General features: G+C 42.6%; 10 protein-coding genes across 31 annotated transcripts; 6 read left to right on the top strand and 4 right to left on the bottom strand.

The window, feature by feature from the left end:
* Nucleotides 1-2,796: 2,796 nt before the first annotated feature.
* rrbp1a (ribosome binding protein 1a) lies at nt 2,797-13,886 on the top strand. 4 transcript variants are annotated; one of them, XM_028423798.1, is made up of 27 exons: nt 2,797-2,987; nt 4,810-5,821; nt 6,616-6,770; nt 6,880-7,002; nt 7,549-7,701; nt 7,828-7,946; nt 8,085-8,238; nt 9,170-9,308; nt 9,428-9,609; nt 9,695-9,729; nt 9,819-9,894; nt 9,984-10,021; nt 10,108-10,189; nt 10,288-10,328; nt 10,446-10,524; nt 10,611-10,700; nt 10,785-10,871; nt 10,952-11,041; nt 11,122-11,214; nt 11,301-11,351; nt 11,429-11,509; nt 11,837-11,920; nt 12,170-12,247; nt 12,843-12,926; nt 13,007-13,087; nt 13,537-13,680; nt 13,777-13,886. In XM_028423798.1, the coding sequence occupies exons 2-27, from the start codon at nt 4,828-4,830 to the stop codon at nt 13,813-13,815; spliced, it is 3,372 nt and encodes a 1,123-aa protein (XP_028279599.1). In that variant the 5' UTR covers nt 2,797-2,987; nt 4,810-4,827; the 3' UTR covers nt 13,816-13,886. The 4 variants fall into 4 exon arrangements, with proteins under 4 accessions (XP_028279599.1, XP_028279598.1, XP_028279597.1 ...); XM_028423797.1 differs by having other exon boundaries at nt 9,692-9,729; nt 10,291-10,328; XM_028423796.1 differs by having other exon boundaries at nt 9,692-9,729.
* A 2,162-nt stretch (nt 13,887-16,048) lies between these two features.
* cfl1l (cofilin 1 (non-muscle), like) lies at nt 16,049-18,212 on the bottom strand. Its single transcript, XM_028423273.1, has 4 exons — nt 18,112-18,212; nt 17,083-17,372; nt 16,908-16,984; nt 16,049-16,734 (listed from the first exon to the last, which is right to left on the bottom strand). Exons 1-4 carry the CDS (start codon nt 18,112-18,114, stop codon nt 16,619-16,621), a joined length of 486 nt encoding a protein of 161 aa, XP_028279074.1. The 5' UTR covers nt 18,115-18,212; the 3' UTR covers nt 16,049-16,618.
* A 4,003-nt stretch (nt 18,213-22,215) lies between these two features.
* Nucleotides 22,216-26,599, bottom strand: LOC114446882 (calpain-2 catalytic subunit-like). The gene is made up of 21 exons (XM_028422756.1): nt 26,248-26,599; nt 26,107-26,176; nt 25,831-25,949; nt 25,501-25,634; nt 25,246-25,414; nt 25,082-25,165; nt 24,902-24,987; nt 24,745-24,819; nt 24,495-24,655; nt 24,247-24,416; nt 24,149-24,160; nt 23,856-24,067; nt 23,731-23,767; nt 23,533-23,598; nt 23,399-23,456; nt 23,252-23,316; nt 23,069-23,137; nt 22,922-23,000; nt 22,630-22,746; nt 22,497-22,555; nt 22,216-22,407 (listed from the first exon to the last, which is right to left on the bottom strand). The coding sequence occupies exons 1-21, from the start codon at nt 26,482-26,484 to the stop codon at nt 22,384-22,386; spliced, it is 2,103 nt and encodes a 700-aa protein (XP_028278557.1). The 5' UTR covers nt 26,485-26,599; the 3' UTR covers nt 22,216-22,383.
* Nucleotides 26,600-29,411: 2,812 nt separating this feature from the next.
* Nucleotides 29,412-36,990, top strand: capn1a (calpain 1, (mu/I) large subunit a). 2 transcript variants are annotated; one of them, XM_028423175.1, is made up of 23 exons: nt 29,412-29,545; nt 30,527-30,544; nt 31,499-31,745; nt 32,068-32,137; nt 32,231-32,349; nt 32,435-32,568; nt 32,643-32,811; nt 32,912-32,995; nt 33,077-33,162; nt 33,241-33,315; nt 33,822-33,982; nt 34,066-34,235; nt 34,330-34,341; nt 34,424-34,635; nt 34,715-34,754; nt 34,850-34,915; nt 35,112-35,169; nt 35,310-35,374; nt 35,465-35,533; nt 35,618-35,696; nt 35,795-35,908; nt 35,986-36,044; nt 36,127-36,990. In XM_028423175.1, the coding sequence occupies exons 3-23, from the start codon at nt 31,500-31,502 to the stop codon at nt 36,151-36,153; spliced, it is 2,115 nt and encodes a 704-aa protein (XP_028278976.1). In that variant the 5' UTR covers nt 29,412-29,545; nt 30,527-30,544; nt 31,499; the 3' UTR covers nt 36,154-36,990. The 2 variants fall into 2 exon arrangements, with proteins under 2 accessions (XP_028278976.1, XP_028278977.1); XM_028423176.1 differs by lacking the exon at nt 30,527-30,544.
* A 163-nt stretch (nt 36,991-37,153) lies between these two features.
* mrpl14 (mitochondrial ribosomal protein L14) lies at nt 37,154-38,439 on the bottom strand. The gene is made up of 3 exons (XM_028423093.1): nt 38,197-38,439; nt 37,883-37,985; nt 37,154-37,600 (listed from the first exon to the last, which is right to left on the bottom strand). The coding sequence occupies exons 2-3, from the start codon at nt 37,960-37,962 to the stop codon at nt 37,234-37,236; spliced, it is 447 nt and encodes a 148-aa protein (XP_028278894.1). The 5' UTR covers nt 37,963-37,985; nt 38,197-38,439; the 3' UTR covers nt 37,154-37,233.
* A 98-nt stretch (nt 38,440-38,537) lies between these two features.
* Nucleotides 38,538-54,920, top strand: tmem63ba (transmembrane protein 63Ba). Of its 4 annotated transcripts, none has more exons than XM_028423090.1 (24): nt 38,538-38,915; nt 43,457-43,675; nt 43,835-43,914; nt 45,671-45,709; nt 47,316-47,406; nt 47,488-47,525; nt 47,611-47,753; nt 47,918-47,969; nt 48,110-48,218; nt 48,308-48,378; nt 48,867-48,947; nt 49,041-49,164; nt 49,749-49,882; nt 49,974-50,111; nt 50,311-50,464; nt 50,608-50,714; nt 50,811-50,897; nt 50,999-51,064; nt 51,228-51,390; nt 51,672-51,777; nt 51,971-52,138; nt 52,266-52,381; nt 52,497-52,568; nt 52,769-54,920. In XM_028423090.1, the coding sequence occupies exons 2-24, from the start codon at nt 43,481-43,483 to the stop codon at nt 52,946-52,948; spliced, it is 2,514 nt and encodes an 837-aa protein (XP_028278891.1). In that variant the 5' UTR covers nt 38,538-38,915; nt 43,457-43,480; the 3' UTR covers nt 52,949-54,920. The 4 variants fall into 4 exon arrangements, with proteins under 4 accessions (XP_028278891.1, XP_028278890.1, XP_028278892.1 ...); XM_028423089.1 differs by having other exon boundaries at nt 45,668-45,709; XM_028423091.1 differs by lacking the exon at nt 45,671-45,709.
* Nucleotides 54,921-56,350: 1,430 nt separating this feature from the next.
* On the top strand, nt 56,351-58,720 carry LOC114447355 (zinc transporter ZIP9). Its single transcript, XM_028423576.1, has 7 exons — nt 56,351-56,554; nt 56,666-56,771; nt 56,974-57,132; nt 57,223-57,291; nt 57,573-57,658; nt 57,744-57,878; nt 57,961-58,720. The coding sequence occupies exons 1-7, from the start codon at nt 56,459-56,461 to the stop codon at nt 58,222-58,224; spliced, it is 915 nt and encodes a 304-aa protein (XP_028279377.1). The 5' UTR covers nt 56,351-56,458; the 3' UTR covers nt 58,225-58,720.
* Nucleotides 58,721-59,450: 730 nt separating this feature from the next.
* LOC114447582 (coiled-coil domain-containing protein 177) lies at nt 59,451-61,160 on the bottom strand. Its single transcript, XM_028423951.1, has one exon. The coding sequence runs from the start codon at nt 61,158-61,160 to the stop codon at nt 59,451-59,453; it is 1,710 nt and encodes a 569-aa protein (XP_028279752.1).
* Nucleotides 61,161-61,669: 509 nt separating this feature from the next.
* nsmce4a (NSE4A component of SMC5/6 complex) lies at nt 61,670-67,841 on the top strand. 4 transcript variants are annotated; one of them, XM_028423426.1, is made up of 12 exons: nt 61,688-61,766; nt 62,301-62,401; nt 62,913-63,143; nt 63,237-63,317; nt 63,451-63,581; nt 64,777-64,928; nt 65,078-65,177; nt 66,945-67,035; nt 67,122-67,216; nt 67,297-67,345; nt 67,447-67,532; nt 67,615-67,841. In XM_028423426.1, the coding sequence occupies exons 3-12, from the start codon at nt 62,939-62,941 to the stop codon at nt 67,678-67,680; spliced, it is 1,056 nt and encodes a 351-aa protein (XP_028279227.1). In that variant the 5' UTR covers nt 61,688-61,766; nt 62,301-62,401; nt 62,913-62,938; the 3' UTR covers nt 67,681-67,841. The 4 variants fall into 4 exon arrangements, with proteins under 4 accessions (XP_028279230.1, XP_028279227.1, XP_028279228.1 ...); XM_028423429.1 differs by lacking the exon at nt 62,301-62,401 and having other exon boundaries at nt 61,670-61,766; XM_028423427.1 differs by lacking the exons at nt 61,688-61,766; nt 62,301-62,401 and adding an exon at nt 62,417-62,626.
* Nucleotides 67,842-70,387: 2,546 nt separating this feature from the next.
* tacc2 (transforming, acidic coiled-coil containing protein 2) lies at nt 70,388-110,190 on the top strand. Of its 12 annotated transcripts, XR_003671852.1 has the most exons (25): nt 70,388-70,541; nt 71,936-72,036; nt 72,613-72,681; nt 75,939-76,177; nt 77,197-77,301; nt 78,514-84,369; nt 85,020-85,655; nt 89,269-89,502; nt 98,321-98,427; nt 98,747-100,172; nt 101,403-101,460; nt 101,551-101,743; nt 102,137-102,186; nt 102,262-102,365; nt 102,605-102,758; nt 103,149-103,295; nt 103,592-103,684; nt 105,944-106,096; nt 106,171-106,247; nt 106,941-106,984; nt 108,423-108,583; nt 108,697-108,803; nt 109,062-109,182; nt 109,261-109,419; nt 109,492-110,190. XR_003671852.1 is itself a non-coding variant. In XM_028423975.1 (24 exons), exons 2-24 carry the CDS (start codon nt 72,004-72,006, stop codon nt 109,324-109,326), a joined length of 10,230 nt encoding a protein of 3,409 aa, XP_028279776.1. In that variant the 5' UTR covers nt 70,388-70,541; nt 71,936-72,003; the 3' UTR covers nt 109,327-110,190. The 12 variants fall into 12 exon arrangements, 11 of the variants coding, with proteins under 11 accessions (XP_028279776.1, XP_028279777.1, XP_028279774.1 ...); XM_028423975.1 differs by having other exon boundaries at nt 77,200-77,301; nt 109,261-110,190; XM_028423976.1 differs by having other exon boundaries at nt 103,595-103,684; nt 109,261-110,190.
* The last annotated feature ends 16,330 nt before the right edge of the window (nt 110,191-126,520 follow it).

The following is a 126,520-nucleotide window of genomic DNA, read 5'->3' as shown; positions in this document are numbered from 1 at the left end:
TTCAGTCAATCTATACAAATAGATACTGTGCCTGTCCATGGTGAATTTCTCAATATTGACAACAGCTGTCATTCAGTCAGAGAGTGAACTGTGTAGTTTGAGCTACTCTGTGATTGGATGATCCTGCAGACCGTGGCCAATGAGATTACAACAAATCATCCAAACAAATAAAGTCACTTGCCAGCTGTGGCCAGAGAGCAAACAGTATTTAGAGGCCCACGTAGAAAGGCTGCTATGGAAGATCCAAAGAGCAAGGCCTCTCTCTGGAACATGATGAATGGAATAAGGCTCAGGCTTTATCTGAGATACTTATAGATGGGTTCTTCCACTTAAATGCAGTTGCTTATAGAATAATTATAATAGTTATTCATTAAATCATATGATGATAACTGGTGTTCCCCTAGTTCTTGCTATGCTCAGAGGACAAACATGAGAAATTTGCTGTGTAAGCTGCAGATTTATTTTTGCAGATTTTATGGATTTCCTTATTTCCCTATTGGCACTCTTAGATTATTCACAGCTTTAATGTGTGATAAGCTTTATGATTTTATACATTTTTAGATGATTTAGAAATTATCAGTGATTTAATATCTCTGTTTCGTTACTATTATTATTGTTGTTACTATTACTGACATAATTGAGATTAAGATTAAGTTAATCTTAATCTTAATTGTGTCAGTTGCTGAGAAAACAGCAGATCTAAAGAAGTCCTATACATTTTTCTGCTGTGTCATGTCATTAAATCGAGGTGTTCCTTTTCACAGTTAGGTGAGCTGCAACATCAGGGTACGCTGACTGAACCTGTGAAAGCACCTGCCTCATACTGTACAGCTCTGCAACTGAAAGCTCCCCATGAATGTAGACAGAAGCCTTGGAGCAGGACTTGGAGGCATGACGCATAAAAGCCTCTTCAAATAGAAACCGTGTCCTCTGGAGGGACTCAATATAAAAAAAAAAAAAGTGCACCTGCAGGGCTTGCTGACGTACTGTAACTGAATCGTCTGGGCTTGTTTAATGAAACGGAACAGGATGCTCTATCCTGGTGTTCATCAAGTAACATTTGTATATAGAGACTATTTAAAGAGATTATTTAAAAGTCCACAATTTGAGCTGCATGTAAATGTAAAGGTAGCACTGAGTCCTGTGTTCCTCCTGCTCCTCTCCTTCCAATGAAAGTTTGTTATATTCTTCCTTCAATATTGCAACAACACAACACTAAAACAACCAAAGGGACCGTGCAGGCTGCAGGATTTTCTAGGTTAGTGCACCCTGCCCTTCTCAGGCAGTCTTTTATGTGCATGATATTAACACAATGTCATCTCAAATTCTATTTGCTTGGCGGAGACTACAGAGTATTTTATCTCACCACACACCAGTTGCCCTGTTTATGCTGTTTAAGTAAAAGACTTATCATGTTGCTGATCACATTATACAAACACTGAGGGGAGCTTAGAGAGCACGTTTGACCATAGCCAATGCAGAGTCAGTGTGAGAAACAGGAGTGAAAATGCCACCAACCAGTTAAATGCAAAGCAAAGGCAAAACCGTTCGCTCTCTTTCTGTTTCATGTAGCATTGTACGTCAACAGCATCTGAGAAAATGTTTTTAATTCTTCACTTAGCAGGAAGAGGCAATGTCTTCTAGTGTTGCCACCATACTGTCTTAGACCTATGGGTGAATCATTCTATGAAGGTTTCATTAACCTGAACAGAAATGCCACAACTATTCTCTCTGAATATTCACTCAAAGTGTTGAAATGCACTTGACTTGTAGGCATTTGCTTTCATTGGATAGAACATGATTAAAAATAATGATCAGAAATACTAGAAATAAGTGGGTTTTGCACAGAATTGGTGTATTGTTCGTATGTCTTGGATCTTCATTAAGTGTTCTGATGTGGAACTCTTCACAGTGCACTTTGTTGAGTGCTCACGAGGACAGTCCCTGAGTTGACAAGTGTCTCCGCTCACTGTTTGAAGAGCGGTTTAGGCAAGGCTGTCTATCAAAACAGTTTTCATCAAATGTGTAACCTGGGGGTGTGGACCGACAAATGTCCCATTGTTGGTTCATTGGAGCTAACAAAGTACTTAATTAACAACTTACACGGACATTCTTGACATTGCGTTGACGCATCAGATCATCATTTGCGTGCTAAATATAATACCCCTGCCTAAGAGGGACTGTCCAAGCCTGAATGTCGTTAATGCTGTAGCACTGTAGGTGACCTGTCTGCACTTTTAACAGGTGTGAGCCACTGATGGTAACTTCAGGGACACTTTAGGCCTTCCCTGAAAGGCTCTTCTGGGGATGTAAAACGACCCCTGATACTCCGATCTGTCCAGCAGCCTATAGAGGAAAACGAATAATACACTTCTAACAGGACCGCATTTTAATTTCAACATAGCAAGAGAGCAACACTTTTACACCATACAGCTTCAAAAGAGGGCCAAATAACATGGTCAATAACATATTTAGAAATAAAGATAAGCTGCTGAGTGAATAGTTATGTTGACTGAAGCGTTAAAAATCATCTGTTTAGAATATACAAAGTATCACAGAATTAGCCCACTTGTAAATCAGGACATTACTTTAGTAAATGTACTTTCCGTTTGACACAAGCCGCTTTTGTTTGACTGAAAAGAACGGTCTAACTGTGTGAAACCTTTTCCTGCCCGTATAAAACTACAACTTCCAGGAACCCCACTTCCGGTTTTAGCGTATTCCAGCCAATCAGAACGCTCCTGGATTTTATGGCAGCTATCTGGGGCACGGGGCCAGCACGTCTAGCCAGCTCGAAGTGCCACGACTTCACAGCAGTCCACGGATTCTCCAGCGGAGTGAGGGGGAGAGCACAGGGAAAAAAGCAAGTTAGCTAGATAGCTGGATATTAAGATAGTTTTACACACACTTCGTCTACAACTCAAGGCTTTTTTTGCCCTCAATCCACCCCCTTCAAAGGAAACAGACGTAGCTTTATCAGCAGCGGGGTAAGTGTAGGATTGTTGGAATTTTTTTTATTCATTGAGCCACCGTTAGCTAGCTTGGAGAGCTATCTACCGCTAACTCCTGAGTAGTTCAGAAAGACACCAGATTAAAGTTATCTCAAAATATGTTAGACCATTCTCTCGTTAGCTGATTAGTTTGCAGCTTTATGATTGGTTTTGTAGCGAATACCGATAATTTAGTGTGCAGAATAAAGCCAAGTTCATTGATTCATAGTTAGCTGCAATGCTAGCTGGCAAATATTAATTTTAAACGCATCATATCTAATAATTCTGAGGTTGCACATGATTTCATTGCGTTTGTTTGGATAACCAGCCTGCATGAAATCGTTAATGTCTCACAAACCTTGAAGCTTTTTTCTTCACCCGTGCGCTCGGTGGAGTTTTTCGAATACTTTGGTATTATATAATTTCTCACTAAAGTTCTTAACAAGTTTATATCAAAGTATGGAGTCAAAGGGGGCATATCTTTGTGCAAATAGTACTAATACTTATGCTTAAAAACCAAACTAAAAAGAGTACAACTATTTTGTTGCAACCACACGAAACAAGTCTTAAATAACGTTTTTAGTATTAATCGTTTAATTAGCTGAATGTTTCTTAAATGATCGAATGAGCGCACTCACTGCAGGAATTTCAATATATATATATATGAAAAAAGCCAAATATTTTAGACTTGAAGGGAATAAAGATTATAACGATGACGTCCTACTAAGTTGTGCATTATAGTCCTGTTGATTATTTGTACCTGGGAGGCTCTTTAATCCTCAGAAAATCACCCTCGGATAGTTTTCTTTCTTCAGTCTGAGTGGAGATGCGCTGACGTGTGACATCACAGATTAGGAGGCAGTAGTCTCTCTCCCTGTGCCTGCTGCAGCCTTCAGGCCTGCAGTGAACAGGGACTCTGGACTCATATAAAGCTCCTATAAAGTCAACTCTGCTTCCTTCCTTCCACCATCTCACTGTGTTTGTTTTGTTATAAAACAGTTAATCCGTTTTCATGTGTATATTTTCTGACTGGATAGCATACCTGTCTATAATATATACAAGAATAAAACTGATAATTCTGCAGGAATCATTCAGAACCTGTTGTTTAGAGTCCTTAGACTGCTATCTGCCCTCCTCAGCCAACTTTCCTTCCCTGCAGGCTAAATATTCTGGTTTCTGACAGACGGAGCCTTAAAGAGATAGTTGAAAAAGCCTTGAAGGGACTTTTTTTCAGGACAGGAAATTAACACTAACCACCAGCCAACTTCTGGAAATATTGGCAGATGCCTTGTGTGCTTTCTTTTTTGGCTATAACCATATTTTATCTGGATGGTTTTATTTTTTTATCCCACTCCCTAAAAGTGTGAAATGCTTTTTTTATTGCTTGAGTACACTAAGTACAGGACCATTGCATTGTACTGTTTAACATCACAGCAGCAGTGGTAAGAGATGTAGCTTTTTTGAGCTATTAACCAATGGAAACACAGATATGTTTCAACTGTATGGCAAGTGGGTCTCAAATATTTGATGTTAAGATTTGCTGGTATGCATTATGTAGCGAGCCTCAAGAGAGTTGAGTTGAGGGGCATAACAGTGACACCGTGAGGCCGTTGAAGGTAAAGCTGTGGGCTGTCCTCCTGTTAAATCAACATTCTGCTGTGGGTTTCTGTTGAGGTTTTTATGGCCTTGAAAAGTATTGTAGTTTTGACAGAAATTGAGTTATTTCAGTACATTTTTAAAATCCCCAGGGAAGTTCCTGTTCCAGTTAGAAAATACCTTACCTGTGTTAACACATTTATCCTTTTTTTTTTTTTTTTAGGTTTACTGAAATTGAACAATGGATATCTATGACCCCCAGACCCTTGGGATCATGGTATTTGGTGGATTCATGGTAATCTCTGCTGTGGGGATTGTTCTTGTCTCCACCTTCTCCATGAAGGAGACGTCTTATGAGGAGGCCCTGGCTAAACAACGTAGGGAGCTGGGTAAGATACAGTCTGTTCGCACTGACAAAAAGAAGAAGGAAAAAGTAGCTGAGAAGAAGACGCGTGGAAAGAAGAAAGACGAAAAGCCCAATGGAAAAATCCCAGACCAAGAGAAAACTGAAGAGCCTGTTGAAGCTGAAGCTGATGCTGACATAGTCATTGAGCCTGTCGCTGCCCCAGCTGTAGCTGCTGCTCCCGTTCCCGCCCCTGTCCCCGAGCCTGTCCCTGTCCCTGTAGTCCCGGTGGTTGCAGAGACGCAGGCCAAAGCTTCCGCTGAACCGAGCCCTGCTGCAGAACCCTCACCTGCTTCCTCACCTAAAGAGAAGAAGAAGAAGAAGGTGGCAAAGGTCGAGCCGGCCTCCTCCCGACCAGCTCCACTTGTGTCTGCTCCAGCACCAATAAAGTCTTCCACAGCCCCTGCAGTAACCCAGGCTCCTGTGTCTGCCCCAGTCAAAGCAGCAGCCCCATCTCCTGCACCAGCACCAGCCCCAGCCAAGGCTGTACCAGCAGCAACCAAGTCTGCCCCTGCATCAGCCAAGTCCGCTCCTGCACCTGTGTCAGCTAAGTCTGCCCCTCCTGCAGCCAAACCTGCACCTTCCACTGCTCCTGTATCATCGAAGTCCGCCCCGGCCGCATCCAAATCTGCACCTGCACCTGCACCAGCAAAGTCTGCTGCAGCCCCAGCCAAGTCTGCACCGCCTCCAACTAAATCTGCCCCAGTGCTAGAAGCTGTCACTAAAGATGTCCCAGTGATGGCAGTGCCTCCAGTGGGATCTCAGCAAACTCCTGCTGTTACAAAAGCACAGGAGCCCAAAAAGAAGGCTTCCAAGAAGAAGACTGAGCCTGGTAAGCAGATGTGTGAGGTGTTTTTATTTATTTTGTACTTATTTACACATTTTTTTTAATAAGTGTGATGTCTGTGCTAAAAGTACACCACAGACTCACATTCTATTGTCACATTTTTAAACAAAAAAACTATTTGGAGGACTTGGGGTGTTTACATTACTACCTCCACAAACTCTCCTTATCAAGATACCATGCACCCCTATCAAAAATATCAGAGCAACTGCTGTCTATCACTTGGAGCCGCCATTGTTAATTTTAGCGTCCTTTGAACTGATGGAAATGGTTGTCTAAGCAGGAACTATACTAGCCATAACATTGGTGACTGTAGTTGGACTTTAATGTGTTGAGGTGGGAATAGAGACATGTCTGCACAGTTGAGGCAGGAATAACCTGTCAGTACTGATGAACTTCTGGCTGTGTACCCATGGAAAGTAGTGCCAGTGGCAGTGGTGGGTAATGTCTGGCACTCCGCTCTGGAGGGCATAGAGCACGCCAGCTTGTCCAAACATCGTTGCCCTGTTTTGTTATCTGACAAAGCCTCTCAGTGCAACTGACAATGAGTGGAGAGGGAGGAGTTGGCGGTCTCCCTGGCCTGAGGCTTGTCTCCGCCTGGTGCCACAATGCCCCATCATTTTGCCATCTGAACCTCCCCATGGCCCTAGACCCAAAGGACAAGTCACAACCTTGTCTTTTTCCTGAGGCAGTATGAGAATAAACTCATCTGTGTGACAGCTTAAACTAGAAATAAACTGCTTATCTCATTTTGCTGTGTTATTTTGTGTTTACCTCTCTAGCAGCCGCAGTGGATTCTGCTGATGCCCCACTGTACTTGCCCTATAAGGCTCTTGTGTCCACCATCAGCAGCATGGTGTTCAGTGAGGTTGAGGCTCATAGACTCATCGAGATTCTGTCTGAGAAAGTCGGCATCATTCAGGACACCTGGCACACGGTATGGGACAAGTGGTCAATGAAAAGAAGAAAATGACACATGAGAAGCTAAAGGTTACTTAGTATGTTTAAAGTGATTAATCCTTTATTTTTGCTTTTGTTTTTTTTAGGCCACTCAGAAAGGTGACCCAGTTGCCATGCTGAAGAAACAGCTGGAGGAAAGAGAGAAACAGCTGGCTGCAGAACAAGAGGATGCTTCTATTGTCAAGAATCGTCTGAGAGAACTCACCAAGGTTAGTCAAACAAGTCTCTCAAAAATGTTCTGAGACACATTCATCACATGGATGTGAATCTTGGATATTTACTGTAAGTGAGGCAGGTGCTGAGGAAAAAAAGGTACCTTGTCATGTTAATGATTAATTCTTTTGCCCTGAAGGTGGCAGTAGATGAAAGCAAACTAGGTGAGAAGATTATCTAGACCACATTCTCAAGCATTGAATGCTCATTCAGTGCCGTGCTTTGCCACTTAGAATGTCAGTCATAGCCCATCGATGGCTGTACATGCTAGTCAGACTCCATCTTTAGTGTAGCTGGGTGTTAGTGTGAAAGTTTAGTGGTGTTTAAAAAACATACAAGAATTCCCATAGAACCTCTAAAAATGACTATTATATGTGACACTAGAAATGAAGCCTCAATATCCAAAATCCTCCCTTCCTCTGGGGGATTATGGATGTCTTTACTTGATTTCATGACAGTTGTTATGGAGATAATTCACTCACAAGTGGCTCTTTGACCGCAGGCGCATTACAGCCACTGAATTTGAAATTTCTGTTTATCAGGAGCTGTCTGCAGAGAAGTCCAAGGTGGCCAGCGTGGAGACAAAACTGAGCTCTCAGCTGAGTAAGAGGGAACAAGAAATGATCGCTCTGCAGGCTCGCATGCAGGCCAGTTACCAGGACCATGTGGCCCAAACGCAGAGGCTCAATGCAAAGGTCAGCTCCATAAATATCAGTCAATTTAAAATACGGATTCAGAAATAAAGAGTATGTTTTTTTAAACTCATGAAATTTAATGATCATGAAAGATTTATGACTGAGCAGCCTATGTAATTCCTCCAGATCCTGAGCCTGCAGGACCAGCTGGAAAAAGGCCCCAGTGCCCAGCTTGCTCGTCTTCAACAGGAGAACTCCATTCTCCGTGATGCTCTCAACCAAGCTACCAGTCAAGCTGAGAGCAAGTGAGTCCCAATCAGCGACACAATAACACTACTAATAATGACAGACATTTGACCTTATTTTCATTTTAATTGTCACAAATTCAGAGGTACATTGGAGTACGTTTGTCTTACTCTCTCTCTCTTGCTTTTTGCTCCCAGACAAAATGCAGAGCTGGCCAAGCTGCGCCAGGAATGCACCAAGTTAACCAAGGAACTTGGAGAGAAGACAGAAAGTCTGCTTGCTGATGAGCACATCAGGAAAGGTCTGGAGGCCAAAGTCTCCGCTACTGAGAAGCAGCTCTCACTGCAGCAGGTTGGCCCTTCCTCTGAGAACATAATCTTTATGATGAATTACTTCAGACATGATCAACTTTCCACACAAGACCACATGTTCTAGATAATTTTAAAAAATCTTTTTTTTTTTTTCTGATCCAGCAGCCAGTAGATCTTTCCCCATCTATCACCCAGACTCTTTAATGTTATGGCACGTTTAATTGTAATGTAATGATAGAGCCCAGGGCTAGACTGGAATGCAGCCATAAAGTAATGGTGCTGCAGGGTAAACGCTTCTCGGCATCAGCTGGAATGTGTGCAGGTCCAGGCATCTATCCTCTCAATCCTTCTGTAAGTGGCTGTAAATAAACCAAAAGAGTCTGATGCCGTTTACAACATGTGATAGGAAGTACAACTCTCAGTCTTGCTTTTTGAATTAGTTGTTCTCACGTCCCATCAGCCCACACAGTCTCTCACTAATGGAATGCTGTTGGTCTGGACTATTATAGGTAATGTGGAGCAAGTGAGTCAGCACTTCTGACAGTCAAGCATGTGTATAGTTTAATCATTTACTCACATGCCTCCCAGAAGTTTAAGGTCTTTGAACATGTTATGCAATGGCTAAGGCCACAAGTCAATAAGCATGTTCTGATCATTTTTGAAAGATGTTTTTGTGGCTGGATTGCAACAATTATCAGCGTGTGCCAGGTGCCCCTGAACTTCAAAGCAATTGCTAATAGACATTTCTCTAAAAAGAAATGTTTGCCATTGTGACAAAAGGTGTTTACTGTGTTTGCAGTAATTAGTGAATTATCTGTGAAAATTCCACTTTTTTTCTTTTGTAAGAGTAATGGCACGTTTCCTACATGCACTTCTTTTACCAAATGAGATAAGGCTTTTTAAGTACTAAACTTGAGTGGATCTTTGCTGCCCTCTGCTGTTTTCATGTATTCGATCAATTTCTTTCTCAGGCCGGCCATTCAGAAGCTGAACAGAAATTGCAGAGGAGATTGGAGGAGGTGTGTGAGGAGCTCAGAACAGCACAGAGCCGGAACAGCAGCCTGCAGGCCACTCTGGACAAGGCCCAACAGGACAGCGGCACGCTTTCAGGTCAGGAACAAAGTCTTAATATCAGATGTTAAAGTCAGAGGGTTTTTATTTAAAATGTGTATACTAAAACATGCTAATAATTTATGCCAAGTTGTAAATGTTGTGGTTTGTTCCTGCAGAGTTTCAGGTGCGTATTGGCAGTTTGGAGGCTGAAATCAGGGAGCGCTCCACTCAGGTGGAAACTCTCACTGCCCAGCTGGGAGAGACACAGGCAGAGAAGACCCAGCTTGAACAGCAGGTCGCCTCCATTAACTCACTGCTGGAGGCCAGTCAGAACAAAAAGGATGACGAGGACAAACAGGTAAAACATTTTCAGAGCTGAAACTGAAAACTGAATGATGCATAGCTGCATTTCAAACATTGTGTATCATCTTCCAATTCAGCAGGCAAATGCTGCAGAACTGGAACAACTAAAGCTAAGGTACATTTTATGATCTTCCTCATTCCAGATTTAAGACCGGATACTGAGCTGTTTGATTTATTGATTAACATACTTTTCCTTCTTTATAGCCTTCAGGAAAAAGACAGCCAGTTGAACACACTTCAGGAGGAACTAAAGCAACTGCAAACAAAGCAGGATGCTGCTGTGAGTGTAGCAAGCATCTGCTACTTCTTCATAGTTGAGTGTACATCATTACATCAATATTAATCATATATATTCTGCTGTTCCAACAGGAAAACACTATTGCTGAGCTTGAGCAAAGAAACAAGAGGTATGCTACTTTTTACTAACAATCTGCAGTACAGAGTCTTTGTTGGTTTTCCGACCATTCACGACAAATTGTGTTTTTCTTTAAAGTGAGGATGCCAGCATGATCTCATCACTACAGGATGAACTCACAAACCTCAAGGGGGAGATGGTGCAGCTCAAGAGCACACCAGTAAGCATTGCTCCTAATGATTCTACTCTCTGAGCTGCCCTGCAGAACAAATATAAATAAAATAGCTGTGACTTATTTGCATCTCCTTTTTGTTTCAGCAGCCCGACAGCTCCACAGAGCTCACACTACTACAGACCAGGTAATAAGCTCCGCCCACGCACTAATGGAGGCACTGGCTGTTTGAGCGGCATGCACAGTAAATGAGTTTGACATTTGTCATTAAGATCTCTCTCTTGTCTATTTGGGGTGTTTGTAGTCTGACTGAAAAGGACGCCCTTGTCACATCACTACAAGAGGAGCTTAGAGCAGCAAAAGAGAAGACGGCTGCTGATGCAGTAAGAGCTTATTTACACACTAGTGCTTTATCAATTGAGAGCAATCTGCTGTTAGTCACTGCATTGATTTATGTCATCCATTTCAGAACACCATGACACAGCTGGCAGCTTTTCAGGCTGAAACCAAAGAAACTCTTCAGACACTCTTCCCACAGATACCAGTTGAGACAGAGCAAGTGAGAAAAGGTTTTTTTTTTTAACCTGGTTCTAAAAATTAATGTGTACAAGATTTATATTTGGTTTCTTTTATCCCAATTTAGCCCAGCTGGTTACAAGTATTTACCCAGAAAGCTCAGGAGGCTCTCAGCCAGCAGAGCCAGGAGTCTCAGTCAAGCACAGCATTGCCAGTAAGCCACAGTTTTATTTGTTACCACATACTGTTTTGAATTAGTCTGGCGGAAAAAGTTCTGAATGTGTTCTGTTTCAGGAGTTGCTCGAGAAACTAAAGGAGGCAGAGGAGAGTCATGCAACCCTGCAGACTGAGTGTGAACAGTACAGGACCGTCCTGGCTGAAACAGTAAGCGACTCAAAATCATACGAGTGTGGAATATTGTAGGTTCACAGGGTTTAATTATACACATGCCTGTTCCCTTCCAGGAAGGAATGCTGAAACATCTGCAGAAGAGTGTAGAGGAGGAAGAGCAGGTGTGGAAGTCCAAGATGGCTAACTCAGAGGAACAAGTGAAGGAGGTGACCTATATTATCATCACTGCAGCTTTTTCTCCACCACTTTTAAGTTTGCTAATTTCAACTATCCTCTGCTGCCACTCTACCAGGCTTTGCAGAAAGTCAGCAAGCTGGAAGCAGAAACCCAAAGTGTAGACCAGGTGGGGATGTCTGCTCTCAGTTTATGACTTCCTGGGGTCAGCTGTTATGTTGAAATATTTCCTTTTTTTCTGCGCAGATGAAGGAGCAGATTATGCTTCTCGAAGCTCAGCTGGAGAAGCAGGCAGACAACCAGGGGACCTCAGAGGAGACTGAGCAGGTAAACAAGCAGCTTATGTCTGCGGCAGCCTCACTGCAAATGTATTTTTATGTGCAAATATAATGCAGTAAATCATGTTGATTTTTTTAATCCATAATAGAAATAATTCATGTTTAAATTCATAATTATTGATTCATGTATTAATGTATTTCCTCTTAGATTTTATTTTTATTAAAGTTTAATATTTAGGATTGGCGGAGAATATACAGAACGACCATATGCAATATAATACAAAGTATTCACCTATCGTCATTCCACTTCTCGTGTTGTGTTTAAAACAATACTTATTTAACATCTGTTCTTTTTTATGCTGTACTTTGTATTCAGCTGAAGCAGCAGCTGTCAGCGAGTCAGAGCCAGCTGGATGCGGTCCAGAAGGAGGCCCAGGCACACAAGGAGGAGCTTGAACAGGTAACATAACCTGCTTTTCAATCTTCCCGTCAATGATATGCTCACATTCATGTGACAAGGCAACAGGGAGGGAAGTGTGTGTGTGTTTTTTTTGTGTTTTTTATGAGGTGTCGTATATTAAGGAATTTGTTGGAAATCCTTCCCTTGCCCACACAACCAGATAGACAAGGTGTCAATGACATGCACACACAAAGGGATTCACAGCTGGCACTTGCATAACCAGTGACTAGCGACGGCTTCCTGTTTCAGGTCAGAGAGCAGCTGGGCGAGATCACGATGCGGGCCCAGCGTGAGCAGAATGGCCCAGCTGAGGCTCAACCCAGTCAGGTCAGGGTGCAAAGGTCACAAGGCACCCTTCACTTCCTGTCAGAGAATACTGGACAGTGCTTATTTGTTATAATTTGTTTGATTTTATTTACCTCACAAGTTCAATTTATTAGAAAAAACATATAAATAGTAAGGTGATTTGGTGTAACAGCAGCAGATCTGGTCTATCTATACCCTGTGTTCTGAATGAAGGATGTGCCCACAGAACACGGATACTGAGAGTCCGATGACTTAAGTGCAGAATTTCCAGTCTGTCCAGTATTCCTCTGACAGAGCATCCGTTTATGCTAACCAGTGTTTGCATTGACTGAGTGGATCTAACTCTGCTGTTTCTCTCCGCTTCGTCAGCATGCTCACCTCTGCTCTGTTTTCAGATGTTTGTTTGTACAGTTCTTAACCTAGAAACTTTTTGTTTTTCACCTGAAATTGTGTGAGAGGAAACTAACTCACTGTGCACAGGTCAAACAGCTTCTGTGCATGTGTGTGCCCAGTGCTGCTGCTTGGACACAAGAATGTTTGCATACACACCTGCTATGCGCTTCTGTTTTATCCGTGTGTATTTATAGTGGATACGTTTGTATTTGTCTGCCATCAGGTCCGGAACGAGTTGAGTCAGGCGACGGAGAAGCTGCACGGGGAGGCCGATCAGAGGCAGCAGCTCTCAGAAGAGTTTGAGCAGGTAGCGGACGTTCTTCTTGCTTTCTTTGTGCTTGTGTCACACCATGGTGGATAACATCAGTGTTTGTTGTCGACCTCCAGGCACAGAAAACTATAGCAGAACTTCAGGCCCAGTTGGACCTTTCTCCCCAGTCTGAAACTGAAGATGTAGCTCAGCTTAAGGTTTGTGAAGGTTACATCATCTAATGTCCACCAGACATAAATATTGTACAATGTGAGCCTTACATAGACCTTTTAACACATAGTTAATTTAAGGTTGATTATGTGTAAAGCCGGATATACACTGGCTGCGTAACAGAAGTGTATTGTAAGCTGCTGTAAAATGATTCCATTTTAGTCAACGAGAGTATTTACACCAGGCAGGTAGCAGCGCGTTTCAGAAGCGTTTCAGAAGCGTTTCAGAAGCGTCCCAGAAGCGTAGCTATGTGCTGGTTTTATTTTGGAGCTGGTTATTTGCACTAACAACAACCAGAATCTGGTAGATTTTCAAAATAATACACCATGAGCAAACTCATTTAACTCATTTCATGCAATTATTCCACAACTTGCAAGATGGTATATTCAATTCGCCACTTTCTGAAGTTGGAAGTTTGCTCCTGCTGTTGTGACAGGAGCGCCTGGAAAAGGAGAAGAAACTGTCCAAAGATCTGGGCCAGGCAGCCACCAAGCTCCAGCAGCTTCTTAAAGCCAGTCAGGAGCAGCTGACCAAAGAGAGAGATACGGTGAGAACACTACAGGAGCACCTGGACGGCAAGGTGAGACAGTTCTGCCAACACACACCTCAGCTCTGATTGTTTTTGGTGTGCTTGTCTGTTTTGACTCGTAATTGTTTTTTTTTTTCCTGTTTCAAGGGAGAGTATGTGGAACTGAAGGAAGGGACATCCGTCTGAGAGGAAGTCCACTGTGGACACTACAAAAAAAACTGCCAAATATGCCTTATGATTACCATAGTTATGCATTCCAAAATAATTTCTTTCTTGTACTGTAGTTGATTGCATTTGTTGCAACTGTAGGAATCAAATATTTGATATGCCGAACATTTCAAAGATTAGAGGAGAGTATCCTGTTGCAATCTTTACTGAAGCCCACATTCCATCAACGATTCTGGCTGTGTCAGAAGTTATTTATCCCCTTGCCTTATATTCCAAACATTTCCTCATAGTTCAGTGTTAAAAGGGAAACCGAATGTACGTCAGACGTACTTCAACCTGTGCAATTATTACTTTGTATGTCTTTTCTATGTGGTTGAATGAGGGAACATTTTATGGTTCATGGATGCAATACCTTTTAGGGCCTGCCTTCCTCTGTAGCTGGCTGCCAGTAACATACACACACACATGTCGAAATGAATTTGTATGAATGAATAAACTACAGTGTGTAGCACTATGCAGTTGTGTTGAGTGTTTGTGATTGCAGCCTAAGTAAAACCTGTACAGTTGTTTCAGGACTACTACATCCTGCCAGCATGAAAAGCTGTTTGGAAAACATGTCACAACTCGGCAAAGAGCAGTCTTGCTTTCAGGCAGGATGCGTTGCCACATATCCTCATTGCAGAGTTACACATTTTACTGAGAAGCTCTGGTATGGTTTTAATTTAAGTTGCAGATGGACACCAGGGAATTGTGTTTTTAAGGAAAGGCATCTAAATCTGTCCTACAGAGGGAAGTTTCTTTTTTCTTTTTTTACTTTGAACTGTATGAAAAGATTGTAGGCATCGCTTTTGTGAAGGGTGGGGTGAGAGCAAGCTTCCTTAAATCTGGATGGCAAAGAGACGGAATGAGATGTAGAAGGAGGAGGCCCTGCCTTTAGGTTGGTGTTGTGCCTTATTAGGCTTGAATCAGAAGAACAGCCCTCAGGTGTGTCAGTCGGAATGTTTCTATGTGCTTCGGCACAAATATCCTAATGGCTTCCTGGTTTGAACAAGTCTGTGATTTTTGATACAGCAGAAACAAGGAAGCGTAGACAAACTGTAAACCGGGTCAAAATGACCAAATATAACTGCAGAGGTCACTATGACAGCAACCTCGCAGTGAAGTTTGCAGACGATACAACAGTGGATGCATCAACAGTTGTGATTAGTCAGTGTACAGACAGAAGGTAGATGGACTGGGACTCTGGTGCAAGAAGAACAGCCAACAACGGCACAGCTGCGGAGACGGTGAACAGCCTGAAATATCTCAGGGTGCATCTGTCCAATAAACTGACCTGGCTGGACACCAGGAGCATCACCAGTAAGGCTCTCCAACAGCTGTCCTCCCTGAGAAACTAAAGAGAGCGGGATTAGGCACTAAGACACTTAGCTCCTTTAACAGGTGGGGTGGAGAGTGCACCGACTTCATCCATTACTGCAGCTATTCAGTGGCAGAGAAGCAGGCACTTGAGCGGTGGGTAAGATCTGCACAGAGGACCACTGGATGCAGCATGTCCATGTCCACCCTCCCCTCAGGAAGGAGGCTGTGTACTCTGGGCGAGTACCACCAGACTGAAAAATAGCTTCTTCCCAGATGCTGTGAGACTCATGAGCGGCTCACCCCTCATCACTGTAGGATTCAGGTTTCTAGGACTTTAGTAGTTGCCCTGCGATGGGCTGGTGACTTGTCCAGGGTGTACCCCACCTCTCACCCGTGGATAGGGTAGTAGTTTTATTTCTTTTATTTTTAAATGATTGTAAATGTGACTTATGCTGCAGTACTGTGACCAGACTGCTTTGTCTCTTTCCTCATGTTTACATGATGTGACAAATAAGTCTGTTGAATCTTGATTAACCACAGTGTGAATGGAACAGAATATGTGTCCACTCTTGTGAGCACCATAGAAGAAAACAGAGCTGATGCTGCAGCTTGCAGCTAATTTGTTAAGTTAACATTAACCAGTGGCATGCCTAGTTTTGTTTCCAGCACACAGACAAGAAAACAGTATCCAGTATTAAAGTGAATTATTACTGGTTATTAGCTGCAGGTTAGGAATAATTGCCTTGTCCCCAGTCCACATTTTGTTCCCCTGGTTACTCTGTGATTCTTGATGACTTAGAAATAGCAAATAACGACAATGTTGATGATTTAAAAAAAAAAAAAAAAGCCTTTGTAATCAAATAGCTTTTTACAGACAGAAAACACACATACACACATTTGCACTGAATTTATTTCTGACAATGCTCAACCGTGCAATAACTGCTGCAATTTTTGTTGAAATTTGTCCTTTTTTGTATTGCATCTATTAGGGTTTCCATCAAAGTGTAACAGTCAAGGAAAAACAACTATGTTGACCTACAGTAAACTCAGGTTTTATACAGTGAACGAGGCACTAGTAGCTGATAACCAAAGGAAGACAAATGGTGGATACGGGATACATGTTTTCAGTGTGTGTATATACATAAAAAAAAATCTGATGTTACAGACAGGTGGCACTTATAAATGTATTTCCAAAAAAAAAAAAAGTAAAATTACATTTGAATAGATTTACAGCCAAACTGGTATGACTGGACCGTGTAGAAGGGCTAAGACGCTGGAAGCTGGTGCAACAGGAATCTAATCCTATTCAGAGCCCAGCCCTTCTGTTAAAGCTTTGTTGACCCAATTGGAAAGAAAAAACAAAGTCAATTTGGAAACTTCGCCACCATCCTCTCAAGTCCCTTTCAGTGTACCTTGTTATGAAACAGTGGAAAGGTGCTGCGTTTGCGGCCTCTGTTCAATTTTAAGAATTGCAGCTGTGGCCCTCGACCTTGATCACACCTTTTCCCACTCTCTCTGCAAAATTCTCCCTGGTTCCATAATCAGACAGGTCATTCATCTGCAGCTCATGTTTGATACCTGTAGAAGAGAAACAAAACTTAGCATGAAATAAATATTGTTAATATTACGTAATTCAATCCCATCTAAAATAAGTGCACAGAGGCACAGATGTAATAGCAAGCAGCATATACATTTGAATCATTGTACAGAAAACGCATTCGTGGAAGGATAAAAAGTAAACAAGTACATACCTGACAGAACCTTCTTAAGAGCATCTTTTGAGCTGGCGTACACCATTTTTTGTTTAATGGGTGCATTTTCAGGACCCCTGGCATGAAGAGAAACACATACGTAAGGGTCTCACTTTGCACGTTCTCCACTAAATAATAAGTAATAATAGTAGTGACCGAAATACAAAGGACCTACCACAGGACAAAGACCAGTTCTTCTTTCCTGCCTGATTCCTTGGTTTCAAAGTGGCAATCATACAGCAAGTAGCAGCACTGCTCAGCCTTTAGCTTGCTCAGGAAGAACTTGAAAACATCATCCACACCGCTCAGATCTTTTTCCCGAAAAATCTCCTTGACTTGAATGAAGCCATCTGCGATTTGAAATGCAACCAACCGTATGCGTTCCTTCTGATCCGAATCAGCTTTCACTACTCTCATTTCATTGATGATGTCCTTCACCTCATCACTGACTTGTACTCCAGATGCCTAGTGAGGAAAGATCATACCATAGGTTTAATACATACACAGATAAAAAGGTCCGACTGCTCTCATCTGTGACATGTTGTCTAACATTTCAGTATTCTGCAAATAATACATGCCTCCCCCAGTATGTGCACTTTAATAAGAGCCTTTTCTCATATAATCTCAGATGTTCTTCACTTGTACTTGATTTTCGGGGGAAAAAGCAGAACTGAATTATGTAGAAACAGGAAGCTCTTCAAAACTAAAAGTTTGGAGAGAAGGTCTAACGTCGTTTTAAATGTGCAAATGTTCAAGCAGCCTTCCAGCAGTAACATGTTATGAGTGTTGCCATTCCATGAACTGCCTAGGCCTTGGTTCTGTCACATTCCAGTCATTGTGGAACAAGTTAGCACAAGAAAGACCGCCCCAAGGGAAACTCTCAACAAGTTTGAAGCTCGAACAAAGCTCCCTCCATTTTGGAGGCAAAACCACACCTTGAACAAACCCTTTCCTCAACATCAATTTATCTTTACCCTCAGGAAGCCTTCCTTTCAAAGAAACACATGAAAATATTATGCTTCTAACATTTTACACAAACAGGATTAATGTCACACATGTTCTTTAAGATTTGTTGTAGAAATGAGGAAATTGCACTTGAATCCTTCAGCATTTTTAAGCCTGCGTGGCACACAGATCACATAGAAGGCGTTATCTGACACAGGAAACATGAACCCTGCTGAGTTCTTTTGTGAAAACTACTCACCATTTTGCTTCTGATGTGTGCAGGAAACAGGCAGCAGAGAAAAAATGGCAGCAGCAGTCAAAGTGCTGAGGGGTCATAAGGAAGGAGAGCAGGTTGACTCATGGGAGGAGGAGCTGTGGTAAATAAGCACACCTCCAAAAGTAGACCCACCTACTCTGCTCCTCTTCCCAGGTGTGACACACAGCTTTAGCTGCAACCTCAGCATTTGCATTGAATCCCATTTGAGGAAAATCACAATAGATACTTTATTGTTTGACACAGCACAAAGGTTCCTGTTGCTCCTTTTATCTCCATTTCAGTTAGTTTGCTAGAGTAGGTAAAGGAGTGAGTCCTTTTTTAGCGAAACCATGAAACTCCAGGTGTCACAGGTAGCAGCAGCATACAATATCCATATATGGAGAACAAACCTGTCTGCATTTTTAACTCGTCTGCTGCTGAGATGCAGCTCAGTGGCCTTATAAGGTAAAGTGTGCAGACACCGCATGACAATGGGGTTCATCTAGATACTCATAATATGAGACGATTGAAGCAAGGTGTCTGGACTTGTAGAGTTTTCTTGCTTTAATCGTCTCAACTAGTATGAGCTGGATGACTGAGAATCGTCATCAGCATGTTGTTGAAAAGATGTTACAGATCTTACCAAGTGACTAACTTCGAGTTTTAGACACAACACAGTCACATGACAAAGGAGTGTGATTAATGTAGGTATATAAACATATTGGAAAACAATACTTCTCCAGAGGCGTAGCTAGAAGAATTGGGGGCCTGGTTGGCAGGGGATCCTGTGCTGTCAGTCTGTCCTCACCAGGAAAATAGCATTGAAACTGTAGAATAAAATGTTGGAAATAAGCAGGGTGGTATCCTAAATAGTGACACCTAACAGGACAGGACACTAGAGTCTACAGGGTGGTGGTGGAGCAGAGTTCAGCTGATGTAGAGGAGGGTGGTAACAAATGGTCTGAAAGACTAAATGACAGGGAGGATGGGCTTTAATGAAAGGACTAAAGAGACTGCTTGACTCAGAGTAGACCAGCTTTAAAGACGATCTTTATTATACTACTCAAGCTAAATTTGTCATTTTTTTAAGATGACCTCTGGCTGGGTTATCTGGCTCTTGTTGTCATGGAGAAGCTTGTTGCAGATGGGAGAAGGCTGAAGGGAGCATAAACCTCAGCCTCCAGCCACTTCATAGTCAGGATCAAAGTTTTTCTAACGCCTAGATGTGCTGTTCTGGCCCCTTTGTAAATATAATCATGCACCATTTCTGGATCAGGTGTTTATTGAATGAATAGGCCATGCCAATAGAAATACACAAACAAGCACAGCCTACAGCAGGCAGCCATATATCCCTGATGTTTTTATGTTAACATTAACCAGTGTTTCTAGCTTTCTGGGTCCTGCTCCTTTAAAATGACATAAAGGTTTAGTAGGTACCTTGAGGCATAAGTAGATACTTGTGTCAGATTTTCCTTTTTAAGGAGAATCTAAACTCACACTCACGGTGGCTTTGCTTTGACTGTGTGGATCTGTGGTTCACTGAGAATCACGCCCCATTGGCTCCTGTTCCAAAAAAGCAGAATAACTGTTAAAGCACACGTCACAGCTTACCTGCTAGCACTTGCACTACAGCCAGTTGTCTGGTTAAAGACACCCCAAAATATCATTTACATACGTCACACAATCGACAGTCTGTTAAATAAAAGTATAAAAGACACTTAAATGTGCTACAGGGTTTGTTTCTTAGCTTTTATCATCATGGCTGTGGTAACCCCTGCCTACCAGAGCTAATGGTAGCCAGCAGCCACTTTTACAGCTGTATAAGGGGAAGTACAACTGAACCACACAGGGCAGGAAATGGCTGCTGCATAGCTCTCTGTGGGCTGAGAACTTCATGCTGCTGCAAGCACACAGGCAGTCTTGGAGTTTGGCCACAACCCAGCCGGTGATGTAAGAAGAGCCAAACACCATATCTACGAGAACTGTGACATCTGCTGGCAAATTATGAGTACTGAACTGCTCATCTCTGTACTGGTGGAGGAAGTATTCAGCAGTAAATGTGCTGATGGTAAAATCCTCTGGGTAATATATTTATGACATCATTGGTTAAAGATCAGTATTAGAGCAGGTTCTTGTTTTTAGCTGATAGGCAGGCATCTCTTTTACTTTTCTGTTTGCTTTATTATATGTTGAATTATTTTATTGAAATGAAACCATGCAGACATTTTGGTAGTTGCATTCATTTCTTCAATTTTTCCATTTCGAACCCGCCAGCAGAGCTGTGAGCCAGTATTGCTTCTAATGCTGAGCTTGTAACCAGTAATGTTACACTTGTATGGACAAAAACCATTGTTGCTCTGACCTCGGTTCAAGTTTCCAGTGTGTTCAAATTGTGCTTATAGGTGTGGTCAGAGATGTCTTTTCACTTTAGTTCACAGATGTTCATATTTTTATGATTTTATGTAGCCCACCATTTGCTTCATTCTTATTTTTTCTACAAGATTGCCAGAATCAACCACTGTAGATGAAAACACAGTCACAGGTTACTCACTAAATTGTGTCTTAAAGTGACTCAAGCAGCCCACAAAGCTGTCAAAGTCAATGGTGAAATTCTGCTCGCTGTAGTGGGCCACAGTGATCTGATGCAGAGGGTTGTTGAGCAAGAAACCTAATGACAAATTGCAGCAGGGTGAAAGGTACACATTGAGCTGAGACTACTGTGTTCATGTGGGGACACACGCATACCAGGGTTTGTATGTGCTGTCCATAGCCTGCCTCATTTGTAAAATAAAGTTGGGTAAAGACAAGGTTCCCTTAACAGAACTCGCTATCCTCAGAACGGTTAGTCAGCCACTCACGGTCAGCATTACTTAAATATCTCCATTCAGAAGAGCTAGAAAAAGAGGACAGATAATGAAAGACATGCTGCAACCACACAAATAAAGCTAGAGTCTGTGTAACAGGATTTACCAGCCGGTCCACCAGGCGGTGTGTTTGTCTGTCTGGGTGTATGTGTATTTGTATAAATACAAAATCGATGACCATGTCCAACTCACGGTGTTTAGGATCACCTGCCTGACTCTTTCTCTTTCTGAGTCTGCAGCTAAATGCTAATGTTGGCCTCTAAAAACCCGTCAATCCAGGCTCCATTCAACTCCACCTCACCCCAGGGGGGGGGGGGGGGTTCTGATACTGATCAGTTGTTCCATGTCTCCTCTGTACTACACCTCGCACACAGAAAACATCAGTAACCACTGCAGCTTGACTTGGACAACAAAACAAAGGATCAGGCACTGAGTCACTGTGTCAGGTGGAAAATGTCTGTGTAGTCCTCCTCCAAGCCTAAAAACGAGACAACACCTGTCTGCGGAAAGTCAGGGAGGCGATGGCTGCCAGGAGCCAACAGTCAAAAATCAGTTTGTCATGAGTTGGTTTTGTTTTGGCAATAAGGCAAACTTGCACAATAGCCATGCAGCGTGTTTGTACAAAAACCTGTGTTGTGCAAAGTGATGGTTCTGTGGTCTCATCTCTCACAGCATAGTCTGAAGGAGTTCTTATAGGATGTTCTGTGCACAGTGGTGTCAGCCCACAGACATTTGTTAGGTGTTATGAAACGAGCCAGTGTGTTATCACGGCTTTGACCGTCTGCTGCATGCAAAATGATTCAAATTACAGATGGAAAGAGCAGTTTACTGACTTGCACAAGAAAATAGCAATCAACAAAACATCCTGAGCACCTATATGAAGTCCAAATTGACAAAATGCACCTAAAACTTTAAAATGTTTGTTTTACAAATGCATGTTCCCTCAGCTGCTTGTTTAGCTTCAACCAGTGCACCCCACTGTGGGTCTCTTTCAAGTGATTCCCCTAACTTTGTGGTAATTTGGTCCAAGATCCTTGAAGCCCAGGGATGAGACCAGAGGCTCGAAGCATTCATCCTTAAACTGCTGTCCTCTCTCCATGCAGCAGCTCCTGCACCTGAACAACTGCAGACATATCAGACTATCTCACTGATCTATTGTAACAGTTTCATGAGATAAAACAAGAGCCCAGACACATTGTTTTGTTTTTAACCCTTTATTTATATATTTATTTTCTGTCATTTGACAGATGCTGCATTAGCAATTTAGCGGAAAGACACATGAAATTAAAAAAAAATAGATGTGTGCAAGAAATTTAGGCTTTTTTTAAAAAGGATGAATGAAAGCAGTGATTGATTTGTTTTGTTGAGATCTTCAATTTTTCTGCTGCTTTTTGCTGTGTTGTCTCCAGAGCTAGTAGATCGCCAGGCACATCCACTGCAAGAGGAGACAAAACAAAACAAAAACTTACACAACCAGTTTAGGAATACTGACAAATCAGCAGCTTTTGTTTTTTTCTTACACACCTGCTGCATATCCAGCTCAATCTTCCCTGAGTTGTCTCTTTCCAGAGCTTTAAACATTTCTAGAGGGCAGAGAGAAAAACAGGTCATGTTGCAGGTCTGCAGTCTTATGTGTTGAAGTTGTGTTGACACTTACTGTAGAGCATTTCCATTTTGACAAGGCAGCCAACGAAACTGTCGAAGTCTATGGCATACTGGGCATCAGCGTAACGACTGACGATGGCCTGCAGCACTGAACTGTTCAGTTGGAAACCTGTGGGAGGAAAACAGCAGGCTCTGATCTCATCCCAGGAAAGTGTAATGCTATATTATGCTATATAGAAGGTAATGGCTTGTTGAGTCTGTCAGACCATACATGCTCCTTATAACCCAGAAAATGGCACAAATATTAAAATATTGTTTCAATGTTGAAATTATTGTTTTTGTACCTGCTTTAGAGGCAGCAAGCCTCATCTCATGGGAGCTCATGGTGCCGGAGTTGTCTGTGTCGTGAGTCTTGAAGATCTCCTGCATGACCCGAGCAGCCACGTGTTAGCCAAACAATCCATCTTAAAAGCACAAAAATCACTTCTTACCAGGTATTTCTGGATTTTGTTCCAAAGCACATGGAATTCCGTCAGCCCCAACATACCACTTTCATCTTTCTGGAGAACAATTAAGGATTAAGCTCACCATGTAAAACCTTTGACCTGAGCATCAACTGTCTTACGGAGTTTCATGAGACTTTAACAAAATATGTCACATATTTAAGAGGATACATCCAGCAGACTGACTATGAGGCGCCCTGTCTCAAGGCTGAATCCATCTGTCTTTATGTCAGAGCCTGCAAGAAAATGGAAACACAGAATTGAAACTGAAAATAAAGAGACTAAACGTGCGTCAGTAAAACTTTCTGATGTACTCACGCTGAGAGACGACCTTGTTCAGAATATCCACCAGTTCAAAGACAGATACCTCCATGTCCTGTTTGAAAAGTGGAAATTATTACCTCTCGATACAGCTCAGAGCTGGTTGAATGTTTCACGTTTTGTCAACCTACACTTCCAGCGATCTGCTTGAAGATGTGCTTGAAATTAGGATCCACATCTTTTTCAGATATCACCTCCTGAAAGATGAATCAAATAAATTCATAGGCTGTTTAAAAACGGAAACAATGATGAATGTAGCATGTTATTGTGACACATTTGGTTCAGATGTGTTAAAAAGCGACGCCTTATTAGACTGTGCAGTGTCTTACCTCTTTTATTTTAGCCTTAATGTTCTGTTCCATTGGGCTAGAAAATAGAAATTCACTCTTTTTAGTGCTGGATTTTAAACTTTGTCCACTTCATAGTTGTATAAACAAAAAGCTCTGAGCTCTACCTGGTTGCAGCGTGTTTCTCTGAGAACACCCTGAGAATGAAGCTGCCATTCTTGTGAGGTTGGAAGGTTGAAGGAATTATAGCGTATTCTCCCGGAGGAAGCTTGAAGCGGTCGCACACTTCACGTGTGTTAATGAAGCTGCTGCTCATGGCCACCGCCCTCTGACGCAGCAGGATGTCAGGACCTAGGCGGACATTGCTGCGGCCTTTGTACTGAAGGTTTATAGGGACAAAGAAGCCTTATGCGGAAATTCAAAATTTTAAAATTAAGCAATGATTAAAATGTATACAAACCTCATCTGGGACCTGCAAAAGAACATACATTTGTCTTTAGAAAATCTGTGAATTATTTAAAAAATGTAAGAAAGTCATAAAAGAGTAGTGTGAAATACCTTATAGATAGCATAGCCAATGGTCTCAAGACTGCAGTTCAGACTCTTTTGCTTCCGTCCGTCCTTCTGCATCAGCCCTACCAGGAAGGTGCATCCATCCTTTCCATCTATAGGATCATCATCCACATCCTCCAGACTTATCATAAACTGAGGGTTGGATGCAAATGTTGCTGGAACACACACAAAAAAAATGTTATCTTTGAGTGAAGTCTGCCTCAGATAAGCAGGACATGTGCTTTCACTCTTACCTGGGTTATTACGGCAGCCGCCAGCAGTGGAGCCGACCCGCCACATCCCCTCAAACTGGTAGTGGTTCCAGCGTCCGACATCGTCGCTCATGAGCGTGTCTGGGGTCAAGTTACAGATCTCCAGCCTGGAGAACTGCTTGATGAAGTCTGAATAGGACATCCTGAAGGGCAAGAAGGAAGTTCTCATCACTATTATGTGTTGATGTCAAAACAGTTTCCATGGCAACGTACAGAATATAACAATACGTACCAGAACTCTCCATCTTCAGCCACACTGTTCAGCTTTGCCTTCACATCTTTGCTGACATGTCTCCATTCGCTAGATCTGTTTTGTAAAAACACTTTTTTTTTAAACAAAATCCTGACATCACCCAGTCAGAGTTTAAGAAAATAGATAAAATATTTACCCATCACTCCAAGGCCCTGTCCACTCCACCTGACCCCATGGGTTTCTGATGCGGACCAGCTGAATGGATTTGCCTTGATAGTTAACCTGGAAGAGCCGGCAAGAGATTACGATTTGATGTAATTTACATGCAGCAGCAGAAGAAGAAACAGATAACTGAACTACTGTGTTGGTAGTTTACCTCTTCTGCACCGGTGAGAGAGTATGCGTGTCCTTTCACAAGCTTCAGAGCTGTAACCGCTTCGGTCTCATGGGCACTGGTGATCTAAATATTTTCATCAGATGACTTATTGTTGGTTGTTTGCTTGCAAATTTTATGCAAATATGTATGAAAATAAGACTTACATCAATGGAGCAGCCCAGCAGTGAGCCCAACCCCAGGGCCCTCTGAATGATGTGAAAGAGGTTAGGCGGGGCGGTATTCAAGGTGTATGTTTCTGCAATTCCTCCAGTGAAATCCTCAAAGCCCTCAATGGTGTTTCCTCCTGACAGGTCCTCGTAGCAGCCGATCACCCTGTCAGACACAAAGGGACGGATTTTCATTCCCCACCCACACAATAAAGCAGAATATCAAGGTTTTATAGGAAGAAGGATTCATACTTAGCATAAGCCTTCTCCAGCAGGGCGCTCCAAAACTCTGAGCACTCTGCTGAGTGGACAAACAGCAGCTTTCCATCCTTTGTGGGCAGACGGTCATCAACTACCACATCCACCCACTGACCAAACTGCCAGAACTGAAAGGAAGAGGGAAAAATCCAATCAATCAGTATCCTGATTTGTCTTTATATGCTTTTATAGGATTAATCATACAGATATTAACTGCTTGTGGGTCACTTGTGGACCCAAAACGTCGAGTAGAGCTGTGTATGTCTTCCATATTAATAATGTCCTGAGAGAAAAGAAGACTATAAATGAAATATTTTGACAGACCTGAAAGTGAAATATTCCAGCATAATCCTTGGTGAAACTCTGTCCATCAGGCACCACACGAGCCAGGATATTCTGGTCGAGAGTCAGAGAGGCTATGGCAGCCAGGAGCCAGCAGTCACCTGCACATTAAGGGAGGGATACATGAAGTCACGCTCTGAGATGTGACTGCTGACCACAGTGGAGCAACAGTATGGACCGCATGTGCCAACAAACTTGTCTTATACAAATCTTAATGTGGGATGTCCCTCATGAAGTGACACCATCCGTCTCACTTACCCAGTTCTCCCTGACAAATGTCTGTTCTTGTGGCTCCATTGTCAATGAACTGAGGGTTTGAACTCAGCTCCTATAAGAAAAACAAAAGTGTAATGGGGTGTGTTATCGATGAGCTGCTGCATCTTTTCAGCAGCTTCTTACCTTTGGCCTTTTCCAAACAAGACCCCTGGTCTTTGATGAGTATTGTCCTAGTTCTCTGTAGCCCAGAGACTTGTGCACAGCTGGGAAGCAGTCATCCTCAAACAGGCGCCCAGTCTTCAAACACTGCTGCCTCAGGACCTCATAGTCCTGGTTGCAGAACTTTACTGCCTGCTCGTTGGTTCCAATGCCTTTCTCCTGCTCTTGCTGACGGGCCAGACGATCAGCTGTGGATGTCATCTTCACCTCTCAGTTTTACAGCTAGCCGATGTTACGGTCCTGGATGATGGAGAAGGGTTTTCCTCTTTATGAGCTGATGCTCTACCTAAAAAAGAACCAGGTGCTCCTTTGTCTCAGTCCCTTTTAACTGCCACCGATGATAAGATAAAGGGGTTGGATCACAGACAGGGAGGGGCCTCTAAGTGTGCAGGTGAGGCAAACAGAGCAGACAGCAGCAACCCTAAGCAAATCCAAATGAAGATGTGCTGTGACCACAAATGAAATACAAACAGGCACACACCCATCACCAACTTAAAGCACTTCTCTTATTAGCCTCATTCCCATGTGTATATAGAGAATGTTTCCCCAGTGTTTTACATTTAAACACTGAAATAACCACTGAAATAAAAACATACTGATGTTTTTACACGGTTCAGCTGAGAGTTGTCAAAGCCATGCTTGAAAAAAAAATACGTTGGCCGGTGGAGCAACAGTTAAGTTGAGCATAAACAAAACCAGGATACAGATGACATTGCAACACTTTGTCTGAGAGATGCACGCAGTCAGTGTGTGTGATCCAATATCCTGATTCTGTGTTTACATCCTCAAAGCTACAACAAAGCTGAGCCTTAATCAAACAAGTCTTTGAAGTGGTTTGTTCAGGCATTATACAGCCGTACAACAATATGTATATAAATTATGTGTCAGAAGCACATCCTTTGTAATAAAAGGGTTTCCTTAATTTTACCTCCAAAACAATCAAAACTGCTGCTTGAACATTAAAGAGGATTAGTGCACAGTGTCTGTTTTGTTGTTGACAGGCATACATCCATATTTCCACACCCAGCAGATGTACAGTATGGTGTCATCTTATTGCAGGAAGCTGTGAGACGGGTGGATCACAAAGCACTTAAGATGTCTGCACACAGTCTTAATGATGACAAATGAGCACTTATTTCCAGCCCTCGGCTTCAGACCTTGCAGTTAATTATACAGAGAGAATCAGTATACAAAGTTTAATGTTAATAAGTAGACACAAACACACAAAATCCTTCTTTAGCTTGTATTCATTATTAATCATTAGCATTAGCCTTTAAGAGCTCTGTTATATTATAGAAGTGGCTTCTTTATTAATTACTCAATATCTTTAATACTGTTCCATTTACTCTTCATTAATGATTCATTGTTAGTGGCTGGAATAAAATAACTCTTTATCAGATACATCAGCTGCTATTCATATAACTAAAGAAGCCAGAAGTAAATTATTGAGATTTGTGGCCACTTGGGGGCAGTGCAGCAACAAAATCACAGCTCACGTTCACATTATGAAATTGTACATTTGTTTCATTTTTCTCTATGCAGACCCTTTTGCCTTTTAACACCTATGATTGACAGCAGCCTAACAAACTTCAAAGTGAAGCTAAATCCAGATTCACATGCTGTATGCATAAGAAGAGAAGGTGGTCTGAAAATAGTGTGTTTATGTGGAATTCCTTTCATGAAACAGCAGCATCTATAAGTACACTTTCACTTTATTGATATTTCATTTCAAATATTTGAGACCTAAACCTCAGACCTGGACCCTGTGTGTGTCAATGTTCAACAAAGAAATGCTCCAGCACTATAGCATTAAACTGGAAGGAGTGTAAGTGAAGCACCACCTGGGCCGCTGCAGATCCTGTTTGTTTCCTGGTTATTTTGGTGTTTTGTGTATTTTCTTGGTCTGTTTTGGTTTTGTTTTATTTTGAAAGACGGAGTTCCCTTGTGTACTCCTGTGAGTGTTGCTTCCTCTTGTTGCCCTCCTTGGTGATTAGGTGCCCCGCCCCGATTGTGTGCACCTGTGTCTTGTTAGCCCTGGGGTATTTGAGTCCTGTGATTCCCTGTGTCTTTGTCAGGTGGTCTGTGGTCCTACCATTGGTTTACGCCTCTCTGGGCCCTGCGTGCATGCTGTGTTACCATGGGTTCCTGTGGCTCTTGTGGTTCTTGTGTTTCTTGTGTATTGCTCTACCTTTGTTTGGTTTGTTTTCTTTGTTTTTGGACTCTGGTCACTCTTATGTATTTTGTCACCAGACCTTTTGATGGCTTATTAAAGCTCATCTTCTGTTGAACTTTAGTCTTCTTGAGTTTGTCTGTGTTTGGATCCACCTTAAACTATATCAGATTTCAGCTGGATAAATGGTGATTGGTGATCTTTAACCTTTGCAGTCATTTACTGCACGTTATCTCTCAAGTGATAAACGACTGCTTCAGTTTGCAGGAGTCATACTGAGGACTGAGCACTGAGAGCTTCTGTCAGTGATGTAAACACAAGAACTGAAGACAAAATGGTTTGAGAGGCGAACTCTCTTACAATAGAAGGATTTTTTTAATTGAACCTGCATTCACAGGTAATCCGATTTGTTTTCTTAATAAAAGTTCAGACTTGTTAACCCTTTAGAAGGAACAATACTGTCAATTTGAATATATAAAATATATAAATATGTATATTGACGATAGCATCTCACATGTCATATATTCTAGATGTAAAAGTGTTTCATTTTTTTATTTCTGAAAACATCAAAGCAAGAAGTTATCAATAAATACTGTCGTTTTGACAGTATATATATATTACAGACAGGATTGACAGTTGATAAAGCCAAGTATTAATATTTAATACCTTAATGGGTGCACAGTGTGCTCTGTGCACAACTTACAATTACAATCAAGCAGAGCACAGTTTAGTGAGTCGGCTGTATTAAAGTATGAATATAAGATGTCATGGAGGTGACGCAGTGTAATGTTTAGTTTAATCTGAACTTTTAACTTGAAGATTGGAGTTTAGGGCTAACGTTGACTTCTACTTTTCCTTCACAGGCTGCGTTACTGCGTGTGAGCAGTGTGGCCACGCCTCCTCCTCCTCCTCCTCCTGACCGGCTGGCTGGTCGCTTTCCTGCAGTGTGCGCGCTTGTGTGTTGTGTGCGCGCCGCGGAGAGGGCTGGACCTGTGCTCCTGCCAAGCTACCACTTTTACAGACTCACAGATTTACAGAATCGTCGCTTTGCGGTTTGAAGAGAAGGAGCAGCCAGTCGCCTTCAAAGCGGTGGTGAGTGAGCGCTGTGCTGTTGTTCCCTGTGTTTTGAATGAACGCCTTCATGCTGTCAGTTTGTAGGTTAACGGGGCCAGCTGGTTTTATTCTGGGCCACCGGTGCGGTGTGATTTAATAAACTGCACACTGTAGAGGTAATAATTTCCTACTTGCATGAATACAAAGGTGGATTTCAAACAGCGTTTACATGCAGAGTGGGGAAAAGTGTGTGTGCGTGATGCCTGAAATCTGTGAAGCTGACAGCAGGCCGGTGCGCACAAAGTCAGGCCTACTGTTGAACAGGTGCTGTAAACAATCTGAGGCTATAATACATGTCTGACATACTGCGACTTTTGATAGTAACATCACCTCAAACATCATGTATAGTGCCCACAGGGGAAGCTGTGCGTTAGTTTGAGGGGCTGTCGGCTTGTTAGGCCATTGTTGAGGCCGGAGTCCTGCAGTTAACATCATCACAGTACTGCATGGATCAGCTTTTCTCTGCCCATTGGGGCAAAGTAGAGATATCTTTTTGGTCTCTATTGACAGACCAGAGGGACATTCCTGCAGACTCCACAGGCATGTGGGGCCTCAGGATGGGGGGTTCTGGCCCTATAAACAATGTCCTTGTCTGCAGAATTAAAAGCACTGTTTTGTGTGAACTGAACCATTTTGTTTTCATCTCCGGCTCCCTCACCTGACCTCCAGCCAAGCTGTTTCTTCTTAGTTTCAGTGTCTCAACTGTTTACCAAACTCAGCTCATCAGGATTCAGAGTGAGTGCAGCAGCACAGAGAGCTGTAACAAAGCTGATCCAGCAAGAGATCACAGCTTTTAATGAAAAATCCCACACATATTAGTTTCTGTTGCCTCCCGTCTTCATCACACTGTGTCCTCACTGAAGACTTTGACTTATAAAAGCAAGAGCAGGTAAAACAGGGTCAGAAACACTGTGCAGACATGAATGACCTTTTTCTCTGTTTTTTTGTCCTCCCTCTCAGCCTGCCCATACAGACAAGGTATTACATTTCTAACATCTTTGTGTAAGATGGTGGTTCTTGTTTCACATTCCCTATATGTGCTTTCCCTGCTGGGCTTTTCTTTACTTAGGTGTCCATAACAACACAGTTACTTTTGGCTTTTCTTTTTTTTTTGCCCCAACCAGGGTGAGAAACTATCACCCAGATAAATCAGTGTTCACAGTAACCAGCTACTTATCATATCATAAATTATTATTTTGTGTTCTACCAACTTCTTAATATTTTAGTAGAATTTGGTAGATTGTGGTACTATATACTCAACATGAGACTAAAATAAAACTTAGTTAAAAATACAAAAAGAAAGATCTTAGTTGGTTATCAAATGATTATTGTTAGGAAAAATTGTTCTAATCTGCAAGATTAGCTTTTACAGGGCTATGGATGAATCAGATTTATTTAACTATATTCTGTTATAAAGTTCTAAATTAAATATATGTATATATATATATTATTGGTCAAATTAAAATATGAAAGCTAAAAATGACTTAAGATTAAGATTTACTTTATTAATCCCTGTGGGGAAAATTAAGTCGTAGTAGCAGCATTTTTAAGAACAATAAATACAATAAACACAGCAAAAACTCTTATATACACATACACGCACATGGCAGCAACAAAAAAAGAATATGTACATAACTGCCTGAATTAGTGAAACACAGATTGTAAATATTTTTGCAGTTAATTTGACTTTTAGGTAACTGCCTTAGTTACTTAAAAGGCTACAGCTTTGGCTTTGTGCTAATTCATAATCCATGTCTTGTCCAACATTTAGTTATCATTTTCTTTCTACACCCGCTCCCACCCTCTGATTGTTGTGCTGTAGCTCTTTGACTTAAAGAGTGTGCCACTGATTAGCTGGCTGCTATAAATAGAAAGCACTGTGTGCATAACCACCAGCTCACCATCTCCATATTTTTGTCTCACACACACCAGCATGTATTCAGGAGGAGGGATATCCGCAAGCATTTACGCCAGCAGGCTGCGGGCAGAAGGCATGGGCTCCAACGACCAGGCAGTGCACTTTGCCAACCAGGACTACGAGGCGCTGAAGCAACAGTGTTTGGAGTCTGGTTGCCTGTTTGAAGACGCCTGTTTCCCTGCGGAGCCTCCATCCCTGGGCTTTAAGGAACTCGCCCCATATTCCTCTAAAACTAGAGATGTGCAATGGATGAGGCCCACGGTGAGAGATAGCATCTTCACAGCAGGCTCATGTTGTAGACTGGAACTTATCATGTAAACAAACATATCAATGACACTTTCTTATTTTATGTGTGCAAGCTCAGACAGAATAGGACAAGTAGCAACAGGAACCTCGTAGTCCACTGCAGCTGTTGGCATTCTCTGACCACTCCCTCCTGTGCTGTGACATTTGTTTACAGCTCCTCATTGAAACACAGAAAGTCGACACATGCATGCCAGAAGAGCAGTGCATTGACAGATGTGACGCCTAAAACCAGTCCGAGTTCTCATGCGGGGATTGATGTGATTACATTTCTCCACAGGAACTGACGGATAACCCTGAGTTCATTGTGGGCGGTGCAACCAGAACAGACATCTGTCAGGGAGCGCTGGGTGAGACCCAAGTTTCAAACCTGTTATGGAGAAACAGCAGGACAACAAAACTGGAACAATGGTGCTAAATGTTTTTTCTCTCCACCCTCGCAGGTGACTGCTGGCTCTTAGCAGCCATCGCCTCTCTCACCCTGAACGAGAGGCTTCTCCATCGGGTTGTTCCACACGGTCAGTCCTTCCAAGATGATTATGCTGGAATTTTCCACTTTCAGGTACCTAAATGTTGTCTGGTGGCTTTTTCCCTTTTCCATGCACTTGATATAGATTGGAGCAGTTGATTATTGCTCTGTGTTGCAGTTCTGGCAGTTCGGCGAATGGGTGGATGTGGTGATTGATGATAGATTGCCAGTCAAAGACGGGGAGCTCATGTTTGTCCATTCAGCGGAGGGAAATGAATTCTGGAGCGCACTCCTGGAGAAGGCATACGCTAAGTATGGGTTTGTTGCATTATTCATTATGAGCTTAGAGCAATCAGTCTGAAGTATGTTTTTAATGTGCTTATCAGGCTGAATGGCTCTTATGAGGCTCTGTCAGGAGGAAGCACCACTGAAGGGTTTGAGGACTTCACAGGTGGCGTGTCTGAGATGTATGAGCTCCGCAAGCCTCCCAGAGATCTGTACAGGATCATCGGCAAAGCTCTGGAGAGAGGCTCCCTGCTGGGCTGCTCTATTGATGTGAGTGCTTTGAGGTCTCATCACATTAAAGTACATTTATTTAATTTGTTGCCCAACTCATTACCTAATGCAGTGATTCTGGTTTTCTATAATAATACAGATCACCAGTGCCTTCGACATGGAGGCTGTTACATTCAAGAAGCTCGTGAAGGGCCACGCCTACTCGTTGACTGGACTGAAGGAGGTCTGCATGGCTCAGCTCATTATGTCGTTACTGTAAAAGCATTGGGGGTAATAAACTTCCTGTCGCTGTGGCGCTGTGTAGGTGGAGTTCCATGGCAGCATAGTACGTCTAATCCGGATACGTAACCCATGGGGCCAAGTGGAGTGGACAGGAGCCTGGAGTGACAAGTGAGTCAAGCACAATTAGACCTGTTTATCTTATACTTGATGGTAATGTCTGTCCTGTCGTCTTATTGTTATGTGCAGTTCTTCTGAATGGGATGAGATTGACCCTTCTGAGCGAGAGGACTTGCACCTTCAGATGGAAGACGGGGAGTTTTGGTACGATGTCCCACTGTGGGGATTTTATGCTTTGAAAGGATTTTAAAGCAATAATTTGATAGTTTGCATAACAAAAGCGCCAGAGGAGAAAAGCAGTGCCATGTTTGTGTCTGTTCCAGAATTCCAGAATGATAGTTTTTACTCTATAATTTGTTTTTCCACTCCATTGGATCTCTTTGAATGTGGGTCATTCCTTGAGCACCTCAGTGGGACACCTCCCCATGGAGAAATTCTTTGTTTGAACTGTTAGCAGTGTCTCCATCTTGAATACAGAGGAGTTTAAAAGTAGAACAGGTTTTACTATATTTTATTGTAATAGAGATTCATATACTAATCTTGCTTATAGTTATTTGATTCACTCTCTTACCAGACATTGTTTTCTCATAGCTTCTTGTGATAGATATAAATATAGATAGATTTGCAAGTTAACAAATGGGGACCATCTACATGTTTTTTCATCTAATCTTTAACAAGAAAGTAAAACTATTCATTTGCATGTTTTCCAGGATGTCCTTTAGCGATTTCACACGGCAGTTTTCTCGATTAGAGATCTGTAACTTGACTCCAGATGCTCTGAGTGAGGAAGGTCTCAGCCACTGGAACACCATGAAGTTCTATGGCACATGGAGGAGAGGCAGCACTGCTGGTGGCTGCAGGAACCATCCTAGTGAGTGTTTAACCACACACACAACAACAAATGTTTGCACACTATGAAAACAGGCTGACAAAAAAAATCCATGATCTATGCAGACACGTTTTGGATCAACCCTCAGTATAAGATCACACTGCTGGAGGAGGACGACGATCCAGAGGACGATGAGGTGGCCTGCAGTTTTTTAGTGGCCCTCATGCAGAAGGACCGCCGCAGATATCGGCGCCATGGTCAGGACATGCACACCATTGGCTTTGCACTCTATGAGGTCAGAACAGAGATGGAAAATCAGCACTGGTTCTGCTAATGGCATCTTCAGACGCTTATTTTTGTATAAACCTTTTTGTGCTCTTCTTTTGCAGATTCCAGAAGAGGTAAGCAGAGCGTGACTCTACCACTGTTTATTAAAACAATAACCAACAGCACCACCCCTGCTTTGTTTCTTTGTACCTGTAGTACAGAGGCTGCCAGAATGTCCATTTGAAGAAAAACTTCTTTTTGAACCACGGGTCGTGTGCTCGCTCTGAGACCTTCATTAACCTGCGGGAGGTGAGCACTCGACTGCGGCTGCCCCCCGGAGAATACCTCATCGTTCCCTCCACCTTCGAGCCTGGTAAAGAGGCCGACTTCGTCCTGAGAGTCTTCACTGAGAAGCAGTCAGAAACAGAGTATGCGTCTTCAGCATGTGTTTTTTTTAATGCTTAAAAAAGAAATCTTATTAATACTGTATGATTGTGTCTGCTGCAGAGAACTGGATGATGAAGTATCTTTTGATTTAGGAGAGGACGTACGTATTAGTGACACCTGACATTTTTATTTGCATCGTGAAGGGCAGGAAGAATGTTTCAGTTTAAATGCCTTTTTATTATTGTCTTCCTACAGGAGGAGATAACTGAAGATGACATCGATGACTCTTTTAAGTCCATGTTTGCCCAACTCGCTGGAGAGGTATGTTTGGAGAAGGCGGCCTGTTTTACACATTTGTATCTGGGTAGAAGGAGAGATGAGCCACATCTACTTGCCACAGTATCTTTGTAGATATACTACAATCCTAAAAATCTGTGGTCCATTTCTTATGATGAAAGTGATGAAGTTTTTCTTACTTGACTCGCTAAAGTCTTTGTCGCCTCCGTGCTTTTTCCAGGACATGGAGATTTCTATTCGCGAGCTCAGGACCATTCTAAACAGAGTCATCTCCAGGCGTGAGTTTTCTGTTTATTCTTAGCATCATTCAAAGCTGCTGGAAGGTTTTCATATGAGTAATAACCTCCCATTACTGTATTGGATTCCATTGTAGAGTGTTTGCTGTGCAGTCACAGTGCTTTTCCTTTTGTTATTTCAGACAAAGATTTGAAAACCGATGGCTTCAGTATGGAATCATGTAGGACCATGGTTAACCTGATGGATGTATCCTCTTGTGTTATCACTATTTAATAGAACTGAGGATTTATCAGTGAATGTGTGATATTTTATCCCCTTGACACAATGTTAAATCAGAAGGATGGCAGCGCCCGTTTAGGACTGGTGGAGTTTCAGATCCTCTGGAACAAAATCCGAAAATGGCTGGTAGGAATGAGTTTAATAACAACAAACCCAAAGGAGTGTTAAACACACCGAGACTCTCCGTTTACATTTGTCTCTGTCTCTTAGATCATTTTCAGGCAGTTTGACCTCGATAAGTCCGGAGCCATGAGCTCTTATGAGATGCGACTTGCAGTGGAGGCAGCAGGTATATTACTTGATTATTTTATTGCTTTATTTTAGTGCTCACACTCATAACTGAGAACTGCAGCCAAGTTTTCAAACATCTGTTGTGTCTCTGTGTAGGTTTTAAACTGAACAATCGACTGAACCAGATTCTTGTAGCTCGTTACGCTGAAGATGAGATGATCGACTTTGACAACTTCATCTGCTGCTTGGTCAAGCTAGAAGCCATGTTCAGTGAGTAACATTAGTATATGTTATAAAAATAAACAATATGTTTACATTCTTTTAAACTAAAACTTAAAATGCAACAGGGTCCTTCCAGCAGTTTGACAAGGAGGGAGAAGGAGTGGCTGAGATGAGCCTCACAGAGGTGAGTTCTGTTGTAAAAATAAAAGATACTGTACATTTCTGTCATTCTTATTCATCTAAACCTTATTTCTACACCTTACTAGTGGCTTTATATGACAATGTGTGGTTGAAGAGGACCATCTTTTTACTGGTTATGGAATCAAAGTACAGTGCCGGTTGACTGCCACCAACCTGGAGCTCTGAAGACCCCTCAGCCTTAGCAACCTGTTGATCCTTTTACACCTCACACCTCAGTGTTAGAAGAAAAAAGTAGCAAAAATAAAAACTGCATAACAGGAAACCAAAGTCTAACAAGACCAAGTGTGTCCTGGTTGGCCGTATTTTAGAATCTATGCAAACCCACAGTATGAAGCGGTTGCTGTGCCACATGAGAATGTGTCATCTTTGTAAAAACTGCATGAGCCTGTGCATGACATAAGCCACTAATTGCAACATGCATACAAGTTGATTTTTATTTTATCGTTTAGTTTTGCTGTCGATGTGAATGTCAACTGATTTATTCACACAAATTTAGATTGTTTGAAATCTTACCAAAAGGTGTTCGAAGTGCTAATCTGTCAGAAGTCATTTGTTTTTTTAAGTCTTATTTCGTATTCAGATTTTTGTCTGGTTTCAGGACATAACAGAACATTTACACCTTAGAGCTAGTTGCAGTCCAGTAGGTGGCAGTATAGACTCTGGTGTTAAACTACTGTTTTATACATATTTCTTTTTCTTACAGTAAAGCAGCTTAACATATTTTTTATTTTATTATATGCTGCTAGTAATGTTGCCTGACATTAACAAATTCCTTACACCATTTCACTCGTGACATTCGTAAGAATCACATGATACTGAATGCCTTATATATGACACCACAATCTTTTAAACTGATATTTCAGACGTGCCAGTCATGTGCTCTGTGTTGTGAATGTATATTGTGCCTTTAATAAAGATTCCCCCTCACAGCTGTTGCTTTCTCTTTGTGCATTGTGTTCATAGCTGTATAAGCTTGACCTTCATTTGGAAACTGGTTATATTGATTGTGAGCATAAGGAGGCCTGAAATACCAGGCATGGTGATAAATACTTGGCTCCAATAATTGCACATATATTGATAAGCAACACAATCTTGCCTGATTATGACATGTCGGGTTTATTGAAGATAACAAAGAATCAAATGCTCACAAAACTCACAACTGAATGATACATTTAGACAAATGTACTAGCGATTGCCAATACTTTGGAATAATCTCCCTCTAATTTACGCAGATGTGTAGGTATAGGGGTCTTAATCCTTGTTCCTGTAGGGTTGCCATTGTCCTCAATCAGAACAACATTGTTTGAATCAAATCGTGGAGTCATACGGTCTCCAGGCATTTTATGTCCAACGATTAGAGCTTTTTTCTTCTGCCCTTTGATGGCAAGTAAGACTTTGTCACCAACTTTTCCTATGCCAGTCTTGGTGTAGACATGGATCACTCTTGGTGGACGGTGATATGGTGTGTTTCCAAGGGAGCTGTTGTCCACAACGCGTACTCTTGTCATTTTTTGAATGGCTGCAGCAACAGAGGAGACACTGACAAGACAAATTAAATTAGTCATTTTCAAGTTCCTGCTGGGACACTACTCATCCCTAAATATCATAGATCATGACAACGAATAACAGCTGTCTAAAGGCCAACAGTCTTTAAACATAAAAGCTACTATATTGTATGTTTCATGTGACATTAGAATTTAACATTGTTAAAGAGCTCACAGATCTAACATCCATCTAGTGTAACAAAACAACTTAAATTTGTCTTAGCCTAGTAGTCAAGTCTACCTATGTTTATACAAAATCCAGCAGAAAAACTCTCACCTGAAAGTCCTCTGGTGAATCATGGACGAAGACTCAATGAGAAGCCCAGTTAGGGATCTTGAAAGCCGGGGAAGCGCCATAACTACACCAAATAATTTGTCAGCTAGAGGGAGAAATCAAACATGGTTAGCAGTGTTTGCTAATGATATCGTTAGCATTGGCTAACTATCATATGGTGGATAGAAAAAAACCAACAACGCAGCAAATATGTTTTCTGTCATAATCTTTTGCCCCGATAAAAACATTAACACAACAATGGTTATAATACTTTTAAAAATAGTTTAAATCAAAAATGTATAACATGCTAACGTTACCCTTCTGTCATGCTCCATGCCAATGTCAAAACTGTGATGTCATCAACACGCGACGAATTGCCTTTAGCGGCGCTAGCTGATAAACACAACACTTAATAACGTATAATTAACTCATATCTCCCGTTGAAAATACAAACATTCAATTTGGCAAATAATTTATTTCTGAATACCAATCGTCTTTGCATGTACAAGCTAGAATACCCTTTTTATCTACACCAAGTAATGTCGCACTCAGTTAGCTTATTTACTACTTTGTGGTACGTCATTGAGATGCGCGGAGAGCAACATAGAAATCAAAAGCATAGAAGCTACACAACCGAAAGAGCCTTCACCCGCTCTGTCCACAGCGTGTCGTCTATCTGTACGACCTGCTTCTGTATACGTCAACCTCTAAACCTCACTGGCTTCTCCTCCCGTTGGACTGGTTAGGTTAGCGATAGTTGTTCAACCGGCTGGCTGACAGACACAACAGCAGCTGGTACTCTCCTGTGAATGCTAACAACTAGCTAGACGGTTTCACTAACTAGCTCCACCGAGTAAACCTTTGGCGTAGTTAGCCGACCGTCATCGGCTGCAAATTAGCAGACAGTCGCTGGTAGACTCCACCTGTTATTTGCTACATCGAGGGGCTAAGTTAGCTAACGTCACCGTTACAGTTGACTGTTAGCTCACATTAGCAATTTGTGACAGATTCTGCTCCTGCTGCGTATCATAGCATGGTAAGTTGTATTTTTTAATCTATTAATTATGTGTTTATTTAGGATTTGGCGAACATGTTACATTTTCCTTACAGTGGCGACCGCTTACCGTTAGCTGTGTTTCTTGTAAAGTGAATGGATGCTCACAGAACAATAAACGAGTAAACATATCCCGTTACCATTAGCGTTAGGCTAAGTGATCCAACAACAGTGAGCACTTTTGTTGATGAATCAAAAGTAAGTTATTTGTGAAAACAAGTATTTGCAGTATTTATGTTGTTGTTTTGCCAGTCACGATAAACCTAATATTACTTTATTACTACCCCGGCAATTGTATGTTTGTTTGTTTTACAAACATCTTCTCCCCTTCGTGGTCAAATAGACGAATGTTGAGAACAGCTTGAACCTTCTGACTTGTGCGTGGACATAAGGATACAAGAAGGGCTTTTAGACAATGCAGCTATAGTTTAAAGTGTCCATTTAGCTGTGAGGCTGAGGGCGGTATTTTAAAAAGCCTTAAGATAACCAGCGAAAGATCAGCGATTCTCAACATTCTGCAGTTATCTAGCAAGCGATGTGTGGAGGAAAGTTCGTCACACTGAAGTTAACGTGTGCTGGTGTTACTGAGATGAGCTGCACCGTGGACCGATGACCCGTCGCAGCTTGGATGAGATAGATAATGCTCTGTCCTTCTTTGCATGGCCTGTTCAGGGATAAACATAGGATGGCTGCTAACAGTCTTAACATTATCACATTATGACACAAAGTCATTAATGATAATTGATTAACTAGTTTGACATACCTCTGCTCACAATACTGATTATAATACTGTACAAGCAGAAAAAAACTACTGGCACCACTAGCTTGTCTTTTTTTCTAGAGGCCTGATTTTACTTAGTCATTGCATCCATGAATTTGAAACACGTTTCAGGCCAAATGCGACACTGACCCCACTCAAACACTTGTAGTGTTCTTGCTTTATGGACTGGGTATTTGAATAAGAAATGTTTTATAGGAACTGTTTATAGTGCAAGGGTGAAACGGAAACCTTAGAGTTTGAAGGTAGAATTCGATAACACTAGTTGGGTTACTCCTACAATTATATTGTAATTCATTGATGCAACAGTATAGACCCTCAACATTAAACTTTCTATTAATTGCCTTTATTTTTTATGTGATTATGAAACCATACTCTGACATAATCATAATCTGTGAAAGTCAACGCTCAGGCACTGGCCACTTGTCAATGATTTACAGACCAATACCAACAAAGCTAATATGTGCAAATCTACCTTATCAACTATCAGCATTGTTAACAAATTAATGCCCCGTTTGATGTTGTTTCTCAGTGCACTGGGTTTAAAATAGCGAGCAGTTAATTTATTTCACAGGGATTTTAAAATAATAAACATAGCATCGAAATACGGTTTCAGTTTGATTACACAGAGTTATGTATTTTACATTGTCTGCATACGCCGGGCACCTTTTGCATTCCTTCCAGGGTGTGCACTTACGTTTCCTGTTTTCACATTACTGATAAGTTTATCACAAAAACTTGATCTGGGTGACACACATGCATTTTGTCTGATACAGCAGATGTGTTGAGCCAAACAAGGCCTAACGTGAACTTGTGTGTGAGTGTGTGCGTACTTCCTTTATGAATTTAGATTCCATTTATTCATTGCTTGATTGGTTCTAAACATTTTTTCAGACATTGAACAAAGCCTGTTCAAATACTTCATCTATGATCTAAGATAAGATAAGATAAGATAAGATAAAACTTTATTAATCCCGAAGGAAATTCTTGTGCCAGAGGTATCAAGTCACAATAAATGCAGTTAAGTACAGAGTATAAGTATAAGTGTCACTATAATCCAAAAAAGAGTACAGTACGCAGTATAAGCACAATATATGATACATATATTATGGTATATAATATATAATATAATACATATATAATGGTTTAATGATTTGCATAGAGACTACAAACAATGTAGATTTCACTGCACATGGGTATTTATATGTTTGTTGCTGCTAATTGTAAACAGAATAGTCTGCATGAGGGTGAATGATGTACTATTGTACAACTTTTTTTATTTTTATTTGTCATGGTAGATGTTTTTCCTAGATAATATTTGTCCAAACTAAACATATGCATTATATCAAAGACCCACATTATTCTTCCCCTTCATGTTTATTTGAATTTTAGCGTGTGTGCCAGACTCATGGTCCCTTAGCAACTAGCATCAGGTGGAAAGGTGGTACAGTGTTTATGTGCTGCTGAGTCATGGTGTAGTCACACAGGGATGATGCACTTCACTTCATGAGACATTCAACATTATTTTTGTGCAGTGTTTGTTGCTAAGAACAGTGTATTGATTGTAGCATTTGGTAGAATATAGAAGCTTTTGCGTGTTGCAATAAAAAACCTGTTATCAGTGTGTAATCATGTCACAAACAAATGCTTAACATTTAAAGAGCAGTGATTGTCTTGCACAAATTATAATTCTGTCATTCAGCATGTTGTCTAAATTATACCTAATTGATTTCTCCAGTTATGCTCCAAAATCATGCATATGAGCTTCTGTTTTTGCTGGAATCATTCATGTGTGTGAGGAAATGCTATTGATGTGTCACGTGTGAGCAACAAATCCAGAACTTGATTTTCTGACTCTTCAAACTTTGTTGTGGTGACGCTTGACACCACTGGGCTCCAATAAGCAACTAACTGAGAAACTGAGAGCAAAGCTAACTGATGCCTTCAAAGCTACAATAAAGATGTCATGTTCCCCTTTCTGTTTGAAATGTCATATTCCCAGTGATTTGAAATAGGAACTGCAGACATGCAGAGAGAGAGAGAGAGAGAGATGTTTGTCAAATTAAAGTTTTGGTGACAATAGTCACTGATATGTTTATGAGGAAAATAGAGCAGCATTTGACTAAAAGAACATTGTATGTACAGTAAAGCAGCAGGCCATGGAAATATTCTGCTTTGTTGTGATGTGACATGACAGTGCATGTGTAGAAATATCAGCAACTTTGAAAACTTGTTGTTGATGCTGCCAGTCCTCGTCATACAATTTAAAGACTGTGTGGCATCGCAGGGACCCTCAAACTGACATTGCTGCCAAAGCATGATCTTACTGGATCATAAATATCTGTTATTTGGTTTTTCAATAAGTTGTTTTTGAGGTCCTTTTTAAGGTGTTGGTGTTGAATGTTAAACAGTGGGGACTGTGGCAATGGGTCCACGATGTGCAGCAGTGTTGTTAAAGGCACAGGGGGGTATGTTGTGTCCTCCTTGGGTTGAGACCGGTCCATTTGAACCCTGTGGTCTCTATCGGCTTATTGTTCAGCCCTGGCTGCGTCTCTCTCTCCAGTGATGTCACAGCATACCAGGGAGCAGATAAATGAGTTAGTGTTAGGGCAGATGAGCAGCATTGTAGATGCTACTGATAATAGTGGGTAGAAGGGCATGAGTATGGCAGTGCAACTGTAAATACCCATTTGCCACCCACAAGTCCTATGTTCAATCTGTGTGTTTGAAATAAGCCATGTTTTAATGTTGATCAGCAGAAGAATTTTTTTATAGGATGGTGAGGATTTTTTTGTCAACCCAAGCTGTCAAAATAGTCATGTTTTACATGATTTTCATTTACAATATAGGCAGTTAAATAGTCTTTTGGTTTTGTAACCACATCCTTATTGTATAAGCTATTAAGTCTTTCGAAAGCTGGCTGTCATCAGATTGCATGTATTGATGGATTATTTGCATTTTATCTAAGCAATACATCCTCAGATTCAAATGGTAATTTCCATTTATAACCCGACTAAGAGCTTTTTTGTCTGGATCTATGCATTCTGTTTGAAAGTATACTCTTTGTGCATTAGTCTTTGTGCTAGGTGCCAAGGTAGGGGGAAGGTTGTTGCTCTGTATTATTTTGTAACTAGTTTAAATGAGAATGAGTGTTCTTACATTTCTCTTATCACTCATGCTATTCATGTTTTGTTAGTGTTCTTCATATTGAGCCTAGATAACTGTGAATCTTCATTGACACCGTGTTTTCCATAATTAAACAGCTTGTTAGGTCACCTGGTTGTTGTTTCCTGTACCTCAGCCTGCATTAAGAGTAATAAGATTTCATTTCAAGAATTTCATTACTAAGCTGGCAGGAAACATGGTTCCAAAGGGTTACCAGTCAGTTGCTGTCTGTAGTGCTGTGTCTACTGGATGAGGATATGAAATAGCCTGATGCTACGTCTGCTATACTGTATTTCAAAGTAAACATTTCTTTTCCTTACCACAGTTTTCCTTGAAATCTGTACAATGGTGACTCTGTGTCATTGACATAAATTAGTGGTCATAAACGGGGAACAGAAAGTTTAATGCGTGTTTAATAGTGTTAAACAAGCAGTTTTTAGTTGTCTGTGGTCAAATGTGACAGACAAGCATGTGACATGATGGAAACGGTGGCCAGTGGCCACTCTGTATGAGGCACTGATAACTTAAACTCTACAGACATTGTCTGCAATAGACATGAACACTTGTCTTTTCCTTCCAGGTTATCAACATGTTGCAGTGAGTGATGCACCAAGTGGTGATATTAATGATGGCATCCTGGGCGGTGCAAGGATGCCCCAGTTCAGAGAGCTGCCCGACACCGCAGACTAATATCTCCAAGGACTACTGCTACTCTGCTCGAATTCGTAGCACAGTACTCCAGGGTCTGCCTTTCGGCGGGGTGCCCACTGTCCTTGCCCTTGACTTTATGTGCTTCTTGGTGAGTAATCAAATTAAACTCCTGATTAGCAAACACACCCTTATTATTTTTTTTTGCAGTCTTGAAGCTGTAAGGTAACTTTGGTTTAGCGTGCATACTGTACTGTAAATACAGAGTGGTGGCAGGTGTTGACAGACGCTGTTTATTTTCCACTTCTAGGGGCTGCTGGTTGTGTTCTCATTCCTGAGGAAAGTAGCATGGGACTATGGACGCCTTGCCCTTGTGACAGATGCTGACAGGTAAGAACACAATCTCTTCCAGACCTGTCCACTGCCAAGGCCAAAATAATAATATGTTCAACAATTGCTTTTTTGTCACTTTGTGTTCCTCTACTTCCCCTGTTTGCAATCTGCTGTGAACAGCAAAGAGCTTCATCTTGCAAGTGAACTTTAACACACTGTTTGTCACTTAATTGATCTTCATAATATTCCTATCGTTATGAGCATGTGATGTTTGCCTTTCTACAGAGCTGGTTTAGCAGGGAGCAGATGTGTTCTATTTTTGATCAATGTCTAAAAAGACATGGTGTCTGAGGAATATGGCGCAGTGATGCACCATTATCATAATGATTTACATACATAACAACATCATTTTTTAAGAGTTATACGATATTGGCACATAACTATTGAGCTTGTTTGTTTGTGTGGCTGCTAGTACTTTGGCTGTCTGGCTTCATGGTGTTATAGTACAGCTACCTTTCAAAATAATGTAACAGGTATGCTTTTGTGTTTGTGGCCATTAGTTGCTTGGATATCTTGCAAGAGATATGACTCTGCTGTTTATTCAGCTTAGGAAATCTGACCCTCTTTCCAGCCCGCTGATGCTATTCGACCTCTCCATGCCCCAATTCCTCATCTTGTGAGGACCGAGACACTTTTCTTGATTGTTCTGTTCTACTTTTCCATCTAATGTGTCTGTGTTTAGTTTTTTTTTTTTTTTTTTTTTTTTTACATATCAGCCTTGTTTTTTTATTGGTTTGGAGAGAACTGTCATGAATGCAGCCACATTTGCAGTTCAAATTAATCATGAGTTTATTATTATTGATGTAAATGCATGACGTGTTAGTTGGTTTATTTTACAGCAGACGCAGACATCACAAGGATGGTACCCCAGACAGGAAGTTACTGTCAGCAGTTTTCTTTTTAATGAACTCGGACATTGTCATGCTTTGTCACTTGGTAGAAGTTCTTTTCCATTGACAATAGAATGGAAGTAATAAGAGTGATTAGTAATTGTTATCAATTTAAGTGCCTCCTTGGATCTGTTTCCTGCTCCACCACTGTCTGCATCTCAGCCAAGTGGACTGCAGTTCTCTACTGTTGTATAATGGTACGCTGCCAGATATGTTGGGATATTTTGAGGCCAATGTCCGCGCACTGATTGAATAATGAGAATAGTTGTGGAAGCAGTCTGTCAATGCACTGTCCGCACTGCACATTTTAACCTATTACGCTGTAAATCAGGATCACTGGCTACAGATTCCTTTAACTGTGAACCCCAGAAAGTGGATGACACAGTGCTCCATTACCTACATTCCCCTCTTGTGCTTGTGTGATGTTGCAGCTAGACTATTTTTGCAGCTGCATGTGAGCAGAGAATGGGGTTGTTGCATGGTGGGAGGATGGGAGGGGGTGGCAGCTTGGGACAGTTTTGTAACAGACAGGAAATGTAGTTTGTTGTCTCATGACTGCTGACTTGAAGTCAATGGCTTTTAAATCTTTGTGTCTTATGAAATGTCTGAAACGTGGACAATTACTAAATGAGGTATATATTTAGAGTGTGTTTGTCACAAAAGCCACGACACCCAACTAAAATAAATAAAGTTGTTCATCTACCACAGGATATAAATGCATTTATATGGCTGGACATTGTATACCAGACTGAACAGAAACCTTCATTGGTATGCGTGTGGTGTATTTTTTTCCAACAGGACCTCGTCCTTTAACTATGCTGAATGGTTTTATTTTGCTTTTGTTTTTTTTTTCTCATCAGAAGAATGGATCAGCGTTACAGTCGACTGGATGATCGGGAATAGTATGTTATCTCTCCATATCACTCATTTCTTCTCTCCTGTCCCTTTTCTGTAGTTAACCTCACTCACAACTCTTGTCCATTCTGTCCAGGCCTCAGTGGATTTCAGCCTGTTCACTCTTCATGGTTTTAGCCTTTTTCCCTCCTCCAGGCATTTCCCAGTGCCAGGATCCCAAATACTGTCCCTCTCCTTGTCGCTCTTGTACTTCTGCTGTTGGATTCCCTGTCCTCTCTCACCGTCCTAATCAGATCTGTGTGTGCTAATCTGTATATTGACCTCTTTATGAAGCCTGGACTTCTTCTGTGTGCGTGCACTGCATGAGCCACACAGACAGGAGGCTTACAGGGAGAGGTAATACTTCTCTGATCTGTGGTGGTTCATAGACAGGCCCGAACATGGTGCCTCCGCTGTAAATCCTGTGTACTAGAACTGAGATGAGCCTTTCCTACTTCACACAAGAATGTAGGAGAGGAGGACTGAAGAGTACAGCTTCAGGCTCTCTCCTCATTCCATTAGAGATCTCTTAGAGCCTCGGGTTACATCATCCTTACATGTAGTATTGAACACTGTTGGAGTTCCAGCAAAGCCTGAGTTCTCTTCATATTTTGCAGTTAGTGTAAACAGAATGGTCATGACCTCCCAGTGGAGAACAAACCAGTTTGTATATGTTATATAAGAAGGTCTCTGTTAAAGAGAACTTGTGGCTCTGCTGGACAAACTCCGTAACCCCCAGAGGCCCACTGCTGTAATATTTTGTCACATTTAACTTCACAAAAATAAAACCACACGCTTCTGCCTTAGGGAGTATCACAACTGAATGAGGCTATAGTTGACCCAGTTTTATTCAGTTGTTCAGGATTTGTAAATAATATCTGATTTTAGTGTTTGTAATTACCATTTACGTATACACAATTACTTCATAAAAAGTATGACTTATACATTTATCATTTTGGTGTGATTGTGAGTTTACAGATATATAGACTAGTAGTATGAGGCTTTATAAACAGTAATGACTGCAAATTAACTCGTTCTGGTCTTTTACATGTGATCATATCACATGTAAAAATGTGAGTGATATTACAACATTTCCCTGAAAACGTACTAAAATGTCAAAAGTGAAAGAATCACTGATTTATGCATCATAGGCATCTTGTGGAAACAGCTAATATGTCAAAAAAACTTTTTTTACACTTCTAAATTTGGGTCTCTGGGGGTTAAATCTGCCTTTAATCATCATGTGATTTCTGTTGTTTGTTCTGTGCATGTTCTTTTCTGTAGAGCTGTGACAGCTAATTTTTATAGTAACCTTTCCTCTTGACAGTGGTTCTGTTTGAACTAAGCTCTTAACCCCTGCATGAAATGTGGCTGCAGAGATTCTTCCTGTGGTTTACTGGTTTACCAACCTAAATCCTGTGTAAGCATAACCATGGGTGAATCTCTTCAGTTCATTTCATGCCATGTGGTGATGTTTTCTGTGCTGTTTCCTTTTCCATACTGAAGGTAAACCCACTGTTCTGAGACACAGAGAACTAACGTCCTCTTACGTTTGGGATGGGTTGGGATATGTAACATCATGCAAATGCTGTGTGTTTTGCTTTCTGCATGCAGTGTGGCTTCAGCTATGACATCGGAGACACCCGAACGTTATGAGCGCCTCACCTCAGTTTCCAGCTCTGTGGACATTGAGCAGAGAGACACAGTAAGTCTGCTTTTATTGTGAAAGGATCAAATGGTGATGTTCTGTTACAGCACCTTAAGTTGAATGCTCTTATTTTTTTAGGGCTTCTGCTCCTGGCTAACAGCTATCTTTCGTATAAAGTGAGTCAGCTTTTTTAATTCACAAGTATTTTTTAGATTTTTGTTCTTGAAAATTTGACATTATAATGGTGTTTTTATCTTGAAGGGATGAAGAGATAAGGGAGAAGTGTGGTGAGGATGCAGTGCATTACTTATCCTTCCAGCGCCACATTATTGGCCTGCTGGTAGTGGTGGGAGTGCTTTCTGTTGGCATCATCTTGCCTGTTAACTTCTCGGGAAACCTACTCGGTGAGCTCGATTACTTTTGACTTCCTGCGAATTGTATATAAACCTTCACAACCCACTTTAGCATGTAGACCTCTGAAGCTGCTGTTTCATAAATGATTGTGTGCAGTTCAATAAAGAGTAGACTTTCTAAGCTAGCAATTGATTTGTTTTGTTTTTTTCTGCAGAGAACAATGCCTATAGTTTTGGCAGAACCACTATAGCAAATCTGGATACAGAGTAAGTGGTTTTTTTTATGCAATTTCCCCATTGTGGGACTAATAAAGGTTTCTTAATCTTTTTTTTATAGCGTCGTATTTTTTTGAATGAACTGTAGTACTATAGTTTTACAACAACTGTTTTATGCTTTATTTCCATAGTAATACACTACTGTGGCTGCACACCACCTTTGCATTCCTCTACTTGTTACTTACGGTGTACAGCATGAGGCGCCACACATCCAAGATGCACTACAAGGAGGATGACCTGGTGGGTGGCATGGTTTTGGAAAATAGTACTGTATGTCTATAAGGGGTTTATATGTTTTTGGTAATTACTTTTTTTTCTTTTCCATGCAGGTGAAACGCACTTTATTTGTTATTGGAATCTCCAAATATGCAGAGGAGTCTGAGATAAAGCAGCACTTTGAGTAAGCTTTCACTCACTTTTTCACTGATATCCTGGTTGGACTTAATGTCTCACAATGTCCACTTATAAAAAATAATCCACTTCTCTGTCACCATGGTGGCAAACTGTGCCGTAACTGTATTAGGGTGTATGAGAGCCATGCCTCATCCTGTTAAAATATCCTGTTCCTTATGGCTGGGATCAGACAATGGCAGGCCTATATGTGTGTAATTGTCCATAATAGAAGCCAGATGAGCAGAATTAGGTAAGTCATGTGTCAAGATGGTCTAAGAATCTAAGGAGGGAGTGTTTGGCTCAGTTCCTACTTGGCCAAATAGTATTAACCAAAATCTTTGCTCCTGCACTGCAAATAGGCCTCCACACTTGTGTAGGAGAGATCTACTGTTAATTTTCTGACAATGTTCTCAGGAGTTTAAAAGTAGATTTGAATGCCTTGAACATTTTTAAAAGTTATTTAGTCTTTCCTCCTTCCCTGCCCTTCTCTCATAGGCAGGCATATGAAAACTGCAGTGTGCTGGAAGCTCGGATCTGTTACAATGTCGCCAGGCTGATGTACCTCAACTCTGAAAGGTATCCATGTTGTAGCCACAAGAGTGTGTTGGAAATTGATATGAAATGGTCGGTTTTCATTCTGATACAGCAGATTGTTTTTCTCATGTGCAGGAAGAAGGCAGAGCGCAATAAGAAATTCTTCCTCGATGTGCAGGGGAAGGAGCATGTTACCACCATGATCAACCCAAAGCCCTGTGGACACCTTTGCTGTTGTGTCATTAAAGGCTGTGAGCAGGTCAGTGTGACTGATTGTCACAGACATTTTAGAGAGGATGATAAGAAAGGCATGTATCAGTTTTTAAATGGGAAATGCAATACATGTACATAATCTTCAAAACTCTAAAACCTCATTACATCTAATATTTGCAGCCTTTGTTTAGTTTTGGTCCAAGTGGTTATCTTCCTTAGTGTAGAGTAATAATGCCAGTTTATATTTAGCAGTCACATCGTGATGTAGTTGAATTAGGAAAATAGATTAGTACAAATATGACAAATTCTGAAATGGAGTCATTTGTGATGCTTTTTTGATTAAATTCAATTTAGCCAAGTATTGTATTGTGTAAGTTTTTTTTCCCGGACAGGATTTAATGTGGTGGTTTTTAAGTATTATTTAAAGCCTGAGGGCTAAAGTTACAACTTTAATGTGAAATGAGGAATAAGTAATTGTTATAATTGTTAAGCTACGCCACAACTTTAACATTATTCAATCAAACTAATAAAGCATACTCGTAAAACAGTTTATTAAAATAAATGTCAGACAGTCACTGATGATCCAACAAAACGTACTTGCTGAATTAAATTATTGTTTCTTGCTCACAGGAAGAAGCAGTGAGCTACTACACCAAACTGGAGGCACAGTTAAAAGATGACTACAGGAAGGAAAGAGAAAAGGTCAACAGGAAACCGTTAGGAATGGCCTTTGTCACCTTCCAGAATGAGTCCATAACAGCCATGTGAGTCCATTTACACACAGTAAATTCAGACAATGAAGACTGTTACTAACTTATTGTTGTGCTCTTTATCTGTTGAAATAACTGTTCTCAGAATCTTAAAGGACTTTAATGCTTGCAAGTGTCAAGGATGTTACTGTCGCCGTGAGCCCAAAAGCTCTCAGTTTAGCAGTAAGCTGCATACGCACAACTGGACTGTCGGCTATGCACCCGATCCACAAAATGTCTACTGGTAAGAACGCTTATTGAAGTCACTGGTTGTATTTTAGCAGAATGAAATGACCACAAACATTTATTAAGCTCTTAAATTCACATTCAAATAATAAGACTTAACATGAAGCTGCAGTATTGGTTTTCCTGGCCAGCTGTGTCCATAACTGTGGGTCATCACCTTCTGTCAGTCTAACCGCATCGTAACCCCTATCCCACAGGGAGCATCTGTCAGTGGGAGGAATCTCCTGGTGGCTCCGCTGCCTTGTCATCAACTGTATCCTCTTCCTCCTCCTGTTTTTTCTCACCACCCCGGCCATCATCATCTCCACCATGGACAAGTTCAATGTTACCAAACCAGTGGAGTACCTAAATGTGAGTGTTTAAATATTCATGCTAACATTAAGTGCAGAAACGTTTTAGTTGAAGCTTTTAAGTCCATCAAAAGATTCCAAAACACAGGAAATCAGCAATGTCATTACATGGATATGACCACGTCTTTGTGATTTGCCTTCCAGAATCCAATCATCACCCAGTTCTTCCCCACTCTCCTCCTGTGGTCTTTCTCTGCCTTACTTCCTACCATTGTTTACTACTCTGCCTTCTTCGAAGCTCACTGGACCAGGTATGGTTTACATAATATGCAGTCAATATGTTGTCAACATTCCCAGTCGAGGTTTCAGTTTTTTAATATGTGTAAATAATTCATCTGCCCATGAAGGTCTGGAGAAAACAGGACCACGATGCATAAATGCTACACTTTCCTGATCTTTATGGTCCTGTTGCTGCCCTCTTTAGGACTGAGCAGGTATAGCATGTTTTTATTTCCTGCAATACAATGAAATGCAAAGAAAAACATTCATTCATTTTAAGTTTAAATATTTCAGCTGATTCTTGTTTTTCTTGCAGTTTGGATGTTTTTTTCCGGTGGCTTTTCGACAGAAGATTCTTGGCAGATGCTAAAATCAGATTCGAGTAAGTGACAAACTGTTAGACTTCACATCAACTTTGCATATATTACTTACTTATACATATATTAATTTTAAATGTTGTTTAAAATATCTTTACCTGAAACAAGGTCTCATGTCTAAATTATGTGGCGATACTGATGATATTGGCCTCATTCTTTGCTCTTCAGGTGTGTTTTCCTTCCTGACAACGGAGCCTTCTTTGTGAATTACGTCATTGCATCTGCATTCATCGGTAACGCCATGGACCTGTTGAGAATCCCTGGTTTACTCATGTACATGATCCGCCTCTGCCTGGCACGGTCTGCAGCTGAGCGGAGGAATGTCAAGAGGGTTAGCATCACTGCTGCTTATGTTCATATGTTGTAGAGTATGGTATGATTCACATCTTGTGTAAACCTCTATGTCAGAATGAGGAATGGTTTGGGCACAGGATACAGAAAAATGTGTGGATATACTTCTAGGTTTAAAATGAACAAACTACTTAACTGTAACTATGTCTGTTAAGTCTAATATTACATTAATGGTTAAAGTATCTAAGGTATGAGAATGTTATGTATTTACAGACTCCATCGATGAAATTATCAGTAATTCGTTATGTTGTGTCCTCATAGCACCAAGCCTATGAGTTCCAGTTTGGAGCGGCTTATGCCTGGATGATGTGTGTCTTCACTGTGGTCATGACCTACAGCATCACCTGCCCAATCATCGTCCCCTTTGGTGAGTTCTGCTGTTTATTAACCCTGCGGGGTTGTTGCTGTTTTAAATTAAGACAGTGTGCTGGTTAGATGGCCACAGGAGAAACAGGCAGAATGCAGGCACTTTACAGTGGTTCTGTTCTGTATACACAAGCTTATCAGCAGGCCTAATTGGATTAGTTCCACTGAGTGTCTTGTGTCACGTCCCTGTGCAGGCCTGATGTACATGCTGCTGAAGCACCTAGCGGACAGATACAACATGTACTATGCCTACCTGCCATCCAAACTGGATAAAAAGATTCATTCTGGGGCTGTTAACCAAGTGGTGGCTGCTCCTATTCTTTGCCTCTTCTGGCTACTGTTCTTCTCCACCGTTCGCTCTGGTAAGTAGAGGACTCCACCTACAGGCCATTGGTGGTCCTGCAAATGCACACATTCACTTACAGTGTATTTCCCACTTCTTCTGAAGTATGGTGACTGTTACACATCCCTGCATTGTGTTTTCTTCAGGATTTTCAGCTGCAACCTCGATGTTTACATTTGTGGTTTTGATCATCACAATCATCATTTGCCTCTCACACGTCTGCTTTGGACACTTTAAATATCTCAGTGCTCACAACTACAAGGTACACAGATTCTCAACTGTTTTTTGCATAGTAATGATTTTTATTTTCAACAACTTTTACATTATATCAGCATTGTATTCAGCAGCTTATGTTTAATGTGTGTTTCCTGTCCCAGATTGACACCCAGGAGGTGGACGGATTGGAGAATGGACGTCCTGTTTGTGCTACTGCCATCAACAAGGCAACGGTTTGTATACAGCTTTTTTTGTATTTTAATGTCATCATACACAGCCTGAAAACAAATATCAAAACTAAGGACAAGAAGAATAGATGGATAAAATAGATAAAATCGAGTCAATCAGTTTTGATAAATGTCAAACTTATTCTGAAATATATAATGGATATATGACTGTCTAACATTCTTTTCTCTCCCATTTGCCTCTACAGCAAATGTACATAGCTCAGGTACTTCAAGACCCAAGTTCGGAGGAGGCTGGTTCAGGCAGTGGTGAGGACGATGGCCAAGGGTCCTCGCAGGACGAGGACATTATCAATGTGGAAAATGGCTTGAATGAGGACTTCCAATCCGGTGAGGACAGCCTCATCGATAATGAAGTGCGCCACTGATACTGCCTGGAACAGGAAAAAAAAAAACTGCTTAACTTTAGGAGTGCACTGAATATGTGAATTACATGAGGAACTGAACCAACAGTTCTACAAAGCATCTCAACCTCCATCGAGGAAACTTACACTAACATAAGCACACTGTCTACCGAGGATTAAAAGAAATGTCGCTCAAGGACATATCCTTCATTGGGTCTCATCAACTACATCTTCTGTGTAGCTGCAGAGGGGATCTACTCTTACAAGATAAGGGTAGCAACATTCCTCTATCCTGACACCGCTGAGGCACATCCCCACATTACTGCATATGGACCCATGAAAGAAAACACTAATGCACATATTGTTGCCTTGCCTTGTGAGGGGAGTGATGTTATGTCTGTATTTCCTTAACGTTATTGCACTTGAATGAGAGAATCTGTACAGTAACCTCGAGTTTCACTAAGGTACTGCAGGATGGCATGCAGTTCAAAGGGTGGAGGGATTGTCCCATAATCCTTTGTCTTTTCTAATTGCCTGCACTAGATGCTTCCTGAATAAGCAGCTTATTAGAGAGGAGAACAAGAGAGGAGTTTTTTTTAATGTCAGCAGATTGCTTGATCTGTGCAGATTTAGTGTTCTCAAATGTTTCTTCCAATTCCATAGAAGCCTTTAAAAACATTTGCTACTAACCCTAACGGAAGCTTTGACACTGTACAGCTACAAAACCTTGGATTTGTAAAATAGCCTTTTTTTGAGATGGTATTTATTTGTAGGATGGATTTTGAAATGCTATTCAGCTTGATGCACCCCTAAACTGTGGAAGAAGAATTCATATTTTGGCACACTACACTCATAATGACCTAGTTGGCGTTCAGTCTCTGAGCCTTTGTTGGGACTGCTGTTGGACTGCTGCTACTGATGCTGCCCCCCTGAGGAGGGGCGTGCGGGGGGGGACTCTTGCACGGCTGCTGCATTGGAGGGCAAGAGTCTGTGGATCCTTTTGTGTTGCTCAGAGGAAAAAGAGAGGAAGGCCTTTTTTTCCTGGGTCCATCCCCAATGACACACATTGTGTTTTCACTGGTATAATATGTTTACCTCTTTTTATAGAGATTTGATTGTTCGGTTTAGTAGGCTACTGATAATTGTATGAATGACTCACCCCATTGCCAGGCCCTGTTTAATTTGAGACACTTCATCACGTAGGGTTCCAGTGGTCATTATTATCTTTAGTTTTCAATTTGTGCCACCTTGTAGAGGGTCTAATTCAAATTGAACATTTTTCATGACAACATATCAAATCTCATTAACACAAATATTAATGTGAAATGAAGCACCCACATAGTTATAAACTTACTCAGGATTTAATTACTTCCTCTTTCTTCAACTTTATTTCTTCTTAAAATAAGACAACACTATGAGCTGCCCTATTAAAGGACCAGTGTGTAGAATTTAGCAGCACTCTGGGCTAAACATGGTTGTTGCAACATAAGAGGCCTGGCTCCAATATGTAAATATAAAGGGCTCAAGGACTGAGGATTTGTACTTATGATACACTATATTCCATTTCTACTAACATAGCTTCTTAATCCTACACACTGGTCCCAGACTTTGTTAAAGCAAGGCAAAGTACCACTAAGTCTGTCACTGTGGACCATATCATGAAAAACTGTACTATCCATTTTCTTGCAGAGCCATTGTGGGAAATGTACACTAATCTTTCTTTCACTTACATGATTGACGGAGAAGGGCAAACCTCCCCCTCTTGGTGTGATCATGATGGGGGGTAAACTTTCCATATACTTGTCTTTTTATAGCACCAAACATGGCTATATCATGATGGTACTGACCAGAGCGTTTCACCCCATTAAGTCTGGTGCTCCTCTAGTCATGATTAGGTGATTTTTATTTTTTTAATACTTCTTCATTTTTTATACCTCTTAGATGTCTTGAAATCTCTGAATGTGTCCTGTTAAATAAACAACATGTACTGTCCAGATCCTGAGCTTGTCTAACTACTCCAGCATTTGGGCACTGAATGTAAATTCATTCATTCCTTGTAATAGTGCGATCGCTTTATTTAAACAGCATCCAATGGACGCTTCACTTGCTAACCAGAATTTAGGAGTTTTATATACTGTAACCAGAATCACTGCTGTCCAGTCCAATGTCATGTCATTTCATTTTCAGTAGAGATTTGTCAGTCTGCAATTAGTTATAGTAGTTTTTTTTTTCCTAATTCCAAGCCTCACACTAATGATGTTTAATTCTAGATTATCTGTGTAGACGAGCAGACTTACACTCTAAATGGATTGTGACCAGGCAGGCTCTAATAGAAGTTCTCAGCTTGTTTCTCCCTTGAATACAGAACAGCTATTGTCTGTGTCTTCAAACTGCACAAATAGAATGTGTTTTTGTGTGCTTTGCCTTGTTTTTGTTTTTGTTTTTTTTTGTTTAGATTGTTCTAGATAGGCAGAGTAACGATAGCCGATGTCAGCATTTGACTGTCTTATTTGATCATTCTTTCCAAAGGGCCGTATGTACAACAGGTATACTGTATATATCTGTGCTTCCCTTGAGCTCTTTCAACAATAAATCTGTATTTAATCAAGTTTGTTGCATAGTGTTAGCATAGTAAACATGGAAAGCTTGCACAAAACGATAGATTTTTTTTCCTTTTCAAATATTTCACTCATAACTCAGCTTCGTTTGGTCTTGTTTGCTAATGTTTACAATCTTCCCTACCCCTATACGTGCTTCTCTGACACAGTGCTTTAGCACTTATAATTATACTGTAATTGTGGCCCATAGTGACCACTTCTTGGCTCAGCACTTTTTGAAATAGCCACGTTCCAAATTTACACTGCATAATAATAGTTATACAGAATAACTACATGCTCTTTTTACAAAACTATGGGCTACTGTACTGAGGCCATGCGAAGCAAACAACACATTTAATCACTGTGTTAACAGGAGTTTGTACAACACGTCCTCAGTAACTCATTTAAAAAAGCATGCTGACCATATGACCTCACACAGTCTACTTTAAAAAAAAAAAAAAAATTATCTGAAGAAATCACTATTGTTGCCTGTCCCTTTTCTTATAACCTGCGACCTCATTTTGTGTCCCCGGGCCCCATTTTGGAAACGTCTTATCAGAACGCACATTCTTTAGATGGAGTTAAGCTGATGTCAGCTATGTTTTCTTAGGGAGGAGGAGGAGGAGGTGGGAGGAGGAGGTGGGAGGAGGAGGTGAGATAAGGTGACCGCGGCGGTGGGTGCAGTTCTCTGTCTCCGTCACTGGGTGCTGCTAGGGAGGGAAGTCCGGCTGCAGCGGTGCAGAAGAGGAGGGCGGCGGGAGGTGCGACGTGGAAAGGCAGAGGGCGACCCGTAGTTTTTTTTTTTTTGTATCACACAATAAAACGAAGCGACACCATGAACGCACGGTGTCAGCTCTCAGCAAGCTGTAACACTGGAATGAAGTGTATCGGTTTCTGCTTGTGTTAGGTAGAGGAAGAAGAAGAAGAAGTCTTCGTCATGGACGCGGGGCTCACTATTACTTTTATATCTGTGGCGATGTTTGTGGGTTCGTTGTTGCTCGGATTCATCCCACTGTTGTTCAGACTCTCTGAAGTGAGTCATTTTCCACCATGTTGTTTTATGAATGAACTTTTCTGCTTTGTTATTGTTTGGGAAGTTTGTCTGCAGAGTCCCTCTCTCATCACGTGTCCCTGTGACCCTTAGAAAAGCCTGCGCTTCGTCTCCATCCTGGGAGCAGGTCTGCTGTGTGGGACGGCCCTGGCCATCACTATCCCTGAAGGAGTGGGCTTACTGGAGGACTCATCCGGAGGTGAGCAGGATCCATTTTTTTTTACCCATTTTTGCTTGGTCGTCTTGACAACACATCATCTACAGGATGCTTGAATTTGCATTTTGATTGTAACCCTCTTCAGCTGATTGATGCGGCTTGAAAGCAGGCTGCTCTACCGTGTTGTCCTTTCATGTGGATGTAATCAAAAGCTTCTCCTTCTTCTCCTTCATCTTCTTTCCAGCATCATCCTCCTCCTCCTCTGCTCTGAATGCCAGTGAGAACAGTACATCCTCCGCTGAAAGAGGCCCTCCACCTCGCTTCTTCATTGGGGTGGCCCTCACATTCGGGTTCACCTTCATGTTTGTTGTGGATCAGATCGGAAGTTACCTTTCCACGCGTGGTACGTTGGCTGCACTTCTCACACCAGCTTCATTTTCACAGCGTGTCTTCTATTATTAACCCGGTCTACATGTGCATTGTGTGATTTCAGACCAAGCGGCTTGTTTGTCTAACAGCGTCCACATCACAGCCACTCTGGGGCTGGTTATTCATGCTGCAGGTATGTAATACACAGACTTTTTTATCACACATCTTGTACAGGGAATGTTTCTAAGTGATCTCCTGATACAAGTGTGGAAAATTCCCAACAAAACTCTGGAGTTGCTCAGGGCCCTCATGTGACTCAGCATGTGATTCCTTCATGTTTTCAGATGTGAGCCTGTAGCACGAGGGCTTCAACTTCACTGTTATTATCTAAACCATTATTACCACCAACTTAATTCATAGTTCTGTATATTAAAGAAGCTGTGAGCATTAATATTCTTCTTTGTCTGCATGTAGCTGATGGGTTTGCTTTAGGTGCTGCCGTGGCGACAGGTCAAGTGACAGTACAAGTGATAATATTTCTAGCTGTGATTCTACACAAGGTGAGAGAGAGAACTTTTTCGTCCAATACGGATCACAAGCAAGACACAGAAGAGCAGACACCACCTTTTCTCTCCTGTCTCCCAGGCACCTGCTGCTTTTGGTTTGGTCTCCTTTCTGATGCATGCTGGCCTTGATAGGAAGTACATCCAGGGTCATTTACTGGCCTTTTCAGCTGCAGCACCTATAGTTGCCATCCCCACTTACTTCATATTACATGCTGTAAGAAATCACACAACAGAAGACGGATATATTTCACAGTGTCCGTCTGTATTATTTTATTCGGTGTATGTTGTCTCTGCAGACGGGCCGGTCGTCTCAGAACCAGCTCAGAGCAACAGGTGTGGGGATGCTCTTTTCAGCTGGGACTTTCCTCTACGTGGCAACGGTTCACGTTCTTCCTGAGATCAGCAGCCAGAGGAGCCGACCGCTCTCTGACCTCCAGCAACAGGAGAACACAGGAGCCCACACCCACCAACAGCGACACATGGGGCTCCTGGAGAGCCTCACGCTCGTCCTCGGTGTGGGGCTTCCCATGGTGTTGGCTCTCGGGCTGCACGATGACTAAGACGTGCACATAGGGACAGAATATAGTTTAGTGAAAAGGGCACATTGTCGCCACACCTTAAAGAACAACTCTGGGCAGCTGTTTAAATGTGCACTAAACTGTGTAAACTACCTGTAGGCTTAGTTTACCTTGGTGTGTTCTGAACACAGTATGAATACCGGCTTTGAGTCTGGCTATTGTACACGTATGAACAGCTTTCCCACAGGTGTAAAAAATCTGATAACTACTATATTGTCCTCACTAGACTAGAATTCCTCCTCCAAAAAAAAAGGTGTCATTTGTCAAAGCCTTTTGAGGTGGAAGCCCAGGAATGGATATAGTTACAGGAACAGAGTCTTATCTAGGTCATACACTTGCTCAAAAACAGGTCCAGATGTTCTATTTCAGCTCCAAGACGCAGGATGTGAAAACGTGTGTGTGTTTGGAATGAGAGCGTCCCAGAGTTGTGGTGAAAAAACACCCCCATACACCTGTTAAAGGCGTCTGTGGGTCCACACCAGTGTCTTATAGCATCTGCTTTTCATCAGCTACTGTGGAGAGTCAGTGTGCAAAAGAGAAGTAAAGAATGAAAATGTCAATATGAATTCATTTTGTACTTAAAGTCTTATTTATTGATCGATGTAATGAAACAGTCCAATACTGTAGAAAGCAATAAAAGTATACTAAACATTTCATCACTGAAGTAAGTTGTACATTTGAAATGCAAAAAAAAACAAAACACTAATCACTGACATTAATCAGACTACCTGAAAAAGATCAATGTTATGATAAATATAAGCTAAATATTAACCCCTAGTCCGGCCTCACCCACTGCAGTTTGGATCATCTCTGACTTTTCCTCGTGTTTGCACTCGTCTACCTGCTGATGGCCCTGATGTGATGTGATGTGATGTGATGTCAGTCTTCACTACAGCTACAGTTCAACTCTCTGCCTGTCTTCTAAAACCTCTTAAGCCAGTAACTGTTATTATTCTACACTGAGCACAGTCCCTGAGACAGTGGGTCATTACAGCACAGCTCATGGCCTGAGCCCTTTGTGGACATGATAATGATGTATTGGCACGTTTCATCTGCAGCTCCAACATTAATTCAGTGGCACCCCAGTTATAACACTGTCAAATACTGGACTTTGATTTTAATTTGACGGGGTGATGCTTTATGTCTGGATGTCTGAATGTATTCTACCCTATGAGCAGAAATACTGATGTGAACAGTCTTTAAATCTGTCACAGCTTCATGCGGCTGATGGATGCAGTCAGCTGAGCTTCCAGGGCCATCTGATCAAAGGTTCGCGTGTGTGTCTGCTGCCTCACTCTGTCCCTCATGTGAAAGGATGCCCGGGCAAGCCTCTGTGCCTCCTCCTGTATCTGGTCTCTCTGTCTTCGCAGCCTCTCCCTCTTCCAGTCCTTCATGTAGAGGTAGCTCTCTCTGACCTTCCTCACTGCCTCCTCCTCTCTCTGAATCTGCTCTCGGAGCTTCTGGTGGCAGAGCTGCCTGTGGCTGTTGTGCTGCTGTGTCTGCTGAGCTCTGTTCCTGTGCTGCGCAGAGGCGTGCAGGGAGGCTCTTTCCATGCGGCGCTGGCTCAGTTGGACCAGGATCCGTTTGTGTGTGAGCTGCTGGATGCTTTGAAGCTTGGCCCTTAGTTGTGCTTTTTGAATCTGCTCCTCCTCCCGGGCCGCCCGCTCCTGCAGCTCCCTCAGCCTTGCTTCTATGAGCTGGGCCCGCTTCTCACAGGAGTGCTGCAACTTCTTGTCCAGGGCTGTCTTCATCTGTGCCTCCTGTTCCTCCACCTGTTGCACTATCTGCTGTTTCAGCAGGACGTGTCGAAGCTGCTCCCTTCGATTTTCCTCCTGCAGCCTCTTGCGCTCCTTCCTCTCCTGAAACACTCTCCTCCTCAAGGCCCTCTCATCTCTCTCCATTGCCACCTGTATGTCCCTTTCACACTGCCTTTTCTCCACCTCCTCTTTTTCTCTCAGCAGCTTCTCCTGGTAGCATTTGCGCTTCTCTGCCTCTTTCTGTGCACTCTCCATCTTTTCTCTGCGTTCTGCCTCCACCTCCTCCTTCAGCCTCCTCCAGCGGTCCTCTTGCATCAGCACCTCCTGCTCAAGTTGTTCTGTTTTCTCCTTCTCCTGACACTCCCTCAGCCTCCTTCGAGCCTCCAGCTCTTTGTGCCAGCGCTTTATGCTCTGCTTCAGCTGCCTCCTCCTCTGTTTTTCTGCTTCAGCCTCCTGGGCCTCCTCCTGCCTGCGAGCCTCTTGTCGCTCCAGTTCCTCCTGCTGACAGATCTTCAGACGAGCCTGCTCCTCCTGATACTTCACCAGCATGAGAGCTGCGATCTTACGGTCTCTCTCTGATATAGTGACGCACATCTCCTTATTGATGTCCTTAGCAAGTCTTTGCACTTTCTTCTCAGTCGCTGGGGAGTGCCTGAGGTCTCCCAGGTTGAAGCTGCAGACTGTGCTCCTGTCTCGGTCTCTCTTGCCAGCAGCAGAGCAGGAGGATCTGCTGGCAGATTTCCCTTTCAGGCACAGATCTGCGTAGGGGATGGGCCCTGTTGTCTGCCAGTCTGTTGAGTGATCCTTCAGTTTAGTGTCAGGCAGCAGCACTGAGGCTTTATCGCTGCCTGGCCGCTTGCTCCCTGCTACCTGGATAATCCTCTCCCGCTCCTCTCGGCACATTTGTAAAAGCCTCATTCGCTCCTTTTCATATGATTCATGCATAACTTTCATCGCCTCAAAAGGCGCAGCACGCTGTTCTGGAATCAGCTCGTTCAGCGACTTGATCAGAAGTTGCACTGGTTTTATTCCGAGTCGTGCGCAGGACTCCAGTGAGCGGGGGCTCGTCAACACATAGCGACTCCTCTCTGCTCCCGCCGACTGAAAGTTGTTCAGGTCCAAACAGGGCACGGGGGAGCTGGATCTCACCTCAGCCATCATAAAAAGCAGCTGTCAGGTTACCTCGATGTGACGGTCAGGTGTCCAGAAGTTGTCGTGCTCCGTGCGCTACTACTGCGCGTTCTTCCGGTTGTCCTGCACAGGGAGGTCAGGACGGGATTAGCTGCGTCTTTCCAGACAATCTGTCTCACCTGCAGCGAATCAAATCGAGGCTTGAAATGCGCCCTTTAAATATTTAAATCTTATCTATAAACCACACGCGTTAACTGCGAATATACAGCATGTTTAATAGATTTGCCCCTAAACTTTAGTTACACATATTACAGTGAGTCTGAACATGGAAGTTAAAAAATCCTTGACTTTTTAACAAGCGAAGAAAAACACTTAAAACTTGCAAATAAACCTTAAATAAATCAATGTACCTTAAGCCGACAGGTCGCGTCGAGCAGCTGAAAGTGATGGATGTGACGCTTTTTGTTACCATAACAACAGCAGAGGGACACGTGGTAAAAAGCGTCCCTGATAGTTTTGTTATAGCGCGCCGCCTAACGGTGGACTCCGGGGTGACCACACAGTTTACTGACCTGCTTCACACAGGAGGACTACAGAAGCTGGTTCCACACTCGTCAGACATTTTTTAAGTGAATAGTAAGTGATTTGTTACAAACTCTGATTTTATGTGATCGCCTTCAGTTATATATTGTTATAATATACATTTAACTTGTAAGTATATTATTGATAAAAATGGTGTCCTATTATTCCCTAAGTTATTGATCTGGTAGTTGTGAAATAAGTAACAGTAAAGTCTGACTAAATAAGAACTTTTAACAAAATAAAACCATAGCAAATCCATGCTAATGTTTTTATTTGATTTTATTGCTTACACAACAAGGTTCAACTAATAGACACAACTGACCTGTTTAACCAGTCATCTTAAATTATCCAGAAGCCCCAGTATTGCCATATATTTTTTTAAAAAAGAGACTCTGTATTTGTGGAGCTGCTATGTAATCTGATTACACTTGTTAGACTATAATTTGAAAACTAACCTGTGGTGAAGATGATGGTTACATAATCGCAATAATAATCCTGTATTAGCTTTTTTTTTTAAATAATTACATATAACTGACTAAAGTCATTTCAAGTTAATCTTAACGCCATCGTCACCATGTGTCCCTGAAGGTTTTGTGTGGATGAATGGGGCGCCATAATGTGAAGCTAACTTCGTTCAGCCAGCGCTCGTAACTTGATCCTGGCGCGCCTGCTGCCTTCTTGATTCACGGGTACGTTTTATTGCTGTATTCTGGATTAAACACACTAACCTAGTTTCGCGCTACGACTCAGCCCGGTGTTAGTGCAAGGGAGTCAAAATGTTTCACCCCCTAAACTAAGCTGTGGTTGCTGCTAGTGTTTTCTATTCTAACAAACGTCTGCTAGCGTTAGCACAGATCAGAGCATGCACAGGATGGTAAACAGTTCACAACTTCCGCATCTGCGTTAGCCGTCCGGTAAGACAGTCCTCAGGCTTTAATAGCAGCCGTATTGCTTCTCGTTAACTCATTTGTAATCCGAAATCATTAAATCTAACTTGTCGTATTAATTTAAATTTGTTTACTTGGGAGTATTTTGTGCTATTTGTTTAACCGTTTACAACTCCGGCTATGCTAGGTGCACACGTTGAGGGTCAGAGTCTGTACTTTTTTTCATCATGAGTTGCTGCCAGATTGTTGTTATTGAGCTACAGCGGGGACAGCGTTTGTTTACATTGACGTGTTTCTCTGTCATAACACACAGTTCATCCAAAAAAAACTCACTACAAAATGAAGAGAGCCAGAAGTGGCGGCGACGAGGACGCTCCCAGACAGAATGGTTCCGCTGGCCGGAGGACAGAGGACCAGCATCCTGGGGACGCTGAGGGAGAGGGATCAGACTTCGGCCCAGCTGATTTACAAAATAATGAGAACGATCCGAGTCTCAGGAGGGAGATACGGAGCAAATACAGAGAGCTCATCAGCTCAGTGCAGCGTGAGTAGTTACACACATGGAGCTTAAAGGTGTTGTTGTTGTTTTTGTTGACAAATCTTTGATGTGCTTCCTTTTTGTGTTGTTGTTTTCCAGAGAACAGAGAAGATATGCTGAGCCCATCCAACAACAAGCTCACAGAGGTTTTAGAGGAAGCAAACCAACTTTTTAAAGATGGTATGTGAGACCACTGGTTTTTTTTTTCAATTTCTGGTTGCATTTCCAGCAACAGTTACATGATAATAAAACAATAATACCTGCAGGTTTGTTGAATAACAGTAACTAAAAACATTATTCTTTTCTTTGTCAGTGCGGCAGGCAAGAGAAGCAGCTCTGGATGCTCAGCTGCTCGTCATGGCCACAGACCTGGGGAAGGAGAAAGCCGGCCAGCTGTTTTCTGAGGGAACTGCGTTCGATCCTGCTGCATTTACAGAGCATCTTGTGAGTATATTTGTTGTAGTGTGTGTCTGTGTATATATTTTCTGTATTTATGTTTTAGGTAATAAAATGTAGGTAATTTTTGACATGGAGCTGATAAATTGGTCGCTCGGTGCGTTGGACAAAATTTTCACACAAAGGAAAACATCACCGGGAGAACCCCTCTGCCCCGAAGGGACATTCGCTGTGGGATATGTCAGTGACTCCTGGGACTCCTGGCGTCTGGTATGTCTTGAAGTGCTGTCTCTAGATGATGTGGAGGATCTATTCATCTATTGAACATTGGTAGTAGGAATAATTCTGAATTGCGCAGGAGTTGCCCTGCTGTATCGAAGAATTGGGAAAGCCGCTGCTGGCAAATTGCCACTACCGCTAAACGTGGACACAAAACAAGTCCCTGGGCCCATGGAACCTCGGCTGACGGAATTGCATCAGATGATGGGCCGGATTGAGGGGCTGATTTGCGATATTTCAGCTCGTTCCGGGGAGGGATGGAAACAGATGGACAACATCGGAAGATGGTCCAAACACCTGAGGATCTCGGTGGAAGGAATATTTGCCAAGCTGGAGGAGATGTCGAAGCTTCTCCATGCACGAATGAGCACTGAGGCCAGAATGATCGATTGATTACTGATCGATCTGGGCAAATTAATTACAAATTGAAAATTGTTGTTATGATTTTGGCTAGTTTTCGTCTGTCCCTCTCCCGGCTTTGAAGAATAGCCCAGCAGCTGTGCTCCTATCTGACTCCTGTGTAACTCCTATCTCCCTTCAAGGACAACTCATGTACTGCCCTGAAAACCTCTTGGCGGCACATACACTCCCCTCCCTTCCTTCACGTCTGCCTCCATATCTGTTGTTTTCCTCCCTCACCCTCTGTGTGCATGAAAAAATTTCATCACGTTACCACGTGTACTGTAATCAAGTGTCACTGTCATTATGTGATTGTGTTGTTTGTATGTATCGCAAACTAATTTTCGAGAGCCAATAGGGCGCCTAGTACGGACGCCCTGGTAGGACGCTTTGGTGCACTCGTGCACTAAACACCAAGGCAAATTCCTAGTAATGTGATTCTTCACTTACATGGCAATAAACTCGATTCTGATTCTGTTTCTGATTCAGGTGTTCTTACAGATTGTAAAAGTTTACCACGTTGCACCATAAATAACGGTTTGAATGCCTCTCTTTTCTTTCACAGTTGTCTTTCATGGGTATCAATCGGCTAGAAGAGGGGGACGAGGAGCAGCAGAATGGAAGTACTTTCGGGGGGTACCTGCCTCAGGATGCCTGGCACAGGCTGTCCAGGAGAGCAGAGTGCTGTTTCAGGACAGCTCCCTCTTTCCACTACATGTGAGTGCAAGTCAGTTTGTTACAGTACCAGCAGACTTGAAATAGTTTATATTTGTCACCTTTTTCTGCTGCCACTGAAATACTTAAAGAGGATTAGACATGTGTTTTTTGTTCACTGTAGTGTTTCTTTCTCTGGTTCTTTGTGTCAGGATGGGATCGTTTCATGCTGAACCTCCTCCTCCAAAACAAAGAATAGAACGGCAAAGGAAGGCACTCACTACTGAAGCCAAAAGGACAGTGCCTACACAGGTAGATGTAGCACCACCCTGTCAAACTATACGCTTTATCTACACTCAACAAAAATATAAACGCAACACTTTTGTTTTTGCTCCCATGTTTCATGAGATGGACTTGAAGATCTAAACTTCATTCCAGATACACAATATTACCATTCCTCTCAAACATTGTTCACAAATCTGTCTAAATGTGTGATAGTGAGCACTTCTGCTTTGCTGAGATAATCCATCCCACCTCACAGGTGTGCCACATCAAGATGCTGATCTGACATCATGATTAGTGCACAGGTGTACCTCAAACTGCCCACAATAAAAGGCCACCCTGAAATGTGCAGTTTTGTCTCACAGCAAAATGCCACAGATGCCACAAGCATTGAGGGAGCGTGCAATTGGCATGCTGACAGCAGGAATGTCAACCAGATCTGTTGCTCGTGCATTGAATGTTCATTTCTCCACCATAAGCCGTCTCCAAAGGCGTTTCAGAGAATATGGCAGTACATCCAACCGGCCTCACAACCACAGACCACGAGTAACCACACCAGCCCAGGACCTCCACATCCAGCAGGTTCACCTCCGAGATCGTCTGAGACCAGCCACTCAGACAGCTGCTGAAACAATTGGTTTGCATAACCAAACAATTTCTGCACAAACTGTCAGAAACCGTCTCAGGGAAGCTCAACTGCATGCTCGTCGTCCTCATCGGGGTCTTAACCTGACTCCAGATCGTCGCCGTAACAGACTTGAGTGGGCAAATGCTCACATTCGATGGCGTCTAGCACGTTGGAGAGGTGTTCTCTTCACGGATGAATCTCGGTTTACATTGTTCAGGGCAGATGGCAGACAGCGTGTGTGGCGTCGTGTGGGTGAGCGCTTTGCTGATGTCAATGTTGTGGATCGAGTGGCCCATGGTGGTGGTGGGGTCATGGTATGGGCAGGCATCTGTTATGGACGAAGAACACAGGTGCATTTTATTGATGGCATTTTGAATGCACAGAGATACCGTGATGAGATCCTGAGGCCCATTGTTGTGCCATACATCCATGAACATCACCTCATGTTTCAGCAAGATAATGCACGGCCCCATGTTGCAAGGATCTGTACACAATTCTTGGAAGCTGAAAATGTCCCAGTTCTTGCATGGCCAGCATACTCACCGGACATGTCACCCATTGAACATGTTTGGGATGTGCTTGACCGGCGTATACGACAGCGTGCACCAGTTCCCACTAATATCCAGCAACTTCGCACAGCCATTGAAGAGGAGTGGACCAACATTCCACAGGCCACAATAGACAATCTGATAAACTCTATGCGAAGAAGATGTGTTGCACTGCATGAGGCAAATGGTGGTCACACCAGATACTGACTGGTTCTGAGTCCCCAGACCGCCAATAAAGCAGAAACAAAATGCACATTTCAGGGTGGCCTTTTATTGTGGGCAGTTTAAGGTACACCTGTGCACTAATCATGATGTCAGATCAGCATCTTGATGTGGCACACCTGTGAGGTGGGATGGATTATCTCAGCAAAGCAGAAGTGCTCACTATCACACATTTAGACAGATTTGTGAACAATGTTTGAGAGGAATGGTAATATTGTGTATCTGGAATGAAGTTTAGATCTTCAAGTCCATCTCATGAAACATGGGAGCAAAAACAAAAGTGTTGCGTTTATATTTTTGTTGAGTGTATATAATGTGGTACTTTGTTTATGTGTGTGGAGGCTGAGGGTTTGGATGGGAGCTAGATACTTACTGCATTATGTTGTTGTTTTTTGTCAGCTGAAGAAAATGGAAACATCCCATCAGGAAGCGACAGAGAAAGAGGTGGAAAGGATCCTGGGATGCCTGAAGCGTTATTATGAAGATGACCGTGAGTTCAAAGTGGACATGCACATATCAAAATTGGGCTAATTTAAAAAAAAAAACTTTGCTCACATGTGCCTGTTTCTATTACAGCAGCATCACCGATATCATATTTTGAGTTTGTCATTGACCCCAAGTCGTTTGCCCGGACGGTAGAGAACATTTTCCACACATCTTTTCTAATCAGGGTGAGGCAGTGATAAATCTATTATCTTTGTGCGCCCTCTAGTGGCTGTAGGCAGGTGTAACAGCATGCTTTGTGTTACAGGATGATTTGGCACGGTTATATCTGAATGATGAGAAACTGCCATGTATAGGTGAGAATATGTCACTTTTTTCTATTATTCCAACACAGGATGAAAAAAACAATATGTCTGGAGGTTAAATATTGAATCAGAGTTTTGTGTTTTGTTTTCAGCGCATGTAGAAGAGGGGGAGGTAGAGGCTGAAGGCTCAGGCCGCCGTAAACAGTGCATCATGTCCCTCTGCGAGGAAACGTGGAAGGTTAGCAACAGTACAAGAGTTAATATAAAAGATATTATGTGGCAGTGAAAATAATTTTGTGCTTTGTTTTTTTTTTTACCAGGAAATCATCGATGCCTTTGACATCCAAGAAAGCATGATTCCTCCTCCAGAAGTAGATGATGAGTGATGGAACACACCACAGTCTATATATTGTTTTTAGATCTACTGTTCTTTTAAAGCATAAACAAATAAGGCAAATTGCCAGAATAAGCTGCACAATTTGCACAAATTGTTACATTTTTAGAAGTTTTTTACAATTTGAACAATAAAATAAAAACGTTGGGTTCAGCATTGTCTTTTTATGGATATGAAAATATATACTGTAAAAAGTCAATATTCTGAACATTTTTCCAGTTGTGTGGGTTATTCAATTTTCTGTACAATTGAAAACAAATAGCAATTGCCATAGAACATGTTGGGTTACAATTTTATATATATATATATTTATATTTTTGTATACATGCCTTCATTATTAATCGTAGCTCTTTGGTTGCTCTGCCTTCCACAGGTGCTCTGTTGGATTCACTTTATGACACACATAAGGTTTTAGTTTTTATTTACTAATGATTGTTGCAGCACACAGGACTGCTGAAAGTTATTTGAGTAAGAGTGATATTTTTATTTAGTATTTGTATGAACAAACCTGCACTGATAGCACCGTGCACAGCCTGTTTACCATCCGCCCTTCACCTTTTGCACCTATGCAGCCGATGTAATAGATGACCATTGTGGAATTACTGTGGCAGTGATGATCATGTCTACTGCAAATCTGATTCAAACATGTATTATGGTGTCTGTTACCAGTATTTATGTGGTTTATTTACAGGCTTTTGAATGTATCATGTTGCAGTTTGTTCTATTTGTCTAATAATTCTCCTTTTAAGATAAATTACTCAGATAGTTTGTAATGGTTAGGCAGCGTTAAACAGTCTCGTTTTTGAGTAAGCCAAAGCGGCTTTATGTTATGGTGTTGCAAGCTCAGAAAATTGAGAACCACTGCAGTGGAGTAACAGCATTGATTTGGGATTGAAATTGCCCTTACTATATTGTTAAGTCTCACTGAATGTTGTTTTTCCACCCACACACTGCATTGTGTGCAGCAGTGGCGCAGTGGTATAGCAGGGTTGTCCCATAACCGGAAGGTTGGTGGTTCAACCCCAACTCCTCCCTAGTCACTGTTGTGTGTCCTTGGGCAAGACACTTTACCTGCATAGCCTCCAGTGTACTCACTGGTGTATGGTGCTCTTTTCTGGGCTGCCTTAAGCAATTTCCCCATTGTGGGACTAATAAAGGTTTCAATTATTATTATTATTATTATTATTGCCTAAAAATGTATGATTTCAATATGTGTGCAGTGTTGCAACAAATTTTTCCTTTATTAGTAAACTGCCTTTTATTTACAGTCAGGAGCCATCATCTCATTATCATTTTGTAAGTATGAGCAAAAAGGTGGTGTGGAACAACAGCATTAATTATGCATTTTATTTTTAGGTTTCTCTCTTGCTCTATTTTGGCTGAGTGAACTCAGATTTATTTGGTTGAACACACTGCGTTCTCGTCATGATGAGGTACCACCATCATCCTTTCCATCTCTTGGGTCTTTTAAAGGGACAGGCGCACTTCATGCAGCCTCCCATCTCTCCTTCTGTGAACATTTTTCCCTCCAAAGCAGAGCATCCCTCTGCTCTTCCTTTGCAGTTGTGTGACGCTAATCTGCACATGAGGCTGTAGAGAGAGTAGCTCCTTTTCACGTTTCATTTGATTTAGGTTAGATTTTTTTATTTTTTTTTATATATAACAGTGGCTTGCAAATATATGTCAGGGAAGCACCATGGGCGATGCAGTGCAGAGCATTTATTAGTCACTGAGGCACACGCTCACACAGACAGAGGCGTGCACACACTCGCTCCTCCAGAGATCTGCCTGCATTGCTTTGGCAATGCTGAGTCTGACTGATAACGATGCAGTTCTGCAAAAAGGTGCTTTGCCAGCCGTGTAGTGCCAGAGTCACTTCACCAGAGGAGGACATGGAATACAAGATGGGGAGCTGCATCGGAATCGCACGCAGTCAGGTAAACAGAGCTGTGGAACAGGGGCTTTCTGCAGTGTAGCAGCAATGTTTGTGTGACAGCAGAAATGGCACGCAAGAGGAGGAAGAAAATAGATTTTTATTGGGCATTAAAGCTGAGTCTTACACTGGATAAGGCAGGGAGAGAGAATTGTGCTGGAGGAGGGGCGATGTCAGCTGAGAATAGGAGCTGTGAGTAGGGGGTGAGGAAGGGAGGAGCTGAGTGGGTGATGCTGATTGTATAGTGGAGGATGATGGATGCAGGATTACACATTTTAAAGTGTTTATGTATAAGATCCACTGCACCTGAATGACAGGTGAGACAGGAGAAACCTGCAAGGCACAGTGGGAGGTATAGCAAGCAGGCGTAGGCAGTGATGTCAAAGCTGATCAAATCAGTTATTTATAGGGATGATGATAAGTCTGCTGTCTCCTCTACTCAGCTGAAGACGGCCTGTGATGATAGAAGCAGATAATAGACAATCCAAAAGTCTGTTTTTATTCAATGTCCGTAACGTTTGGTGGGAGTGTTACTCCAAAGATGAAAGAGCACCACACTGAAACTGTGAAGGTGATGTGAAAGAATGTAACAGGTGGTCTGCAGCCTTTCACATGATCAGTCAGGAGGGGAGCTGTGGGAGCCTTCATCATGCCGTCCAGCTTTTGTTTGTTTACCTCCCTATAAGCAGACATGGCCTCCCCAGCTCTGGTTCAGTCTCCTCCCCTTCCCTCGGTCCTGTCCCCACTTCTGCCCTGGTGTCCTGCGTCCAGAGCACAGAGCAAAAAATAGCATCAGACACACACACACCGGAGGCTCCTCAGAAGACCGGACAGAAACACCGGCCTTGGGTCTGACAGTAAACACAGACTGGAGGGGTTTGTCAAAGCTGGGGGCTGGCACTGTATGTTTGTTTGGAGTGGTGAGTAGTTTGTTGCTGGTGAGTTGCAGCTGTGGTGCAGATGATTCAGATTATTTGCTTTGTTTACAGTGGTGTTTCACATGGAGGAAGGTCAGAATGTGAAAATGGAGGCGGAACGGGGTGAAAGGTGGAGATTGTTAAGTCTTGCTTTGGAATAATGTGACTGCTTCTATCAGCATCTGTGGGCCATGTTCACCTGTTTGTTGTTCCTGCTTTGATGAATATGTACGTATTTGTATCATCTGAGGAACATTAGCTAAACAACTGGATATTTAGTTTAGAGGTGTGTGTGTCACACTCAGGGCAGGAAATGCTAAACCCATACTGTAGGTGTCTAAGCACTGACACATGGTCATACCCCAGGAGGAGCTTAAGAGATGGCTCATGTTGATTGATGGACAGGAATTGATGAGGTGGCAAGTGACCTGGCATCAGCATAATCATATGATTCCCACACACAGTGCTTTCTGTACTGCCAAAACCCCCCGAAACACTGCCGCCAGTTAAAGTGCTCACACACGAGTCAGTGTCAGGCTGAAATTACACCCCATTCACGCAAATAGCAAGCAGGCGAGCATGGAGGCTGACACACACCAGTGAGAATTAAGATGTGAGGAGGAGATTAGGACTAAAAAAATAATAATTTAAGGTCAAAAATAACCTCTGTGTTTGTTGTAATGATGAAGTGTGCATGACAAATTGTTCATAAGACTGGAATAAAGTCTAACAGCAGTGAAGAGGGCAGATCTCTATTTATAAAGTACTGCACATTCAGGTCAGTGCTTTCTGACTAAACACAGAGCTGCCATACAGTCCCTGCAGTCATACAAGGAATGCACAAACAACCTTTCTGAGGCATGCGTTTGCTGCCCAGCTGCAACACAACAAAGAAGCGTGCTCCAAAGAGAGTGGATATTATATCAATCAACGTCGAGCTGCCCTCCTTAACACGGAACCATTTACAATCTCTCCTGTCCACGGTGGATTAGAGATACTCCTGAATAATTTCAATAGTCGTGACCCTACCTGGTGTAACAGATTGACCACAACTGGAGCCAAGAGACACCCCAGTCTTGTTATTTAACAGACTGTAGGTGTTCTCATTCAGGTTTCAGTAGCTTTCTGCAGCAGGAGATGAATTTTCAAACCTTTCTTGATGGACATTCTCTCAGTGACATTCTCTCACATTAGCAGACATGCAGTCTGTACTTTGGTCCTGGTGGTAGGTCCACATACGGTAATCTCTAATACAACACACACTTATGATTCTCTCCCTCAACCTCATTCCAAACACCTCTAATCCTGTGGGGTATGAGTCCGTGGGACTTTTGAGGGCCCACTCTGTTCACTCTGTGTCTCATGCTGGAGCAGCTGATGGTCTTTTGTGTTGTCAGTGTCTTACAGCCGGCTGATGTGAGAGGCTGTTGGCGCGGGCAGTTGTGGCCCTGCAGCTGGATGAGCCATGGGGAACGAGAACAGCACAACAGAGGTGTTGGTAAGAGCAAGCTCGCCGGCATTGGATGGCTTCAGGCTGCCACCATGCTGCTGCTGCTTCTAGCACAGCAAACTAAAAGAACTAACACCTCCTGGCATGGTTACTAACTGCTGCTACAGCAAAACATGTGAGAAGTGTACAGAGCTACAGACTTTGCTTGATAGAGACCTGTCTAATGGACACTTAGATAAGATAACATTTGATTTAATATAACTGTTTAACGACTATTTAAAATGTGCCATGGATTATGTTTGCAGCTTTTTCTTTTTCAAAAAAACAAACTCTACACCTGCCTTCCCTGTGTAGGTAATTATTATATTGTAGTAAAGACAGCAAAAGAAAAATCCACATGTGACTGGAAGGACTTCAGCAGAGGAATTCAGGATTATACTAATAGGATTAACATCAACATTTGTCTCATGAGCTATATATAATCTACAATCCTTGCACCCTGCCCTGCATTTCAGTGTGAACTTGGAGACTTTGGTGATTTATGCTGCTTGTCTGTTACTCTACAGCATTTTTTTCTTTAAAAAAAGAAAATCTTTTGTTGAAATATGTCATTCCCAATTGCAGCCAGAAGATGGCGCTCCAGAAAATGTTGTTCTGTTTCCACCTAAGGAAAATCAAAATGACTCCCTACAGGTACAATGTTTTTGTGTGGGTGAAAATATGAATTTATCATTATTATTATTATTATTATTATTATTATTATTATTATTATTATTATTATTATTATTATTACATACAGCTATATGGTTTACATTGTCAAAATTATTTTTAATAATAATAATAATAATAATAATAATTTAAAGGCACAAATGCAGTTGAACTTTAAAAGCATGCATGAAATGTCAACACTTTAAGGTATATTTGTCTATTTAACTGTGATTTGGATATCATAGCTAATTGAGCATGATATTTAAAGGCTGTGACTCCCTGTGACTGCAACACTAGTCTGCGTTGGTTCCCTGGTTGTCTGCATTGTGAAGCTGTTTCAAGTGTCATGTCATTGTGACGTGGTGATGATGTCAGCATCACTAAGAGGTCAAGGCTGAACATAGAATTGTTTTTTATAAGGATTTTGTGAGTCTCTGTGGGCCCATGTGTGTTTGCATAAAGCTTACAGAGTGTAACCTGATCCCCCCTCAGGGGGTCAGTGCAGACCCGACCCTTGGCCTAAATCCCAGTGTTCACCTGCAGAGGCACTATTAGTCAGTCAGTGCAGCCAGCCAGAAGACACGGCAGCCAGAGAAGGAGAAGTGCAAAGAGAGGAGGAGGAGGAGGAGGAGGAGGAGGAAGAGTTTACAGTAGAGGGGGAGGAGAGTGCTGAGCAGCTCCTGGGGCCAGCCCATTCAGGTCTGTTTCAGGACGCAGCGCTGTGTGTGTGAGTGCATGGCAGTGTAGTGTTTCTGGAGTCCACACACACACACACACACATTGCAGGAAGCAGAGCAGCCTCATGGAAATTTAACAGGGCAGCGACAGCGACTGAAGAGAGGACGGGACAGTGAAGAGGAGGAGGAGGAAGAGGAGGAGGAAGTTAGCTGAGTCAGTACAGGAGAGGAGAGGGAGCGTCAGCAGCAGCATGTGTTGCAGCGTGTTTTTGTCGTCGCTTGGCCCCGCTTCAAAACACTGAGCCCTGCAGAGGCTGCCCGCACACTGAGCATGGTGCACGGGTAGCTGCGCTGCACTGTAGAGTCACCTTCAGGCGGCACGGTGGAGCCCCAGGCCGGGTAAGTGTCTGTGAGTCTGACATGAAGCGCGGTGGAAGTTGTCGAGTGTGTAACCAGAGCAGGACGGAGTGGACGTGGCTTCATGTTTCTGTGTCCTCCTCTCTCATGTGTCAGCCATAAAGTTTAGTTAGCACTGACACATTAGCAGCTGCTTTCTGTTTTGTTGACTAGTCACAGACAGTTTGGGGTGTTCTCCCCCCTCACTGAGCTTCCACATGCTCACACACTGACCCCAACAAAGACCTTCAGAAGAGCCACCAAGGTGCTGAAGGAGTGTTGGTTTATCTCTGTCTCTGCTGTGCTGACTGCTGCTCTGTGAGTTCATCAGTGTGTTTACTCTCCTGCTCTGACATTTGCTGCTTTTGGTGACTAGGTGAGAGATTTCAGGCAGGAAGCAGGAACCACATCACACGTCAGTAACATACATCTCTGCATGCAGGGCTGAAGGTGTGGGAGGACATGAGAGCTGAGTGACAGTCGCTCCTGAAGCAGAGCTGTGTTTTTGGGTTTCTTTTGTGCTTCTTTAATGTTTTATGTTGTGTAGCTGGCCTCCTTTTGACAAAAAAAAGGGTGCAGCAAGACTAGTCAAAATTAGAACATTTAAAAATAACCATAAATGTGGTTTGACGCACTTCTAAAGAGATAAAAGGTGTAGTATTTTTGTGTTTAAGTAAAAGCAGCGAGATCCTCCATCTGTGCTGAGTGTGGCGCACAAAGGAAGCTCTTTGTAAGGGTGACACAGGTGAGGCCAGTGACTCAGAGCCTCTCACACACACACACACACACACACACACACACACACACACACACACACACACACACAGCTTTACCTGTTAACCTTTCTCCAGTATCTACATTCAATAATAAAACCATTGAAGTGACACAAGAGCCAGCGGTGGCATTTGAAGGTGCAGGGAGTCATTATTTGTGTTTTTTTTTGTTGTTTAGTCGATTAAAAACGATCTTAAATTGTTTTCTGCATTGTAATAAGATGTTTAATGTATAATTTGTTAGCAGTCTCTGGCTGGGACCAGGCCTCCAGGCCTCAGCATCATGTAATGCAGGTGACTGGGATACAGGACGTGTGAGGAAACAGATGCACTAGCAGAGCTGTGTGCTAAGCTAAAAACAAACCCTAGCCAGTCTTGCCTCTTAGTGGTCACTTACACAGCAGCTTCTGCCCCTGCTGCTTTTAATGTTCACAGTCATTGAATGATTGGGATTATTCACTGTATAAAAGATGTTAAAATCAGTTCATGTGGAAACTCTGCATCTCATCTAGATTACATGCACAGCTCTGTTTATCCTGATGGTCACCTCTGCAGGCATGCTGTCTGCTGCTGCTTCATAAATAATGAATGAAATCTCAGCAGATCCTTAAAGCACACCACTGCACACAATGCCACCCTGTTGTATCTATGCTTGCATGATAAATGAATTAACATCTTTGAAAACATGATCTCTCATATGTGTTATGCTACATTTGTTTTGTATGTGTCTGTGCACATTTCCTCACCTGCATTTGCACACTTTAGTTTGTTTGTAGTGGGGAAAATACGTGAAAACTTTCCACCTGCATCTCCTGAGCGTATTATGAGGGAGATATTCCATCAAACAGTGGTTCAACAGTTGAGTGTTGTGGTATGAGGGGAGCATTGCTGCAACATGTTGCCATGATGCCAAGTGTTTGTGGTTAGAGTCAGAACTAAAAACAAAAAGGATTCCAGATAAGTTTTAAAAGCAAACGCCTGAAATCAAGGGACATGATCTCTGTTCTTGGCAATAATTAAACCATGTGGGACTTTATCTAGTATGACTGGTTTGTCTTTAATGGTTATTCTTAGTCACTGGGTAACTTTTTATAAAAGTGTTGATCAACCTGAAGAGGCAGGACTTTCCTTTGTTAGGCTAAAAGTCAAGTTTAGTCAAATATCATGTGTGAGTAGGAGACGTTCAGCCTCTGTGACCTTTAACGCACAACACTTAATAGTTTAACACATGGGTGGATGGTGTTTGTTCATGTGATGTTTGGATTGGCGCACTAATCTGTGGGTGTGCCTACGTTTGCCTACAACATGCTCACACTTGTTTAAGTGCACACACTCCTGTTGTAGAGACTCCAGCATGTTCAATGGCTCACTATGATTATTCTAATCTAACCCACAGTCCGGAGCTCAAACTGAGACCCAGAGGGACGACCAAACACTTCTGACTGAGACTTCCACCTGCCAGCCCAGTCTGCTGTCGGAACAAGTGCTCCCAGACGTCCCAGTTATCACCGGAGTGGAGGAGAGCAGAGGATTATCTGCAGACCAGGAGGACAAGGAGGAGCTGGAGTTTCCCCACGACCTGCTGCCCAGTTTAGATTTCAGCAGTGAGCTGAACATCTGGGAGTCCTCACTGGGGTGAGTTGAGGGACTACACACACACACACACACACACAGACAGACAGGCACACAGGTGCATAGTCACTGTTTCCATCATTCCTGTGGATGTCTGAACCCTAAGTTTTGCTTAAAATTGAAGGTTTTCCATGACACCACACACACACCATGCTTGTTTTAGTAGAGTCGTATTTCTGTTGGTTGGAAATGATAATTTCACATTTTTCACATTTACATCAGCCTTTTCTAATGTCCACTCACAGTGAAGTTTGACCGCTGACGTTTTGTGTTTATTATGCAGATGATAATGATATAAGATAAGGCTGAGACTGAGTGTAGTTTGAAACAGCAAACATACAGGAAATGAGACTGATCTGTGCAGTCTGACCTCACTAATGGCCGTCAACTGTATTGTAATTGTTTTTAATGTGAGTCAAGATTCACTTTGCTGTGTAATGACACGTGGCTGAACCTCTTTGGAAGAAGAAAAACTAGTTTTTTGTTTTTACTGAGGAAACATGTATCCTATAAATAGCTGCAGCTGTTTGGTTTCCTTGTGTACTTCCTGCAGTATAATCTGTGTTAAATGATTATTAAATTGAAATTTTCTCACTTGGTGGTCATACAGATTCACAAGTGCAGTCTTTTCAGGCAAGAGCATGAAAAATCTCTTTAAAGGTGATGGCAGATGTTTCAGGACTGTCAATCAATTTGTGACCACACAGTCCTGTTGAAACTAATTTTTACTTTTTAATAAGTGAAAACTTTTTTCCCTCAACATCTTGTTGTGTTCTATATTGTATTTGTTCCTACTGAGGGTTATGTCAGGACTGGAAAAGTGTAAAGATGCAGGTTCCTGATCAATATTATGTAATAATTTTATTATTCATATCAATGAACTTGATATGGATTGTGCTTTCTTTTGTCAGACAAAAGCACATTTATGCAACTTACACTGTGAAGATGGAAGTTAGTCTGATATTGATTTGCTGCATGTGTCAATGTGTGTGTGTGTGTGTGTGTGTGTGGGTCTGTGTTAGCAGAAATAGCTCAGGCGACAGGAAATGTGAGCAGGCGAACCCCCTGCTGGCGAGCCTGCCGCATCACATGGAAGTCAGTCGACCACCGGTGGTCCTAGATACAAGGTAGAGTCAGCATGATGTGGGATAACTGCCATGAGAGTGTGTGGGATGACAAAGAGTGAAACCAGGGAGCATGGAGTGCAACGGAAAGATGTGAGGGTGATCTAATGTTTCTAACGTACACTCAAATAGGATGTGTGTCACTGTGTGATGGTTACTGTTGAAGCAGACTTGGCTGGATGTGCGTTTTAATTGCTGTCGTCATGCTTTGGTGATTGACTGTACTTTTGTCTGAGGGCTGAAATTAATCACACTAATTTGCTTTTAGACTTGAACCCAACATAGTGTGACAATAAAAATTATGATTTCTTGTAAAACTGTGAATCTGAATAAAATAATTGTCCAGACTTTCACTGGACTGATTTATGAAAGTTTGCAGGAAGGACAGATACAGTCTGTTCCACTTCAGGCAGAGGCAGGCAGCAGCTTGTTGCGTAGGAAAACCTGCCAGCTGTTTGCTGCTCCGCCCTTCAGTAAGGAGTGCCAGGTGAAGGCTTGGGTGGCAGGTTGGTGTTGTGAGGGCAAAGATTGTGTTTATAAGGAATAACTTTATGAAGCACTATCCAATCACAGCTTAGTGATGTTACTTATCACTTTATTCATGTTCATCTGCAATGTTAGAAAAATGCAAAGGACATGCAGGGCAGATGTGTAGAGAAGATTTCGATGAGTGCATGAGAAGAAGCCGAGGTTATCTTATGACTAAATGATGATGATGGATCTATACTGTACTTTCAGGCAGTCTAATGATTAAGCTGGTCATGTGCTGCCCTTTCCTGTAATGCCAGTTAATGACTTACAGTGACTCAGCTATTATAGCCTATCTGCTAAACTATGTTAGCTGTGTGCTGGAGGTTTGGATGACAGTGTCTCTTTAAGATGAGCATCTTTATTTGTGCTAATGTAACATCTGTAGTGCTGTTTGTTTTTAATGTCATAATAATATAACTACAAACTGCAAAATCAGGGTTTTTAGTGAATCTGAAAATTTGCATAAATGTGTGAAATGCCTGAATAAATAATGTTTCGGTGTGTGTGAACAGAGCCTCCTGTTCAATAACACTCATATGTTTGGGGTGTTGCACACCTCCAGCACTGTGTGCATATCACTGAGAGCTGCGCCTGAGCATGTGCTTCTCCGCTCTGTGGCATGGTGGAATGAGCAGCTGTCTGCCTGCCATAGATCTAACTTTGTCACCCTTACCCTTGCCTCAGGCCTCATGGCTGTGACCCAGTTATCACAGAAACCCAGCCTTCACCTCAGCCTGCTGCCACACCTTACCCGGGCAGCCGACCCCCGTGCCCTACCACGTCCTCGTTCTTAGACCAGGAGCTCCAAGACGCCCTCCAGGAATGTGAAGAGCAAATGGCGTCACTGGGCATACTTACTCCTCACCCCTCGCCCGAGATGGTTAATGATGTAGGGAAGACAACTGGAGAAGTGATGGTTAATAGGTCCAGTGACTCATTGTCACCGCCTCCAATCGCAGCCCAGCTGGGACATAGCAACGGGGGCCATGGAAACAGGAGTACACATGGAAACAGTGAGGCAGCAAACAGTCCAATGGACACAGTTGTGTTTAGTTTCAGGAATTACATACTGGGCACAGAGAATAACATTGAGGCCACAGAGACGGAGGCTGAAGCAGCTCAGAGTCTGGATAAATGTTCAGACATGAAGCCAGAAAAAGAAACTAAAGCGGCTGAACAGAAGCAAACGCCCCTGCATATACAATTAGAAAAGGCAACAGATTCATTTAAAGAACCAACAACACAAGCTGTGTTCAGTAAGCAGAACCATGATCTGAAAACAGCTAGCGAGGAAAGTAACACTCCAGATTGTAATAAGGTGGGTAGGAAGAAGAGTAAGAAAATCAGTCAAAGTAATGAGTCCAGTATTAACACTGGTATACCTGAAGCAAAGGGAGATTATTCATTTATGGAAACAACAGATTGTGGCACTCATTTAAAGGATAAAGACACATTGTTAGAGGCCGAGGCAGGAAGAGGCCAACACACAGAGGGGACTCAGTCAAAAACAGAGAAACAGACGAGAGACAAACAGCCAGAGCAGAACAAAGAGGCAAAGAAAAAGAAGCACAGGAAGAAGAAAAAGATGGAAAGGGGCACAGGGACTGAACTGAAAGCTAAGGCAGTAGTGCAGTCGGAAAAAGATGTGCAAGAGGTGTTACTCACAGATGCAAAAAGTCACAGAGAATCACCAGCTGATGTAGTTTCACTGCCGGACACTCAGTCTGTGATTTATGGGGAAGAGCCTGATAAAAGGTTCGATTACATGCAGCAACTGAGTCCTGAGGGAAAGCCCTACTACTCCAACCCCCAGCTATCGCCCTCTCATAGCGGGGAGGATCATCTTACCACCCCCGCCTGTTCACCTGTGTCCAGCCAGGCTCTTACACAGGCGCCTCATCAGTCAGATAACCACAACCATATGGATACCCCAAGTAGCATGAATCACAGCTCCAGTGAAAGCCCACAGAGGGAGCAACATGTAACCGGAGGTGAAACCAATAACCAAACTGCACCCATGACAGATGTCCAAACTGCAGTTATCTGCCCAGCTAGTGGTAAGAGCTCAGATGCACAAACAGAGGAGGCTACAGTTACCACAGAAGCAAAAATACTCACACAGAAGAATCAGAGCCTGCTCTTTCACAGCCAAACTTGTGTGGGAGAGAGCTGCGTGGAGAGTGCCCTTGAACAGGCTTCGGTGGTGGTTAGTGCGTTGCCACTGACAACACCCACACTGCCAAAACTGATAGAAAGCAAGAGAGAGGGAGAAAGCATTAGGAGTGATTCACCGGAGAGAGTAGCTACTGTAGCAGTTGCAGAGAGTGAGAAAGGAGTAGGAGAAAAAAAATTGACAGGAATAAAAAAGTGCCCGAGCACTGCAGATGGAGAGAGAGACAAAGACCTGGACAACATCCCTCAGCTTTCATTAATCTGTTCACAGAGAAAATGCTCGCTTGCATTCTCAGCCAAAGAGGGACAGCCTGAGAAAAGCTGCAGCAGCGAAATGCCTCACAACTCGGCTGAGCCTGAAATTAAGGGACCGGGAGAGACAACAGCTCGCAGCTCCGACACAGAGATTTTCCCTGCTGATGAGGGAGACACAGAGAAGGAGACAGCACGTATAGAAGCTTGTATCAATACTTCTCTCCTTGGTCTCCTCTCTGATCCGGATTGTAAGGATCACAGTGCTGTGCTATTGGGAGGAGGAGGAGGAGGAGGAGGAGGAGGAGGAGGAGGAGAAAGAGAAGAAGGAGGACTGGTTATAGAGCACAGTTCATTCAGCCAGCCAGGAGGCTCTGCTAGTGGGGTGTCATCAGCTGAGAGTGAAACGTGTCCGCCCACCGATGTTGCCGAGTCACAGCTGAAGTCACAGAGCCGAAAGGAGATAATTTCTACCGTCCCTGAGAGCATCTGCACTGAACAGGACCGTCTCTTGCGTCCCTGCCAGGAGCAGGGTAGCGCAGCAGTTTCACCTCTCCCTGCTCCCACTGAACAGAGCCCCCGCAATACAAATGGAAGGATCGGTGCTGAACAGAATTTAACGTCCAAGGAAGGGCTGTCTTTGGGATGCACTTGTGAGGAGTGGTCCATCGGAGAAAGAGACTGCAGCCAAGTCTTCCCGTCTTCACTCACACATCAGCCTTCTCGACAAATCTCAGACAAGCTGCAAGCAGACAACAATCAACAGGTTCAACTGAGTAGCACAACAGAGGAAAGGACACCCAGAAGTGCCGCTGAGTTCCAGTCCCTGAGCATCAGCAGCAGCCCTGCTATGTCTGGAGTGGGTGTGTGTGCATGTGACAGCAGTAGAGGTAGCAACAGAGTTCACTTTGCAGACGGTGTGAAGGGAAGCTCCTCTTTGGATCTCAAAAACATGTCGGTGTCGGCGTCTCTGCCTCCCCTGATGGTTCATGAGAGTTTGTATCATCCGGTTGTTGAAGCCAGCTACACCTTCCCGGAGTTTCTCCGCTTGAATAAGCCAGAAATCCCCACAAATCCAGCTCCTGCCAACGATGAAGCAGCAATATGGAGCTCAACTGACTGTCAAAAGCCACAGAAGGATGTCCAACTGGATAACAAAAATGCAGGGACTGAAAATTTACTGAACATTGGCATAGATCACACAGGTAACCTGGAGACAAACACTGTAGATTTATCGTCGGCAGCTGAGACCTGTTCAGAACAGCTTCCATGTCCTACTGATGATCAACCAGCAGGAAGTATCATATCTGAGACAGAGAAGGGTGAGATGGAAACACAGAAAGGTGCTGAAAATATGTGTTCTTTAAAGGAGAAAGATTCTGAGGACATAGATGGTGAGTCTAACGTCTCAGCTAAGAAGGACCAGAGTCAGATATCTCATTTAATTAGTGATAACATTGTTCAGGAAGAAAATGAAAAGAACCACGATCCTCTCTCCTCGAGTTGTGTGCTTCCAGCTGACGATGCTACCTGCAAGCCTGTGTGCGATGTCTCCACTGATGAAGCTGTAACTCCACCCTGTGCATCCTCTCCTCAGACAGTGCAGAGTGACCCTGGTTATCCTCCAACCCAGTTAGATGAAACACCTCTTAGTGGACTAGATGACACAGATCTCATGAAGGCTAGTGATTGTGCTGAATACGCAGCTGACTCTGCTGATCTGACAAAGGATGATTCTGCAACGTCTGATGTGACAGCCTCTGACCAGTCGAGTTCGGTTATCGGGCGGAGTGTCAGTAATCCCGTGTGTGTGCTCAGGCCTCCCGGCCCAATGTTGAGTCACTTGGAGTTTATTAGTGACTGTGATGTATCTCTGCCTGAGCTGATGGACACCTGTGGTGCTGCTGCTGATGTCTCTCCTGTATCCAAAGAGGTGAATGGATATAACAACAAAGAAACAACCCAAGATCTGAAGTACAGTGATGTTAAAACAGATGAAAATGATGCTGTGGAGCTTGTGTCAAAAAATGTAGATATTTTATCTAATTGCGAAGAAGATGTGCCTCCCCTTACTCCGCCTTCCACTGCTGTTGCTAAGGATGAATGTGCGCCAGACTCTATGAGCACTGAACCTGTTGTTTGTGAAGCATCCATTAGGGATGACCTCATAAATGTCAGCTGCCCACTGATCTCTGATCTGCCTCGTAATGACATTGAACAGGACAATAGGAAAGAAACGCTTGAGACTGGAGATCAGACATCTATGCCATTTGAAAAAGACAAGAAACAGGTCGAAGAGGGAACAATGGCAAATAATCAAAAGGAAGCAGGAGACAGCAGCAAGCAGCAGACAGGAAAGACGGGCACAGCCCCACAACAGAGTAATGGAGCAGATAAAAAAACTGTCGTAAAAGAAACTGGAGCTCTGCAGCCACCAGATGAACATAAAGTACAGAGGGCTGACCCACCAAGGGAAATAAAGAAGGAAGGAGAAAGGAAGAGCAGTTTTACAGTTAACAATGAGACAGAAGCTTCTTCCTTGTCTCTCAGCAGACTTTCAGGGTCATCTGGGGACATGGTGTGTGCTGAGGTCGAGTCTAGTAGTGAAATTCAGACTGCTTATGACAAGCGCCAAGCTCTGACAGCAGCACTGGAATGCAGCTCTGACACCGTCACTGCACCAGATTTGAGTACAGGCCAGTTGCAGTCCACATCAGACCCAAACAGATTTGCTCAGCAACAGCAGCAACAGCAGCAGCCGCAACCAGGGACCAGACATCCCACAGAGGAATTGCCCGGTGGCTGTCTACAGGAGGAAGAAAAGGCTGAGCACAGTCTGAACCAAGCTGCCGTTATTCCAGGAGGGAAAGGGGCAGCAGCAGAGAATGGCTTTTGTCAGTCAGAAAGCAAGGATGAGGTGGTGTGTGATGACAGCAGTGGGAGGGAAGGAGTGAAGGGTTCAGAGAAAGGCGAGGTTTCAGCAGGGGTTGATGGGTTTAATGCGCCGTCTTACCTTGCCAGTGATTTAAATGAGACAGTGAGCAGTGCTGAGAGGAGTGTTTCACCTGACACAGGGATGGTAACAGCCTGCTCTCATGTAGGTGAGACAAGACAGGAGACAGATGAGAAGGAGTTCGGGTTAGGTGGGTCACATGCAGGTTTAATGCCAGGCTCTGAGTGTGTGAGTAATCTAGGTGGTAAAGGTCAGCAAAAAAGTAATCTATTAGCTGCCTGTCAAGACCAGCATGAAAAATCTGAGACAGCAGAGAACAGTGAAGTATCTGTTGAGTCTGCTTCACAGCAACATGAGACTTCACAAATGTCTCTGTCATCAAAGGTCAGTACAGATCGTCCTGACATGCAGGCAGATGTTCCTCTCATTGCAAACCAAGCGGAGGAAATTCATACAAGCATTTCAAGCTCTGAGGAAAAGGATTTCAGGGATGCCAAGGCTGTGAAAAGCACTGACACTGAGGAGTGTGAAATTCAGCATACAGTGTGCAAACCTCTTCAGCTACGAAGCTCCAATAAAACCTCCGCTACACAAAGCAGCCCAGTAGCACAAACAGCCATAAAAGGCCCTGATGTTAAGGAGATCGCAAAAGAAGATAAAGCAGCTTTGGGTGAAGGGAAAGTTAGCAGCCAGGGGACGGACCAAAGCGAGATAGAAGACAATGTCGCAGCAGAAAAGCAGGGGGTTGTCAATTTAACCGGCCTTCTTCAGAGTGGAGTGTCACAAAACAACACAGACACTGCTGTCTGCCACTCTGAGACGAGCAGTGGCCTTTCTAAGCAAAATAACACTGATATGACAGCCCCACCTGTTGCCTTGTCAAGGTGTCCGGACGATGACCCACATGTAGCCCAGGCAAAGAAACCAGGTGATCGGATGTTATTGTCAAAGCCCCAGGATGATATTGTGGTAAACACTATTGTCACTGCTTCTCAGTGTGAGGAAAAATCACCTGAAAAAAGTCCGGTCTGCAACACCACATCTGAACAAGTGATTGTAAAGGCTGAACCAGAACCAGAACCAGAAACAAACTGGATAAAAGCACTGAAAGAAGCTGCTTCCCAATCTCAGAGTGAACAAGAGAATATGGTGGATACCACAAGGTAAACACTACAGCATGTGTGTGTGTGTGTGTGGCAAAATAAATGAGTAAGAACTGCTGATTGGAGGAGTACACACACGCCTTAACTTTTAAAGGTCAGAAAAGGTCATCAGTCAATGTATTACACAGATTCGCCTGGTAGCATATCATCACATGTGAGAAAGGAAAAAGATTAGAGTTGGTCAGAACTGTTATATTTCCATAAGATGTAGCTCAGAGATGTTCTGTGCATAGCATTCAGTATTTTTTTTGTCTTTTGTCTTATATTCCAATGAGCCCTGCACCGATTAATATGAATGAGGATGTTAACACAGAGCAGCACTTGTATTAACTGGAGCTCGGGTCAGAAGACTGTGCCAGTGTTGAGGTCTGATGGAAGTAATGCAGCTCTTTATATTCAAACGGTGACATCAGCTGTGACATCGTCCCTGTTCTCCAGAGAAAGAATAAGCCTTTTCATACACAAAACGCACAGTTCAACACCATGCAACAATACACGTACCTAAAGTATTTCTGCACACTTGTAAGACACATGTTCCTGTTTTGCCATATAAGTACACACATTTGTGATTTGTCAGTCATTCCTTGAGCATGTGCTGTAAACAAAACAACAAATCCCCCAACCCCCTCTTCTTCTATTGTTTTTTGCAGACCCCTCCCATCTCTGGAGCCTCCACAGTTGGAGTTTCTGACTCCAACTGAGGAGATAGCTACTCCTCTGAGACAAGAGGAGATCCCAGAAGTAGAGCAAGCTGCAGAAAAGACGACGGCAGAGATCCCATCTCTAAGTGTTGTGAAGAAGCCAGTGGACCTTCCTGAACCTTTGAAGAAGACAACAGATCTCCTTGAACCAACACAGCAGAAAACAGAGCCCACAGACAGCATAGAAGCAGATCCTCCAGAAGAAACAAAAACAAGCGAGCTCCCAGAACCAACCAAGAAAGAAGAAGAAGAGCCTTCAGACGAGGTTGAAGAGCTGAAAAGTCAACCAGTGACTTCGCAAAAAGCAGAGGAGCAGGCTGAAGTATTAGAACCAACACAAAATACAGAGGAGACGCCAGAATCAACCAAATGTGAAGTAGGTTTCATAGAACCAACAAAGAATGAAGAACCAGAGCCAATAAACAAGACAACAGAGTCCCTACAGCCAGACACAAAGCTCGTTAGTGAGGAGCTAGTGGAAAAACCAGCAGAGGTCCCACCTGTGGAGCCATTTACAGTCCCAGCTGAGAAAACTGCAGAGACAGAGACAGTCCAGGATCCTCCTGCAGAGCTACAGGACAGTGGGTGAGTGTCTTTGAGGATTTATACACTATCAAATACAAACATTCTATAGCAGGCCCATTGTTTTCCTGTTTCTAGATTATTCAGGGTTTGGATTAAAGAAGACATGATCCTATTATCCCTGATTGACTGAAATCTAGGGATGTCTTTGTCAATCTGAACAACCTACATTACTTTACAGTGCTATTAAAGCAGCTACGGTATTTGTTAAAATCCAGACTCTCAGGGCGACATTATGCTTTACAGCTCAGCAGTTCACACACTGCACTTCCTGTCACACATCTAAAATGGATTTCCAGGAGTTTGGTGGCTGTGTTTGGATTTCAGGCATTCGGGGGCGTCTGGTAGGCTGTTTCTGTCTACAGCAGTTTAACAGTGTCTGACTAGACGAATGGGCAGTAGTCTCACAGATTTGCACTGCTTGATGTAATAGCAGTGGACCCTTCATGTTGTTAAAACGTCTAACTATGTTAAATACACATAGTAAATCAGCATGTCGCTCAGTTCGACCTCCATGTGGGCGCGCAGTATTTATTTTAGCTTTTTAACAGCTCTTGCTGGATTTACTTCCCACATATTTCATTCTTTTACTGAAAATGTTCATTTGTCATGAAAGTGTGAAATTATCCTGTTAAAACAGGGTAGATCTCAGACTGCTGTCTTAGTTATCTCATTTGTCATTCACTGCTGCGTGCCAAGAGCCATCCACATGCCAGAGTAGCACATGCTGCCTGTCAGTCTCAACACTTGTCCCATCACTGCTGTTGGAGACATACACCCTCATCCAGAGTTGTAAAGAGGACGACCGGCACTGCTTTTCCCCTTGTTTTCATCAAAAGATAAAGTTACACTTGCATACATGTGGCAGAGACAGAAATGCGACAGCACAGCCGATGAAGTGTGCGTCTGTGTGTACATGTGTCTCTTTTTTTCCCTCCGCCCCCCAGAGGCTGTCCTAGCTGTCAGTCCTGCTCAGTCTACACGGCTTTGTGAACTGAAGCCTGTAGTGGGAGGAATTTGGGCAGGCACTCGGCCCCACTGAAGTCATTTGCACAGACCAGACAGAGTGGAACAAAAGCCAGGGTTCAGGGAAACACTTGAGCATGTGCTGCGCGTGTGTGTGTATGACAGAGTCGGTCCCAGACAGGCAGACGGGAGAGCAACCAAGACATTGGGAGTATAGCAGGCACCCAGCAGAAGTTATTACGACCGCTTACTGTAGTTACCTCTGTAAGTCGTGTGATGGATTCATCCATGGCTGAAATCTGGGTGAGTTGACAGAAAGTAGCTGTTTTCCTTTTTGCGTGTGTCTGTGGTGAGTGTTTGTGTCTAAGTCTTTCCAGGTGGATGCAGCAGATGGTCTGTAGGTAACTAGTGCTAATTACACTCTGCCACTGCTGACCTCACCAGATGGGTTGAAGGGAGGGACAAATAGAAAGACGAAGGGGGACAGAAGGCTTACCCGAAACTAAGTTATGAAATGAACGGCATACCGCCTCCTTCTTTTTTTTTTAATGTAACATGTTAGAGCATGTTGTGCTCCATTCTTTCTGACAGATGGCAAAAACTCTCCTGAGTAAATCTAACTATTAACTACTGTTTGTGAGCTTTCCAGATCTCCTGTTGGAGTGGTGAAAACAAGCTTTCAGAAATAAAAGCTAACTGGGAAACTGGGAATTGTTGTGACTGTTTAGATTGGTATGTAGTATGTTCCTTGTCTGTGTTTTTTGAAGTTAAAAAGGAAGTAGGATGTGCTGTAGCCCACACTGTACTGTAAATAGTCTAGTTGCCATGGCGATTGTAGGTTCATTTGCCTTTTGCAAGCACCAGTGTAGTGGCTGAACTCCATGTGTTCAGCAACTCCAGCCTGCTTTTAAGTAATAGTTCCATCTTAGTAGTGACAGAAGTGTGTTGGGTAATTTATACTAGATGCTTTGTAACATATATACAATGTGGAGTGTGTGTGTGTGTGTGTGTGTGAGTGAGAGGCAAGGTTTGACTTCACAGTTGGCTGCAGCACAGAAATGGTCCGCCCCTTATTACAACATTTACAGAAACGCTGCACACTGCACCTTCAGCTGGTTTTATTTACAGCTCTCCATGTAGCATTAAACTGCCTGGACCTGGTGTGCTTCAAGTCCAGCCGTTTTCTGTTAGGTACCTTAAATATATGTATAGAGATGGCTCAAATACTGTCAGGTTGGTTACCTGGACAACAAACTAATGGATCTCTTGTCATATGTGGGTTCATTTTGAGCTGCCTGTGAGGTGTCCTTGAGCAATGCCCGGCACACAGATGAATTACTGTTGGTCGGCCTCCAGGTGTTAATGCCAGCTGTAATGTTTTGCTGTAAAAGAGCACATGTGCAGGATCTAATGTGTTGCATACAGAAAAGTTTTGCTACTTTGCACACATCATATCCAGAGGCAGGAATACACTGGAAATCTCCAGCTGTTGACCTGAGTGTATCCACCGCACTGAATCAGTGACTACACTCCTATTAGGCTTCTTTCATTTATCTGCCTGTTCCAGGACCTTTGTCCATCTATGGGGTGTTGATGAAGATTCTCAGTCATCCAGGTCATCATACGTAGAGAAGATTGAAGCAAGGCGTCTGGATTTGTAGAGTTTTCTAGAAGGGGGTCTTATGATATTTTGCTCAAACTATGTTGTGACTTGCTTGTGTCTATTTCCAGGCAGCCTGTGCCAAGTTGGCCACAGATGCTGACACATGTACAACTTTGGCCTGCTGGTGTAGGTTTCTGATCATGGATTTGTAGAGACAAGAATGAGAACAAATAAAAATTAAACTTAACATTGATGGTCCCTTATGCAACCAGCCTGCACCCATTAGAAAATTCTGTACATTTAATAATGGGAACCCTGGCAGGGTTTAGATGTAAACTCTAACTTGCTACGCCCTTAAGAAAAGCACACACCCTCATTAAATGTTATTAAGTTCTGACTTTACTGGACAGAGTAACAGAGCTGTGTTTGAGTCTGGGAGGGACTTTTAAAGTGCAGCTCAGGAGATGGTTGACTTGATGCCTGATTGCTCTAAATGTGTTTTAGTTGATGGAGGTATTGTGAAGCCCTTATGTTGTAGAAGGGGCTACTGGGTATTTTTAGAGCTAATCAGGAGCCATGCCCCAAGTGGGGAACAGCTGCTTGGGCGTCCATTGCTTTGCCTGTCAGATTAGAGAGCTACCACTCCTGATAAGACAGGCCTGGATCCGGTCCAAATCCACTCCACCAGGTGGTCACTGATGACAGAGCTGGTGTTCCTTAAACAGGCTACGTCCCTGCAGAGGACAGGTCAGGCAGGCATGGACTATATCATGTTAGGGGAGTTACACTTTTAGTTTCATGTGATTTAATTGTTGACGCGTACCTAGGATGGTGGTAGTGGGCCTTTTATTTTTTAAGTCACTGCTAGGTTTAGGTGAGGGCACAGAGGAGAGCGCTCTGCCTTTCTCTGCTTCGAGGTAAGTTGCCTTAATGGGACGTGCGTACACGGATATGAAGCGAAAACTATGTGCATACCCTGAATCGCTGTGCTTGGTCTTTTTGTTTTGGTCTCTCTCTCTTAATGTTTTGTCTTCCCTCCCCCTGCAGGCCCTCCATTGCTGAGCAGGCAGAAAGACGTCACCCTGCCCCTGCCTCTCCTCCACCTCCTCAACACTTCCCCCCTCACCTCCAAGACACCGCCGAGTTCCCTACTCCCACACCCCTAACGAGTCACATCCCCAAAACTCTAACAACCCCACCTGCATCCCCCTGCCCTCCTCCTGCACCCAACCAGTGTGACGACCATTTCCCTGCTTCTGCACCCTGCCACGTCCCCTTCAGGTATGAGCATGTCACACTTCCTGAACCTGTTTTTTTATCAGTGTTGTGAATCTTCATTTACACTTTACAGTAGATTTATCCGGTTCTGACACTAGTCTCCTTAGACTGTGTCACGTAAAGCAGCCATATCCTTATCCTTTCACAGCTCAGGTCAAATGCAGCACGAAACTGGCCCACTGAATTAGCCTGCATGTCCTGCTTATCAGGTCACTTGGACAGGAAGTAAATTGAAATCTAATCATTTATGCTGTTTCCTTGTTCTGACTTAAAAGAAAGGTTCAGTTATTAATCATTTGTGCTGAGCTGTGAACCATTAGCAGGCAGTACAGTAGCAGTACCCAAATCTTATATTTAGATTAACATGACCTCATTGACTTGTTGTGTTTGTTTGCTTTAGTGGTGGTGGAGGTGGTTCTTATTACCTGTTTTGCAGCTGGCTCATGTTTCATAATTATCATGAAGTTAAAAAAAATCTTCATTAAATTCATTTGACTGAAACTGGAAAAACAAGAAGAACAGTTTGAAGTTAAAATGTGTACTTTTAAAAACAAGTGTTTCTTTATTATGGACACATGTGAAAGAGACTCATAGTGCTGAATGATCATCAGAGCTTTGTAGCATCGTTCTCATTGATGTGGGCTTTCTGGCCATAAATTAACTCATCTAGTTACGTCTTATTTTTCATATCTTTAGAGCAAATCATCTAACCTGCATCTAACACATTATTAGCATTAAGCAGCTACAGATCCAGCTAATTCTGTTAGAACTGGTGGAAACTGAACAGCTGCTCAGGGTGCTCCATATTCTGGCTGCACAAACCAGAAAGTTTCAATTCTTTTGTGCTTGCTGACTGGGGCACACACACACTGAACTATTATGAGTACTGGTAAGTAAAACACAGGCTAACTTGTGTCAGTGCTGAGTCCTATACATATACTGTGCCATTCTCATTTTCTTCTCTGCTATGTCAAAAACCCTCCCAAGTCTTCTTACTCCACTCATAAAATTACAGTATAGCACTGCTATGCACATTTACCACATGAACTCAAAGGAAATGGGATTTTCTAATGTGAACTTTGTGGTCATGGAAACTCAAATGCATACTGTGTAATTGTGGCTTGTTAATAAAGCAGAGGACTAAATGTATACATGAATATTTCAGCTGCAGTCTGCAGGATCAGGACCTCTGTTTTGTATTTTGCCTTATTTGTTGTAATTATAGCTCAAAGTTGCTGTTGTCAGAACACAGTGGTTTATATTCATTTCAGCAGTGGTGATGATGAATGAATGAGTTTAAATGGGAGTTTTTATATTGTACTTTTGGCATGCTTCCTCTGCTGATGATTTTCAGTGTTCCTCTGCAGCCTTTCTTGGCTTTGCAGTTTATTTCATAGATGTTATTTTGTTAGACGGAATGACTCAGCCTCTTTTATACGGCAGTGCTGTTTACAACCAGCAGAGGGGGCTTTCCCTTTTGCAGAATTCAGTCCCCATGTGGTTCTGCAAGCCTGTGCCTGCACTCTGCTGTCTTAATGCAGCAGTCGCCTGCAGACCTCAAAGTGCACCAGAGTCTACACATTTACTCTCGATTGATGTCAGCTAATGTTGCTTTATAGCTTTATAAACATTCACCTTGATCAGACAAGACTAGAATTATAAGAATGCCAGGCGAGCATAGTGTTGTTATATTATTTATGATACCTGTCAGGCCTGTTAGTACTGGGCAGCAGAGCATGCAGTGGGCTGAATATTCTGATTGGATGTCACAGATTGTCTTGTTTGCCTCCAGAAAAGCGGTCACTGCAGAAATCGGCACATTTTATTTTCTTTTTCCCAAATGATTCATTGTGTTGCATAGAGACACTGTAGCCTGCCTGTTTTTGTCTCAATAATATTTCAGTATAATGAATCTGTCAGTGTCTCCCACAGTTTATAAACATGCAGCTAACCAGTCTGCTCTTCCCATGCATTTACAATAATTTGTCATCATTCCAAGAACCTCCACGTTCTTCTGTTTGAGGAAAATATTTAAACAGATTTGTTTTTTTGTCTGTGGCAAATGTTCTCCTCACTATCTTGTTGAACCACACGACACACATCTGTGATTGAGAAAACAGGTTGATGGATGTCTAATCCTTCCAGCTTGTGCTATTTACCTTTAATGGTACATAGACAAAGATTGAATCTCAAAATATCTGAAAAGCTATAAATGCGGCTGAAAGTTGTTCATGAGCTCAATACAGCTTTTTTCTTATATGGAACACAAACAGGATTTTAAAAAGTGTGTTTCGGTGTGTATTGTTTACACACACAAAGAAAAATCTGTTGCCACAACTCTCACTAGTGTTGCCTCAGTTACACAACGTTTTTATATTTAAAAGAAATACAATCATATTTATTGTATCCACACAGCTTAGAAGCATCCACAGACTGGCTGCATGCATGTGGACTGTAGTGACCCTGTTTCTTCTTGAGTGCTGCTATGAATCTTTCAGAAAAACCTGCCACAGCCATATCTTCCAGTGCCTGAGTTCGTTGAATTTTTCATTTCATCACTTTCTGCAGTTCAGGCTGAAGTGCAAAGCTGCGCTCCAAAAGCCACAATGCAAAGAGGATGTTTACATCACAGTCAATACAATAGGTACAATAGGCTTGACACATATTCTACATGTTTTGCTGCCCTAGATACATACATGAGCTGGAATTAGGGGTGGGGGGGTGATTCAGTCGGCAAGAATCAATATGTGTTTCAGGCAGGGGTCTGTGTTAGGAGATGTAAAGTGGGCTGCCAGTTTTATGTGTCCCACTCTGCTTGTGAAACTACAACAAGCCCACCAGAGTCTAGAATCACATCAATACTCTTGACATCAGTTAATGGACTTTATGCTTACATGCAAACACACCCCACCCTTTTCTGATGGGGTGTTAGGTTTGTACACCGTGTTTTGTGTGTTTTGTCCAGGAACAGGAGATTTCAATCAGTTTTCTTCAGGCTGAGAGATGTGACACCTGAAACCTTAATACTGTGACTGTGTGCCTACAAGTCCTGCAGGCTCTGCTTATTGTAGTGTAGCCCTTCCTATTCCTCACTTTCCCATGAGTGCACAATAGCTTTATTCTTCTCATATTTCCAATGCCCCTCTTTCTATTTGTTTCTTGACAGGCAATAGGAAATTTGTTGAACCTGTTCCTCCTCCTATTTCTGTCCCTTAGGACACATGACTCTGTGTCTATCACCCAAAAAGGACTAAAAGAAAATGACACACAAGAGACACATGTCTAGACTCATCCGGGCATTGATGCAGTTCAAGGTTTGGGGAAAGTGTCGGTAAATGAGATCATCCACCCAACCTTCTGTCCTGGGATTCAGCACAGAGAATTACTAAATGAGGTGCTCAGATGTCAGAAGGCATATTGTCTTTTTAGCAAAGAATACACCACATCAGGGAAAAGATTTACATTTGAAAATATATATAAGCTATGACATCTTTATAAAATTAGACTTTTACACCTTAACTTTGCTGATTCAGGGTAACTGGCTGCCTTGGAGGAAAGAGACAGTGTGTTTCTCAGGGCCTATTGTTTACGTCAGGCATCCCTCTGGTTGGCTAAGCTGAGTGTTGGAAGCTTCCATTGTGTGAAAAGGAGGCACAAACATTACATTTTCACTATGCATGCTCACTGGGAGTGAGAGTGGGAACTCCTGGAAAATTCACAAGGTATGCTTATACCGTGGGAGGGAGGAAGAGCTGACACAGTGAGGGAGAAAGCGGCTGTTAATCTGAGTGGTTTAGGGGGTCTGCTATTGTCTGACTCCTGCATAGTGGCAGTGTAGCGAATGAAAAAACGCTGCTTGTCTTTTTAAAGGCACAGGAGGCTGGTGTTAGGGGAGAGAGTGGAGGAAAGAGGGGGGAGGGAGACAGTGAGAGTAGCAACACAGCTCAGCGATATCAGCAGCCAAACAGAGAAGAGGCACCACAGACGCACATGCAAGACAGCTGGATTTTTATTTTATCCCTTTTGTTTTGGATTATTTTCTGCTTTTCTTTCTTCCATATTGGAGATTTTAGTCCTCCTGGTGTTGCATCATTTTGCCACCAGATGAGAAGCAGAAATATTCCCAGCCTTGTAGAGGAGCACAGAGGATCGGGGATGCATCGCATAAAGTGAGGAGTCCTTAATCATCCACTGTTTTAGCCCCTGATGCGAGCAGAACTCGCTCATCCTCTGCATTGCAGCGCATTCCGCTCAACCGGTGCTCATCTCCTCCAAAACAAGCTGCCTGCCTCCTTTGCAAAGAAGAAGGGTTTTTTTTGTGGGGGAGAAGAGAGCAGGTGGATGTGGAGGGTGGCTGGAGAGCAGGAGCAGGCAGGGGGGGCTGGGGTGGTAGAGCTAGCTGAGGATGGGAGCCAACGAGTCCATGGAACAAGGACAGACCCCCTGTCCCTCTCAGGAACACATGTGAGTTTGACTTCATCTGCATTTACACAGCAAATCAAAAAAAGGAAAGGATCATCAGGAAAATGTATTGAAAAGCTGGAAGATTGTCATGTGTTGTTTTTATTTATTCACAACCTCGTCAATGCAAAATGCAGTAAATATTCATTTTGGATGCACAGTGATTATATTATGTCACCAGTGAGTAATGCTGTATAGCTCCATAACTGCAGCAATCTGTCAATGCAGCCTACTAGGCATGCCACTGTTGTTGTTGTTTGTTTTGTTGTTGATACAAATTAGGAGTGTGAGGTAAAATTGGAGCACGTGTGCAGCCACATGTGCATCAGTGTGCTTCAACTACAGCACAGCACGTATGGATATAATGTAATACCGCTTTCAGGAGAGTCTGTGGGACCCAGAATACACAGGTGCCGTAGGGAGCTGGTGGGGTGATGTTTTGTTCTGTGGGAAGGAGGACGAGACTGCCGCTCTGGGAGCAAGAGCTGGGGACTGTGTTGAAATAGAACACGCTGTGTGGGGGCGGATGATAACTCAGGAATATCAGCGGGTGAGAGATGGAGCAAGAGTGCTCTACTTTGTTTTATTTATATCTCAGACTCACTGTAGAACAAGAAACGGGGGGAAAAGAGGAGAGGGGTGGGGGGAAATGTACTCAATGTTTGTATGAAGAAATTAATGATTTATAGCAGATCAGGCTTTTGCTGCAGGAAAAGGTGAGCTAGCAGTTGTTCTCCCACAGGTGTGTCCACCATCCCAACCATTAATAATAAGGCTTTTACCAAAGTTGTGTAATACTGTCAAAAGCACTTACACTGTAAAAAGCATTCACACTTCAGGTCACTGCAGGCCTCTGATCCGGGAGTGTGAAGTGTTCATGCTTTAAGGACTGTTATTCTGAAAATGAGAGCACACATTGTGTTGTTGTCTGTATTTATTGAGAGGTTGGAGCAATGAATGATCTGATTAATCTAGGGTATTGCCTCCTTGCTGTCATTGTCTTTTAATGTGCCATCTGCTTGCAATCAGTCTTAGATTAGGCTAGATGAGGAATTACACTCAGATTATCTTAGTCTGACACACTTTTGTTATTGGCTTCTTTGTTTTGAGTCACTTCTTGGATGAAAGGATCCGGACCCCAGTTAAAAGAGACAGAAATTGCTGGAAGTTTGCTCAAAGAGCAAAGGGTCCAGAGGGATTCTCTGTGGGATTTCATTTGCTCAGGTTAAGGTTGTATAGAATAATATATTCTGTACATTTTGTTCGTGCTGCCACGTCACATCTGTGTAAACTGTGTAGGAAGACTGAATATAGGTTGTTTCACAGGGTGTGCATGATGTAATACTTGATATCCAGACACTCATTCATCAGAGGCTTGAAAGCACAGGAGCTCCCTCTATTGGCTTCTTTATCTGTCCCTTGTTGTATAGACCACACGTAGTACAACCCTGTGACAGAACACTTTCCTTTTTTGTGTGTATTGTTAAGATTAATTCTGCTTTAATTGATACATAAAATAAATAAATACATCGTTGCTTTATCATCGACAAATGTACAGTTTATTGAGCTGGCACATCACAGTCAGACAAGCAGCAGATCCCTTAATCTCAAAACAGTGGAGCATAAATCAACCTGACTGCTGGATGAGGAAAAGATATCAAAGAGATGAGGAGATGTATAGACACAGTGGAAGGTGAGAGAATTCAGGGTAAAGCAGGAGAGGAATGGATGGCAGTGTGTCCACACAGAGACCGTTTAAAGGACCGTGACAGTCGAGTGATGATGAGTGTGCAGCAGCTAATCCATTGAGGCTAATCACACAGCTGCTTAGAGACGAGCAGCCAGTCTCCATTCACCCCTCCCCTTTCCACTTTTTCCATCGCTCTTTAATGATAAACATCTTGGGCTGTGTGGTGGTTTTTGGTTTACGTGTCAGTGTAACCCTGTTTCCCCAGCGCTTGGTCAAGGTTTCCCCCGCAGCACCTTGAAAGCTGTTTAGACAGACGGTGTTGGATTTAGCTGGAAGCAGAGACACGTCTGGTGTGTCTCACGCTGCAGAGCTCCTGTCTCCAGGCAGGCATCTCAGCCTGAGAGGCTGCTATTAACTGCTGCACTCTTTGTTTCTATTCGCCCCCTGACTGCTCACCCACACACTGTTTTTCCTCTTTCTATGTTTTGTTTGTTACTAGGTAACATAAAAGCCGCTAAGGATGATTTGCAAATTTAATCGCAGCACCTCTTACTATGTGATTTTAAAATGACTTGAATAAATATGAACTACACTGGTAGTGTAGAATAAACGGGAATGAGGATCTCCGTGGCTTCTCTACCATGTAATATACTGCACCGAAGCATGTTGGATATGCAGGATGTGTTGCCTGTGTGCCTGTGTTCGTCTGTGCGCATCCAGCCGCCGCCATGTATGGTGGGAACAGCCTTCAGTTGCCATAGGAACACAGTGTTTGCAGTCACATGAAAAATGATCTGCAAGGACATAAACAGAGCAATGATGTGACTCCTAGTGGACTTTATGAGGAATCTTTATGAATTTTGTACGTAGATTTTCTCATGGTGTTATAGCCCATTACGCTCTTATAGTTGGTTCAGCCCTTGGAGGTTGTCCGTGTCGCTGCCTGTCTGACCATCTGACAGTATGATCCTGGTTCTCAGTCACTGATCCAGATGGATTTCTTTCAGCAGACCAGTCTTATCCTGCTGGGACACACCGAGCCCTCACAGGGATTACAACTCTGGCTTCCTTCTTGACCATGTGCTGTCTCATCTGGCATCACAAGCACCTTAGCAGAGTTAAAATCAAAATCAAATGCTCTGTTGGGCCTTTAACAGAATTTCTACTGTAGTCTGATGAATTATTTATATTTGCCAGTGGAGCACATGCAGTGCAAGTTAAGCAAATTGCAAAAAAACTCCACTCATGCTACAATGTCATCACAAGATGGTGAACATATTGACCACAGCAACTGGACATTTACTCCGTGTACATCCCGATGGATAACTGGTCCTCTTTTCTATTTTATTTATTGATTTTTTTGTTGTTGTTTTTGTTGTGTATTATCTGCTTTTATTTGATCCAAGAACCCTGCTGAATGTGCTCAGCAATGCTTATTGATTATTAGTCTGATTCGTTGGAGATGGTCATTATAAATAATAAAACCTAAAGAAGGCTGTAACACAGTGTGCGTGGCAGGTGCATTGGTGTTAAACAATGAAAATGAGCTTGATCAGAGGTGGATGAGCACAGGAGAGAGAGAGAGAGAGAGAGCATTCGAGGGAGGGAGCCTCAGAGAGAGAGAGAGAGAGGGAGAGAGAGATTGCCAGTATATACAGTAGCTTATTGCAGGAGGTGGGCTTCTGCAGACTGTCTCATTGAGGTGGGAGGAGTGAAGACAGGCTGATATAGCTAAAAAGAGGTGAAAGATTGTTGATTTAAAACAAAGAGAACTGGATATTAGACTGCAGGAAAAAAAAGAGAGAGAGAGCAAGGAAAAGGTTGGACCCAGTTATTTCATCCATCATCTTAGAAAGAGGCTGAAGAGGTGTCAGGCGGTAGCACTGTGGTGCTGAGAGGTGTAGCCCACCGGCGGCCATGGCAGTGAGTGCGTGGCAGGCTCTGTCTCCACTGCAGTGGGCTCGTTGGGGCTGGGACACACTGCTGGGAGGGGCGGCAGATGGGAACAGCCCCGACTCGGATCCAGCTATGGGGCTCCTCCGCGGTCTCTCTTGGGGCTCCCATCATGATGACATGATCAGGGCTGCTGTGGAACCGGTCAGACAGAGGTGAGACAGGACGGGAGGATGGAGCCACGAACATTGATCCGCTGAGCACGGAGCGCGGTAGACAGGGTGTGCTGCAAGGTTTTTCTTCAAAATGTATGTGGGGTGATGAGGAAAAAAACAGTGTTGCTTTTGTTTGGTATGATCCTCACTTTATTTTCAGACTATTGTCATGCGTTTGATTGCTCTTGATTTTATTCTTGTGATATCTTGAGGTGCCCTGGTGTGTGTATGTGTGTTTATTTGTGTAGTGATGTGGTATTGCTTTGTCTCAGGGGTGTTGTTTTGTGTCACCTCTCTGCAGATTCAGCGTTTTCATTTGTAGCCATTAAAGTCCACTAGACACAGATAGTGGCCTGGGGGTGATTGTTTTCCAATATAATACAATAAAATACAGACCTTTGTAAAATTTACACAATATGTTTCCCAAAAACATGATATCAGTTTCCTCTTTGTGATAGGATGTCACACATTCTTGTTAATGAACATTTTAGTCCCTGATACGGTCAGTAGAATCATTATAGTGGATATTATCCTGTATAATGTGCCCTTATCTTTTTTTCAGGAGCTCGGACTCTGATGGAGCCTTTGAGACCCCGGAATCTACAACTCCAGTGAAGACTGCTTCTCCTTCTGAGCCTCTAAGAGAGCAGTTTCCATCTGATGACAAAGGTACATTTGGAAAATAACTCTATGAGGTGTTCAGCTGTGACACAGCTCTGGTACCCTGTTGTTAAAAATGTATTGCAAGTGTTATTGTGCCATCTAGTGGATGTAATCTGTGTTTCACATGACAGCTTTATGTTGAGATACTGAGGCTGTGTGGTTTTTCATATTTTTTGTCCAGCTGAGAGACTCTCTTTATTGTATAATGCAATCCACAGACCAGTTAATATAGGTTGAGCATCCTATATTACCTAAATTCTGCTTGGATTTTGTCTTTGTATTAGAGGAGAGCTTAGTATTAATTGTGTCTCAATCTCCTTTTCAGTCCCTGGCACCTCAGACAGTGATCTTGCCTCTGATGTGACTGCAGCTGAACCAGCCCTCGGCTCTTTGTCTGCTACTTTTGATGAGGACAGGCCTATTGCTGCCAGTGGTACATATAACATTGACTTCTTTGCTGCAGAGCCATCAAGTCACACCCTGACCCGCTCTCTCAGCCTCCAAGGAGGAGAGCTTGATAGTTCCGGTCTGTCAGACGGTTCTTTTTCAGGTGGTTTTTGTCCGCATTCTGAATCTTTCAGCGTCGGCACTGAGAGTGCCCCGGGGACACTTCGCAGGCCCAAAAAGGTCCGGCCTGGGTCTGTAAAGAAGAAGCCTTTTCTCAGGCAGAACTCCAACCCAGAGAGCCCTAGGCCAGCCTCATCCAGCAGTACCCCAGAGATCAAAAAGCGGGCAAAGCCTCGAGCTGCCAGCCCTCTCCAGGCCCAGGAGGAAACAGAGGGAGGATCAGCAACCCCGAGTCCTGGAGGAACCCTCAGACGAACCAGGAAGAGCCGTGTTGAGACTCCGCCTCCTCTACCAGAGGAGACCAATCACACCAGCCAAGAGGAGAGTGCTGTTGGCCCAGCCTTACCTTTGTGCCAGGAGGAGAGCTCACTCCCTGGTAGTCCAGCAAGCAAAGACGAATCCCCGATCCCTCCTAGTGCCTCCTACAAATGGGATCCAGAGAATTTTGAGAACATCAATCCCTTCAACACTGGAGGTAGTAAAATTGCCAATTCCCCTGTTCTAGGCCGTAAAGACCCTGTGTGTGCCCCTCTTTCCAGCCTTCCAGAGAGTCCTCCCATCCCTGCTGTAGAATCATATCATCCTAGTCCCCCGGCTCCTCCTGAGGAGCCAATCAGCAACCCTGAGGAGCAACCAATCTTACCTAAACGTCAGCCAGTAAGACTGGAGTTTGACTACTCCGAAGAGAGTGGTGAGGTGCCTCAGGCCTCTCCTCCACCTAAGAAAGTGGGTAAGAAAGCAAGTGCCAAAATGCCTCTGAGGAAACCAAAGCTGGGGCTGAAAAAGGCAGCCCCAGCGCAGACAGAGCAGCTGGACAACAACCCTCCAGCAGCCCAGAACGGCAACGAGGATGAAATCGCTCTACCTAAAGCATCTTACAGCTACGAACCAGACAAGTGGGAAGATCCAAACTTTAATCCATTTTCTTCAAAGAAAGGCATGACAAACTCCCCCAAACTGTCCAGGCCATCTTATGGCTTTGACCCTAACACCTTTGATGTCTCCATAGACCCTTTCAAATCATCCAACAAGATTTCCAACTCTCCTCCTAAGGCATCTGCCTCTTTTGAACTGTCATCCAATGACTATGATAATGACAATGAAAATGACAATGACAACATCGGGGAGCTGGAAGACCAAAACCTGAACAAACCTGCCAAGAAGAAGAAAACTCCCATCAAATCGTAAGTTCAAACAGGATTAAGAGCGAATCACATAATCCCTGTCTGCAATACCTCTCTGTGTAGGAACGTGTACATCTGTGAGGATCTGTGTTGTAGGGTGTAGTTCATTAGTCTATTGTGCCAGTGTCCTCTGTCTGTCTCTCTGTCACCTGTGTCTGTGTATTCTCATATGTCACAGGAAGTCCAGGGGTGTGTCCTCTCTATGTTGTCTGTTGTAAGTACAGGGACAACACAACAACCATCTTCCATCATTGACCCTTAATTCCATCCATTTAAAGCAGCATGTTGTCCCTCTTTATATTAAGTCATCAATATCCCCCAAACTCAAACAGTTTTATTGCTTTTTTATGAATCCTGCACATTTTAACTAGAGTAAATTCATTTTCAATACATCTTTTTAACGCTGTGTTTAAGAGTAACAACTCACCGGCTGGTAATTGTGCAATATTACATCATAGATCGGTGTGGTCAGCCATTTAAAAAGCTTTTAACCTTACAGTCAGTGGAATATTGTTCATTGAAGCACTGTTGGAGGACTGTGGTGGAATTAACATAATTATTAGTTTGATATGTTGCTGCATTTTTTTTTTTAAAAAAGGTAATAAATCCTGTATTACCTTATTCCACCTTGTCAATTCACAAAGGAGACGCATGTGCTCCCTCTTGTGTTCATATTTGCCAATTGTTAAACTATATTTATGATAAGTTATGTTTTGTTTTTCATATTGTTTCCAAGTGGGTTTAGTTAGACTGAAAATGTGCAACATCGACAACAATTCCAGAGGTAATTTAATTTAAATGAAGCCTAAGAACATTCTTAAAATTGTTTTAATGTGCTCACAAATCTCTACAAACATACCAATATATAATAGGATCTATACCGGTAAAGGAGATAATTAGATTCAAAGGGAAATAATGCTACTAACTATCAGTATTCTAACCACTTCATTATCTTTATTTGCTTATGAATTCCTTTCTGGTATTTGTGTTGTGTCCATGTTACTCCTCCCTGTCAGTCACTATCTTTAGATTCAGCCCTTGCTGCAAACATTAATTTGTTCACAGTAAGTATAACATATAGTAATGCTGCCTTACGTAAATTATTTATCATTTTATGCAAACCAAACCAGCTTCACATTTGAGAATTTACACAGTAATTGGATCTGATGCAGAGTTGTGTACTGAAAGCCCTGAGTGACTCTGGATCTTGATGTGTTGTTTTATTTGCAGTAATACTTTCAGAGTGAAGAGGTCACCCAAGAAATCCCCGTTATCTGACCTGTCCCCGGTGTGTATTCCTCCCTTTGCTTTATCAGTTTTGTCTACCTGCATATCTCCTTCTTCCATCTTACTCTTGCCATCTTGTTTTATCTTGCAGGATGCTGCGCCGACAGACGAACCTCAAAGCCACTCGCAGGATGACCACGCCACAGACGAGGAGAAGCTGGCTTCCTCCATCAGTCATAAATGGGCAGCATTGGCAGACGTGGATGTGGATTTGAACTCCGACCAACAAGACTTCCCTCAGCCATGCGACCTTACATCATTTGTTAATGAAAAGGAAGCTGCAGGTGAGGCACGACTTTCTGTCTTTGTACCTCCAGCCACCTGTGTCCAAATAGCTGCCTGGAGACATCCAAGCATACCACAGACAGGAGTGGCTTGAGGTGTTTTCAGAGCTTCTGTTTGAACAGCGCTTCATGTACAGCAATCAGCCACTTTATTCATACAGCAGTGATATTGATTTTTGTACTCGTGGCAGTAAAACGAGCTTGCTGGCCCAGTTCTCTACTGCCCTCTGAACTCCAGAAGAGCCACCTCTTCCCAGAGGCTGTCTGGCTCCATCTGGGTCAGAGAGGAAACAGAGAACAGCCAGCTCAGCCTCAGCCTGTCATCTCTCACACCAGAGCTCAACACTGACCTGTCTCCACTTCATCTTCTGTTTTGTCTTTTTTCTTTCTTAGTACAAGATTATGAAATTGAGTATATGGAGAAGATTGGATCCTCTTCCCCGGTGAGTGTTTGATGTCATAAAGATATTTGGTTTGTTTAGTTTGATATGACAATGTTTATACTGTGTTTCTCGTAGCCACTGTCTGTGAAGAAGCCATCTTTGTACTTGAATTTGGACTCAGTGTCTGACAACTTAACCAAAAATACACATGGATCTGAACCCAACTCCCCCTGCACAGGGTAAAACAACTTCTTCTACCTTACAGTATTTCATGATGACGTCTGTTTATGCTTTCAGAGTTCAGTTTCCTGCTCTGCAGTTAGGCTAGATGTTAACCACAGTGCTTTGCATTGCATAATGAATGCATCTCAGCTACTTCAGCAATGTTTTCATGAATACTGCCATCCATCACATACAGTGCATTACATGTCATGCCCCTACCTCCCCACCCGACTGCTGTTTGTCTCATTCTGGGCAGGAGTTTCGAGGAGATGGAGGCTCAGATAACAGCAGGTATGAAGACACCAGTGTTGAGCCCCAGGCCTGGACCTGAAGGCTGTGCTGGGGATAAGGGCAGGAAGAGAGAAAGTGAGGCACTCAGCCGAACACAGAGCACAGAGAGGGATGAACAGGTAAGCAGAATGTCTGTGTACAGATTTGAATTCAATCAGTAGTATGTTGTGAAAAAATATTTTCATCTCTGTGTTGAGTCATCATCATGTAAAGGGTGGCTGTTTTTTTTTCTTATTTTTGATACATTTACACCATTAAGTCACAAGGGGGTGACAGAGTGCCATGTTGCATAGGTTTTATTATAAGCTGGGACTCAGCCCTCAAGCATCAGTCACAAGGACTCTCAGTAAAGGCTTGTCACTGTAAGAATAGCCAGCCTTCACATTTGGTTCGCTGCTTGAATTCAGTGAATCAGCTCCTAAATGCTGCCACTCAAACACTCAGCGCTTGCTTTGCCATGCTGTCCCCTGCCCTCCTCCCTACCCTCTGCCTCCTGGTGAACCTTGTAGCCCCCTAGCCAGGGCCCCATGGAGGCCCCTGCTCCAGCCTTGGCCATACCCATGTTAGACAGGCTGGCTGAGTGTGGAGACCCCCTGCAGTACCTGGAGCCTGACCTGGCTGAGACCAACCCCACCGCATTCGCCCAAAAACTACAGGTGTGTTCGCAGACCACACAAGACCCTAGCTGATAAACTGTGTGGTGGCCCGTTGAAGGGTAACTGTGTGTGTGTCTGTGTGTCTCTGTGTGTGTTTGTATAAACAGTATTCCTGTTTGTTCTTTTCACATTTTCCTTCTCTTCCCTGAGTTGCTGTGTGAAGTAGATCTGTGTTGCGTGAAATGTAGAAAGCAGCAAGTGTGTGCGTTCAAATGAAGTTTCTAAATGTTTTCCCTTTGCTCTCTCATTCCTCTTGGCCCACCACCCTCCTCCTTTACCCCTGTAATTTGGCCAAGGAGGAGCTGGTGTTTGCTGCTCTGAGGATAGAGGCTCTGCAGGTAGCCAAAAACATCTCTCAGTGCCCCTCCCTCCCAACTGTAACCCCTGAGGTACTGCGCTGATTCAGCCTGCACCTGCAAGTGTGTGTGGGTGTTTGTAAGAAAAAAGATGCATCTTGAATGAGTTGTTAGGGAAACGCTAGTGTGACTGTGTGCATGAGTGTGTCTCGGCCTGCCTGCCCCTCCCTTTAAACACACCATTTTGAGTGTGGCTGCGAACCCATGGCCTTATCCACATGGTGGCTGTACCACTACATCTGCAGTCCTGCCACCTCTGGCGTCCCTACATACAAAAATCTCTAACATGGCTTAATGCGTCCAGCTCCCACCACCCTGACAGGCCGTGAGCTCATCTGGGTGGACTTCCTCAGGAACAGAGTGCTGTGCCTTTCTTATGCATGTTGGGCAACATGCATGTTGCCTGTTCATGAGAGGCTTATATCAGCATGAATGTGACGGGGATGGTCTCACATTAGATGTCATCCCTGCAGCTGAGGAGAGATTTTACACTCCCACGGTGTATTCTTTGATGTTTTGTGATTATCTTCTGAAATCCCCAGTCACATTCTTGTTCTGTGATTTGGTCCCTTCCCCAGACTAACAGTACTAACAAACCATCAGGTAGGTTTGACACTCAGGTTAGGTAGAATTTAAAAGGGGGTTTGTCAGCTGAAAGTGGAGGTATGGACAGTTGGCACAGGGTAGGTGGCTCCTCCATCCTCTTTTTCTTTGACGTCTGATGTCCCACACGTTTTACAGTCTCGACTGAAGAAACCCAGCACTCGCCGGTGGAATATCAACGGCTCACCTTTGTTGAAAGTAAGAGAGAAATGATGTCCCTGTAATCAGCCTATAGTGCAGTCTGAGTATTTGGTCATTGTTTCATTGGCTCAGCACTACCTGCATATGTGCACAGTGATTTTTAGTTTTAGGTGTTCACATCCATGTTGGGTTTAGAGAGTAGAATCACTCCTACATGTGCAAATGCTTTTACACAGCATTACCAATTTGGATGTAAATACCGATTAATTATATTCACCAATATTATCTTGCATGGTGCTGCAACTCTTCTCCAAATACCAACAGACTGCACTGTATGCTCCAGTAGAACCCAGAAGATCCAGAGAGTGTTTCTACAGCAGTAGTCCGTCTTGTGTGATCAGTGCTCTCCAGTTACATCTAGTATCTGTTTTGTGGTCGTCAGTAGATTCAAGATGTCTTCAGAGTCCCTCCATTCATTCACACTCAGTCTGTGATCCCTGTAGAACTTTATGTAAAGTATCGCTACTGAACAAAAGGTTTAAAAGCAGTATATTGTTAAAGGGGAAAGTTCATCATCACAGACCACCAGGTTAGGATGTGTCTGCTTCCAGTTTCTGTGAGTTTTATGGTCACTTCAACTTGACCAGTCTTTCATCCATTCACTGGAATAGTGGAATTAATGCTGCAGCCAGACCAAACACTTAACTTTTTTTCCATTTATTAGTGCTGTAGCTCTCTGTCTCTTTGTCCACCATGAGCCCCCAGCATTTCATCAAATCCTTGTATAATCCAGCTCTACCCAAGGATGACTAAATCCCTTTCAGAGCAGAGGTTCAGGGGTCCAGAAGTGGCATTTGAACAAGGAATAGTTTTTTTTATTATTTTGATATGATGTTTTGTATAAGGAGGTGTTGTTTGTCTATTAGTGTTGTTGTAGATTGTGATGGACACATGGTTCAGTGTCACTATACTCAGAGAGAAATACCTGGTTCATCACACGTTCCATGCTAGTACAAGGGTTGAGTAAATCTTGATTTAACCACAGCAGGTAAGAGCTTTCTACTATGCTGTTAACATGCTTTAACATGAAACTAACAGTTTCCTTTGCTGCCCAGTTCGCTTTTCTGTCCTCCCGCTCCTCTATACGTTCAGCTGCTGCCCTCCTTCCTTCTTTCCCCCTCTTTCTTGCCTGGACCCAATCACATTCAAGCTACTGCAAAGAGCAGTTGATCATTACCGCTCAGCTGGAGCCAGCATCGGCCAATCACATGGCTAATAGTGTGGCAATGAAGACTGTTTCATCCAATCATGTGGCGGCTGATCAAGTCTTCAGGAGCATCACTAGCTTGCTCTCATTTACATATTGATTTTGCTGTGTGGTAGATTTTGAAATAGCCTGATGCAGCCTTGCGGTTTGGTTCAGGATTCCTGTTGAGTTGTGTGTGTGTGAGCCCAGAGGGTGAGGGTGTCCCGTCTGTAGCTCAGTCTGGTTTGTTAATGGCTATGCTTCCCTTCCTCTCCATCCTCTCTTTCGGTTCCTGGAAGCAGCACCGGGAGGTATCATCTCTATTAGAAAGTGCCGTGTCAAAGAGCTCTCTGTACGGAAGGACCAAGACCGCCAACGAGTCCAGCTACAACGAAGGGGAGAGCCCCCACCTGCCCAGAGACCTGGACCACTCGTTGGGAATTGCACGAGAGGAGGTGCCCAAAAGTTGTAATCAATGAAACCCAATATCTCACAATTTATTGATTATTTTCAACAAATTTGCTTTCAGATTGTGTCAAAGGAGAAAGAAGTGCTGGTGTGGCAGAGGAAGTATGAGGAAAGCCAACAGGAACTGCTGGAGATGAGGTGAGAGTGCAGCACCTGTGCAGATGACACTTAGTGTTTCCAGACTCCATTTAACCTTTCAATTGGTTTACCTTGTTTAAACTGTCACGCAAATCTGTGGTTAACTACAGAGTGGAGAGCCAGTTAAAGAAGTCCATCTGAGTTTTGATATCAGCAGTGTGAGAAGTGGAGAAAAGGAGAAATATGGGGTTAATAGGATATGTGTAATAAAAACATTGTTGGATATCGGCTAAATGTGTTAATTTAAATTCATTGATCACACTGAGCTACACATGATCAATGTATATGGTTCTTGACCACTGGCTCCAAATTAGAGGGAAATAGTTCACCGCTGAGGCCTTATTGCCTGTCAGCAGGTGGTGGGTGTGCGTCCAGCTGGACACTGCTCAGTTAGTGTGGATAAAACAGAGCTTACTTCATTTGACTGATTGGGTTCCAGATAAGGAGGGGCTAAGAGGCTAAAGGGGAAGGCATAGCTAATCAATCCTCTTACCCTAGCTCTGGCAGCGTGCTTGCTTTTACCAATACAAAGGCTAATGTTGCCTATTGAGTTAGGAGTGGCTTAGCAACTTAAATTGTACAAAATCTGTCAAAGAATTATATTTGTCACTTGATTTTGGCTCGCTAATATGATGTCCACCATACTATGTGTGTAAAAATATAAGATTAAATGGTTGAATGTCTCATTTATAGGAGAATTGTGGCTGAGTATGAGAAGACGATCGCCCACATGATAGGTGAGTTCACTGTTAAATATTGTTTACAAGACACATATTTTATTTGACAACACCAGGTTCTGTTCTGCAAACTCTGCACTGTGCTACACCAGATGTTAACTGAGCTCTTATCCATTGCCAGTGAGTCCAGATTTTTTGCTTTTCTGTGTGCCTGCTTTTATGTTGGACTGAATATTGATGCCGATGGAGGGGGTTGTTCTCTCCTTGGCCCGCTCCTGTCCAGCTTCACTGGGCTCATTAAATTCCACTGCAGGCGCATTATTCCTGCTCTCACCTACATCTTCTTTGCCACCTCTGGACATTCCTGATGATTTGATTTTTTTTTCTTCCTGCTGCAGTCTAATTTCATTTCTTACCCTCATTAAAGCACTGTCACAAAAAAAAGGAACTACCTGTTTCTGCTCATGTCTAACACTCGGCTTTCTCACGTGTCTTGCTCTCCCAGCTTGACTTAACACAATCCCTTCTTTTCTGTTCTGCTCCCATCTTTGCCCCTTACTATTTGATAACTCTGACAGGCATGCCAGGTGAGTAACATGTCCTTCACCAGTGTGCGTCGGCTCCATCCGTTCGTCTGAGAGAGGAGCAGATGTGCTCACTTTCCTCATCTCATCTGGTGTTTGTCCCATTTTGTTGAATGTTTTTTTAGGACAGAGTCTTTTGTTGGCCTGTTTTCCTGCTGCCTTTTACTTACTTACTTTCCAAATATGTATATATACAGCCAACACTTGAAGCCTTTTTACATGAATGGTGCAGTAGTCATTCATGCACAGTTTGCAGTTTGCTCATCTAAGTGTGTGACAGGAAGAGAGAAGGGAAAGTTGGAATGTGGCTGAAATGCTGTGGGGCTTTCTTATTTTAGCTGAAGCCACTCAAAACAAACCAGTTGTGTCTCTAGGATACAGGTCTGTTTTCAGTTTTCCCATTGTTCAGTGTCTTTGTTTGCATGCTACATGGGTTTAACAGAAATTCTCATATAGTTTAGTAACAAATGTTCATACTAACTACAAAATCCATTTTGATATATGGTCAGAAATGTTCTTGTTTGTGTGTGTGTGGATGTTTAAAGATGCAATTTGTAAAAAAAATAAAGAAAAGGATGCTTAAATATTTTTAACTAGAGTTTTGGACCAGCACTGCTTATTATAGTGGTTAAATGCAGCTGGACATGCTCACCTCCATGTTGATGCTGGTGACCAGGGGAGAGGATGGTGTAAACTACTCGGTCCACTCCAATGATCATTTGTAATGTATTGCTCACCTAGTGTTGACAGCTGATCATAGCGTCACAGTGTCTTTGCGTCCCGTTAACCTTTTCTTCAACTAACAAACCTACAAATTGTAGCTTTAAACAGTGTCCGTGTCAATTATATCAGACGTTTTCACTGGACGCAATGATGAACTATATTATATGTGTGTGTGTGTGTGTGTTCACCAGAGGATGACCAGAAAGAGAAGTCTCTCTCCCACCACACCATCCAGCAGCTGGTCATGGAGAAGGAGCAGGCCCTGGCTGACCTCAACTCTGTGGAGAAGTCTCTGGCCGACCTCTTCCGTCGCTATGAGAAGCTAAAGGACATGGTGGAGGGCTACCGCAAGGTAGCACACAAAATAATGACTTTTTTCCTCCAACATAACCAGTGTGTAAGTCATCTGAAACTGTGTTTGATACCCTCATGGCAACTAATTAAAAAATGTTGCACTCCATTTAGAATGAAGAGATACTAAAGAAATCTGCTCAGGAGCATCTGGCCCGGGTCCGCAAGGAGGAGCAGCGATACCGAGCCTTGAAGATTCATGCGGAGGAGAAAATAGACAAGTGAGTCCTTACATACTCACATTAAATATATCCTGCTTTATTTTTCCCCAAAGAGTGAACTCCACAATACAGTCACCACACAATAAGTCAGCCTGATGCAGTTTGGACGCAGGCCAATGTAATTAACTGTTTCTAAAGATGACTTCTATCCCATCTTTTTGAAATTTCTAAAGATGAATTCAGTGTTGGTTTTTGCAGACTTAGCAGGCTTATAGGAGCTTATGCAGAGGTGACTTGATTCTCAATATGTGTCTCCAGGGCCAATTCAGACATAGTTCAGGTGCGAGCTAAGGCCAAGCAGGAGCAGGCTGCCTACCAAGCCAGTCTGAGGAAGGAGCAAATGAAGGTGGACTCTCTGGAGCGGACGCTGGAACAAAAGGTGGGCAGTATAATTCAGACTCTATACCTCTGTACATGTCTAAGTATATGAATTGACATTTGATTTAATTTTTAACAGAACAAAGAGATTGAGGAGTTAACAAAGATATGTGACGAGCTGATCGGCAAGATGGGGAAGAGTTAGCGGCCACAAGAGAACCTGGCAGAAAAAAGAGAGGAAACAGTGAGTGGATCACTCTTCCAAGAACTGGTGGACATTTAGGGCCACAGCAGTCTCTGGGTTTTATTTCCTACTGACGTCATGTATACAAGATACACAGACTTGACTTCCTCTTAATTAATCTGTACATTTTTGATGTGTCAGTGTATCGTACTGTATCAGGGGTCTGGTTTAAAGTTTAAAATAATTATCATATCACTAATGAGCGTGTCTGTGTGTGTGAGAGAGAGTGTGTGTGAGTATGATGATGAGAAAGTGCAAGTATTGTTTGTTTGTGGGTTAAATTATCTATTATCATGTTGCCATGACAGCCACTGAGGGAGAAGACTGTTTACCCACTCCTGTTCTTGTCTGTTCCTGATACAGAAGAAAGATAGACTTTGAAAACGAGTACCAGATGCTTAGATTTGTTCATAAATTGTTTATAAACCACTACAAAAACAATAGCTTCTTGCATGTGAAAGAGAAAGAACAACCTGTAATGTTCATGTTTGTATATAGTGTAGTATGAAAAAGACTCATCTGCATTTTTTGATAGTTATTCCGTCATCCTCAGCCCGCTTCTCCTCCCGTAACCTTGTAGATATTTGTCATACTCGTCATAGCTTTTTTCGATGAAATCGTGGAATTTATTTTTTGGATTTTATTTTGATATAAAGCAAAACTAATCGTGACTGTATTCAGTTGTGACCAGGAGTAATTTAATTTTGGATGGATTTGTCGTTAGTCCCGCAATGGTCGTTTTGTCACACTGAGGAATAACTTCTCTGCACAGCTACTGTACAGCATCTGCTTACAAAGTGCAATAAAAGATGGCAATACAGCAAACTGTTGTTTTTTCCTTTCCTTTTTTCCTCTCCCTCCATATCAGGTCTTTGCTCACAGATCAGTCTTCTTTCACTCAACTGTGGCAGCAGTCTGAATGCAAACTTAGAAAAACTCAACAAATCCAGAGGACTCACATCACATATATTAACCTTTAACAGTTCAAAATCAGTTTGAAAAAGCATATTTAGAATTGGCTTGGTGATACAAAAAGGTTAGGAACTAAAGCTTTGCATGTTTATAGTGTTAAAAGTTGCTTTTTTTTCAAAACTGTGGCAATATTGTGTCTTGGCAGCACGTAGAGTAATATATTTAGAACAGCAGTGTCACAGAGACAGATGGCAGCCTACTTGAAATCATTTACTGCAGTTCTTGGAACTGAATTCTTACTCTAAATAGAGTTTTTATTTGCAAATGTCTGACTGAATTAGCATCCACATGAAAATTATGGCATATTTTCTGTAGATAAACACTCAATCTGTACATAATGCATTTAGTGATTCCTGTGTAGCAGGTGAAGAGGGGATGAGCAGCAGCCTCGGGATGGATGTGACCGCAGCAGAATGTTAAAAGATAAAAAGGTTCATAATAAATCCTAGTGTGTGTCTTTAGCCCATCCAGGCTGAATAGGCTGAGACTCCACACAGTGGAGGGCCTGGTAATCTCCCGGTCAGTGCAGGAGGGGATATATTAGCTCATCTGATGGTTCAGATTAAGCTCAGGGGGCTTTAGGAGCAAACAACCTGCTTTTCATAGTGTGATCAGGACGAGCGAGGACCACCAGCGCCATGAGAGCTGCCCGGTTTTGCCTGCCGCTCCTGCTGCCTCTGTTCCTGCTGTCAACCAACAGTAAGACATCTTTTTTTTTGTTTCATCTTCTCTTTGTCCTTCTCTTCTTTTAGATCACTGCTCCACCTTCCTGTCTACAAACCAACCAAAACTTCTGGCCAGAATCTTCTTTCAAGTGCTCTTGTTGCCTGGCATTCTTAAAGTGCAGTTGTTGTTGTTGTGCAGTATTTTTTGTCTGCTTCTAAGAGGCTGTGGAGTGGATAATAGTACAAAAAGGTGCTTCACTTTCTGGCAGCAGGAGAGTAAACATTGCACAGTTTCCTTTATTTCTCAGCCTGCTATGTTCTGTGAGTGTCCATTGTACAGTAAAAGCTTCCCATGACATGTTATTCCACACTTTAGCAAACTGCTGTGAATTTCTCTAGTGACTCCGAGTGAGTTTTGCTTCCATTCAATAGCCTGTCATCCTCCACTATAACTTGTTTGCTATCCCAGCAAGCTAATCTCCTAATAGGCCTGCAGGTTAATACTTTTAGCATGTGTGTGGAGCGCCTATGCTGTGGGGATAGATTGGGGTCATGCACAAACAGCAGGGGGCATTTTAATGCACAAAGACGCACATAAGCAGAAAAGAAAATTCATCAACAGCACAATTTTGTAGTTTTAATCCCAAAATAGCATCAGTTAAAGAGCTCACAGTGAGTAATTTATTACTCTTCTAGACTCATAAAGTTGCTGGTTTGATTTGGAAATGATGTTTCTGATTTATAACTTTAGAAACAACTCACTGTGTGTCTTCTTTTTTTGTCTTAAAAAAAAATGATGACACATTTGAGGATTTAGGAGGTAGTTTTGATGGAAAATACAAGAGATGTGCTGTGAAAAAAGAAAAATGTTTGAAGCTTTTGGTGACTTCAGCTCTGATCCTCTTAGGAAGCAGCATTAAAGGCTGTTTGTGCAGGGCCAGAGTAGAATTTAGGAGATGGATGGAGGGTTTCAAAAGCAGGCGTTTAAGGAATTTTTCAAAGGTCAGTTAGATCTCAAATAACTGCTCCTTCCTCGGGAGAGCTTTAGAAAGACATTTAAGTGTTTTATGCTGCTGGAGTGGGCTCCTGAGGCCGTAGCTGTAAAGATGTATTTTTTTAAATATACGGCCGCTGCTGTAGCTCTTTGGTTGATTTGGGGAGGTTTGTTTGAGGAAGTGATTAATTAGTGCTCTCTCTTTTCTCTTGCCTCACTACGTCCCACACCAGACATCAACAAGGCCTGTGTCTACAGCAAATTCAGAGACAAATGAAGGATTCAAATTTACAGTTGAGCCCTCGTATACATGTGTCCACTCATTGATTAGCTTGTGTAGAATGTAGATTTTACTACAACAGTTGGACAGCTGGTGGCGTGGGGAGGGCGGTGTGTGAGTGTTTCTTACATTTAGTACATTGTTATCAGGGGCATCATTTGGACATAGAAGTTGTAACCTAGGACGCATCTACCTTCACTCATGTATTAAGTAAAAAAAGACCTGTTCTGTTCTCCTGTTCTTAACTCAATCTTACACCACTGAGACCAACCCACACCTACATCACTCGTCTCCTGCGTGCTGTGATCTGTTTAAATTGCAGTGTCCAGTGTCTCAGGCTGATTTTCTTCTCTGTTCGTTCAGGTGAGGCTCTGCGTTGTTACACCTGTATGGGTTCCAACAATGACGACTGCAACCGCCAGGGCTCCAAATCGTGTCCCAGCTACTCTGATGCCTGCGCTGTAGTGGTGGGCCATGACAGTGAGTCCAACACTGACAGTGTAGTAGCCTTTTTTTTTTACTAGTTCTACCAATAATACATCATTTGTATCTTTGTGTGTGTGTGTGTGTTCAGAGGGGACAGGCTGCTGTCTGGAGACACTTCTCAGTCTGCAGGGGGTCTGAGGCTTTTAAGGGAATAAAGGGCTTTGCTACTCCAGTTTGATGAATATCCTTAATTAGGACACCATGTGTTCATGGTACACAGACAGATTCGCCAAATCATGGCTGGCAGTTTTGTAGTTTAGCTTGATATTTCTATTTAATTGAGCTCAATATAATTCTTACTAAATTTATAAAGATTTCCACCTAAACAGATTAATCCTGTATCTGTGTTTTTAGGTCACTACTTCTATCTATCTATTCACTGCAAATTTCATCAACTTACGTCCATTTTGGATCGACCCTGCCAAATAAAAAGGAATGACGGACTTATATTTCTGTTTGTTTAGGTGGCGTGATGAAGTCATGCTCCTACAAGTCTTTCTGCAGCCAGGCTAACAGCCAGGGCCACAGGGCACCAGGAGTCAGAGTCCACTGCTGCTACAGAGATGACTGCAACGTAACAAGCTTTGCCTCCCGCCTGCCAGCGCTCAACTCTTTGCTGCTTTTCCTCCCTTTGTTTTCCTACTGCTTTTTCAAGTAATCATACATCATTATGCATCTGCAACAAAATATGCCAAAAAAAACACGTCACCCATGCCATCCTTCTTTATCTGAACACAAACTTAGACATCAGAGAGATACTACATGTAGAAGAGCTTGAGGTGTGACTGCGTGGATTATCCACCATGTTGGACTGAATCCATTAAGAAGTACTCCAGTAGATGCGTTTTTCAATGGATTTTACTAAGCCAATAAGTAGAAGATCCTAAGGGAAGTGCTGAAATAACAGGCGGAGATCATTTATTATTTTCCTCCTGCGTTAAAGAGGAAGAGTTGCAATTTAAATTCCTCCGCTCTGGCTTCATGCTAGAAGCTAAATTATCTCACTTTTCAAGACACACACACTGCATCTTTCTTGTTGTGCACATTCACACATGCAATTATTTCATCATAGCGTGTGTTTGCGCAGATGCTACTGCGGCTAAATATGGCTCTGAGAGCTCAGCTGGTGTGTTGTTACATCATTAACCTTCTACCTGTCAGTCACGCAGCTGACTTCTGGAAGGCAGTGAGACAACACCTCTCATATTCTGTAAATCCACAAAAGCCTTTTACACGCCCGTGGCCAGGTGTGTGTTATACTGATGAGGTTAATCCGCTGCGTTTGAAGTCACTTAAAGAATTACAGTTAAGTCTGAGCACACCTCAAAGGCGGATGGCTCCCAGGCCCAAGCTGCAGTGTGAGAAATATAAATAAGATATGTCATGTGACTGCTAATGTTTCCAGGTAATTCTTTGGAATTCATGTAGTTATGTACAATATTTTATATACATAACCTGTTGTCTTTATTTATGGTTCTATCATATTTAAATGTGTAAGGAGCCGCATTGTTCTGTATGATAATTCTAGCCCATATCAGTGTTGATATACATGTCTCAGTATGAATACTTTATAATTACACTATAGAACTAAAAAAAAAAAACATTCTGGTCTGAACTGTAAATACTGCACATAAATATGTTAACGGACCAAAGCTGTTCATGCTGGATGTACAGGCTACTTCACCATAATCCTCTGTAAATAAAAACTCACTGTCCTGATCACCTCTGTGTGAATGTGACTCTGCCATTACTGAAAAAAAATAAATAAAAATAAAAAACAACAACTACCAGTAGTGAGATGTGATCCAAACTTCTGTAAACAGAAATAGAATCAAGCAGATTAACCTCATTCCACTGGGGCATAATTTATTCCAAGCAAATCCAGAGGTTAGTCTGAGATTAAATAACCCGACCGGTGTATGTTTTGTTTTCTTTCATTTTATTGAGAGCAAAAGCCAACGAATGATTAACCTAACGGAGCATTGATACCTTTGAGGTTTTTAACCCTATTTTTTTTTACAACAAAACAAAGGTAACTTTAGTGGGATTATGCGTTGTGTAGGAATATACACTCAAAAAACATGATTCAAGCAGGAAATCCTGCCCACAATTCAGTTGAGTCATTTCTTTGGAATCATTATGGCCCACATAAAACCTGTAACATCTGAGTATGAACTGTATTAGAGACTCCTGATAAAATGAATGTATTATGGAATTATTGGCTATTTTGGCCCATCTGTACCACGTGGCTGTGGCTGGGATCAATCCCAGCTGTCAATGGGCCAGCGGCAGCACGCTCACTCACACCTGACGCCAATTTAGAGTCTCTAAACACATCTCGGAAGAAAACACAGGTGAGTTTAGGCTACAGTCACAAGCAATAAAAAAACACGCACAGTAAACACACGCAGCACGAGAGAAGGCCTGAAGTTTGTGGCGGAACTTAAGTGGCTCGAAACTGTCAGGAGTCTTTTAAAGTGATGCACAAACAATGGACCTGTCATTTGGATTGACACGGAGTTTGCAGGTGAAAATCACTTCATCACAATACAGCAGCGAAGGTAAGACATGCTCTATAACTTTATTGTCGCTGCTGGTTTTGGGCTTTGGAAGTAGGCTGTAAGTGAGGAAAGTCTTGGGTTTGCCATATTGTTTGTTGCAGTAAGGAGCGTGACTGCCCGCTGTGTGCGCATGCTCAGTTTGCGTGATTTTAATACTTAATTGCTTCGTAAATTGTGCTCTTGGGCTTTGAGTCGAGCTTCTCTCTCTCTATTATTATTATTATTATTATCTATGTAACTGCAGACATCTGTATGTTTAGCATGTGCAGCAGGACGTTTGCTGTCTTTTGCACTTGAGCGCCAGTAGGGGGCGCTCTGGCTCGACTTCTTGGCCTGTTTAATAACTTTGTGTTTGTGTTCTGTCTCTTGTAATTTGCATAAAAATCTTGGGCAATAATCAAAGAAAACAAAGCGAGGAAGGTGACGATGTTTTTTTGGAGGTGCACCATCAGAAGATGCAAAGCATCAAAAGGATGGGGCATGTGCAAAAACAGGGGGCAGTATGATGTCCATTGAAAATAACATATTTTCAAAAATGTAAATCTCCCATGAAGATATATCACAGCACCAAAGTGGCACATCTTGTGCTCTAGCATTGTCACTGGCCAGTATGAACAATCCTAATTAACACAACAGATAACAGCTGGACACACCAGCTGCTCTCATGTCAATTTATGTAAACAACGTCATGCCTTTATAGACATGACGTCTGTTGGTTTGGTGGCATCCACTGATTCATATTACATCAACATGAGATAATCTATTAACCACGTATATTTTAAATAGTGACATGAATAGATGTTATATGCAAAGTTCAACATAATTGTCACTATAAGAGTTTTTTTTTGCGTAATGCTCCCACCTGTAATTCCCTCAGCCTCCACTGTGAGGCAGTCTGGCCACACTCCTGACTTCATAAGATGCCATCAAATTTACAAGATTGTAGCAATTCATATTGACCAACCACGCCTCATGGGTACTGCTGAGATTGGCTTCAGTCAATAGTGATAATAATTGCACAGTTTTTTTATGGCTGCCTGCTGGGGTTTGTGCTTTATTTAAAAATGTGAAAACACTTCCCCTCCTGCTCTTTGCTTTTGAAAGACTCCCTCTCTCTTTCCGTTCTCTTTCTCTCTCTCTCTCTTTCTTGTGATGTCCTGCTGCTCTCTCCTTTGACAGGCAGGTGTGAGAGTGTGAACGGATTGCCCTGGAGGGGGATAGACACTGACCCCAAACCGGAGTCTCCGGGCCTGTTCAGCCTGGAGCATATTCTGACCGCTCACATACACAGACATTCAAAAAGAGCGGCTCCACATCAGCGCTCATCAGCTTTATTTAAAAGGCGTCTTTTAACTTTAATTAGAAGCCGAAGGCGATGTTTTGCTTAAAACTTGAATGGCTGCTGGTGGGTCAGCAGGTCAAAGTACACAAGTGGGTGGAGGTGTCTAAAATGTGTCTTTTAGGCCTCATAGTTCAATTTAGAGTGTCATAGTTATGATGCAGGAACATATGGGACACTATATGACTATAACAGCTGACGTATTGTCGGAGAGAGTTTCTAATTTGAAGGAGGATTTGAAAGTGCAATCATGGCCCAGGTCCCTGCTGAATTTGAACATCTCTGGCCAATAACGCCAGTCACTTTTTGTACGCCATCTGAGCTAAAAACTAAAGGTCATTGCCATGGCAACTTTGCTGTTTAAATTGGAGTATGTTTAATCCCAATCCTCTGGCACCTAAAGACATTATCACCGCAAATCCCACCGTCAGTCATCAAAAGGATGAGCCGGCTGCCCTTTAAGGGAGGCTGTGCGAAAGTAACAAGGCTGTGGAAGAGGCATGCCTACAGTGCTTTCTAAAGTAAACCAGACAGGTTTCAGTCCTTGAGAATGCCACTGAATGCACCATGGAGTGACACATCCAAGATTATTGTGTGTTTGTGTTTTGCTGTTATCAGAGAGGATTTATCAGTCGGTCAGTATAGTTTTGATTTGGCTACGCCCTGAAAAGATTGATGTCTTTCTGAGAAACTCATCTGCTCTCTCAAATAGTCACGGGTCCATATTTTTTCTGTGAGATTGTCTGTTAAAATCATCATTGCTTTTTTTCCTATAATAATTTCTTTCCTGGTATATTGACTGCATGGCTTGTTAGTAATGACAGCAGGCTGCAGCAGAACTGATTAGATTAGTGGATACAAATTGTTTAAAAAAAAAAAAACAAAGGTTTGTTGGAAGGCGATTGTGTTTTTCAGTAATGATCTTTTCTTTCTTGCATAAATTGGGTTGATGACATCAGGCAGATGGTCTGGTTGGAAGCTCCTCCCAAACAATGAACTGAACTTATGAACCATTGATGGAATCCAGGTCCTGCATAAGCAAACCTCTTGATCTAGAACAGCCACCGCTTCTTACTGAGAGCAGTTTTCTGTTGTACAAGGACAGGTCAGGCAGTCTTGGCAACAGCAGGCTTTGGATGCAATCCCTCAGAATCACTGTATTAAAAAAAAAAAGAAAGAAAGAAAAACTACTTAATGAGTTGTGGGTCCAGACCAACAATCTGCTCAGCCTGCACCAGTTGGTGATGACCAGCAGAAGACACGATGACTGGTGGTTCCAAAAACAAACAAACACATCCAAGTTAAAAGAATACACGCTGCTCCACATCAATTGCTTCATTCTATTGTGGGGTGGGAACAAAAGCACTCGGGGGAGAATGAGAGCGTGTGAGACGATGGCTGTGTTTACAAGTGCCCGGGTCCCGGCTGGTCGGCCCGGGTTCACCAAACGGTCACTGGTTCTGAGGTCTCCGACTCTCGGGTCTTTTTCAAAAAGATCTATGAAGCAGAATTAAAGTGATCTACCTCCGGACTCTGGACGGAGCACCATAAGGGCTGTTTGGTTTATGAAACAGGAAAGTGGAATGATACAGGGAGTGAGAGAGGTGGAGTGGCCAGACTGACGAGAGAGCTGAGCGAACGGGGAGGAGGAAGAGTTATGTGTAATGAGTGTGTTCTCCTGTCTGAGCTACTTGGAAATGTGACTAAATGGCCCACCTTCTGTGAGGCTGGTCCCCACCTTGAGGGCAGTGAGAAGCCCACTGAGAGAAACCTGACAAGAATCGGTGGGGGAAAACCTCCAAAACCTGTGGAGAATTTTTAGACATTTTGACAATTTTCCACTGAATAATGCCTTTTTTTTAAAAGAAAAATAAAGCCATAAGCGTGAAATGTGGTTGAGATGAAAGAAAAAAAAAGCCATTATCCTTATTAATGTTAATCCCTTATCTAAATCTCTTCCATTCAAACTGTTTCTGTGTTTTTGCCACAATGCTGCTGCAGTAATTAACTCATTTACATCCTGAACCACTGACGTTTTATTGTGTCTAGCATAGTTGTAAGATGTGCATGATAATAGTTTAAACCTTTAATGGGAAGAACGGCTGTAACATGAAAGAAGACTATTGTGAAAACAGACTTCGTGAGCAATTTTTCTGATAAACAACATATTTCAGCTGTCATCGCCATTCATTAGTGGATAGCTTCCAAGTAAACATGCTTTGAGCCAATGCAGCATTGAGCTTCTCTGCCATATGTTCTCTGCAGTTTTCACCTCCTTCCCAGTTTCCTCTCACGAGAAGACAATGTTTGCACCACTTCTCTTTGTGGTACAGGCTGTCTATTTTTGTTATCCCCCACAGAACGAACAAAGGAGCAGGATTATATGGCAAGAAGGTTCCTGTGATGAGCTTTTTTTTGTAGAATTACATAGTTTTGTTAATTTTTACAGGAGGAACCTGATGTGAATCTATATGCACACCTTTTTTTTTGGATAATGCCACAATGACAGGTCTTTATGAAGAACTGCAGAGAATGATTGGAGCTGTGTTGAATAAGTGTTGGGGGAAAGGATCACAAAAGAGAAGAGAGGAAAGCAGACCTTGGAGCCAAAACCAAATCACATCAGTAACCGCTGCGCCCCAGGGTGAGGGCAGGCTCAGTCAGCCGTACCATGCAACTGGGATAATTAGTTTTGGAAAGGAATATCAACCGATATAATTGAGCATTCTCCACTAATGAAGATCCTCTGTGTTGTCACTATTGAGGCGCTAATTGACGGGAGAGCGATGGGCGGGGTGGGTGCAGGGAGAAGGGGGGGTTAAAGGTTGTTCAGGATATGATGGTGGAAGTGCTGCCTATGCTGGCAAACCAAAAGTTTTTCAGGTTCAGTGATTTCTGTTAAGACAGGTTTTATTTAGTATAGTCGGTGACTCACCGCCTGCTTTCATTCACACAGATGCTGGTTAGTGTGTGTGTGATGGGCTAATTCGCTGCTTTTTTGGCTGTGTTTCCTCCAAAGGCCTGCCAGGAAATGCAAGAAAACTTGCTGCAGCATTTAGACAGATAAGAGTGGTAGATTCGAGGGCGGTTTCTAAAAAAAAAAAAAAAAAAAAAAATCACAGGAGTCCACAGAGTGGGGGTGGTGGGAGTTTAGGGGTTGCACAGGTCGTGTTGGGAGTTTCGATTGAGGGAAGCATAGGGTCGAGGATTTGCAGAGGGAGGGCTGCGGGGAGGGGTCATGTTGAAATCAGTTGAGGGAATAATAAGAAAGCAAATTGGTTTTGACAAGTTTGGGGAGCTGGAAGTAATGCAGTCCTTTAAAGGGGAGATGAGGGAATATCCAGCTAAACTATGAGATAATCAGGGGTACCATTCAGGAACGGGTTGAGGGGGACGGACCCAAGCCAAAACACGGGGGCCTGCAGATGACCCTGAAGCCTGGAACCTGGTCAGTCCTCCAACAGGAGGCGACAGTTTAAAGCCGGAGTGGAATTTTTATAAAACGGTGAAGGTTTGTGTAACCTTTCCCACGTGAAAGATTTAGAGAGCATTTCCAGTAGTCTTAAGTCTAAAGCCTCAAGGAGGAAATGAGTTAAACATTGACTGTCAGTAAAAATAAGGTATATGAATTAAAGTTAGCCAAGTCAGTGTTTTTACGAAGTTGTTGCCTAAAGACATTTTTAAAAACGCAGAGACCAACATGCAGTTAGGCAGAATGAGTGGGCAAAAAAAAAGATGTGCACAGACGGATATTCAGAGAGACAGACAGAAGGGCAGCAGGGCAGACAGACAATACTGATCTACAGTCGGCCGTCACACATCTCTGAAGTCAGACATCGGTCCCCAACAGCAGGCTGCCTGCCAGATCAGCTCCACTGGCAGCCAACTAGACAGACTGCTCACAGCAGCCAGCACGGAGACGGACTGACGCAGAGCCGCTACCGTCTAAGGTGTTTGAACACAAACAGAGGATTAACGGGGTTCTGGGCATTGAAGGTGACGGTAAATACAACACCAAACAGGCCCACTCCACAGGACAGCAAGTCCAAACAGACAAATGATTTCACACTCATTTCAAATTAATGTTGCAGGGTAATGGAGTCAGGGTCCAGCGGTATGCTGCAATTTTTGCTGAGGCTGGTTTAAGATGGAAAGCGAGAAAGAAAGAAATGTGTCCAGTTATATATATTATACTTTTTTCCATGTTGACAGGACAGGGAAGAGGATCTTTTGTTGCGCTGAAATTGAATTCCTGATGGTGTCGACACAGAAGTAAATGGTTGAGATAAAGTCAAATATTCTTCCTGTGCCTGCTGACACCTGCATGGCTTGATCTCTCTCTCTTCAGATAACATCGCATATATCGTGCGGAGAGAGAAAAAGACACACAGGTCTGATGTAAAAATGCTGCCTTAACCCTTCAACCCCAAAGAGTCTGAATCTGTATGCAATTTGCAGCCGTTCTCAACAAATAAAACATGCACACACACACACATCTTACTCGTGACATATTGGCAGAAATATCTGAAAGGTTTGTGTGTACCATGAATAACATTAAGATAAAGATGGTGATGAAGGTGATGACCAACAGTCAGTTCTGACATTTCCATGGCTTTATACTAAAAAAAAGAATTTAATATAATAAGGAGCTTTGGTTCATTGGATCAGGAAATGTTTGCTCCTGTCTGCCGCCGCCGCCGCCGCCTTCTCCGTGTTTTCCATGTGACTCCATATCGCTTCACATTAGTGCAGGAATCAGCACGCGGTCAGGAAAAAAAAGAAGGGTAGAAAGAGAAAATATTTAAGGCCTTGCTCCCTCTGTCAGCTTTCACCTCCTTTCCCTCCTTGTTCATGTTTTCACAGCCCTTAATCCTGGCGGCTCCAACGCGGAGCGGTCACAGGTTTTGACAGCAGACTGTAATGACCTAAGCTGTTCTCTGCGGGGGTGAGGAGGGTAGTTTGGGGTAAGTTGTTGGGAGGGGTGTGGCTGGATGGAGGAACGTTGAATGAGAAGTTACTTGGCAATTTTTTTTTTGTTGGTAAGATGCAGTTTCACATCTTGGCCACAAGGGGCTGAGCAGATACAAAACTTGGGCTGACCAGCAACTATCAGCACCCATTGTACCAAGTTTCTGGCCAGAGGTGGTGGGTGTAGGGTCAGTTAACCTTGATTTAATCATTTGTCTCCATCTTTCTATATAGTTACACCATCATTTTAAATACCTAACTACACAGAACAGGGTTTTTAATGATCGTGGGATTTTGTTAAATTGCATATTCAGGCTGTTGCTAATCCAGACCCCCAGATCAGTGCACAGAGGTGTACTCTACTGTAGTGATGATGTAGTTGGATGGATCAATAAAGTATCTATTTATCTCTCTACTGTCTACTAAAGTGCTTACAAATGTAGTGTGGAGTATTGTGTTATCAGACTTTCTGTCCTCACCTGCATCTGCATCTCTCCCTCTGGACTGTTTCAAGGGCCAGTCAACCAAATCAAATCTAGCTGGTTTGTTAAGGTCCTTTTTCACACAATGATTAAAATTGCCCTCAAATATCACATGATGGTGTGTGTGTGTGTGTGTGTGTGTGTGTGTGTGTGTGTGTGTGTGTGTGTGTGTGTGTGTGTGTGTGTGTGTGTGTGTGTGTGTGTGTGTGTGTGTGTGTGTGTGTGTGTGTGTGTGTGTGTGTGTGTGTGTGTGTGTGTGTGTGTGTGTGTGTGTGTGTGTGTGTGTGTGTGTGTGTGTGTGTGTGTGTGTGTGTGTGTGTGTGTGTGCGCGTGTGCGTGCTCGTACCAATGTTGAGACTGAACCTGTCTGCACCCTTGGCTGCACACTGGGTGCTGTAAAGGGCAAAGCAGCCTATTGTTTGCAACACATTATTGTTTTTGTGACTTTCATGCTCTTTTAATATGCCTTAAATAAGGCAGAGTTTTAAAAAGGGCTGTGACAATCCTAATTCAGTTAGGGTAGTTGCCTTTTTATTCCTTTTTAGTTCTTCGGTTACTTAGGTTATTTTACTCAGTGAGGTTGTTGCATTACAGTACAGAATGTTGATGTTCCTTTCTTTCCATCAGGGTTAGAGTGGAGGCTACAGGTTAAAGTAGGAAACATGTTACTGGTTGCTGCTTCTATTCACCATGATAAAATCTTTGTTTCTTCTTGAATGTTGAACATTGCCATGGTGCTGCGGGTCATGTTCTAGCAGTAATAGGACCATAGCTGAATAGAGAGAAACTACTTTGTATAATAAAAAGGTTGAAAAAAAATACCATAAAGAAGTTACTGCTGCGCTGGTTTTTGAAAAATGTCTCACTTCCGGCCACAGTCTAATTAATGGTGTTACATCAGCTGTAACTGACAAAGCACCTGCTGTGGGTGCGTCCTCAGAGGATCAGGTCTAAAAGTTTTTTAGAGAGCAGTGCTGCAGCCATTTTGCCATAAGGGAGTTAAATGTTGGTTTAACCTTTGCAGTTTAACCTTTAAATTACACACCAAGTCTTTTTTTTCCTTCAGGTGACACTGATGTAGTGTTACTGTGTGCTCAAATTGGGGGTTGAGGTAAAGTCTCCAAACTACAATAAGTCCAAAGTCCCAGCATGCCAGTACAAACACATCCATTATATGTAGCCGTGACCTACGCTCATAGTACAGCAATACACTTTACAATGAATAAGTTTGAATGGCTGTAATGTATCATGTGATCAGTCAAGTACACCTTCACTGTTTTATGCAGCAGTTTGTATAGCTGTTCCGGGCTTAAGCATTCCCATATATCCACATGTGGAATACAAAAGCAGTGATGCAGAGTTAGTTTATCGTAATGACTGGGTGAACAAAAGGTTGGGATATTATTGAAAGGGGGCGCTTGGGAGCAAAGATTGGAGAGAAGCAGTAGAAAAAGCTGAGATATGAAAGGAGCAGGCTTCAGACCCTGAATAAACTCTGTGTGAGTGTGTGTGTGTGTAGAAGTGATGCTGGTAGGGAACCCTGAAGTGCAGGAGGACAAGAGTGTGTGGTTGGTTGACAGTGGTGGAAATGGATCTTTGAAAAAGTTATTTCAGTGGAATAGAAGAGTTTTGTCTCTGAGAGCTTGCAGGAGGGAAATGTGGGGCGTCTGGATACAGTATCCTGTTTTTGGACATAGAGGTGATGTTTCCCTGGAAATGCTGGACGGAGAAAAATTGATGATGCCTTTCAGGTTTTCAGTGGTATGTAGGTTAAGTGGTGGCCAAGTGGCTGGCTGTGGGAGTGGAGAAGTGGTGATATTTGCAGAAGAATCTGAAACCATTGATGGGACCAACATGAACAAAGAATTATGAAAAGACAAAAAATAAGGATTTAGACCCCTTTATGCGCATATTAAATTTACTTTAATAACTTTGTTATTCATTTAATTATTCTAATAGTCACTTCCTGTGTAACAGCCTTCTACATACACTTGTAAGGAGGTGATTTACTGTAATAATAAGGTCTTTGTAAATAAACTAATTTGATATAAAACTAATATTTTGAGGGATAGAGAGTATTTTCTGCCGGTAAAACGCTATGTTTATTTTGTATGTATCTATTTGGTCCAGCTTCTGTAACTGTAATTTTCATTTTATTTCTCCTGTATGAGGCGAACTGTGACCCCAGCAGTGCTGGTCAAACACACCGGTCAAAGCAAACCAAAAGAAACGAGCATTTGCATGCAGCTCAATGTGAATCCTGAAAACTGATCCAACCAGTAATGATGTTTGAAGCGTATTTTACAGCAGTGCAAAATATTGTAAATAAAAAAAAAAAGCATCACATTCCTGCTATCAACACGTAGCCTGATATTGAAATTCAGCGTTGTTCACCTTCAAAAGATTTGTTCTTCACTGCTGTTAGTGTAATTGCTTTCCATCCCCAGCCGCTGAAATAAAATGTCCAAGACAATAAGGCTTGCTTTGCTTTCCTAGTGTTCTAGTCCGACAGTAAATGTGATTCAGCCCCAGACAAAGGCTGGTTTTTGCATTATTTTAGGTTATTATAGGTAAAAACATAAGAATCCTATGAGGAGGGAACTGCTCTTTTTTCTTTTATTATTTCCATCCCCCCTCCTGCTTCTCAGTTCTAACATCAGTTCTGTCTAAAAAAACAACAACAAAAAAAACTGTCATGGCTTTAGTTTTTTACCTCCACATGCTACCTAAGATTTTGCCCTTACACACCTCTGTTAAATGCTGTAACACTAGAATTGTAAAGCTGTAATTTATAAAAAACATAACTAAAGTACAATATAGTACCATAAATTAAAATACAATAAAAAAAATCAGCAAAAGGAAAGTAAGTTCCTGTAAAAAATTTTTTTCTTTTGAACATTTTTTACAGTGCAAACTATAGTAGTCGCATTACAAAGGGCTATTCCCATAGGATTGTGCTTCTCACATCCCAATATGAGAGAGAATCACAGGCCCAACCCAGTCCCTTCTTAACTAACAATCAAGTAGATAAATAAAGGTTTAATTAAGAAATACTCCTCAGTGGGGTTATGGGGGTTGGTGGCTGAAAGGGGGAAGGGGAATAATATAATAGGCACTTTGGACATGAGAGGCAATCCTTGAGCTTCACCTATAGAATAAAGCACAATAAGGGGATATTTATTAAATATCTGAGGGCCTACAGGCTATTGAATGTCACAGACAACACAGGCCATTCATAATGAAAAAAAAATCCATTAAAAAAGAGGACCATTACAGCTTGGTCATTACAAAAATAAAAATTAATCAATTCAATTATTTTGCATTTTATCACCGCTTCCAAAGAGCAGAATGCATCTTATAGGTGAAGCATCAAGATTAATTGCTATGGAAAATTAATTTGGGGAATAATTCTCATCATAAACAAAATTACATTTTGCTTTATCAGGATGAGTCAGAGCAGCGGCGTTTGTTGTGCGGATGTCCTCTCTCTGCGGCTACTACTCTTTAGGTGGAACGGCTCTCAGACAGAATCCAATCTGTTATAAGCTTGCTATTAATTTGAATGTTTTTGAAATGCCTGAATGAAAAATTCATCTCAGTGAACCATGTGCTTTTAATGAAAATTGCAGAAAAGCAAACAAACTTAGAAAGTGAAAACACTTGATATTAAAAACAAGTGTGAAATAAATTACATTAGGGACATGGTAGACAACAAGAAACCTTGTTATTGAAATATATTGGCTATCTATAATGGGACTCTACAGACAGTAATAAAACCTCAAGCTTCTGTAGGGCATTGTTCCATTCAAGTGTGCCCATACCAGAACTGGAAGCATCAAAATTAAACGTACAGATAGAAAAGCATTTCCTTTTTACAGTTTTGGCTGAAAAAATGTGGCTAAAATTAGCCGTGAGGCTCAGAAATGTCGTCAATGCACGTGCGGAGACATTGACAATACCATCACATACAGTGTCCTGGTGTCCATTTCACAGCTTGTCTGATATTGTGGATTTTTTTGCAGCCAGTACTTCTTAATGTGATAAAATGAGTTCTGTTCCCTGAAAGAAAACATGATATTTTTTTTTCTTCTGTACAGCTACATGGGTTTTTTTATTTATTTAATTTTCACCTCCATGTGAAGGTTAGCATGGCAACCATCGTATCAAAACTTAATGGTAGACTTTGCCAACCTCTCTGCTATTATACAGTACTTTCCATAAGTGGAGGCTTTCTGCTCTATTGTTCACAGTGATTACAGTGCCTCTGCAGTGATGTACAATTGAAATGATGTAGTTCTTTTCTACTGATTTAACTATTGACTACAGCTCTAAATGGCAACTAAAAGTGTTTTTTTGTTTTGTTTTTTTTTTTCCACTGGAAATACAGTTCTCTAACCTGAGATGAGCA

Source organism: Parambassis ranga, chromosome 15, assembly GCF_900634625.1.
Source record: "Parambassis ranga chromosome 15, fParRan2.1, whole genome shotgun sequence".
In the NCBI taxonomy this organism is placed as follows: Eukaryota; Metazoa; Chordata; class Actinopteri; family Ambassidae; genus Parambassis; species Parambassis ranga.
Note: the sequence above shows the minus strand (reverse complement) of the source record. Positions and strands in the feature narration are given on the sequence as shown.

Excerpts from the sequence above, each read along its gene's own strand:
- LOC114447355 (XM_028423576.1), top strand. The coding sequence starts at position 56,459 with ATGGACGCGGGGCTCACTATTACTTTTATATCTGTGGCGATGTTTGTG. Across the intron at positions 56,772-56,973 it reads ACTGGAGGACTCATCCGGAG|CATCATCCTCCTCCTCCTCT; the intron begins GTGAGCAGGATC and ends TCTTCTTTCCAG. Across the intron at positions 57,879-57,960 it reads CTTACTTCATATTACATGCT|ACGGGCCGGTCGTCTCAGAA; the intron begins GTAAGAAATCAC and ends TTGTCTCTGCAG.
- cfl1l (XM_028423273.1), bottom strand. Across the intron at positions 16,985-17,082 it reads GAACTGGTCTTTGTCCTGTG|GGGTCCTGAAAATGCACCCA; the intron begins GTAGGTCCTTTG and ends TCTTCATGCCAG. Across the intron at positions 16,735-16,907 it reads TCTTAAGAAGGTTCTGTCAG|GTATCAAACATGAGCTGCAG; the intron begins GTATGTACTTGT and ends TCTCTTCTACAG.
- LOC114446882 (XM_028422756.1), bottom strand. The coding sequence starts at position 26,484 with ATGACATCCACAGCTGATCGTCTGGCCCGTCAGCAAGAGCAGGAGAAA. Across the intron at positions 25,166-25,245 it reads TGCTGGGCTGCTCCATTGAT|ATCACCAGTGCCCATGAGAC; the intron begins GTAAGTCTTATT and ends GAAAATATTTAG. Across the intron at positions 24,988-25,081 it reads CTCTCACCGGTGCAGAAGAG|GTTAACTATCAAGGCAAATC; the intron begins GTAAACTACCAA and ends CGGCTCTTCCAG.
- tmem63ba (XM_028423089.1), top strand. The coding sequence starts at position 43,481 with ATGCACCAAGTGGTGATATTAATGATGGCATCCTGGGCGGTGCAAGGA. Across the intron at positions 43,915-45,667 it reads CTTGTGACAGATGCTGACAG|AAGAATGGATCAGCGTTACA; the intron begins GTAAGAACACAA and ends TTTTCTCATCAG. Across the intron at positions 51,391-51,671 it reads AGCGGAGGAATGTCAAGAGG|CACCAAGCCTATGAGTTCCA; the intron begins GTTAGCATCACT and ends GTGTCCTCATAG.
- rrbp1a (XM_028423796.1), top strand. The coding sequence starts at position 4,828 with ATGGATATCTATGACCCCCAGACCCTTGGGATCATGGTATTTGGTGGA. Across the intron at positions 9,309-9,427 it reads GGACAGCGGCACGCTTTCAG|AGTTTCAGGTGCGTATTGGC; the intron begins GTCAGGAACAAA and ends TTGTTCCTGCAG. Across the intron at positions 13,088-13,536 it reads AAGATGTAGCTCAGCTTAAG|GAGCGCCTGGAAAAGGAGAA; the intron begins GTTTGTGAAGGT and ends CTGTTGTGACAG.
- nsmce4a (XM_028423425.1), top strand. The coding sequence starts at position 62,780 with ATGCTAGGTGCACACGTTGAGG. Across the intron at positions 64,929-65,077 it reads GCTCCCTCTTTCCACTACAT|GATGGGATCGTTTCATGCTG; the intron begins GTGAGTGCAAGT and ends TCTTTGTGTCAG. Across the intron at positions 67,346-67,446 it reads TGAGAAACTGCCATGTATAG|CGCATGTAGAAGAGGGGGAG; the intron begins GTGAGAATATGT and ends TTTTGTTTTCAG.
- tacc2 (XM_028423973.1), top strand. The coding sequence starts at position 72,004 with ATGGGGAACGAGAACAGCACAACAGAGGTGTTG. Across the intron at positions 101,744-102,136 it reads TAATGAAAAGGAAGCTGCAG|TACAAGATTATGAAATTGAG; the intron begins GTGAGGCACGAC and ends TTTCTTTCTTAG. Across the intron at positions 102,759-103,148 it reads GCACAGAGAGGGATGAACAG|CCCCCTAGCCAGGGCCCCAT; the intron begins GTAAGCAGAATG and ends TGAACCTTGTAG.
- mrpl14 (XM_028423093.1), bottom strand. The coding sequence starts at position 37,962 with ATGGCGCTTCCCCGGCTTTCAAGATCCCTAACTGGGCTTCTCATTGAG. Across the intron at positions 37,601-37,882 it reads ATTCACCAGAGGACTTTCAG|TGTCTCCTCTGTTGCTGCAG; the intron begins GTGAGAGTTTTT and ends TTGTCTTGTCAG.
- capn1a (XM_028423176.1), top strand. The coding sequence starts at position 31,500 with ATGTATTCAGGAGGAGGGATATCCGCAAGCATTTACGCCAGCAGGCTG. Across the intron at positions 35,697-35,794 it reads ACTTGCAGTGGAGGCAGCAG|GTTTTAAACTGAACAATCGA; the intron begins GTATATTACTTG and ends GTCTCTGTGTAG. Across the intron at positions 35,909-35,985 it reads CAAGCTAGAAGCCATGTTCA|GGTCCTTCCAGCAGTTTGAC; the intron begins GTGAGTAACATT and ends AAAATGCAACAG.
- LOC114447582 (XM_028423951.1), bottom strand. The coding sequence starts at position 61,160 with ATGATGGCTGAGGTGAGATCCAGCTCCCCCGTGCCCTGTTTGGACCTG.